This window comes from Amia ocellicauda, chromosome 23, assembly GCF_036373705.1.
Source record: "Amia ocellicauda isolate fAmiCal2 chromosome 23, fAmiCal2.hap1, whole genome shotgun sequence".
In the NCBI taxonomy this organism is placed as follows: domain Eukaryota; kingdom Metazoa; phylum Chordata; class Actinopteri; order Amiiformes; family Amiidae; genus Amia; species Amia ocellicauda.
In genome coordinates, this window is record NC_089872.1 from 6,928,612 (window position 1) to 7,054,737 (window position 126,126).

Here is a 126,126-nt window from a genome sequence, read left to right on the forward strand (position 1 = left end):
TGACCCACACAAGGTCTTGTGTCCACTGTATTTTGTACAGTGACTGAGCTTTGCTCCATGGTGCAGCCAGTGTCAGCCATCCTTTTCTTAAAAACCTGGAGGTTGCCCATCCAGTAGGCTGAGTCTCCAATCAAGATTGGAAATCTGCCACAGCAACAATGGGGATGAAACTAAATTTGTTTAGGTACAATAGATTTTGTTTGTTTTAATATTTTAATTGTGTAAACTTTACAGTGCATACCAAATTCACAAACAATCGGTGAGAAGTTTTCCTCTTGAAGTAGATTTTTAACATTTTACTTCATACTTCTATATTTTTTAATCACAGAAAACAAGGATCCCTGCTCATGACACAGCAAACATTAGTGTGCCATAAAACAATACATTTTCAGCCCCTTTCAATGATCAAGCCAGAAGCAAAGGACACAATATTTTACAAAGGCACTACTTTTTAAAAGCATTTTAATGAACATCGCACATATTTAACAGAGAGGGTAAAAGTCTACAGGTGCAGATCAATACAGCTGAAAGCCAGGCCCGTTTACTACACGCCTTTAGGCCTAGCCATTGCAAGGAGATCATTCCTATGATGTCATTTTTTTTTGATTGTGCAATAAGATGAAAATTTTCATTACAATAGTTACAGTGACAGAGAAATGCACACTATGTATCAAATAGCAAGATAATGTAGCAAAAAATTATAACACGCAGTGCTATAGCCAACAAGCAAGCAACCGTTTTGAGTAACATACTTTTTATTTTCCAGTAAATGCTTTTTTTATCCACTTTTCCACTTAACATCAATGCTTTAAAGTGTTTATTATACATCTAGTTTTCTTATACTCTGTACTAGAATTATTTGAAACGTACATTATAATGCAACTCAAGAACGACAACGGAAACAAAACAAAAAAAAGAAATAAGGAAAAAGGTTTTTTAAAATTACAGATTTAAAATTGTATTCGGTATACTAGTCCTTCGTATATATCCAACATTCTTACTGGTCACAATCACTGAATAAGAGGCCCAGCACGTATGGTTAATAGCCGACATATGGTTTCGTATCCAAATGAATGCATGGTTATACTAAGTATTAGCAAAGATATACCTTCTTGAAGCCTATAGTTGATGGAAGGTTTATTAGTCAAGACCCAGCATAGCTACCTTAGTAAATGGAGTTCGACACATGTTGTTTTATTGGAATTTTACAGTTCTGTCTATATATATGTGCAGAATCAAAAGGAATCGCTTTGAAGCACCGCTGCCTTGCATACAAACAGCAAAAAGGATGAAAGTCGTTTTCCAAGACAGCCTCACAAAATTGAGGAAATGTTTAAATATCCAGACCCTAAAAACTACATACAATTTAAAAAAGAAAAAGGAAAACTGAAAATTAAATTGGAAAAAAAAAGGAATGAAAGAAGAACTATAAAAAAAGAATGTCAACAAAACAAAACAAAAGTCTACCTGGTCCTGTCTTTTAAGTTTTTATTTTTTAAGATGGAAGCTGCCCAACGCACCTCACACCCTAGAGCTTAAAATTCTTCTTTTGTTTGTTTGTTTTTTTGTTTTTAGTTTTTAAAAACTTTCCGGAAGTTAATGTCTAAAACCAATTCTGAGAACATTAGGCACAGAGCGTGGTGTATTGGTTCTGAGCTTGCATGCTGGAATTTCACTGGAGATGGAAGAGAAGAAAGAAGAGGCCGTGGCTCGTTGGCAGAGGCCGGTCTTTTATTTCTTCTTGCTGAACAGGCTGAACCTCTTCTCTTTGTCCTTCTCCTTGTCCTTCTCTCGCTTGCCCGGGCTGGACTCTGTGGTCAGGGTGACGCTGGCGGGCAGAGTCTGGGCCCGACTGGAGGCCGGCGTGCTCTGACCGCTGGGCGTCACCTCCGACTTGTCCAAGTTCACCGCTGTTGAGATGGCTTGAATCCACGTGTTCATTTCCTCCTGAGCAGACAAGCACACAAACACAACAGTCAGTGAGCGCAGAGAAACCACAAAAACAGCCTGGGTGTCTCGTTACAGCAGTAATCACTTCCCTGCGAGATGCGCTCAGCATTCTGTGGGATTGGACGTGTTTTTTAATCTTGGGCAACTGCTTTATGTAGTTATCCCACCTGTTTAGGGGGACGAATAACTGAGATCAAGAAAAATGTACTCCCTGTACTCCCATTCTAACACTTTATTTACTTGCAAAGGCATTCCCTGGTACTTCAATTCATATTTGGATCCTATGTCCTATGAGTTGATCACACAGTTAATAGGATCAAGTGAAAGTGAATGTGGTTCCTGCAATTGGAAAAAAAGGTCTTCAATATTGAAATGAAATGCATGCATTTCTGTGTGAGTTACAGTACAGAAACAGGATAAAGGGAAGCTGTGCATGAGCCAGGGAATATTCCTGACATTTTATTGATGGTGAATATAGGACATATGGCTACAGGAATGACTTAAAAGTCTGTCTGCTTTCTGCAGTGACTCAATAGTAAAACTGTACCAGTTCAGACCACCCTGGAATGTAGAAAAACAACATATTGATCGACTGGCTATGTAGCCTATGTAATTTGTTCTTTTTAGTTAATTCTTCTTTATGTATAGAAATGTGCGTCAATTCCAGTTTTTACATTTCTTTTCAATCTGTTCTGCAGTTTGTTTTTTGGTCTAACACTTTAGTTGTTCCTGCTGCCACTAGCAATCGTTTCTGATAATACGTGGGGAAGTTGTGAAGTTTCTATGACAGCAGTCACAGAGACTGGGGTTTGTCTTAAGGGTGCGAGTGCTCCTACGCTGAGCAATACAATGGGTTCTGCGATTATGAGAACACAAAATGACAAACATGCCCCGGTGAACTGTGGAGCTACCAGGTACCCCTTGGGTTACTTTCTGAATTGTGACCGAGACAAGCCTAATGTACTGCCCCCTCGTCACAGTTATGCGTCTCTCAAACACCTGTAAAGAACTTACATCATCTTTGGCTTGGAACAGATACTCGTTCCCATCAGTGACTCTGCAAAACAAGGAGAGAAGAACCATTAAAGACTTTCTGATAAACAATCTACTCCTACCGTAGCGCTTTACTATGTTGGCAAAGTCATGCGTTTTACAGTATAGCACCAGTAAGTCATGGCAACTCAGCGCTGTTGGAGGAATACATGGAGGAATACAGTGCCTCTGTCAGTGTGGGGATCTTTACCTCAGCTTAAAGACGTGTTTCTTCTTTTTGTAGTCCACAGCCACCTCACACACCGCGTCCTTCAGGCTGATGGGGATCTCGTTGTGGTACGGGATGCCCTGACTGGCGTTCTTATTGTCTTTATAGAAGCCCATTTCTTGGTTGTTAATAACACAATACACATTATGCCAGGATCTGAAACAGAAAGCAGCAAAACCACTCATTAGAACACCAGGAAAGCCACTTTAACTGCTATGATAACAGAGCAGACAAAGTGTGAGGTGGACATCAGTGCAATCTCAATCTACTGCCCCACCTAATGTTTTCTCAGAATTAAGTTTTGTTTGAGCTCTTGGAAGTAGTTTATGAACGTCTATTATGCAAATGCAAAGAACACATTCAAACTGAAACTAAACACCCACAAAACTCTTCAATTCCTTCAGTTGGAAGTGTGGGTGTGTCACCAACAAACTAAAAATGTTGGGCAAATGTGGGAAATTATATGAACAGAAATATACATGAATCACACAATTCAGTTTCATTTTCAAACACTGATATCAAACGGCCAACCACTAACAAGTGCTTCACTATTTTGCTAAATGTTTGTCTTGTGAAAATATGGGTGTGGGTATGAGTTACTAGTGCTCAATACCAAGTCCTGTGGAGAGAGCAGTGTACCTGCTGGACGCCTTCTTGTTGTGTCCTTCCCACTCGTGCTTGCGGTGCAGGAAGCCCTCCATCTGGGCGGACGGGGAATCCTGGGACTTGGTGGGCAGGGTGGAGGCCTGGGTGGAGGCCTTGCCCTTGCGGTCAGACGTGGGGGAGGGGATGGGACTGGGCTCCTTGGAGCTGGTCCTCTGGTCAGCCACTCCGTTCACGATCTCGCCTCCGTCCACGGCGTCCGTGCCCTGCAGGTCACAACCCCACAGAGAGAGAGTCTCAGTACGAGAGAGTGGCATCCACCTCACACACGCATACAATCTCATTCAACAGGTTCATGCGCAACAGGATCAGAGGCTGTGTATAAACATTTGGTGGAAAGAAAGCCAAGTTACGATCATACGTTTAGATATTTCTACCGTATCTGGATAAAAAAACAATGTCTAAAGGGGACAATTGTTGACGGAGGGATACACGTGTGTCCACATACACAGCACATGTACACAAGCATCCCATCTTGTCAAACTGTACACAGTATTAATCAAATCTAGTATCAATTTGAACACTTTCTCCTGATGAATGTACAGGTATGCCATATCAACTTCGCAAAACTAGTTTCATATGTTTCTACAGCAGCAGGAATAAAACAAATCGGGAACACACTTTGCCTGGCAGTACAGTGTCAATGTTCCCCTTTAGAACATTAAGTTGTCAATCAAAAAGCAAAAAAATCGATTATATAGCACTAAATCGAATGCAATGCATATTTGTGACAATATTGCTGCAAAAGGCGGTAGGACCACAATGAGCTGAGACAGCCCCACCCTACCTCTGATGTTCGATACTGGGTACAAATATTCTATCATGATGCCAGTACAGCAGCCTCTAATTGTTAAATCTTTCATATATTTAACAATTACACCTCAGTCCCAACAACAAGAGAATCACTCAGACTGAACTCTAGAACTGCCGCATCCCACACATTGGCATGGGGATCCTCAGTTCTATTGTTCAATGATTTAAAGTATTAAAATGAGTATAATGTGTATATCAATATCTGAAAAAGATTCATGTGGTGTCAAAACTTTTAGTCCATTGCAAATGTGAAGCTTGACTCTGTAGTGATGATTAAAATGGAAACACAAACAGCAATAACAGTTTATGGCTATTTTATGTTTATTACTAAATAAGGGCTCCTGTTTTGCAATGGCATAAAAAGCTTTTGGGAATCAGTGTCAATATATTAGTCTCATATTAAATTTACATGGATGGCTAAGGGATATATCCACGGACATTTAAGGCTGATTAAAGAAAAAGGAGGAAACAAAAAAACCTTATTGTGGTGAAAGGGAGAACATCAAAAACATGCAAAAATTAAAACACACAAAATTAAAACATGCATCGACTTCCACCAACACCGTACCAAAGAAACCAGATCGATACAATAAAGAGAAAGCCAGTGGGGGAGTGGGGGTCCCAAAAAGCAAACAATTTACACAAATTGCTTGTGGAAAGACTCATTATTAAACATTATTATTAATCGATTAATTATTTGGAAATTAAAAGGAAATGCATTTTTTTTCTGATACAGAAAAAAAGAAAAGAAAAGGTTTTTAAGACACCACAGCCACTCCAGTCTAACACAGCTAATTACCCCAGTACAAAGACCCCACCGAGGGGGGGGCTTGGCCAATCTTGCGCTTTGTGGACTGCGTTGTTGTCAGGCTGCATTGTGTTCATTTGGGCCTAGAGTGCCCTCAAACTTTCAGACACCGCTCATCGGTCAAGGATGTAGAAGTCTTCAGTAGCCACTCATACAACGAAGCTTACAACATTAGAATCCTCATGGCTTTTTGGGCTTCTGGAATAAGGCTCCAGAGTTCCTGTATTTTGTTCCTGTATCTCTATTAGTCTTTCATTTTTGTCATAGTAACAGTATCTAGGGAACAGCTCCACAGGCCTACACACACATCAGGGTTAAAATGCCAACCGCTGCTTGAGGTAGCAAGTTACAGAAGCTACAATGTGAGAGCAGGTCACATTCTAGTATGATTATCGAAGCCACTACTCTTTGCATTACAGATGGGCACCATCGGAGACCAAGGCATCTCTAGATACAGAGGCACGGTTTCCAAATTATAACTGATGCTGCAGAGTAATCCTTGAAGCCAGAGGCCAGGGCTCACACTGCACTCTCTCAGGACTTCATTATTCAGACCTGCCAACTTTACCTAATGACATTTCGGGAGCTTTTTTTTTTTGGCGTATTTACGGTTTCACACTGGCAAATTAACATTTAAGACTATGCACCCAAATCTCCCAAGGTGATTCCTTGCTTAGAATTCTTCTAAGAAACTTAGCTGTTTAATGTCAAAAGCTTTTAAAGGTAACATCTTATTTTTTTGTATTAATTCATTTGGGTGTGTTTCAATATTAGTAACCTTCATTCACTGTGCGTACAATTGTGTACGCCACTTCTATCAGGCATAAATAACAACAATGTGTCCGCAGGGGAAAATGGCAAACCTTTGCAGCTGTTAAAGATTAAAAAAATATATATTTTTTAATGTGAAAATACATCACTGCTAGTAATACACCTTCTTGGCCTTGGCTGATGCACCTGACCTTGGCTGCAAATGTTGGCAACTTCCAAAAATGCCATGCCCAAGCTTGACTATTTGAAACCTTTTGAACAACAGTGAGTAGACAAATGCTGACAAACTTTACTGCTGGAACAAATGAAGGCTGCGTGAGGTGGATTTAAAAAAAAAAAAAAGGGAAGAAGATGACCTGGGCATCACATGAAAAAGGTTAAATCACATTTAAAAAATAAAACAATACTTTAATTAGCGAGGTGCTTACAGCATGCAAAACAGAACAACAGACACTCATGGACAAAAAGACGAACTGTTATTTGTGCAAAGCGACACAGTACAACAAAAACAGATGGACATACAGTGAGATTGATTGCTGTTCATTTATTTCTGTGCAAGTTTCTTTTTTTCCTGTTGTTTTAGTAAGTGAATGCTTCTTTGAAATGATTCAAGTGCGACTACATGCAACAAAACCTTGGTGACACTGAATAGGGGAGGGGGGGGACAAAAAACAAAAGCACATTCACTGCAGGATGCACACTTTTTTTTTTTTTTTAAATGCACATAAAACAAATGGAACTGAATGCAATGTATTACAGAGATTACTTGAAACAAGGAAATAAATAAATGGTTGTATTATAATGGAGTAACTAAAACTTATTCTTCACTTTAAAAAGGAAAATAATACAAATGACGCAGGATAGGTATGGGTACATAGAAACAAAATCAGATTTAATCATCTAAAGAGTGATTGTGGAAAGGAGCAGTTTACTAAAATGTGCATCTTCCTGCTCTGTCATTCTTGACTTGTTTTGTAGGCTACCAAGTCAGTTCTTACTCAACAGTTCTTAGTGTAACTGAAAACTTTCCCCCCCCCACATTAAGTGCAGTTATATCTGCATTTCTGAAGTGATAGTGTAAATCTAAGCATTTTGTGATAAAAAATATTGCTTAAATTGCTTAGGGAATACTTTAGTGTTACACAGGTTTCAATGCACCATCAATGGGCTTCAGAGCCCTCTGTCATCCCAATTAGCATTCCCACCAAAACTCCCCACAATACAATTAGAAAGCATTGATTTACACCACAGTGGCCAAGTAACAGCAATCGGTATGATCACACACAATACGCTATGTTAAAAATCAGTATAATGTGCGATGAAATAACTTATAGGTAGCAGATTTAAACTTTGACTGACTAAAATGATCAAATCACCATAGGGTTTGACATGAACAAAATGAGTCACACCAAAAATAGGTTAATAGGCTAAAATATTTGATCAATTATTTGATTTTGGTAAAATTATATATGTATATTATATTTTCTTCATATTAGTAATTAACATTCCACTAAATGTGGATTTAATACATTAAATGGCATATGAGTCAGCTATAGGAAAAACGGTAAGAAATTAAGATAGAAGAGGAGAACTGTGTAGCAAGAGACACTGGAAATAAATTCAAAACATTAAAATGAAATTCATGTTTATAGGAATACAGATATTGCCATGGTGATGGGTCCATACAGTTACTGCTCATATCCAATCTTTCTACACTGACACACGGTCTCAAGATTCGCCACTGACCAACACCCTGAGTAACAGCACTGTACTCTGCCACTCCACTGCTGCCGGCTGGGGGCTCGGGAGGGAGCACACGAGTGTCAGTGTCAGCAGTACAACCCTGGAATGACTAGAGGTGACAGTGTGCTTGTTCTAGTATATGGTAGTGCAATGTGAAGAATACGAAGGCCATGGGTGTGTCTCACCTAAACCACTTGCCTGTTTGTCATCCCTAACCATCCACTGCACTTTCTGTAAGCAGTGCATACATTCAACACAGGACCATATTTTGGGGAAATAAGGACCTTCTGTTCTTCAGTAAACCAAGACAAATTTAAGATAATATTTCCTGCGTTTAATATATTTATTTCCCACAGTGGAGTAAGGCACTTTGAAATTGTCCCTTTTCCATTCGTATACGTTGGTAATTTTCAGACCAATATTTAGTGTTAAGAACTATATAATACCGGTTAGGCTTTATAACACTTCTTGCAAATGTATTTTTACAATATAAAATGATTATTTTACCCCTAACATCTAGTGACACTACAAATATCTTTGTTGAGTAACTAATTTAACTGATTTAGTCACTGCTACAACTGATTACATCTCAAAACAGAACAGCAGGCGAAATTCAAATCAGTGAAAAGTGTCATTCAGTTACTAGCAAAGGAAAAATGTGAAATAAAGGTATTTGGGTTGTTCTCATTGCAGGAGAACTTGGATTCACAGTAAAGTCAACACAAATCAAGAAGAAGCAGGAGAAGGAGCAGTAAGATCAGCTGCAATAGAAAGCTAAGGGATGAAAGGACAGGGAGGGCTGGTTAACATCCTACAACAATCAAGCTGTTCTGTGCTGCGTTACAGTCCTGAGCGGGGCCGCTCGCCACCGGGCCGTCTGCTCTGAAAGCCTTTGTAGTTTTGGTAGGTTTGGGAGCGGTAACTAACCCGGGGCGACTCCTGGTCCGAGGGCAGCCCGTTCTGAGAGATCTGCTCGCCTTCCTTCCCCTCCCTGTGAACAGACAAAAGCACACGCCTTCTCTTAGCATCAGTCCAACCGGTGACCATGATCAGCTTCAAACACATCCACATCTTTGTCCATTTTAGGGATGTCTTCAGTAAATGCCAATATTAACTCCTAAAAAGTGTACTAAATGTGTACCAAGATTTTATTCTGGAAAGTAGGTTCTTGCAGTTTTATTCAGGTCTGCAAGACAGGTTGTTAATATTGACGGTTTTCTTTACACCCCATTCTGAATACAGAGGGACTTTACTGGGTTTACAGTCCCAGTTACATGACTATGGTATGTGACCAACAACCACATGTGGCCCTTTGCTCCCGACTCTGTACTTGGTTTACCATGTTGTCCAGGTGGCAGAGGACTGTGTAATCTCTCAGGCCGGGGCCACTTACCACTGCTGTGGGGACGAGTCTGTGGCTGCAGGTAGGGGCTCCGGGGAGGGCGGCTGTCTCCTCCTCTCTTCCTCCTCCTGCATTCTTCGCACCTCCAGTAACTCCAACTAGAGGGACACACACACACACACACACGTCAGTGACTACTCGCTCTTAACACTGAGCTCCAACTTTCCGGTGTCTTACAACACTATAGCGGCCATATATGGCAAGCTACTTTAACTGATTTTGAAAACGCGAAAAGGAAACATTTTACAAAATCATAAAAGACCCACTTAATCTAGCATTCTGGCGATCTACAAGGACTGCTGGGTGACAAATACCGTCATCGGAAACAAATACTTTATATCTTATATGCTTTACTACACTACATATAATACTTCATATCCATTTCCGATGTATACAAATTGGCTGTGATGACACAAGCTAACATTTTCACTTGCCCCGTCAGACAGAACTTGGCAGCTGTGTTGGGCAGTTTGGCAGTCCCTTATGTCAGACCATGCACTTGCAGCCTTAGATTCAGCATTTTACTATGGCAGTGGTCATTTTTTATCCCCCATGTCCCCTAAAAGCTACCAAACACACCTACACAAACGAACCCTCATTTTCTCACCGTGGTCAGGCGCTCCAGGGCAGAGAACCTCTCCTCCCAGGTGGCAGCCGACTTCTCGAAGGCCTCGTGCCTCTTGATCAACTTCTCCACCTCATCAACATTCTGCCCCATCTCCCGGCTCGACAAGTAGGGCTCCTGCCCCAACAGCCAGGCCTCTGCCACTCCGGCGTCCCTCGAAAACTGGTGCACTTCCAAAACTGGGATATTGCAGGGGGGTAGGAGAGAACAGCACAGGTCAGAGGGCGTGGGAGAACGATAGTTGAATCCAGTTTATCAACACTGGAGATGTAATTAAACCCTCAGTGGTTTAGAAACAGAACAGGTTAGCAGACAGAGACCAGCGTTGGGCTCTTCATCACATGACCAAGCCCTGGAAGAGCGTTGGAGCAGCAGCTGGGGTTGTTGTTACATAGGGGAAGGTATTGAGACAACTAACCCAAACACCAGTGTAAGCCCTTCCAAGAGAGGAAACTGGCAATACAGGATGTGGTGTTCAAGTGACATAATAAAAGAGGGACAACTGTACAATTTTTAAGAAATATGGCCTCCTTTTCTCTTTAAGATTTAAGGGTTTCCCACTCTTTTCAATCCAGCATGCCCCATCTTAAACATGGTTTCACTGCGCCAGGTTTGTATCTGTATGTGGTATAATTCAGAAATCTCAAATGGAAGATATACATAGTAAGATTAAGATGTTAAACTACAGTCACAATGTGCCCGCACATGCCACTGGGTTTGGCTTCATTCCCCATCGCACTGCTGTGAGTCTCTAATGACTCACGCTGACTGACTACGCAAAAGCAACGTGTGAAGAGTCATCACTAATCATGTAAAGCATGGAATGGGTTGACTGTGAGAAACTCTACCTAAACGTAAGAAGAACAAAAGTTACACGGGGAAAACATAAAAACAAATTACTCAGTCTAAGCCATTCCCATCGGTCCTCCCACTTGTCAATCATGTCTTTCCTCTTGTCTGTCAGCTGTAGTAATTTCTCTTTGATCTGTAAGCGAGAGAGGGAGAGGGTTATTGGAGAGAATGTTACAATGTTACCAAAGTAATCGGAGTCAACACAAACGTTTTGCCATAAAAAGGGCAATTTCTAGCAATGCCCGTTTTCTCTAGCTGCAACACTGCATTTGTGTCCGAGAGGAAAATCACAGCCCCCACAGCGACGTGCCAGGCCTACCTCCTCTGAGGCGTAGTGTTTCCGTGCCAGGAGAGACTTGCCCAGCTCAATGCAGGTGGTGAAGCTGTCGTTACGGGCATCGATTTCAGCCTTTATGCCTTGGTGGTTGTTCATCAGCAGCTCCACTGATGAAACGTCCCTGCAGAGGAATGGGTTACTCTTAGTTACAGAATAAGAACCAAAACAACTTAGACAGCACTGGTCTGAAACGATAGCATTAGACTATACGTCTTCACGCATTGACCTCCTATGACTAATTATTTAAATCACTAACTATGATTTCCCTAGGTTGAAAACAACACAATCCACTGGGGGAATCGGTTAAAGACCGCTGCAGCCATGGTTTCGGTCGCTCTCTCTTTATAGTCCTTACTGTTCTCATAGCAACACCTGAGGCAGCATCGCGTGAACGGCAACAAGAAATGCAAGTAACCCGATAGCCGTAAAAAGGTCTGCCCGTCAAACAACGCTGTGAACGTCCGACTCGAGTTTCAGTAGTCCTTCCTGATCAAGATGTAATTAAATCGAATGCAATTAGTCAGAGACGCCTAAATGTTTGAGTGATGAGAACCCAAAGAGAAAGAGCAGGTGTTTTACAAGTTAAACTTTTCTTTTTATTGTTCTCTTCAGCAGTGTAATGTTCAAAGTTAATGCTAGCTCTGGTTATTATGACAATTACGGTTTTCGCTTGAGGCATCTGAAAGCTTTCTCCTTGTGGAGCATTTGGTTGGAAGTAGGGGGGACAGAGTAGGGGAGCTGGAGTAGTCTTTGAAGACAGCAGGGTCTCCGGTTTGTTTTTTCTTTTTTGTGTGTTCCCTCCAGACAAGCTCTCTGCTGCTGACGAGGACTGATTCTTTGCGTCAATGGACTGATTTCATGGTTTTCTCAGGGTGTTTTGGTGAAGAATATATATACAATGCTCCAATACAAAAACTGCCAAACAGACTAAACTTTGTTTCTTACCTGAGACACTTTCTCTATTTAATTAAGCAAATTATGATGATTCGGTACAATTGCATGCTGGATACAGGAACCATTGATTACATGTAAAAAGCAGTTTTGAGTTTTTGATAAAGCACTACCAGGACTAGGGAGCTGCGATGAGAGAACTGCTCCTCAATTCTAATAAGTCTCATGGACAGAAGCCAAGCAGCTTTTTGTAAACTGCTGAGGTAAAGCAGCTTTGGCTTTGATTTCTTTTATATTCCCGACTCCCTGTTTATGCACCTTCACGAGGATTTGTAACGCAACATTCACTCCCTGTGTGTTAACTCCCTCAAGCAGAGTTTGTGCAGAGAGGACAGGGTGTTTCACACAACACCGCCTACAGTAATTGTGACTCAGGGGCTGCATGTGGCCAGTTTAATCTGGAGGTTTACACTTATAGGTGTTGATTATTTTTCCCTTTTTACAGCCATCGGTTTAGAATAGACGCTTCCTATTTTAACCTACATTAAACTACAGTCCCACACTGAGCACTCGTTCGTTTTCCATGTCCCCTACATCGTCTATAGTATTGATCTCTTTTTACCAGTTAATGATAACTGCAAATGTCCCGGCTTGGAAAACCAGAAGACACTAACGCTCCTCAGGACCAGGGTTACAGAGCGGTCTTGTTTCTAAACACAAACTATAGCTGTAAGACTGTGATGACAATCTTGCAAAGTGTGAGTTGGTGGCAGCTAGTAGGTTCAATTAATAATGGCCTCTTCCAAATTTGTATACATAAAAGGGTTCTGGGAGTGCTGGTGCTGCCCCTGCCAGGGCCCCTGTACCTGGGCTTCTCCTGGGCCTCGATGAGGCGGATGACGTCCTCCATCCAGAGCATGAGGTCCCGCACCATGCTGAAGAAGCGGAACTTGTCCCCGGTGTCCAGCAGACGCACCCTGCGTCCCTCGCAGGCATCCAGCAGGGTCTTCCAAGCCTCCAACACCTCGTTCTCGCGCTTCTGTATGTCATCTGCCTTGTCCCCAGCGTAGGCCGACTGCAGACGGGCAGCGTCCTCTTGCAGCTGTCTCACCTGCCAAAGACACCAGCCATTATAGCACCGAGATGCCCACTCACCAACCCTTGTGTTCCACCATGGCATCGATTTACACGTGATCTCATGCTATGGTATTGATAAAATGTCCCCCTGGCTTCAACTGTGTCTTAAACAGTGCTTACTAAAAAGGTGAGGAAGATTCAATTCAATACAAGGTAAACTTATCAACCTTTGATGGAGTAGGGACAGAATCTCCTAATGGCTTTTGTCCAAATGGTCTTCAAGGGGGAAAAAAATATATACAGCTCTGGAAAAAATTAAGAGACCAGTCAAAGTTCAGAAATCAATGTTGAGTGGTCTCTTAATTTGCTTAAGTGTGGAAGCATCAACGTTCGCTTTTTAATGTCAAGTCTGAGACCAGAGGTTTGTGTTTTGGCGGATTTAAAATTTAGAAGCGTTTCTGACGGTGCGTACCTGCGTCCCCAGGGCCTGGATGTCGTGCTCGAAGGTCGTGTGCATCCTCTGCAACGTCTCCACCGTGTTCTGGTCTCGGCCCAGCTCCTCGGGCAGCTTCTTGTGTTTGTCCAGGATGCGCCCCAGGATCTCCTTGGCATCGTGGTAGAATTTGTGCAGCTCATAGGAGGCGGCCAAGATCTGCGTCCTGGTGTCGATCAGCTCCAGGAGGTCAGCCCAGGCCTCGTTCAGCCCGTCCTTCCACTCAGCGATGGTGGCGGCGTCCGAGTGGCCGGAGTTTATCAACTCGTCCGCCATCTGGTTGACGGCATCCACGCGCTCCTGCCCGATGTTGCCGGTGTCGCGGGCGAACTCGCGGAAACGCTCCTGCAGCATCTGGACAAGACAGGACATCAAATGATCAGAGAGAGAACTGAAGAAACATTCAAATTATTTACTGAAATCTCAATTTTTTAACTACCCAAAAGTTTTACCTGACCAAAAAGAAAAAGATGACATTATTAAGAGGACGTATTTTTATCTGGAGGAGACTGGAGGAACAGAGACAGAGAATGACTTCATAAACTTTTGGTAGGTGAAAGGATGCCTTACGGTGACATGCTCATAGTCCTGGCCCAGCTCGTGGGAGCCGGCCACCACCTCGCGCTCGGCGATCCACTGCTCCAGGTCGTCAACCTCGCGGTTGAGCTGGAACAGCCGGAACCTCTCGTCCAGCTTCCCCCTCCGCTCCTCTGACAGGTCCTTCAGCCCAGCGTACAGCTTGTCCACTTGGGACTGACGCATGCTTATCCTCTCGCTGTGGGGAGACGAGCACAGAGAGGTCAACAGTTAGCATGTGCGCTGCAATCACAGACGGGAGGCTATTGCTGGATCCTCTCCTACCCAAAGATTAGGGCCCTTCATAAGGACAGGAGGACAGGCCTCTTCTGACCGACAGCTTTGGCAATTGCTGCACAGGGACTGAACTACTTGTATTGCTGAACTTTCAGAGCAACGTGTTTTGCTGAACACGCCTCCTCACTGTGAACTTTGGGGGGGGTCAGAAGTAGGTGAGAGGTGGAGCTAGGGCTAACCTTTCAGGATGTCCCGCGGCGACCAGGGCCCTGCTGGTCTTGGATAGCTGGTGCACCGTCTCGGCATAGTCCTCTACCGCCTGCTCCAGGATCTGGTGCTTCTTCAGCATGGCCACAGCGCTCTGCTCGTCCTGAAAAAGAGGGGGAGGCAGAGAACTCAATGAGAAACTCTCCAAGTGCAGAGTGGTGCTCCTCCCTGTTCCAGCTCTCTGGGGTCAGTGATACACAACCAATTAGAGCTGATAGAGGACAACAGGACTGAAGAATCAATGGCTGAACAGCAGTTATGAAAAGGCACACAAACCTTGGCCTTCTCCTCTGACATCATGTAGAGCTCCTGTTCACTCATCCAGGCCTCAGCCTCAGCGGCGTCAAAGTAGTACTGCTGGGCCTTGTGTGCCTCCTCCAGCCGGCTGTGCCTCTTCTCCGTCTCCTCGATCATCAGGCTCCACAGCTGCTGCAGGTCGGATAGGCGCTGGCGGATGGCATCCGCATTGGGGCTGTCCTCGCCCAGGATGTTCTGGCTCCTCTCGAAGATGTCGTCGATACGTGGCTGGTGGCCTTGGATCTCCTTCTGGAGAGTCTGGGTTTCACAGGGTTAAAAGCCAACATGTCACCGGACAGCATTCCCAAACCAACACAAGGCATTGAACATGAGCGGGGTTAGACCAATATTTTTCCACTGTGTTTTTGTTTCCTGTTGTTTCTAACCGTTTGCCAAGTCCTGTGGCTTGGGTGTGACCGTTAAGCGATTTGGGATGTGTAGGCGTATATGACATAATGCTGCTGCCTGTAAGCGATGCAGTGATGGATGTCTTTGGTTTTGTCTCTAGAACAGCGTTGCATTAGTTTGGACTTCAGTTTGGCATGTCTGGGTTTCCTTACCTGATTCTTCTTGATGAGTAACTGTACAGTTTGTAAATTGTGACCATGGTCTGTGGAAGTTGCAATTGGCATCCTCTCTTCAACCCAGAGCTAAAAATAAAATTAAGTTTTATATAATACAGAACACAGAAAACTAAATCATTTTTCCATGCAGAACAGCAAATTGAGCTCAGTATTCTGTCACCACACTCTTACTATTGCAAACATATATACAATCTTCCTCAAATTAAGCTACAAGGTAAATTGTACTACTAGACTCACAATTTATTGTTTCAATACAACAGCAGATGCTGAAACGGATACAGAGGAAAGTTCGTCTCAACCCTCTTGAGTTTAGCAGTGTTCACAGAGTAACAACACATTCACAGCGTCCCGAGGTGAAAATGTATTCGCTTCTCAAATCGTAGCCCAGTGGAAATCATGACAGTTAATTTTTTTTTGTCATGGCTATAAATAAGCTCCTGAAAACTGGTTCAGTGAAAGCGATCTATTACATAAAATCTGCAGGAAATTGAAGAAAACAAGGGCTTTAACTTTAAATAGAAAGTCATTGTCCCCTAAAGCCAGCTGGAGAGAGCAGCTCTGTGCCAAAATGAGTGTAAAGAGCACAGGGCCTCCTCCTGCTTGGTGGGGGGAGATTAAATGGCAGACCGTGCCCCCCTCTGCGGCCACCACAGGCACAGATACTCACGATCTCATCTTCCACGTCTCGGTTGAACTGGTGGATCTCCTTGGAAGCCATGAGATTGCTCTTCCTCTTGCGCAGTGGCTCCAGCAACTCCTGGAACTTCTTCTCCACCACCAGGCGCTGGCTGTCCACCTCATCCGTGTCCTTGCCCTCCTGGCTGAGCACCTGAGCCTGGCTCTGCAGCTCCTCTACCTCCTTCTTGCGCACCTCCACCTGGTTCTCCAGCATCTACAGGGAGGTGAGGGGGGAAGCAGGGTGAGATTCCACTCTCTCAGGAGGAAAGCTCACTCAGATGCTCAGGCATTCATTCGGGCACACTCCAGCTCCCACACACACACATACAGGGGGAGCTGCAGCTTTCAGCACAGAGACGTCACACTGCCACAGACACGGCGGCATCGCTCCTCACTTGAAAGGAGAGAGCGATTATGTAACCAGAGGGGGATTATGCAACATTCAGTTAATTTGCCCCTCAGCACTCCTTGCTTTGTGTGTATTTATACACACACACACACACACACACTTAAGAGCATAATAACTTACACTTTTTAGCTCCACCGTTCTCCACTAAGAATCTCTTCGGATTTAATATACACTCATTACAATTTAGTTTTAAAATTCCAGCAGCATCTCAGCGAGTGATGAAGCTCCTCAGAATAAACAGTTGGGCGTCAGTGTCTATAACCCATTAACACGTTGTAACAAAATGTAACCATATAATAAATTCAATTTACTCCTGATGAAACTGTGGATGTCAGTGTACAGCATATAAAAGGCAAGACGGAGGAGTGGAACTGGGACTGACATAACCCAGGCTTCCCCATCAACATCCATCTATATCTCTTTATGCCCCTATAAAGATCACCCAGGGAGAAGCCATGCACACTGAAATCATCAACAGGGAACCAAAACAAATGTATGGTCATTTGCAGGGGAGGGGGGGAGCCACATTGTAAGACTGGGCCATTCACAGTGCTTAATGCCCCCAAAGGGAATCTCAGGGAGAGGAAAGGGGGTGGGGGGCACACCAACCTGTTGTTTCTTCAGCAGGATGCTGACACTGGTCAGGTCCTTGCCGTAGTCGTCAGACTGGATCTGCCCCTCCAGGCCCATCAGCCACTTGTCCAGGTCGGCGCAGCTCTGGGTGAACAGCTCTGCCTTGTTGGCGTCGAAGAGGCACTGGGCCTTGGTCTGGGTGGTGGACTCCAGGTCCTCCCACATCTTGTGGAGCGCGGACAGCTTCTCCTTCACCACCACCTCCGTCTCTGGCTTCTCCGCCACCAGCTGCATGCCATCCTACAAGGAGAAAGCCAGCCGTCACACACACTACCACAGAGAGGCCGCCAACGAGTCCAAATGGGACACAGTGAACGATAAACTATGACACTTCTGTAAGTAATGGCAATACATAGAGAGACAACTGTAACAATAGGTGAACCTGTTCAAAACCTTTATTTCCAAACAGTTCCAAGCATATGGGGTGTGTTCATAGATGTATACTTTTTAACGTAACAAAAAATATATACATATATACAAAACTAGGCTGATTTTATAATATGATAATGATAACCTTGACTCACAATCTTCGGTCATACATTGTACCCTGCATTGTAACTCAATTTCATAAATCCTCTGTATATTCACTTAAAAATTTAATTAAAAATCAATACAACTGCCATGTAAGAGTCTATAGTCTCTAGTTCTGCATTTAGGGAAAACCTCAAAGAGAAGCAAAAGCATCTCGACTCTCATCAATCTTTAACCTAGCAGTGACTGGTGAAGTGTATGAGGGGTGTTCAAAGGCTATCAAAGACTTTAATCATGCACCTCTACCTACTACACCACAAAGCCACGCCCAGAATCCAGGAAAAACACAAATCCCGTGACACGATAAAAAACAAAAACAAACCCACAAGGGAAAGCACTGAACCTGAACTTGTCGGAATACTGCGTTCAAAGCCTCATCCCCAGTCAGGCACGTACCTTCTCAATCTTGTCCAGCCACTCCTTGTTGGACTGCAGCTCAGCCATGAAGGCCTGGTGCTTCAACCACTTGCTGTGCAGGTTCCTGGCTTCATCGTAAGACATATCCTGCGCCGTGAGCATCTTCTCGTTGATCCAGAGGGACAGCTGCACAGACGAGAGGAGCAATTAACGCAGCAGTTTGAGCGTCTCTGTCAAAGGAGCTGCTGGGATTCACTTACACGGGCCCCAATTATCCTGCACTGGCCCTCTCCCCTGGGGGATAATCCCAGTTTACCTCTACTCCCCACTGGCACCCTCTCCAGCAACCCTTCTATTTGAAATTATTTAACGCCTTGAACTCGCTCTCGAGTCAAGATTTACGTCAAATGAACCATTTTGGAAAATTATTACAGGCTCACAGCAAGGTTTCATATTGGGGCGGGGGCATTTGTGTCGTACTTTCTTGCTATCCAGGCTAAGATTTTACTATTCTGTTCACACGTGCCTAGCCTCGCAGCCAAGACATGAGTTCAAGACATGAGTTCTTCTGGAAAAGAAAAAATAAATACAAAATGTGCAGGGTCGCTAGCCTCCAATTCAAATGTGTGGGATCAGATTTCAGCTGCTTTTGTGTGGCTGGAAATAAGGTGGTTAAATATCTGTGTCCTCTGTAATTGTAAGGAGGATATGTTAATTAGTATAGCAGGAATTCAACTTCTCAGTGTCGGTTAAAATAATGAAAGACGAACTGGCTAGTTTTAACGGAACCTAAAAGATCTTAACCTAAAACCTATTCCACCGACTAGAGAGTCATGCCCATCCACCCCTGCCTTGTATTTGAAAGGGTGAGTCTCATTTGACATAGACGTGAGGCGACTCCTGCTGTAGCCATTGAACCGTCAGCACGTCGAGGGAGAGTGAATCCTCTCTCTCCATGCCTTCAGAGTGCTAGTTAGTTAACAACATGTGGCAGCTTACCTCCTGGCAGTCCTGCAGGAATTTCTGCAGGTCTCGGTTGTCTTTGAGTCTCATTAGGAGTTCACTGGCAGCCTCCCGGTTCTTCTTGTGCCTGTACACATGCGCACACACACATGAATTTGTGTTAGGAGCTTTGAACGAAGATACAATGCCACTTGCTCACATTGCAGGGCTGCAAGCAAGACTCCCACTGAAAAGCTGAGAGCCATTTCATGTTGTACATTTTTTACATTTTGGAAGAAATAAATTACAGGTGCTGCCTATTGAACACGTTTACCTAATTTGTGGAGTATATTTGCATCGAAACACACTTAGGGTGAAAAAATTATAAATGTGTAAGCTTTTCAATATAAGGATTTAAGCTTTTTTAGTTTAAGTAGCTGCAGTTCAATGGAAATCGATTGAACCACTAAAGAAAATGTCCGATTCCATCACTATGCTGCCCAGTAAACTACCTACACTAAAGGACTATTCCCTGCAGACAACTGACCTATGTGTGCATTACTAGGACCTTTTAACACTTGTTCAATAAGAGGCTGTTATAGTTTATGCCAAAAAGTTTGTTTATTGTTTTTTAAATGCTGCCCTTAGTCTTTCACAGTTTCACTGCAGCTTTGATCTGGTTAATGTCAGGGTGCCATCCTGAGGGCTTGTCATTTCAGACACTGCCTGAGCACAAACCCTGAACCCTTTCTGATAATTTGAGATTAGCCCAGGAACTGAAAACAAAATTAGCAAATTGGAAAACAGAAGTTCATGCAACTTCTGATCGCTTTGGGACAGTTTGGCATTTAGGAATGACTCAGAAAATGTACAGCTGACAAGAAGTGCAACTTTAAGCGCTATTAGTGAAACTAAGTCTGTTTTATGTCATTCAAGCACCTCAGAAACAGCAGGACACAAATGACGCCCAGGCCTGGTAAGGGATTTACTAATGAATAAGGGCAGTTGATATGTTTATCAGAGTTACTGTAACATGCAGCTTATCTACCGACACAAAATGTCTGCAAAAAGCCCCCGTAATTCCTCTTAAACTGCAAAACGTATGAAATTATATTAAACTGCTGCACTTACACGAGTAAATCTTTGTCCAACTTTGGCCCGGCAGTTTCTAATTGTTATTCAAATGAAAACGTTTGTTTTGTGACTGAAATCATTGTGGACTTTTCTCACATGGATCCATTATAAAAAAGTCCATGTCCTTCCACAAAATCAATATAAGGAAACTACAAAACTCACATTCCGAGCAGCCCTTTTCTCACAGTTAGCCTGAAACAACAGCTGGCTGAATTAAATCTTGAGGACGAGGACCTTGAAAAGTGTGATTTAAGGTGAAGTCCGGCGGCAGGGGTGGGTACCTGTCGTCGATGGAGTCCACCTTCTCCTGGATCCTGTCAGAGTTGATGTTGCCATCGCTGACCAGCCTCCTGCCCGTCTCCACCACGGCATTGATCTTCTCCTCGTTGGCATCCATGGTGGTCATGAAGTCCTCCTGCTTCTTGATGGCGGCTTCTGCAGCCTCCAGGGTGGTGGGCATCTCAGTGTGTGCCAGCACGTACTCCTGCAGAGGGAAGGGCAAGACTCATTAGCAGCTGCATGACTGCACTGCCCTCACACAGCACGCCGAGCGCCGAACAGGGAGCGAGGACCGGAGAGCAACTGAGAACTGAGAAAGGACAACAGCTTCCGAGCTTCCACTTCCCTGATCCGAGGAGCGTGCTGAATAAAACCCGTAACGGAAAAGTGGGTCAGGCCTTGGTAAGCTCGGCTCTTGTGTCTAGTTCCATTAATTTCTCTAAACGTGCAAAATAAAGCAAAAAAAAAAAAAAGACCCAGTAGATTTCAGCACTACTTGTTTCAACTACCATTCAACACACAAGCAATCGGTTAAGAAATCGAAAGACAGCAAATGGGAAACAGAAGTGGGACAAACAGAGTGCTTGCTGTACCGTCCTCTCAGTGTCTAGTGACATGCATGTGGCTATATAAAAAAAAAAAAAAAAGTAAATTGCAAATGGAAGGCAAATCAATTGTTTAAACAGACATTTCGGTAATTGCTTATATAAATCAGATGTGATCTAGTTAAGTGGAACATAATGTACAACTGCAGTTTTATGAAAATGTCTCATTGTGAAAAATAAAAAATAAAAAATCAGATTGCATTAGGCTCACGCTGACAACATAAGTCACTCGGCTGCTTACACAAACATGCACACGGCTGACCTGAAATGGCCAAGTCACGATGCTCATGTAAGCATTAGCTCATTCGAGACACGCCTCCCTCGGTTTACACTTTACAATGTGGGGAATTGGAAAATGAGAGCAGAATATAAATAATCCACTGTGAGGAACAATTTCTGCTATTCAATATCTTATTGATTCGGCCCGGGCCTTTACCTGGTTGTTGAGGAAGGCCTCAGCCTGCTTGGTGTCTCGCAGGAAGAGCTGGTAGGCGTGGGACTGGGAGAGCAGACTCTGGCGGTTCTCCCACATCTTGTGCAGCTCGTTCCAGCCCGTGTCAAGCGCCTGCAGCCGCTGGCGGAGGAACATGTACTGGGCATCCGTCTGGCCCTGGGTGACCATCTCGCCCATGTCCCGCATCTTCTGGTAGTCCTCCTCATAGTTGTTGATCTCGTTCTTGATGTTCTCGTGCTGGGTGAGCAGCTTCTCGGCCTCGGACAGCGTGTTGGGCATGTCCTCCGAGGCGATGGCCGTCTGCGTGCGGGACAGCCAGGACTGGAAGTCGTCCAGGTCGCGCAGGAACTGCTGCAGCTTGCTGGCCTCGCCCAGAGACTCCTCGCGGTTCTTCAGCGTGGTCTTCATCTCCTCCCAGACGCCTGTGATCTCTGCCAGCCGCCCCATGATGGCCTGGGCCTGGTCAGGGTGCTCCTCCGCCAGCCGGTCCGCCTCCTTCTGCAGGTCGCCCAGCTTGTCCTCGATGGCGGCCAGGTCACGCTCCATGCCAGTCAGCTTCCTCTGCAGGGCCATCACACCTGCCAGGTCATTGCCCAGCTCCTGGGTGGACTCGATCACCTTGGTCTTCTCGCGGATCCAGGACTTGGTCTCGTTGCATTCCAGGTGGTAGTTCTGCACCCCAAGGGCCGAGCTCAGGGAGTCTTTCTTCTGGTCCACCAGGTCACGGAACTGGCTCCACCTGGAACACACAACCGAGTTCAGCCAAACCAAAGCATTTCGACGTATTTCCAGGGGTTCTGCCTGAACGTTACCATGGACCACATCTGTTCCCATATTAAAAAAAATGAAACTTTGCTGACAGAAGATCCACAATTCTTGAAGAAAACAAACCACTTTGCTGTCTTTTTAAGGAGTCGCTACAGTCCTTGCTGCTCAAGACAACAAAAAGACAGATACACCCTTTGGTAAGCTTCCGCAAATGAGAGAAATGCAGAATTGGCAGAAGCAACAAAAGGGAGGATTAATTAGGTGGCATTATAAGTACTGCTATTGATGTGCTCTAGTTGTTTCGATTTGCGGTGCTATTAGAGAGAGCAGGACTATTTTGAAGGATTAGGAGAAAAGATTCCGGTCTGAAAACGATGCAGGTGGGATTTTCAAAAGCCTGCCTAAGGCCTATAATTAGCTAAATAAACCTCAAAGATTTGGTATCCGGTGAAGTAATTAGTTGTTTTTTTGTTTTGTTTTTTTACCAAAACCAGTATTCAATTACGAAATAAAACATGGCTTAAAGTGGCCTAGAAGTTTTGTTCTTTATTAAAAGTGCCTACATGCCATGTTAGATTTTGCTCTTTACTTGTCAACATAACATGGATTTTCAACCATAGTAGGTACTTTATGTCATAGAAATGCTCCCAATTATACAGTAAATGTGTTTCTTGCCTAATTCCTGTATTCCAGTCCCTCTCATTAATTGTAAATATTGTGGAATCTGTGAATCATTGTGAACTTTGACCTCCAGATTGAGACCTCACACACTTCTGAAACAACCACAATGTATTTGTAAGCACTTGTAAGAATATGCAAATCTTTGCCATTGCATCATTTAGCTTCACAGGCAAACCCTTTACCTGCGACTGTGTCATTTTTCACTTTTGCTCTTTTCTGCGTCAAGTCGGCTCTGGAGCTAATGCTGTTCAGCTTCACCTTGACATTTATTCGTTGCCTGCGAGGTAAATGGAGGCCTAGGCAGCTGCATGTTGTTGTTAAAGAGGCCTGTTTCCCTTCACAAGCAGAAAACAAATCGTGCAGGTATGTTTTGGCACTAGAAGCATCAGATGTGTGCAGCACGGGGAATACAGAGCTAAGTCTATGTATTAAAGGCCACACAATCCAACCACAGCCCAGCACTCCTGGCTATCTCTTCTCGGGCCGTGTGATGTTACCTGGTGTTGAGCTTGTCTTGTTGGGCTTTGATCTCTTTCTCGCTGGGGTGTCCACTGTGCATCAGCTGCCTGGCGATCTGGTTCACCACAGCAACACGCGAGGCCTGGTTGTTCATCTCAGGCTCCAGACTCTCGAACCTGGAAAACACAGGGGCAGACGTGACTGTGAAACGAGTTTATAAAGCAAGAGACCCCTGGGAGAGATTCACTGAAATGGATAATAGAAATGAATGGGGGGCAGCAATGATTTCATCATGCCAAATTCTACATTTGATTTGCTGTAGGCATGTATTTATTACTGTATTAATCATTGCTATTCTAGTAGAAACTTACTTCTCAGTAGCAATTAACCGTCCGATCCAGTGAAACCTCTTGCAAAACAAACCACTACATATAAATACTAGTTTGCACACATTAGCATATGGTAAAAAGACCCTGGCATGCCTGAATAAACAACCCACTCAATGTGTATGCATGCATATTAATGAGGGCAGAGGTCATTTCAATTATCTGCTCAGCTTTACGTTTTAATTACCCAGTTTGTGAAAAAGCTATTAATTGCTTGACAGTGCTGTACTGCATAGTTCACGCTCTCTGACATCTCCATATGATTGAAATGAAAGAAAAAGATGACTCCATTTTTTTTTATTTTTTTTTAACATTTTTTCCAGGATGATCAGATGTATTCTTTAATCACAGTGTCAAGGAAATGGAATGGGGAATTTTTAGTTTTTAGGTTTAAAAAAAGTTCCACTCATGACCTCTATTTATCACAAAGGAAATTCTACCCTTTGATTTTATTGTCACACCATTTTGGTGCATTACAGTGGAGCAATTCTGAAAACTTCAACATTTTAATTCATACTCAAGGCATACCAAGTCTTGCTCTTAATAAAAGCAACAATTTTATCTCTTCAATTTAAAACAAAGCAAAAATAGTCATGCTCTTCATGAAGGCAAAAATATCTCTTCCATTGAAAAACAACACAAAACATCACCAAATCAAGTGTAAATACGAGTGGCTCTGTACCTGTGCTGGATCACCTCCAGGTCCTCGAGTTTCTCGGGGATCTGCATGCTGTTCAGCCACTGCTCCTTCTCGTCGATCCAAAGCTCGCAGGCGTCCGCCTCACTGGACATCTTGTAGAGCGCCAGGGCATCCTGCAGGGCCTGCTTGCGAAGGCGGGTGAGCTCGGCCACCTCCTTGTAGCGCTCCTCGATGCCTGCTAGCCGGCCCTGGACCTCGGCAGACTGTGCCTGCTCCTCGGGCAGGGTGCGCGACTGCTCGTGCAAGGAGTCGATGACGGGCCGGTAGCTGTTGATCTCCTCGGCCACGTCCTTGTGCTTCTTCACCAGCGCCTGGGTGGAGTACTCGTCGTGGCCCACGTCGCTGCTGGACACGATCCGCAGGATATACAGCATCCAGGTGTCGATGTCGTCTGCGTCGGCTTGGAACTGGTGTAGGCTGCAGGCCTCCTCCAAGCGCTGCTTGCGGACAGCCGACAGCCGCTCCAGGTTAGCCCACTGCTCCTGGATGTCGGAGATTCGCTCACGGATCTTGTCGGAGCCGAAGTGGTCGTTGGACACCATCTCCTCGCCCTCACGGATGGTCTGCTGCAGGTGGCCGCTGCGGCCACTCATCTCGTCCTCGAAGGCCTTGTGTTTGCTGAGCAGCCGCACCACGCTGGTGAGGTCCTTGCCGTAGTCGTCCGATGACAGGATCTGCTCCTTCTCGCGGATCCAGCCCTCCTCCTCCGCCATCTCCCAGAAGAACTTCCACAGGCGCCGCGACTCCTCCAGGCGGGCCCTGCGCTCTGTGGCCAGCTGGCACAGCTCCTGGTAGCAGAATTCCATGTGCGCAACGCGGTCCCGGATCACCTGCGGGTCACAGGGCTTGTAGCCTGCAAAGAGAGATGGGGAACATGTTGAATTTCTTATACTTTGCTCAACTTCTTAAACTTCCTATAATAATGCAGAGAGCTCCGCCATTTTCAAATGAACACCTCTACAAAAAAGGAAACCCATTTGTCTAACAGTTGCCATCTATGGCAGCATCCTTCAAATCCTGTCCTCAGTGATTTAGTTTTCTTATTCTAACTAAGGGGGAGATCTTAATTGGGTATTGGAACTAATTATTCACTTATTTGTCTGCTCTCTACCTTCCGCGTCACTGGCGAACTTCTGTGCCGAAGCATTGACTGCTTTCACTCGATCCGACTGGATGCTGATGTCAGCCTCAACCAGGGCGTGCTTCTGCAGAAGGTCCTCCACGCCCAGCAGGTGCTTCCCATAGTCCTGGGACAGCAGCAGCATCTGTGGACCAGACAATCAGAGCATCAGAACATCTACGAGAGAGTGATCTTAAGTCAAGTACAGAATAACTATTGTACCAGGCTTTCATTAGGCCGGGTATGCTACATTCACCACCTTCCCAAGACAACTTCACTTCCTCTTTGTCTATTTGAGCCAAGGAACACCAGTAAAGACTTTTCAGATGTTATTAAATCAACTTTGCTAGAAGAGATTATGAAACCCCTGACCCATCAATAACTGGACATTCCCTTCACCTTCATTTCGTCCATCCAGTCCATGATGTAAAGCATCTCCTGGAAAACCTTCTGCAGGCCCAGGTTCATCTCCAGCCTCTGTCGGCGGGCCTTCAGCAGCTCCAGCAGGTACTCCCACAGCCGAATCACGTTGTCCTTCCTGGCTGTGATCCTCTTGATGTCGTGGTAGTTCTCGGCCTCCAGCTCCCTAGCCACCGCCACCACGGCCTGCACTCGCTCCTCATAGGCTGCAATGTCCGTCTCAATGGCCTCGTGTTTCTTGGTGGCAGCCTCCACTGCCTGCAGGTCATAGCCAAAGTTGTCCTTAAGAAAAAAGGGAGAATGGCATTAGAAGAAAGTTTACTTATTCGTTTTGCAAGAATAAGTGGAAGTGCTGCCGAGATCTTTTCAGCTTCACTTTTCTGAACTGTATGCATTGATCCTGTGTTTTTGGAGATGGTCTACAAATAGTCTGAAGAGGATTTTTGTAGTGGGTAAAAAATAATCTTAAAACAAATAATTAAAACAATATATATATATTTTTTTTTATTTCAGACAAGGGCATTTCTTAATGACATCAGTGTACTGATGGTATACTGCTTTTCAGTAACATGTAATGTTTCTACAACAACTTTTTACATTCCGGTACTAAAATGTCAGGATTTCCTAAGAAAAAAAAGCCCATCTGCAACTTCTTTCCTTGTTTTGCTTTGTTGTTTTTTTTATTCCTCAAAAGTAAAAAGGCATTTTCTTCAGTTATTCAGTTTGGGGGGAAAAACAAAAAACATTTCAAAACCTCAGATTCCAACTTGCATGCTTTAGATTTTTTATTAATCTAGTTACATCTGCCTGTGGCTAAAATACAAGCCAAGTAAGAAATAATGTATGTAATATTTATACGCCATGACTAAGCAAGGACAAAAAGATTTATTGTATGTCTCAAACTGCTCCCCCATCCCCTTCCTTAGTGGAGGAAAGTCTATGAAAGTTTTTGTGCTTAGGTCCCAGAATTCCTTGTGTCAATGGCAGAGACAAGTGGGAAAATAGGCACACGCAAATTGTAGGATATCTAAAAATACATATGATTTGTGAAATTGATGTTGTATGGAGTTGCCTAGCTTATGAATCTAATTCATGATTTAAATGTATGATTAAAAGCCATTTCATTCCTTCCTATACTCTTCTCTCTCGTTCACTTCAGTGCACAGTGGGTGCCCTTCCTGGACGGAGTAGGAAGTGAGGGAGGGGTTGTGGGATGCAGCCTAAAAGACTTTAGCCTGTTTGACCACTAGAGGATGCTAAGACCTAACTCTAGTTCAATTTCATTTTCAAAGGAAACCCTTTTCAGCCACAAAACCCTTTAATGCCATCAGCTGCACTAACTGCAATATAAATGTCCACGATATACACACTAAAGATTTATTTAAATTCTCATAGTGGAGCAGCTACTGTTCGCGTTCCACAAAAAACATCATAAAGAAGGACCATTAATCCGAGTGTCCATAACACGGCTACTATATCAGGACTGTTTACCTCACTGGGTTTGGCGTTGCTCTGAGCTGACTTTTACAAGTGTGGTAAGTTCATAAATGTAGAGGTGGGGACGGCCCAGTGTGATAGTGGGTGTATACTGAACTGACCAGGGTAGAAAGGCTTCTACCAGATATTTCACGCACTTGCAGATGATGACTTTAGAGACATGTGGGAGAGGTTCCACAAAGCAAAAGCAGGGGAAGGAACTCAATTACATCACCCATCTCCACAAATACCTACAAAGGAGAGGAAACCTATAATCTGAATCGGGAGCAGAGGGAGTGGGTGTCATGCTGTGCGATTGTCTCTCTCTCATGACAGGATGTTTATTGACAGGGGGTATAAGCAGTTTCTCACCCCCTGGGGTCAACCTCACGGTCCTCCATGCTTAACTGGAGGGACCCTCGACTTTCGGTGATGGTGACGGGGACGTTGTGTGACGTATCCAGAATCCAGAATGGGATACGAGTGTGTGGCATACCTGAGAGACGAGGCGTTGGTTCTCACTCAGCCAGGTCTCCCTCATGGCGGCCTTGCGGTCAAAGCGCCGGGCCAGCTGCTCCAGTTTCTCCTGCCGAATGAGCTCCGTCCTCAGCGCCAGCTCCCGCTCATGTTCGGCCTTCTCCAGTCTCTCCCAGGCCTGCAGAGAGAAACACCCAGACAGGGCTGAGCACCGCTTACCCTGTGTCTATATGTCACTGAAGTAATCAGAAATCCAAATGGCTGCTAAGTGAATTTTTTCTTTTGCTTTCTTCAACGCCATTTTTTTTCATCTCACTTGATTAAAATCAACATAGCGGCAAATGTCAGCAAATGACGCACTTTGGTGGGATGAGAGGATCTAAAAATCAATGTACTTGGTACTTCTTTTAAGTTTCAATTAAAGTAAAATCTTTTCTCCAGGTGCAGTCCTGTACTGTCAGACTCACCTTGTTGATGTCGGAGATGAGTTTCCCCTCCCTGGGCATGTACACTTTCTGGTTATTGGCTCTCATCTTGCTCTGAATGGTGAACAGAAGTACTTCCAGGTTACCCTTCTCTGTAAACCTGGGGAAGATGACAGAAGCAACATAAAAATTAGGAATACACTTTAGCGCCTTCTTTCTTATAATGCGTCTTCTACCTCGGTCACAGAAAAGCTTTGTTTAAGTCCTGGAAAGTTGGCGCTAACCCAATACAAGTCACCTCACAGGTTAAGGAGCAGGCTACATATTTTGTTTCATAATTTTAGGAGGAGGTGCTGTTCCTGCTTAAAATGTGTGTCCTATTAACTAACTGACTGACTAACTAGCAAGGGACAGCTGTAGAAAAGACCTTTCTAAAGATCTGAGAACAGAAACGCTGCATGTAAGTCAGGCTGTTAATACTTACAGTGCCGATAACTGTTCTAACTATTCGAACATGAGGAACCATGGTGCCATTGTATCACATCTACACAGAAACGGAAGCAGGGACTCACTTGGGGGGCTTCTCCACGGTGCGGTACGTGTTGAAAGCCTGGAGCTGCTGCTGCACCCCCACCAGGGAGTTGGCAAACTTGCGGTTGTTTAGGATGATGATGGTCTGCTCGATCCACTCCAGCAGGTCAGAGGCCAGGGACTCGTACTTCTCGATCATCTTCTCCGTTTCGATGGCGTTATCCAGCACCTGTCGCCAGAGAACCAGCAATGAGTCCACTGAGAAACTCCATAAGGACAATCTGGGTCTTGTGTTGAGCAATGGGAACCCCAAAAGGTGAAGGACTTTAGAACAGGTGTGACCACACCATAGGACAGAGACAGTTCTGAGAAAACTGCTTAGGGGCAGTGTTGGTACTGGTTTGGTTGAATGATAGTTACAGGGGCATGATTAGTCCTACTATTGAGTTAATACACAAGCTTTGCATCCTAGTAGTAGTTCACGAAGAGTCAACACAATCATTCCGAGACTAAAAAGCATTGGGTGTGGGGGGATTGTTTCAGCTATTTAAAATCCTGTAGACAGAAATGGAGTTGGAGTATATCGGAGACAACACTGGGAGGGGTTTCATTATGCAGAGAGAGGTGGCTGTTTGAACCACATCTAGACATGCCGGATAACTGATTCAGCCTTTTTGAACCACAGGTAACTAGCAATCGCAAGAGCGAGGGGTGGGAAATGGCCTTTTCATTTGCAGCTTTCCTTCTATTATTACGTTTGTCATATTGTGCGACTCAGCAGTGTTTTGAGAGAACACCACTAACTTTAAGACTGTGTTGATCAGGGTGTTACTGGTCCCAAAAGTAATCTGACTGGGCAGTTCTTTGTGGCCACAGCCTTACTGTAAGAGCTGCCAAGCTGCGAGTCACGGCCATCTCTGCACAGACCGCTCCACGGGGAGAGGGGCGTAAAGCAAACCCAGCTGCATTGATATTCCAGATCGGCGTCATTCTTTCCTGCACTGTACACTCTGCAGTGACGTACCCCTCCTCCTCCTCACCTTGCCAATACGTTTTCCTTCAACAGCCAGGGCCTTCATCTTGGAGAAGTAGTGATAGTAGGTGACCACATAGGTGATGATGGACTTCTCGTCCGGGTGGTCCACACTGATATCTACAATCGACAGCAAAGACTGCATTTAACAATAACTCATTTCTGAAGACGCGGACAGAAAGGACCAGATGACAGAGTATGATGTAGGGGGATGCTGTTGCTCACAGACACAACCAGATGCACACCAGACACAGACCAGCAGATACCTGGGTGGCAGTAAGTGCCCCGCTGCTGATTTTATGTAATGTTGTGACTAAGGATGAAATAAAAGATGCTTTTCCCTAATTCGTCCCGGACTTATCCTTGTTTTGGGTCACACAGAATCCATATGCGTCTGAACCATACAGCAAGATAATTAGGATATCTAGTGTTTGAGAAAGCTGCAGGTGCATTATGGGTCAAAATAAGCAATATCTTAACTGAACCTCATCATAAAAGTCTCAATCTGCAAAGCATAATCATTGGGTGGCTGCAATTTGAAATAATGAACATGGCCAAGTTAATCTTAAGCACTACTTTAAAATGTTGCATTCCTGTTATTCACTCCCTCCTGGTAACACCTTATTATACAGTATGTGTTCAGCCAGGTTCTGCTTTGAATACTGAATGGCACGATCAAGTACAGTGAAACTGAGGGGGACACCAGTCTACCTCTTGCTTTTAATACTTATTGACAAGTCTCTACTACTTGTAAGTACAAATACATACATCCACCCTGAAAGAAATCCATAAGGACAGCATCCCAGCTTATTTTTCTGTCCTTTTTATTCACTTTGATTGGTTAAATAATTCATTAACGTAATTTTGCTACTACAAAATTAAAACTCATTTGATAAATGTTGCAAGGAACAAAGTTGCTTGAATATGTAGAAGACATTTCTACAAAAACAAAAACCTTTCTCTTTTTTTTTTTTAGCAACATGTAGACTGGTCTCTGCTTTACAGCGAAACCAGGTTCAGGAATGACTGACTAAAACCCCAGAGAGGAATTTCAATCAGGAATTACAGGTCACTGCTGTAATATCTGACGTTCTTTACTCTAGTGTTTATTGCGGGGCAGCATTTTTACAGTGCCTTACATACTTCCCAGTAAGGGCTGAGGTAGTGAATGACATGGCCAGTAATCCAATCGTGAATCATGAAACAAGAATGCACTCAACAGAAATGAAGATAGCACTCACAGGGTGGGACTGATAACAAGACGACATTGGCATTGCCAGGGCAGTTATAACAAGGAACAGATAATAAAAACAAAATGCATACAGCAAACATCTAACCTTATAAACATATCTTATGTAAGTTATAACCCTCAGATCTGATTCTGTTCTATTCAACACATCAGCCTCGCATAGATTACATCATAATTCAGCAGGTGGGAGGATAAGATAAGTGCTTCGGTTTTAGGCACTAAACCAACTGCTATAATTTAATGGTGACAGTTTTTGTGGTCAGATGTTTTACAACATACAGTTGAGTCCCGTGAAATAAATGTCTTTCGGTAGTTAATCTTGTGCAGTTGAGACAGTTTGTTGGGTTGTGAAAGTTTCTTGGGAGGTACAAAGGTCTGCTTCAAGCAAACAAATGTGCTCAGCTGAGCGTGTCTTGTGTGGAGAAAGATTGTATTTCTATGCAGTGCTTTTGTTTGGACTGGGAAAGGAAACTCATTTTTAAGGCCAAGTACTGTAAGTATGAAACATTAACACCTTGTTCTCAGACTTATTTACCAGACAAAATCACATAATGTTTCATTCATTTCTGATTGGCATAATGGGTTCATATTGAAACACACAAAAGCAACGATTCAACGCTGAAAATAACTGAACAGTCAATAAGATACAATATCATATACATGAACAGGCTTAAAAGTCAATGCCAAGTATCTGACACTCTCGTGATTTAGGTCCTGGTCACCAGCCTCACCTTCTGGGTCCAGCAGTTTGGTGAGGCCCAGGTGCTGCTCAGCCAGGTTGAAGGCATTCTGCAGGTTGTAGTGAGCGTTGGACTTCTTCAGCTTGTCAAAATCGATCAGGTCAGGCCTACAGACAGAAGCACAGCGTCAACATTGTCACTGACTGTTAATGTCAGGAGCAGGGTGCGCGGGGCCTGATCATTCAAGGCTTCATCCTTGAGGTCCATCAATAGATAGATGAACCACGGTAACTTATATGAAAAAACAGATGTACAATGAAGGGAGACACTTACTATTTCTGGGGAGATTTGAGGAAAATAAATACATCTGAACATCACAAATACATGCAAAATAACATGGTCTTCATACATTTTCAGCAGAAAGATTTCAATGGCCTACTACAGACTTCAGTTTATGAGCTGATGTGAAGGACCAAGCACAAGAAGGGTGTGGAACTTGGGTAGGGAAATGGGCTTTGAAACGGAGACTTCCAGATAAACCACTCTAAATGCTGGACGCCCAAGCCACCTCGACATACAATTGCAGCAGGTCGCTGGTATTGGTTGTCATCACAGATGCACGGATAATAACCCCATCTGCTCTCATATGCCAAAACTGGAATGGGACTCCCCCTCCGAGGCTTGATCGCAACAATACAGAAGTGAAACTGAACTGTCCAGCCTCAAAATACTTCAGAGAGAGGTTAAAAAACGGTTTTGAAAGGGACTAAGCAGCCGCTCCCCATCTGACTCTGCCAGGCGCACACACGTACCTGTGTTTGTGAATGAGGGCGTTGAAAGCCATGCCGTCTCTCCAGCTGGTGGTGAAGTTGTGTATGTTGACGTTGGGATAGCTGCACGAGAAAATGGAGGGTCAAGTCAGTTCTCTCAAGCTCTACGAGGCAGAATTGTTTCTTCAAGATGCTACTAGAAGTAGTTCACTTTGGATTTTTTTTAAGCTTCACTTTGGGAATGTTATAAATATTTGAAGATTTATTTTGAGCTTCTTTCAGTTATTTATTTCTCCTAAAACCCTACTCTCTCCAAAAACCTTAAAATGTACAGGTGCACTCGGCACACCTATCACCCTGTGTCTGTGTGTCGAAAGGTGACGCACTGAGATACAGCGTAGCTCTTTCATAGCACTCTGCACTACAGACACTTTCGTCTTTGTTTTAAAAAAGATAAACAGATTAAATCTAACGGTAATGTTTTGGTTTGTAGCCACAGCATTGTCGTGGTGCACCATGCCAGCCCAGCACTACACTGAGATGCAAACTGTACAGGTTGTAGCCAACAGAGTACAGCAGAAGCCCCTGAACTAGGAAGCTTGTGACTGAATTACTGCCACTGTTTTACTGACTATTCTGCTACACACATCTATTCTGAGCTCATACAAAACAATCCTGTAAATATATGTTGTTGTTCCTGGTGTTTTTGCACTGTGTGGCACTGGTCTAATCTCTCACCCTGCCGTCTTCATCTGGCACCACAGAAGCAAGGCATCCTTAGCAGACTTCTTCTCCTTGTTGTCCTCTGTCTCCACACTGATGTCCTGAATCTATAGGAAACAAAAAAATGCCTGCTCACACAAAACCGGCTATCAGCGTAATCTAATGAAGGCGGTAACTTTCTCAATAGAAACTCATTATGCCATCATTTTCTGGAGCTTACTAAACACTCTCCTGCCCTTTATTTATAAATAGAAAAGTCCTACTGGATCCATTCATGCATGTTCAAGCTGGTGGGCTTCTAACAGATCACAGCAGATCCACACAACTTGTCTTAAGTCTAAACAAAAGATGAGTTTCTATATTTTCCACAAACGCCAACCAGCTGCTCTTTGCCATTCTTTGATCAGCTTATAAAAAAACAGCCCACTATTGCAGGACAGGGTTTTCACACCTGTACCAGCTGTGAGTTCTGCAATCCCCTCAGGAGCTTTGCGTTTTGTCCGAAACACACATTCAACCCTCTGCAAGCGTGATGTCACAAAACGATACAAACCCTCTGGGACACAGTACCTGGAACCTGAGGATGATGGTCCAAATGAGGCCGAGCGTGAGTCTGTGGTTGCCGTCCACAATGTCATGGGAGCCCATGTTCTCCAAGTGTACCCTTTGCTCCTTGAGGAACTGCAGGGCCTTGTCCACGTTCTCCAGGCAGTGGATCCTCATCCTCCCCTTGGTTGGCTTGGGCTGGAGGGAAAACACAGTCTCAGAACACACTTAATGGGCTCGATATTAAAAGCTGAAATCAACAGAAAATCAATGGGGTTTTAGGCGTGGCTACTTTTTAAAATCAAGCCGTTAGAACTGCGAACCGTCTCTCTCCATCACTCAAATGACATATTGATGATATCTTAGGGGACAAACAAAATGAAACACACGGAGTCTATTCATATTTTTGCCACTTAAAATTGTGCTTCCGACATGGTGTATGGACACATTTTTCCTAAGGTTTTGGGCTAATTTAGTGTGTTTTGAATACATGATTTGTGTTGAAGGATGCATCTTTTTCTATGGCTAGAAGCCTTCACAAATGCAGCTTAGGGAAAAGACCCTGCGCTTTCCTGTCGGAATGGCTCAGAAGAACAGTGTTTTTTTTCTCTTGGTCAATATGTCTTTTATTTGCACGTTTTTTATATGGGCGACACAGTGAACAGTAAAAGAGAAAGGGCTGAAGGGAGTGAGGAGTTGTAGCAGTCACAACTGTAGCAGTTGTAGCGGTTATCACAGGGTTAATTAGTAAGCCAGGTAATAAAGCAGCCCCAGTCCTGTCTACCAATGGTGATACTTTGATCAGAGGTGGAGTTTAAAGAGTCATCGAGTCTGTGCACAGAAGGTGGGCGGGGCTGTGTTTCATTACTTATAGCTGTTTTTTTTTTTATTATTATTATTATTTCTCTTATTTCAAATAAATGTATTACTTTATCGCACATTTAAGGCAATTATAGTGTAACCTCATCCAGATCAGCACCACTAAATGATCTAGAAACAGGTCACTTCTGCATCTGTGTGGTTTCAATGAGAAGCAATACAGTGCTCTCTTGCGGTTTTGGGGTGGAAAGAGGACAGAGGGCTTTGATGTGGCTGGGCTCTATCAAGTGAAAAGGCCCACCTCCCTGTTTCTCAAGCTCAGTCAGGCAACAGAGAGTGAGATGGACAGAGAGAGAGCAAAGGAAGGAGGGAGGGAAATATCAGGTGCCAGGCCTCCTGTGGCTAGAGTCCCTCTGAGTTGGAGAGCTGATGTCAGGTCAACCCAAGCTGCAGTGGGTTTCAGGTCAGGGTATGAAAATATACAGGAAAGGGCTCAGCTTGTTAGGACAGCTGCACCATCTTAAGAAGCCACGGAGACAAAGTTCTGTCTTCCTGCCCAGGCGCAGACGAGTCCCAACCGCTTCACTTCTCTCTTTTTCATTTCAAGGAAACAAACACAGCCTAGGGCGCTGTTTTTCTTAACTCTAGTCCCAACACTGTAGCGTTGTAGCGAGCAGCACACACAATGAAGGGGAAACTCGTCCGTGCTTTCCCAAGCCGTGAAGGAAAGGTGGTGGCGGCTGGGATCGCGTTTTGTTTTGGTTTGGTTTCTGCCCCCGTTCATTTTTATCTCCAAATTTCACGCTCTCTTCCTGTAGGCGACTCTTGGTTTGAGGAAGTTGCTCTGGATAACAATGACCACAGAATCATTGCCCAAGCAACACAAGAAAACTTAACTTCTTGACACTCAGTTGTGGACAATCAATCAAATTAGACCTTCTTATCAAGAGGACTAACAGTGTTTGTTTGTCAGATGTTTGACAGAAGCTATTTCCACTACTTCCACAGAAAGCATGCCAACTACACAAGGTAGAGGTGTAAGAAGCTCAATAGGAAACTGTTAGCTGTCTGCAGTTTGTTAAATTTATATCCTTCTGAAATCCCTATATCAGAAAACCTCTGTCCATCACACAAGCATTGTACTTTGGATTTCAAAAGGCCCATTATAGCCCATGAAAAACTATCTAGCGGTGAACAAAACCATTAATTAAGCGTAACTAGAAATCATCTTCAAAACCTACACTGACCCATGCACTAATTTAATTAAGTTTAATGTCCCTCTGCATTATTTTTGTTGATGTTCTCTGCTGGTTTTCTCGTCGTCTTCTCAGGCAATATACCGCGTAACAGAAAACATTCATTTTCAGCTCCGTCACCGACTAAATGCATACCTTCAAGGATGTGTGCCTAGGTTGTTTTTATGTTTCAAACTAGTTATTAATCAGCACATTCACAGGACTGGGTTGAAAACATGGTCACCGCTTTCTCACCGCACGAGCATGTGAAGAAAATTAATGGTCAGAGATCTGGCAAGAGTCTCTAGAAGTCACAAGGGGAGAGAGAGTGAGGGGAACATATATAATAATTTGGTCTGTAATCCTACTTAATTGCAGTTTGATTTCAAAGCTGTCTATATTACTAACAGAGCTTTGACAGAAAACAGCAGATTTAACTAGGCCGTATGTGAGGACGGGAGGGGGAGTGGGGGTGTGGGTGGAGAAGGGGAAAGGAAAAACTAAAACTGTGCCAGGATCAAATCCATCATATTGTTAGCTAGTTGTTTGATTAAACTTAATTAAAAACTTAATTCGATGATCCTGCTAAATGATTGCATGTCAGAATTTCGTTTGGTTGGTTTAGTTTGAGTTTCAACCCATTACAGGGCAGTATCCTAAAGCCAACATGTACATTCACCCGTGTTCCTGCAGTTTTGAGGCGCTGGTGAAGTCGGTCCTCAGAAGGTTCGAAAGTGAAAGCGAGTCGTGTTGCAACAGCACAATTTCTGGCAATTTTTTCTCCTTTTATTTATAATGCACAAGACAAGTCTAAACTGATTGCCCGAGAGACAGCAACACACCGGTGGGGTCTTAACTCATTTCTAGCGTTCTAATCGTATTTCAGACAGATGAGAAAGTACATATACATAAAAGGTTGCCATGAAGCCATTGTTCTCGCCGAGGTTAAAGGATTACCTCTCTCGTCTCGTTTCCAGACAGGCAGCTTCACTGGACTACAGCTCCAGTATTCAGACTGGTCCTGACGCGACTGCCTAGAGCAGACACGTTCTGTACTTCCCTACTGAAAGGTTTCTTAAAATGTCCCTTTGTGAACCTGGTGGCTAGGCTGGAGGGCTGCTTTCGGCCTATAGCACGCCTTCCCAGATTTATCAGTCTATACGTGTGTATCATATTTAAATCTGACGCTGTGTTTATATTCTATTGTACTGTAGCATACACCCAGTTCTGTAATTATTTGCTTAAAATGATAAACAATACATTCATTATAGTAACCAAGCAAAGGCCTGCAACAAATAAAAAACAGTCTGTCAGTAGAGGAGGGCATTTTCAAAAGTTGTGTGTGAGAATGAGCTAATTGTGCATCAGGCCTAAAAATAAATAAAAAGAGGCTCGTCCCAAAGCAACCTCAAACTCTGAACTGAATCATGTCAGTGGTTTTATCGACAAAATACAACGTTTCAAACAAGTTGTGCAACAGGAGTACTCCCGTCACACTACACCTGCAACAACCTTGTCAGAGATCGCTTCAGGGGTATTTTAAGCAAAACGAAGTTGCACATGGACCAATGGAAAGACAGACCTGCTGCACGCGCTTCACAGGGGTCAAAAAGCCACAGAACCATACAATTAAATCAACATATTTCTGCTAAGGGTTATTCAGAAGAAATGCCAGAAGCTTAGAAGACAAGCAAATTAAAAAAAAAAAAAAAAAATCCACCTATTTTATGTTGCAATGGAACAACACCAATACACACAGGTGTGTCAATGAGTCTTTTATTATTTTTTAAATGTATTTACTTAGGCCATTACCAACTATGAGATATCTAATCTAAGGGCCTTTAATAAAGACACGAGGGTGCATTAATCTGCTGAATGCATAGTGATCACCATGGCTCTGCTCCTGAAAGAAAACTGCTCACAATGTCTTCAGGAATGCTGTTACCCCACCTATTCCTTCTATTGATGTGCTATGGAGGGGGGAGAGCATTGTGCTTCTATTAAGATGATTGGAAGGAATCACAGTGTATTTCACAGTCCTGTCCTTTTAAATGCCTTCCTGACACTGGAGGGGTTTTGGAGTTTGCACTTTGAACTGAGTGGCAGTGGCAGTGTGGGAACAGGGTTGGACGGATGAAAGTGAGGGAGCAAATGAGAGTGTGTACTCACCAGCCTCTCCCCCGACAGCACCTCCAGGAGCTTGATGAGCATCCTGCCATCGCGCAGGTCCATGTACAGGTCTGTGATTCGGCACGAGACCCGCGCTAAGTGCGAGTTCACCCATTTCGTGAAGGTCTTCTTCTGCACGGCCTCACGCTCGTCTGTGGGAGTAAAGAAGATGAGCAAATTAACAAAACGGTCAGCTTCACTTCTCTCAATCTCTCACGCTCAGCTGGCAGCTTTCACCTTCCTATTACTCTCCAGCACACCGCACCCCCCACACAAAAAAAGGTCTTTTGAGGACTTGGGTGCTCTTGAGAAAAAAAAATTGTAATGTTGTATCAGCCTTTATAAGGCAACAATGCTGCCACTGCAAAGTACATTTCACCTCTATCTAACTCAAGGTTCAGTACAAATTGTTCTGAAGAAGCAGAAATGCAATACATTTCAGTGCTATTTTTATTCCACTTTGCCTGTGTTTGCAAATTCACTGGAATAAGGTGCTGATCTTGAATACAGCACCTGGAGTTGGCTTATATAATAATCCTGAAACTTGGAGTCAAACTAGGCCCAGCTCTCAGTGTACACTATTCATTTGGTGAGATGTTAATTTCAGAATGCCGACGAATAGCATATGTATCAGTAATAAAGTGTCCTGACAGTATAAGCTCATAGCCGGGAAGTTACATTTCTCATTGTCCTGTGAAACGCCAAACATAAAGAACCTTTAAAACCCACTCAGTGTGACATACACACAGCCAGAATAATTGAAGCATGTAGTGATTTTCTAAACACAGATCTTTGTTTTTTTCATTGTAGGTTAATGTAAATGTTCCCTCTGTGGGACAAACAAGGGATGGCACTGACTATGTTGTTTATGTACTGTGGCACCAAAGGTCCCACCCTCTTTCCAAAAGCTCGGAGACCTCTGAATGGACACATTTGTAATCATCTGGATTTTCCTGTTATTGCATTTCTTCCCCTTTTCCCTAGAAAGACGATGTGACGGCTATGAGTGTTGTTGTTCTCCGCGCTGGGAAACGCCACTTCTCTTGGAAGACTTCTGATGCTCCACAGAGAAGCACAGTACACGCGTGTAACAAGGAAGCCTGCCCCGCATCTGACCCCAGAAAAGCCTTCAGCTGGCAGGAATTTGGTAGGAAGAATTGTAGATCTAGTATCAAGAATGTCTGTCCATATCCTTCATGCTCTCCAACCATAGCCATGCATATAAATCTGAACGACTGTCTGCCAAAGCAGCACCAGCCTACCCTTGTCACATGGATACTTCCAGGGCTGTGCGCCCAAGTCAGCATCTCTGAACCACGAGGCCATTAATCAGAAAACAACCCGTCCCCCGCAACCGACTTTAAGGAAGTTTCACAAGTGCCATTCACCCCGAGAGGCGTGTCCTCCCAGTCATCGAATCACTGGCATGAAAGTGTAATTGTTAATTCTCAATCTGTTAAAGGTGCCCTGACAGTATGTACAGTAGAGGCTGCTTGCTGTGGAAATAATTTGAGTGGCCTTATTATATTAATGTTGAAGCGTTTCAATTCCTGATTACTTGTTTGTGGTTTACTACTCACATCATAGAAACTTGCTGCATCCTAATGTCATCTGACTCCATAAAGGGCTACGAGACAGTTTTCTCTTCTTACACATGTATTTTCAAACCATTCCATTTGACCCACAGTTTTTATGAGAGCATGTCTGGTCCCTACTTTACAGCTTTAAATACAGCACATAGTTCTTCTAACCACACCCTAGGATACAAATTGACATCCAGGAAAAATAATGCAGTCACATCAAATTCCAAGCAGCACTAACATTACAATGTAGAAATGTCTCGGGTTTTGGCCGGGCCAGAGCAGACTGACAATAGGAGTAGTGTTCTCGCACTTTCACCTCAGCCAAACTGGTCTCCTAGCGGGCTGCTCATGTGAGGAGAGCATCTGTTCTTATCATTAGAAAAACACACTAATCCACCCACAAACCCCCTTGCTGGGGCTCTTTTAAAAGACCATCTCTTAAAAACAAAACAAAAAACTAAAACAAAAGCACAGATTTCTTCTTCTCCACCTTCCAAACCAAGTCTTTTCCAAGACAAATGTAGTCACTCTCCAGTGGTAATATTAATCCAGAGAGGAGATCTGCAAATACACTGATCTGGACCTACAAGAGAATACAGATAATGTTATTCAATACAATAACCGAGTAGGACTGCGGCTGACTGCTTCTCCAAGGTGTGACCTGAGGGATGTCGTTATATATTGATCTCGAATGTGTATCTCTGGAAATCGAAACAACGCCCACTGGCAGAATCAGCAGAACAAGCGGGGAGGTATAAATAGACCTGAAATTGAAACAGAGGAAATGGGTGGAGTCCGATGTGTCCTGAGGTTTGGTAAACAGCGTTTCCCCCAGGGGTTTGCAAAGTAGTATTGTGCATCTTGCCCGCAACACGACTCGGGAAAAAGGAAGCCGCTCTCACGACTGTATTGATAATAAGCCACCAGGCCTTTATCTTGCAGCAACACTCCACAGGGGAGTTTCCCTCGGAGGAAGGCCAAACAACAGATAGCCCGCAAATACGCCAAACCTCAGAGCAGGGCCCTGCCACAGCCACTCTGATTTCACATGCTCCAAACCTCCCTTGCCCTCCATCCTATCCTGATTTTTGCAGGTTGCCTGTTATATGGTTAGATTAATTCTTGATTGCCTCAGGTCCTTGAATTTAAAAAGTGAAATCTAAGACTGTTGAAAGCCAATTAATTTGAAATCTTAACAATCCCATAAAGCTACCCTGTATAGCACTAAAGAATGCAACAGGCATTGTAGATGTCATTTATTTGCCTGATGCTTTAAATCTAAGGCACTTTATGCAAGTACCAAATTTGGACAGATGTCTACCCATTTGTTACCAGGGCATTCTTGAGGGTACAACAGCGGCATCTCGCCTGAGATTCAAAACCAACAACCCTCCAGTTTTAACACCAGTTTCAATATTACACGCGCACTACAGGTAGTGAAGCGATTGTCCAATGTAGTTACAGAATTCAACACCGCCCCACCCCCTCAAAATCTGCAAAAGTCCTCTTTAAAAATATCCACTAAATGTTTGACTTTCTAAATCAGAAGCACAACTGCTTCAGAAAGAGACTTATTTTAATGACTGAATAAATGACTAAGGCTAGAGTATTTAAGCTCCCTGAATAAACTGCTTTTCCCAAACTCATGGCTTTAACACCAACAAGTCAGATTTGATATTTTTTAATTCGCAGCTGTAAAGCGATCAACTCGGCTCTTCGGCATTTCGCAAAGTAGTTTTAAAGTGATCCAAACAGCAGCACCAGATTATCAATGATTAAATATAGAAGAGCGATAAAACATTGAGGGAAGATGATTGCATGTTAAAAGTGAATTGCTGTGGATGAGAAATGTGTTGGTCAGTGTGCCAGCTGGCCTCTTTTCCTGCCTGTTTATCCTCATTTACAAAACCCCGGTCAAACAGTCTCTTCTTCAATGAAACAGAGTTATTGACCCAAGCAATAGTCTCTACTTAAGAAACATCACTGGCTCAGAAGCACATGATGTTTCCACGAACAAAGATTTAGAAGGTCAAATTTAAGGACAACATCACTCTGTTTCTAAGCTGAACATTGGAATGGTCAAGATAGGCTGTCTGGGTGGGGGTCATTTTAAACTAAGTAGTACAGGAAAGCATTTGAACTATGAAACAAATGAACAAAAGTCAGAGGAGTCTATCTAAAAGCACCCTACGAGGCTAAACAAGGTGAGAAAAAGCAGACATGAAAACAACAAAACATGGAGTTAATAGGCCTAGAAATGAATGTTGGCCTGGGACTTTCCAAAAGCTCAGGGAAAACCAGTGTGTGTAACTGCTAACAGCATTTCATCACTGTGACAAAGTGCAAAGACTCTTCCTGGTTGCCAGTGACACAAGCCCCAACTTCTGTGTAAACTGAATCAACACAAGACAGCTGCCTCCTCAGCCTTATTACAGAGGAATGCTCGTCTGAATGAACGACTGAATGGAGGGGCGTGTCTTCAAACCAGCACTCTGTTTTTGTGGTTCTGTTTCTGGAAGATCAGATCAGAAAGCAAACTACTTTCTCTGCCACACGTCTCTCATTTCAAAGACAATGTTGGATCAGGAGTTTTGTTTTATTGTTTCTTCTCATAACCCACCCACCCCTTCCTTGTTGGGCACAATTGCAGTAGTTCACATAGTTGCAGTAATCTGTGTGGGAGATCTTGAATGCCAACCAGTCAATAGTTGTTTGAAATATAAAACATTTTAGCTTTATAAATCCACATGCTGCTGTATTGACGTACTTGTGATTTTACTTATTGTAAAGGTATTAGTTACCATTATTATTTAACTTGGGCATCAGCTTGTATTTAGTGTAGAAAAGCCAATATTTAAAGGATCTAAAAAGAGACCTTTAGATATCTTGATGGCCTTGCAGTTGATGTCAAACAGAGTGCTTTCTGTAGGAACTACCCCTGCTGTACTTCATGACGGCTACCTTCTTTGAAATTGAACCCACTGGTATTTTAACCCACCAGTTTAATAATTGATCAGGATGGGATTCATGAGAAATTATATAATTGGAGAATGGTTGCTGGGCCCGTTTGACACGCCGTCATTAAATTAAGCTGGCGATCTTCTATTCACTGATAAAACAATAGGAGGCAGGGAATGGTGTAGGATAATGATGTCCAGACAAACAAAGGCCTTATTACTACAAAAAAAAATACATCTTTGTAGGTACTTAAGCCGGGCTAAAATTCAGGAAACCTGGCCCTTCCTCTTTGAATCAGCACCAAATCCTGTCAGACCAACTCTCACTGACAGCCTTGGCCATCCTCATTCAAACAAAGGAGGCCTCTGCAGCTGGGATGCCAGAGCCACACCCTTGCAGTCATCCCAAAGACCCCCCGATGCAGTCTGTTGGAATGGACGGCACACTGACACACTCTCGCCACCTGTCTGGCCTTTTTCCCCCCCAAACTCAGGCATAAAAACAGGCGCATGTTTTCTGAGGCAGTTGCAACCCAGTGATGTCATAATACAAAACCTCTGTGCTTCTACTGCTGCTGCACAGACGCCAACACTGGCATCGCTTCCTCAATGCTGCAAACACCCATTTTAACCCGTCCTGTTGACGATTATAGCCTACTGGAGTTCATTGGCTTTTAATATCAAAGGCCACCTCTTGATACTGGTATCACCAAGTGCTCTGGTCCCGTTAGGAAACCATCACCTCCACTTATTGTTCAGAAAACTCAAAGCTAAAAAGGAAGCAGGCAGACATCCTGCCGGCGCGCGGAGAGTCGGATTAAGTTAAAGGGAAGACTTGTTTGTCCCACATCGGATCACATGTACTCTGGACAGTTTTCCTCACGCTAACGCATGTGGAACTCCACCCTTGTCTCACAGGAAATCCTGGACACATATTTGTGTGTGAGTGTGTTAGAGAATCCGCATCTGAACTCAATAACTCTCCAGGAAGAAGACGGAAATCTCCAGAAAACCACGAGCTTACCACAGTGTGCCTTGTGGTTGCCTTTATTATAAAGCTGGCAGCACACTGACAGACTGACAGGTTCCCAGGGAGGCCGTCGCCAGTACTATCCACATCTGGCTCAATGAGACCCATTAGTCCTCTGCTGTATAGTCTAAAGACAAAACAGATTGAAGGCCCGACTGTCAGATATTCAAGTGAAAACTGAGCCACCTTTATATATAGATATAGATATAGATATATATATATCAATGTGTGTCGTTCCCGTTGACACACGTGCTTCTGTAGAACATTTATTCAATTAAAAGGCTATGCAGTAATGAGTCAAACATTACACACAATCCGGGCTCTTACACCAAGCATTCGTGGTGGTGTTTAATGTTCAATAAAAGCCCTTTGGGATGGTGTAAATTGATAGACTATGAAGATTAACTCATTGCAGGGATACAAGATTCACCTAGTCATAAAACAGTTTATTACCAAGGGACTCTGTTCTATTTGCCAGTTGTGTCAAGTTACTTCTTTTGATGGTAATTACAACCTTAGCTGATGTCAGTTTCTTTTGGGAGGGAACAGATTCAGTTGGGTTCATTTTCCAAGTGAGTAGGCAATGCAGCCTCATTGAGAGTCAACTCCACACTGCAGGAACCAAACTGTAAAGCCACAAATAAAGCTTCAGAAGAGTCCGATTGAATGCAAACCCCTACCAAAGAATGCGATTTCAAACTTACGATTAAAGACCATAAATCTATTCACACAATGCATCCTAACCAAGAACCAGCAACAACAAAAAATTTACGGATTAACAACCAAATCATAGTGATACACTTAGTTAATAAACTTCTCGGGTAAATATATCATTCTAATGTTAAAAACTGTTCCCACATTGCATTTAGCAGAGAGTAAAAGGACATTTCTTGAGTCTATTGCTCTTATTTTATATTCTTTTTCCTTTCTGATACAAAAAAAACCTAAAGTAGTCATTTAAAAGTTGTACACCGATCAGCCATAACATAATGACCAATGACAGGTGAAGTGAATAACACTGATAATCTAGTTATCATGGCACCTGTCAGTAGGTGGGATATAGTAGGCAGCAAGTGAACATTTTGTCCTCAAAGTTGATGTTGAGCAGGAAAAAAGCAGGGCAAACGTAAGGATCTGAGCGACTTTGACAAGGGCCAAATTGTGAAGGCTAGATGACTGGGTCAGAGCATTTCCAAAACTGCAGCTCTTGTGGGGTGTTCCCGGTCTGCAGTTGTCAGTACCTATCAAAAATGGTCCAAGGAAGGAAAAGTGGTGAACCGGCAACAGGGTCATGGGCGGCCAAGGCTCATTGATGCACGTGGGGAACGAAGGCTGGCCCCTGTGGTCCGATCCAACAGACGAGCTACTGTAGCTCAAATTGCTGAAAAAGTGAATGCTGGTTCTGATAGAAAGGTGTCAGAACACACAGTGCATCGCAGTTTGTTGCGTATGGGGCTGCGTAGCCGCAGACCAGTCTGGGTGCCCATGCTGACCCCTGTCCACTGCCGAAAGCGTCTACAATGGGCACGTGAGCATCAGAACTGGACCACAGAGCAATGGAAGGAGGTGGCTTGGTCTGATGAATCACGAGTTCAAGTTGTTGACTTGGCCTCCAAACTCCCCAGATCTCAATCCAATCGAGCATCTGTGGGATATGCTGGACAATATAGTCAATATAGTCCATGGAGGCCCCACCTCACAACTTACAGGACTTAAAGGATCTGCTTCTAACGTCTTGGTGCCAAATACCACAGCACACCTTCAGAGGTCTAGTGGAGACCATGCCTCGATGGGTCAGGGCTGTTTTGGGACCTACACAATATTAGGCAGGTGGTCATAATGTTATGGCTGATTGGTGTATATGAATTATAAAGGTAGTGGTGGGTAAACCAGTACAAACACACATAAAAATACAAATTTGAAAACTCGTCTCCAACACATTTTCGGTCTTTACTTATTTTGCTTGGAAATTCCCCATTAATGTTTCAGATTCCTGGAATGTGCCTTCCATCTCAGAAAAAGCATTTACAAAACAAAACACAAAACACTAACACAGAGGAAAACAAAAACCCACTGGGACAACAACCTCTTCCTGCCCGACTGCCCTCATCGAATGCGCCAATTCAACATCTGAATCCAAGTGTTATTACTGATTATACAATGAAAAGAAAGAAGAAACTGAACTGTGCAGGGTGGATTAGACCAAGAAAAGAGAGTGTGTGTGTGTGTGTACATGTTAACCTTTCCATACCGACTGTATTACAGGAGTTATTGTCCACTGGAGAAAATAAAATAAAATAAAATAAAATAAAAGGAGAACATCCATCATTCCCAGGATATCAGTGCCTGAAATGTACACAGCAGAACAATAGCGATGGCGGAAGGTCACCGGGAATCTCTTGGCCCGACGGACTTCCACTGCCACTTCCCTCTAAAACTGTGGCATTAACTCACTGCTCCAGAATGCGACGAGAATGTTTTTCTAATAAATTATTCATTTCCCCACATCCTGCATACCTAGGGCCCAAGCTAGCAGAGTTGAAGGACAAACAAGCGGGGGTAGGAATTTGAAAAAAAGAAACAAAATTTGCTCTGGCTGAAAACCCACTTCTTCTACTCTGTCAGTACCTAAATGTTTCTGAATACCCTGCTGATTTACAGGAGGTAAAAAATGTAATACAAACAAAACACACAACTACCATCAGGATAATAGAGTATCCTACTACCAAACAAAGGTGGCAGATGTTTAGCTGTATTTTCGGCAAGGCTTCAAAATGATATTCCATTCCGTGTGGGAGGGCAGAAGTGACTTTAAACGTCATGTTTGAGGAGAAAAACCTTATTTTCCTATCAGGGCGCATTGCACACGCCTGGGAGCATAACACTCCTCCTCAATGCTTTCCCCCCCCCCCTCCTCTTTCTTTTTATCAGCCGTTACATGATCAGGAAGCAACAAAAGTCCACTCTGAGCCGCCAGGGATTTTATATATATATATATGTGTATACTTGAGTGTGATAAAGCCCAGATTAAGAAAAAGGGAAAGTATGCATTTTGTGGATGACAGCAACTCAAATCAGTCTATTCTGTGGATCTAGCCCAGGTGAAAGTGCAGGTAATCATTAACCACACAATATGTAGAACTGCTGGGTGCTGTCAAGTGTGCCGGGCATATAGGGGTTTTGTTTTAGAGTTACACTTTAAGCAATGCTAGATGAATAGGCAGCTGCAAGAAAGTTCAAATATGAGAAACTTGACAAAATATGTTCCCCTTACCCAGTTATACATTGAAGCCACTAGATTACATTACATTAACAGATTACATTAACTATGACTTACTTTAAAACATGAGAACATTATAGCGCTGAATTGGGACGTCTGAGAACTGGTACAAGTTGTACCATTAACTACCAACTTCAAAGGCCTGTAATTCCACTGTCAATTTTATTTCTAAATATACATATATTGTTTTCACATTACCGTAGCTTGCTTAAGTGGCAAGGTGCCAATCGGAGAGCAATCAACCCGAGGAGTCATAAAAAAACTATATGGAGTGAAGGCAAGTCGCATTGTAATGGTCTATTTGCTCTGTGCACATGCAAGTCATTTCATTATATTGCTTTAAGGATGAAGCGGACTTTCTAAATCAAACGGATCTGTGCACTTTAAAACAGCTGCCTGGTCCCCGTGCTCTGGCAGGCAGAGAGTTTGCTTTGGACTGGAGGTAAAGTGTTGAAGGAACTACTAAAAGTATGGTTTTGAAATTATTTTATAACCACTGTACTCTACATGTAAAGCCTACTGTATATGAGCTGGTGAAGAATGGGCCGTTATGATACCTAGGTCTAGACCAAATCAACACATTGACCTATCCTCTAATTAAAAATTTAATTCCCAATACTTGTCTATTCTTTTTTGAAAATTGATTATTCTTCCTACCTAATCCTAACCTGTCATCAAGTACTGTGCTCCAAATGTGTTATTGGTGGGTAGGTCAAAGCTTTAAATGGCTATATTTTCTCTATATTTTCAAGCATTTCATAAGCCAAAACAATTGGACGAGCGCTACTGCTACAAGGAAATGCTGGAGAATGCATCTCTCAGTACAATCCTCTAGCCTTTTCCTTTTCAGGGATAAACATTCCTGAATTCCTGCTGAGATTTTGCAGTTCAATATATGCATTCAAACTTCTTCTGGTTGAAAGCAACTCAAAATGTAATAAATTAAAACTGTCCCGTTGCAGTGGTCATATGAAAATAAAGGAAAAAGTACAAGAGAACAGTGTGTCAGACAGCAAGCGTCCCGAATTTCAAAACTATCAGGCAGCTTGGAAGTTGAAAAAGTGTTGAAGCAGCAAGTCAAATCTTCTCATATCCACCATGTTTTTATTATAAAAGCAGGTCAAGAGGTCACCTGTCTCCCTGTGACATTTCATTTTACCGACAGGCAGTATTTTTGGAGAGGCCATGACGGAAAGCCTTAAGGTAAAAAGGCACATTATATCAAACATCTGTCTTTAATAGAGAGAGTGAAAGACAAGGAGTAGGAGGTTGGTGGTGGTCGTGGGGGGGAGACGCACATACTTACAAAACTAGAGACTGTTTGATCAGCTACTGCTTCTGAGGCCTGCAGATGTGCCCTTGCAGACCGCGCCCAGCTACGAGCGAGTCGCTTCTGATCAGCGCAGCGCCAGGCAGGATCACTCAGCAGTCGGGGTCGTGACCTGCTGGAGCCCACTGCTCCCACCTTGAAGTGGGAAAGGGGGACAGCCATCGGAGCCCCTGATGAAAGCAAAGGAGCTCAGTGCTGTTCACCACTGGGTTGTGGGACAACCCCCATACTAGCTTTGACCTGACAATAGAGGGGTTGGAGCTGAAGCACATTAAATAAGATGGTTTTTTTTTGCAAGTTGTAAAAAATGGAGCTGAATTCAAGAGGCATGATTCAATCCGATGGTGGAGTGTATTCTGAAGGAATTAGGCCGTTACAAAAAGATGACTAAGCGTGCTTGACTATTTCCTTATTCTTAATATGGTTTAAAAGCATTACGCAATGCTATCATAGCCCGGTTTAGCAACGCAAAGTGAAACCTGCTGTAACCAGAGTAGAGCATAGGACAATCATGTGTGTGAACTGTCAAGGGAAGCAACAGTGAAAGTGTGAAATGCCATACAAATTGACCATAGAATTCTGTAATAAGGATGAACGCGTCACCGCAAAAGTTCCTAGTATTGTTTTTCAGTGCAACCACATATCAGCGATGGCTCCACTCGACAGGCTGTGATTATTTCCTCACATATACCTAGCCAAACCATGCCGAGGCAACAGGATTCATCTGTGGCCTTGACATAGCGGGCGATGCTCTGGCAGTGGGAACATCCAGGAGACCTCAATGGAAAAGCTAGGCATTGCTACTGTGTTAATATCCTTTCCACACAAAAGAGAGCAGCCTTTAAACATGGAGGAGGACTCAGATTGACCATCTGTGATCATTAAGCGTCCCTGAACAGGCTTCTCTCGGGATAGTTTAACCTAGTTTCCAGTGTCTGCTTTATTTTATTTGAAAAAATAAATAAATAGTCCTACTTGTTTAGATTACACAATTCAGATATCATCCCATTCTCCAATCTACTCCACACACACACACAATTAAAATCAAGTCATAAGCCTTGAGTAATTGCTGTGTGCGTTTATGTACAGCTATATGTAATGCACCAAAATAAGTCTATTGCCCTTTTGCTCAGTTAAGTCTTCTACACCTGTACTACTGTAGTGAATTCAGTATAGAAACCAATTTTCTTCTATATTTTGTTGAAATATATACATAGAGAAATTATATTCTTACTATATTGACTGTATTGTACTTGATCTCTACTGCAATCATCTGACCTCCTCTTTAATGGTCAAACAGATTTGAAGGACGTTTGTACATTGGCCACATTCCAGTTAGAACCGCACTTTTGTTAATTGCCAGGCTGATCTCCGCACCTCAAGGTTATTGTACTTACTGTATTTTTGCACTTATGTTGTAAGTCGCCCTGGATAAGGGCGTCTGCCAAGAAATAATAATAATAATAATAATAATAATAATAATAATAATAAATGGTTATTGCAAGGAAACAACCTTCACAGTCTTTCCCTGGTTGGCCTCGAAATGTCACTCTAGTCGGAGTGTCTCTGACCAGAGTTAATTGTTACAAGGATTGTGAACAGACAGAAATTACAGTGCAGTAAGCCCTCAGTGCAACTGTAGTGATTCACAGTCCTCATTTGAAACAATGTTGTCTGACGATTCAATGGGATCATATTGCTCATTAAAAGTGATTTGTTTTACTTGCTGATCAATAATATCCAACAGGTTTGTTGAACACTGCTTAACCTAGAGAGAAGTGTAACAATTCCACCTGATTGATCAGATTGTGTAATTTATGAGTTGCCAGGCCACTGATTTCTATCAGAGGGTGTAAATACTCTTAACTATAACGGTATCACTCTAGCATACATTAACACTACATTATTAAGTAATCAAAAACCAATTTAATACAGGCTACCGAGAGAATTTCAAGAAAGAAAGCACCAAGCACCAGTAGCCCAGCTTTTTAAAATGCAGGTAATAAAGTGAGCAGATAAACAAGAAGAGGTTGTCAACATACAATAATAATAATAAAAAAAACAAAAAAACAATTAGGTCAAGTTTTCAAAGCATCACAATGGTGTGACTGTTTTTCCAAAAGTCTAATTCTGAAGCAGCACAATAAACCAAAACAAAACCCACAAGGCCTTTTGATAGTACTACAGTAGTACAAGTCTGTTGTCCAGGTTTCAGTAAGACTTCTGGGTCATTAGTATTAACAAAGGATTATATTAAGCTATTGGCCTACTACAAAAGCAACACCAACCACAGGAAAAAAAAAAAGATTAATATAAAGTCATTAAAAAAAAAACCTAAAGGTGAGGCCCACCAAATCCTGTGTGTGAAATGATTAGATTAGTCTCAGACCATCTTCTTCCAAAGCATCGCAATGTTAAAATGTTTAAAATCTAATTTTAAAGTAAATCCTCTTTGCTCCCTTTTTGCATTAGATAGCACTCTTAATGAAAGCCCCACAGTTTGTAGCTCGGAGTTAAAGCATCCCGATAAAGCCACATTATCAAAACCACGCATGGCCTTCAAAACCTCAATATGCAATAAAAAGTTCTATTTGGTTAGTCCTTTTAAACTGGAATATTCTGCACAAACTAGTTTACTCTAATACAAAGAATATTTTTCTGATTTGCACAAGCCGCAAATTCACTCACAAAATAGTGTAAATCATAGCAATGGAAATTAAAATTAAAATTAAAATTGGAGACATATAAAAAATATTAAAGAGGCTATTTGCAACATACATTATGCGATACTCCATTTGGACAACTATTCCACAATGTGTAGAATATACAAGCCTTCTGATATTGGCAAACTATAACAAAAGTGAAATTATTAAAAACAAAAATATATAAAGAATGCTTTCACATAACTTTCACTGTCCCCACACATGGAAAGTGGAGAGACCAATTACCCAGCACTAATTAAATCTGCCGATAATGAAACCGCCTGTCTAGTTGGGAATGATGTTCTTGCTGTTGTTTTGCACTCTGAGAGCTCCACAAAAGAGCTCGTTGTCATAGCAGTTATCAGTCAGCTTTTCCCCGAAATACACTCTCACAGGAAAAAAAAAAAAAAAAAAAAACTCTAAAGCCTCATTCATTGCTCCCTGATGATCCTTTATGAAAGACAGTATTAGCGTTATTGTTGGGAGAAAAGTTCACCAGCCATACAGCTTTCAGCAGAGTAAATCACTTTGTAAAACTGTGCGATTCCCCAGTCCCCTTCCTCCTCACACACACACACGTACACAACCCCACCCCTATCGGCTGAAAGAGTCCTTCAGTTTGGCAACTTTTTTTAAGATCCTCACCAACCGTCATACAGAGGCTCATTCAGACGGGCAGGGGGAACTGGGGAGCAGAAGCTTGGCTCGAGTCATTCCCTTTCGGATAAAAGCTGCACTTCAACTGGGTCTTCTAGGGCACGTCCTGCGTGCCCAATCGTCTTTGTATGCTGACCTGTGTCCAATTGGAGTCACACGCATGAGTGAGTGTCACTGGCCCTAAACACTCACTGGCCAGGAATGGACGATGGAGGGGGAGAAAACATCTGACAGAACTCTTTCCAAATGTGCACAAAATACTGCACTCATTTTTACAGTTGAGGGGGTAATGTTTTTTTACTTAATCTCACGATACGCAGAAGCTGTACATGTATTAAACCGTTTGATCGTTTACATTTTTATGAATACATTATTAAATCCTTCATTACGCTGCAGTTTATCAGCTTTAAAAGCAGCGTGCCTTATTGGATCTGGATTAGGCGGATATATTTGCAGTCACTGCAGAGTCAATTTATAGTCCCCACCTGGCTGAGTAAGCAACATTCCAGTCGCGCTAAACTCGGTTAACTAGGAGGAGCAATGAACTAATTTGTAGCTAAATAATTAGCCAAGAACACAGTTTCCATTCTTTTTAGGATATGTACAAATGCCTGAGATAACACACACGAGTTAGTGATGCATTCCAAGTTGTAACAGTGTTTTTATCAGCTAAGCACCCTGTTGACATTGGAGGGGATAGTGTGTTGAGAAAGCACTACAATCTAGATTATGGGTATGTTGATGCATACTGCAGTAAACTTCCTGATGGGATCTATTTGACTTGACCAATCTCCACACTCCCCCTCTGTCCAAAGCAGAAATCAAAGTATTGAGAGCCATTAGTGTCATTTCACCATGTCTAGAATGAATTCTCAATTTTTTGTGCAGTCAAGCTTACACGCAGCTCCGCCTCATTTCGATATCCAGTTACAGTCGAAGAAGGACTTATGGAACAAGTTTTTCTGTTATTACGCCGCTCTGCTCGATGTAAAGATGAAGGTGAAGTCCCTCCGCCAGGCCCACAGCCGAAACACAGCTTAAGAATTAGCCCTAAAATTTTGAGATTTTGTTAACACAATGTTGGGCTGCTCTTTCAGTTAACATATTTGCACTTTTAAATAGGTAATTTGAGAAAAGCTAAGTGTTAACCGCTTGATAAGGAATACAGCCTGGGACTTTTGCTGTACACGGAGTGTTTCCTAACAGGGTATCTGAGATTGAAACACCAGTGTCAGCACCTCATTATTTTACGGTGAAACAGGGGGAGATCAGGGCAGGGACAGAATATTTCATTGTGTTACAATCCTCTCCCACACATTTTTTCCCCCCTTTCAAAACCCCATGCGAGGAATTCAATTCCTTGAAATGGAGGATAAATGGTTTCAGAATAACTCCAGGATTATGTCATCCTCTGGGAGAAAAAAGGTGTGGGGGGGGAAACCCCAAAAACAAATCACACAGCGTCCTTAGGTTTCCGTTTAAAATATGGAACTTGACACCGCTGACCTATTGGGCTTTATTTCTGTAATACCGAAAGGATTTAAAAACATCTCAGCACGTAAAGACTCATGATGATACATTTGTTACCTGACTGTTTCTTTTAGCTGTGCGGCCTGGGTTAAATTAAGGTCCCCCCGATAATCACCCACAACTTACTCCATCAACCCACACCACAACACTCCATCAAAATAAACGTAGAATAATTAGAATGTCTCAAAAACCCAGAGAACCTCCTTGGTAACACACATCTGCATGGAAATCTGGATTTTTGCATACATTGTTTTTCCTGTTACTTTTTTTTAATTTTGTGTATTGGTTTGTGTGTGTAAAAAAAAAAAAAAAATCTAATTTTGGAGCAAAGAACACAACGCCGTCAGATGTTTTGACACTGCATCATCACAAACCCACATTTATGATATTATAATACCACATAAAACCTTTGAAAACTTTACCACAGCTAAATAAGGCAGGACTCCACATGGCAACCACATGGGTGGATTGATGACATCACCACTCTCTCCTCCCTACCGCGTGGTTCGGAAGAACCATACAGCAGGGGTTAATACCCAGATCCTGCCAGTCTACAATAAAGAGTTTCTATCACATTGCTCACTCTGATACTTTCTCTCTCCAACAGCCTGTGACAGTGGCTCGTGTTTTAACACGCTACCCTCTCTCCATCATCACAATGTCTAGTAAGCCAAGTGCCATTGATTTCCTCTTTAGACAACATGTTTTCATATGACTATTTAAAGAGGGTAAGAAAGCAGATTTTGAAGAAAACGAACATCACATGACAGTGATTTCTACACATCCTTGTGGGAAGTAGCTGGGTAGCATAACTTGATTTGAAAAAATTGAATGAAGTCAGCAATGTATGGTAAAACAAATCTATTAACATTAGCCAAAGTTGCAGTCAATTCCTACTTTCTTTTGTCAAGGCCTTGAAATGGGGGCCCCTCCTCAGAGATGGTCCAGGGGATCCCCATAAGAGTCTGGCTATATTTACAACCATAATAAAAAGTCACCAATCCAACGCAGTTCTCAGTTGAATACCTGTTTGACTAACTTGAGTGTACTGCGACAAAAGTGATTTCAACTGTATTATCTTTCTATATTTAAAGGGTTTTGTATGATACACCCATCAACATGAACAGAAATCCACACCCTTCCAGGGACAGGGAGTCTCCAAGAACAGCTGCCAGAGGATATGAACACATAAGAAACTATACGACCGGAAAAGGCAGGTGATGTAATTTAGCCCTGTTCAAATACCTCCAATACAGAAACCAGCCCTTGTATATTTGATCCAACTAATTTATAAGAAAAGAAGCCAGGTTCTGAGCAAACAAAATCCAGGGCAAAGGTTTGTGGCGGGCCTAGAAAGGTTTGTAATTAACTACACTATAATGAAGGTGGGGGGTCAAGCTAAATCATTACACAGCTTGCTCAATATAGGTACTGCTGCATTTGTCAGGAATTTTGATCCACCGAGCGGAAAAGATAGCGAATTTGTCACATCAATGTGAGCTCCTGTCTTTCGAAGGGCCGTGCTCGGAAGACGACAGCAAACTGCGATATTAGCTATCATTTGAGCTGCGCCGGACTCGGGTAAACGTCACGACTGGAGACTTTAAAAAAGCGCCAAGCTCCATCAACACAGTGCTAATGAATCCTTCAAAAGGTGAGAATTGAAACCCGGGGCCAGAATTTGCTTATTCCCCTTGTCCCAATGCCAACACTAATATGAAAACCGTAAAATATTTCAGCAAAAAATAGGGTTGAGGAATGACTGCTCAGATGCTGGGACTATTCACTGCCAAACTATGGTAAACAGCGGGCATTGTGTGCTAACACCAAGCCACAGTCTAATTCGGGTAGCCCAGTATGGGCAGAAGTAAAACCCAGAGCAGAAACACTTTGAAAGCCATGCGTACCAGAGTAAAAGTGAGAGCCAGCATCTTGCAAAACTAATCCTTAAAGAAATGACTGAAAATCGCTCAGTGTACAATCAGACGTTTGGAACAAGGCCTACTTATTGCATTATGCCCATCTGTCACATTGTTTTTGTCCACTCTGAAGCTCTCATCTGCAGCTTATCGTCACTGGCAAAGAATGCCCACTTCCCCACTCCTCGCAGTGCAATCTTACTTCATGGTTAAATGCCTTGTACCACAAAATCGAAAACCGTCAACCTCATAACAGGAACTAGAAAATGCCGCCAAACCTCACAAAACTCTGGGGCAACCGTGATAGGGTGAGAGATGATAGGATCAGTTCAAATGACTGCTGCCTTCACTTTCTCTTATGAAATCAGGACTCTGTTAGAAGTGATGAAATACTGTACATGTTATTTGCAACGGAAGATTAAATTAGCGTGCCATTTTCAGACAATGCATTTATTAAACCACATTTTTTTAAGGGACTGACCAAACAAAAAGGAGGAAGATTGATGCAATGCTCACAAGATTAAGAAACATTCCATGAAAACAAATTAAAAACAAAACAAAATATGACTCCCATTGGGACACAGTTGTCCAAAGAATTTCTACCAACAGCCAGGGAAGGCACATTCACTCTAGATACCATCCCCAGTCTCCCTGTTTATAATTTATGTGCCAGAGCATGATGTTTCAATGGGGGCCTTGAGAACAAGAGGGCTCTTTCATACTGGCAATGCACACACAAAGCCACATCCAGATCTCCCACATTTAGTGGCACCTTCGAAATTTGAAATTTACCGAAAAGAGCAGAACACAACGACCCCTCCCAACTTTTCCCCCCTTGCCATTGTTGTCTATGAATAACCAATTAGGATCCAGTCATCTTGTTTGATGGTTGGGGGTAGGGTGGAGGTGGGGGGTACTAAAAAGGAGGGAGGGTCCGTCTGAAATGTATCTTTCTCCAATACAGATTTTAAACGCCCTGTATTCTTGCATACCTTCTTCAAAATATTATTTTCAGATCCAGATTCTCATCCAGCCTATGAATAATATTTACAATGACCTGTCATTTCCCAGTAATCCCTTTTATCATCACTATTATTTCCTGCATTCTGCATTAGGTGCCAATGTCATGTCTGTGCACAGATTCAAAAATAAATTCAGGCATTTCCGCCCCCAAACTGATTGAGTTGACATTCTTGTAGTGCACACAGACTGAGGCTTATACCAAACCGCTCTGCGCCACAGAGGAGCATAGCAACGCTATAAACAATAGGCTTAGGTGACCTTACCTTGCAACTGCTTAAAACGTCCTTCCAGCTGGTTGTAATTGAAAGGCACCTGAGCAGGAAACCCAGGTGTGGGACTGGTACTGGGGCTGGGACTGGGGCCCGGGGATAGGGGACCTGGCATGCTGGATGCCCTTTCCAATTCCATGATCAAAAAATGAATAAGAAATAACGCATACAAAAATTTCAAATCGGATCAGTTTAAGTAGAATCCTGCAACTCCCCAAACAAAAGATAAAAAGGGGTCAAAAGAGGGAAAAAGATCCAACTTGCAGTTTCCTCAGGCCTCTACAAAAGCACTTTCCAGTGGAAAACAAAAGATAAAAGCCACAACCACCACAAACAAAAAACAGAGCTGGCCAAAGCCCGAGTGTGGTACAGCCGAGTCCAGTTCAGCACGAGATCTCAAGCAGCAGTCCGGCCGTGCGGAGCATGCTCACCGGCGCTGGCGTGTAACGGGGCTCTGTCTCAGCAGCCGTGGGAGTAGCAAGTTAAGGAGAGGCAGACCGGCATGGTTTGGCTTCTGATTGTTCTGCCCTGCCTCCTCCCCATTCAAAACAGACCCCCTCTCCAGACACGGGAGGGAAGCGCACACACACACACCGACACACACGCCGTCCACAGTCTGTGCATCTGAGGATCTGCCTTAGTCCTGAATCTGCACGTCTCTGCAGCCCACAACCAGGCAAACAAATGGAATATATGATAAACTGAGAGAGAGAGAGAGAGAGAGAGAGAGAGCGAGCACGAGTGCGTGAGGCTCAAAACTGTCCACGCTGAAGCGTCTCAGACAAGCACACCTTTCACAAACCTTCCCCAGCTCTGGGTGGAGAGAGGGAGGGGGAAGAGGTTGTAATTTAATCAGCAGCCAGTCAGTTACTCTGTATTTAGTGGTGATGTCACAGACAAATTAGCATAAGGGCAATGAGGGGTGGGAAGCGGGAGGAGGTGGGCTGTACCATCTCTCCCGCATAGAGGGGGAGGAACGTGCCAGGATGCTCTCCACTTCCCAGGATTGTTATACATTCAAAGACAATCAATCAACTCTAAAACCCCAAACGCACCAAAAAAAAAAAAAAAAAAAAAAATCTGAATTCGCCTTCCCTCTTTCTTGCACTGCAAAACCAAAAAACAAACTCAAAAACTCCCACTTTAAATACCTCCCCCTCTTTTCACACACACACACACACACACACACATCTGCCAAGAAAACAAGGCACGAAAATATGTGCTGGTTTTCAATGGTCTCCCCCCCCCCCCAACAAAGCCGGTGGAATTACAATCTCTTGTTAAGAGCCTCATATAACGGAAAGGTCTCAGATTACTATCGCAAGAAAGAGAGCGAGAGAGAGAGGTAGCCTCCCCTACCTTATTACCTTAAGGTTTTACCACAAATCAATCAGTGAGGTTTTTAAACTGAAAACACAGAACATGTGCTGAGACTGTGAGGGCTCTGAATGTGTAAAGGGCAGCACTTTCTCCCCAAACCTCTTAAAGGGGAAAGCAGACATTTGTTTTTCTTTGCGGGGTTTAGACAAAGAAAACGCGTTTGTGGTTAATTTGTCCACACAAATGCCCAAACGAGTGTTTTGTACTTCCTTTGTCATGGCTGAGGAGTAAGTGCAGTTATGTCCTAACCTGCTTTTGAGAAATTAAATGGGATGTGACAGGGAAGGCCAAGTCCTGGCAAAGATGTGTGAGGGACCTTCAATTATTCATGGCCAGGGTGGCAGTGGAGGAGAGGGCTGTGTGTAAAAGCATGATCAATGGGTGTGTATCCTTCGAGGTGCCTTTTATAACTGACATTCTTTCAGTCTTGTATTTTGACTTCTGAATGCAGGCATTTCCAGAAAAGAGGTTTAGATCTTCGTGCATTCCCGTTTGAACTCAGTCTAATGGCTGCCCCTTTGTTTGGAAGCTCAGAATCGCTGGCACCGCACACGCATGTCACATTCACATGACACATACTGGAACAGCACGCTTGCTTTCGGTCCCAGCAGCTCTGTGGTATAGGCTCTTACAGCTGCGAGACGCCCCTGTTGTGAAATACAATGAAAACGAGCACACATTTTTTCGATGGAGCTGAAGGCAATGACCGGCTTAAATATTTTGCACTTTAACTTTGAGCAAGGCAAATATGCATTCACATCTGGGTGGCTAAAATATGCAATAAGTTTATGGTGTTCTTTAAATAGACTAATCCTATCATTTAATTCCCTTTCCTGCTGGTGGTAACACTGAAACCACTTCTGTTCTTTGCAAAAACGTCTTCTTATCCAAGCCGTTACGTCTAAATGATCCACAATCCCATCATTAGCCGGCATAATATATTTATACAGTATCACTGTTTTTGTAAGGACTACTAAAATGTTCCAGAAGTTGAGAAAAATATAAATCCCGGAAGTTATTAAAGCTCAAGTTTTATTAGAGGACTTGGAGTGTGTGTGTGTGTGTGCGTGTGTGTGTAAATTCAGTACATCTAGCTCTTGTTTCATTTGGAGAGTGCCTGGTTATTTTGGCTTTTCTCAGTTTACATCTTCAGAAGACAGAATATTTTGTTTGCAGTCTGAAACATTTGGAACAGTTTCCCCCCCGTTAAGACACCAGTCCTGCATTCCACACGGTTTAAGTCTTGACGGTCAGTCCCCAGAGCGGAGCCCGTTAACACGGACGTTGATAGGCAAGGCTGAAACTCGAGCAGAGCGAACTTCAGGCTGCTCGTGCAGGCCATTAGTTATAATGAGGTGGAGGGCGGACACTGTCTTTTTTTTTTTTTATGGATACTGTTATTTGCCCAGAGGCTTTAAGGCAGCAGCCTACACCTTCTGCACTAACCAGTTATTTCATCCCAAACTCACTGCATATCCAAAGTTAAGTGTCTAGTGAGTGTTTGTTGGGAGTCTCATTAAACTTGTCTATGCCCTGCTAAATAACCTGCTGTTCTTAAAAAGACTATCCACCATTGTGTGAAACAATCCCAGGAAGTGAGCGGCAGGAAATACATAAGTGTAGCACCGGACTGACAAGTCTGAAGCAGAGTTCAGAGCTCTGAATTCCAGACTAGAACATTTTGGGTCTAAAACCTATTCAGTAATAAATAGAGTAGCTTTTCCCTTCATTAATATATTGACTACAATATACCCTAAATTTAACACCCTAAAACACACGGTACATTCAAAGAAGGGCTGCAGATTTCTAGTCCTAAGCAACAAGTAAGAAGTAAGATACGCACAAAGCACAAATGACAGCCAGGCCTCCTCTTCTCCCTGGGAGAAGCAACGTTATGTTGCTTTGTTTTGTGTTTGTTTTGTACTGCTATGTAGTCACATCACCAGTCACAAGGCCTCCTCGCGACATTCTGCCTGAGGGGAACTCAATTTAGATTGATCCTTTCAAAGCCCATTCATTTTTACATGATTTCCCACTCAAATGTTTTTGTGGTTTTCAGCAACAAGAAAAAGCATCTCTTTTGTCATACCAATTGGCAGAATAGGATTTTATTTCATTAGGAGAATTCATGATATTGACAGCTCAAATCACAAACCTCCACGAGATGAACAAGGACAGAAACTGACAACCCTTTCAACAACACCTATCGTGTGTTTAAATGTTTAATTTAGGAAGACGTGTACATGTACAGAACTTAAAATGTCCTTGATGAAATAGAACTGAATAGAATAGAAATAGAGTCTGCCTTTTAACTAAAGCCCAATTTACTTTTTAGATTTATTTTTTTAAATTCATGCCTCCTTGGTTGTCTTTGTCCAATAAAGCCCTGAAGGCTCTTAATCTCCCTATAAATAATATATGTTATCTATGGAAGATGCGGCAGACAATACATTTTGATGGTGCCATATTGTTGCTGGAGGCTGAAATCTGCACTGTCAGAAATGTTTCAACACAAGGTATTTCTAACCAGGCCTGACAAACGTTTTATTTTATGTGTTTCCAGTGATGTTTCTGCCATTTAATCCCTTCTACGTCTCAAGAATAAAGCATTACAGATACTACTTTGATGCTCAGGTTTATCCCCAGATGCTTGGAAATGCCAGGTGTTGCAAACTTCCAGCTGATTTTGTCCAAAACTAAAAGTGCAGACTAAGGTAGACGACATCACGTGGGTCCAGTGAATTTGCAGATGCAGGGCCTTTCCGACAATATCCACCTCACAGCCTCACCGATCGTACGCGATGAATGTAGTTGTTCCTCCAGTCCCTGTGTTGGCAATGAAGATTCCACCGGCATTGTGGTAAATTTCACAGTAGGATCCTGATTCTCCTTTGGAAGAGAGGACGAAATTCTTTGCAGGAGTTCTCAGAGTCGAGCAGATAGCTGCGTTTGCACAGGAGTCCAGTTTCAGGATTTCAAACAAACAAGCAGCCCCAAAGAGTTGTATATTTTCCTTCCTTTATTAATATGAACATTTGAGAATGGTGTTATTGTTTTGGGATGTGTAGGGAGTTAGGTAAGTTTTGGGGGCTTTTTTTTTGGGAGCAACAGAGAAACCTTTTGAGGGCTGAAGCTGGTTTTAATTATTAAGAGGACCTAGAGCAGCCTTGCAGAATGTGTCGATAGCTTTCAAGAGCCTCTGGCAGACACGCTATACCTCATCTGGTGTTATTTTTGGAGTTTCTCCCCACTGGGGTCGATGGAGAGAAAGAAGCTGGGCTGTGAACTGGAGCCTTTTACAAGAAGTCGGGCCACAAATACCTCTAAGGTCTGAGCGGGTCAATACAAGCATCTTCCACTAGTACGGTCTGTCTCAAGGCCTCCCGTGCCATTAGCCAGACGCTGACGCATATTACCCAAGAATACAAGCATCCAATTTGCCAGCTTAAGAACCATACAAGTATACCACCATGTTCCTGGCTGCAGGGAGATGACTGATCCTGTGCAGAATGTACCCCAGTAAGGGAAGAAGCGGACATTCCTTTTTCAGTGGGTTTCCAACTAACTTCCTTTTGGCTAGTATTTTCCCCCATGTTGGTGTTGATGGCCTGTCAGCGAATCCCTGGAGAGATGCACGGGAGAGGAACAGTCCTAGTACTGACCAAAATTGATGGGGAAGTAGTCACACTAGGGTTAATTTTAGTTCTCTCCCGTTTTTACACACAGCAAATGAAAGGTCTTCTGAAAAGCATTCTTTATTTTTGTAATGCAAACTCCAAGAGGGATTGGTTTTCAAGCGGAAAACAAAACCTCTCCAATGATAGACACAAGTGGAACAAATAACCCAGAGCTTCCTTACCACCTGGCAGACCCCTTGAGACCCAAACCTAGGCTAATGAAGAACATAGTCTTCCATGTCCTGGTTTGTTTTCCCAAGTTAAATTTTATTTTCTTCAGAAGGGCCTATCCTTAAAGGTTTCTTTCAACGTATAGCTTTCCACAGTCTGAAATGAGTGGCATCCATATATTGTGGTATTTTCAGGCAATGAGAAACCTGATATTGCAGCTTCTACGGGATTAAATGAACAGTCAAACACTGGCTGTTTTTCTAAATTAGCCTGTTTGGTTTTACATTTCCCGTGCTATCAGGTAAACACGGTGGGCGGTCTCCTCTACTTTACTTTTCTGACAACCATTTCAACATCCTTGCTTCCCAATGCATTATTTAACCCATTAACATCTATACGATAGGCCTTTTTGCCTGACTCAATTTAAATAAACACTTTTTGAAACATCTTTAGAAACTGATATCATGCAGAACTCATTCACGCAACGGTACTGGCAGAAGGAAAGGCACAGTATTTCTCAGAATACTCACTGAGCTACTGCCATGGAAGCCATAACGGAGAGCATTACATGAATCACACTAGGACTGCTGCTTTGCAATCACTCTCAAGCCATTTCTTGACAGATCTTTGTGAACTAATGTGGTTATTTGACTCATCCATCTATGACTTTTTTGGCTCCTTTATCATAAAAAAATCACTATACTCCAAGATGGTATCATCACAGTACAATACAGATCTATAGTTATGGCATTTGGTGAATGTACTTGGAAAAATGGGGCAAAAGTACAAAATGACCACATAACACTACAGTAAATATTTACAGTGATGCCATATTAGTTCTACCTTGACTTCCTTTTCCATTTCCACGGACACAGTTTCGAAGAGGACGCAATGCCTTCAGTTATCTGTGCAGCTATATGGCATGTCATTCTACAGCCATGCTGAACGAATTCATGTACCGTACACTGTTTTACTCATTTTAATTAGGCGTAACACAATAGTCCCATTGGAAGGCCTATGAAACTGAATTTTCAGGCTTTTCACATGACGCCCCTTTGAGATTTCCATGCCGACCAAATGTGGGGTCATCAAAGGTCGTGAAAAACTGGAAAAAACACAAATAGAAGACAGTGTACCTGCCAAGGATTCCTGGAATTACATTTTCCATCACATTACGGTTACAGTTAAAATTGGGAGCAAGGAGACTCATATGCGGCCTATCATAACAGGGCCTCCTCCACACTGCTATTTTGTAGATTGCTTCTACAAAATCAAGCTTTCTCTGAGATGAGACACAGAAGGAATGCCATTGCTAGGGTAATGCTATACTCACATCTGGCACACAAATTCAGAGAGGAAAAGGGATGAGACTGGTGTGTCTGTCTGACTGGATTAGATCACCGTGGAGGAATCCTCCCGAGGCCTGGCGTTAGGCACCAAGACTTGACAAAGATGGAGCTTTGTTTATCGTATTGCCAAATCTATTGTTTCCCTCTTCCTTAAAGCCAAAATCTGCAGCCCATGCCATTCAAAGCTACTGAAATATTGTTCCTCCCAGCGTCCATCAAAAAAACAAAAGTCAAACAAGAGCACAACCTCACAACCAAACAGCCAATAATATGCCTTGGTCCCAAAGATCTACCCCACTTTTTCACTAGAGAAAAACAATACTGACATTCTGCTCTTTAATATATAAACATGCATGATTAAAACTTATATTCATTTTACTGCATGACAGCACATTCATTTGAACAACCGCTACGATAGGAACCTGCTCTCATGTTTGAGTTTATGTTTTTTCTTCCCCTTTTCTGTGATTGGTGTGATTGTCTCTATTTGTCGGCTACAATGGTTTGAGTCTCTTGGCATTGCTGCTGTAGTAAATGAGAATGACTTATCCATAGCCGTACCTGGTTAAATAAAGGCTTTGTATTCATTATTTTAGATCCTATTTCATACTGGCAAAATTGCAGTCACAGCTTTAAATATGACACTGGATAATTCCTCAGACACAGTTATGTCTACACTGTCTAATAGCATCTGAAAACCTATAACACGGTGTTTAAAGTGCAACACAGTATCACAGTAAGTCATTTGAAAAAGCTGCACTGGTTACCAGCAAATAAAGACTTCACTGTTCCGTAGATCAATTACATTTTTCTCCAGTTCATTGTATAATAGAATACCAAAATCCTATGATATCTTCAGCCTCTGCAAGGAACATCACATGGAAGGAGAAGATTCTAGCTCCAGGGTATCAAATTCTACACAGTCCAGCTTATTAAAATGAGCTCCCAAGTTGGCAGACAGCTTGTTTGAGTCTAACGAGTTTTAGGCTAAGGTATTTTAACACACGCTGCACCTAGAGAAGGAATCAGATTAATTCCTGGGAAGTGTTTGAAACTGAACATGGGTTTTGAAACGGGTGAAAATGTCAGAGAGCATCGTGCGGGGCTCGAGTAACCTACAGTGACTTTTATAATCATTACGCATCTAAGTGTGGCTCATTTTCACAGCTGCTGAGGGAAGAAAAAAGTAGCGTACAAGAGTCCCCGTGCCATTTGCAAATGCAGAGACTTCCCCAAACAAGGTGCTACTGCATGGAGAGTCGAACCAGATTGGGCCAGCGGTGGCTGACAATCTCAAAACCGCACAGTTGGCCACTCTGATAACGGGGTCAAATAACACTGATACACGCACGTACAGTTCTTATTCCTCCAAATGTCAGATTCCACCCCAGTATGCCCAGCTATTTCCAGGTTTTGGTCGTCACACATGAGACAATGGTTACAGACAAATAGAAACAGGCAAGCGTACTTGGCCACCCACATGTGCCCCAAAACGGTTAGGTTTATGGGCAGCAGGAAATACTTAAGTCATCCCATTTGTGCCCCTTGCTGCCATTCAGTCACTCCCTCCAAAACTAAAATTTGTATTGGTCAGTTACAATCATTTAAAAGGATGTAGATCTAGGCTTTAGTGAAAAAAAAAATATATAAAAAAATATATAGGCCTAATCACAAGCACACAAACATAATGAAAAGGTTTCCCGATATTGCAATAGTTGGAGGTAGATGCTCGACAAGCATAAAAAGGGGATCCACTGCACTGTGGTGACTTCATGTGTTATCAGCTACCACCTCTTGCATATTTAAAGCATATGTAAATAATTAAGAGCCTTGAATTTCCTCCGTGGAACACTAGCGTAATGGCCTGCAGTCAACTGTGCTGCCAAGGGCTCAGTCTACAGACCAGCTACCATTACTGAAGGCAAGCCCATGCATTATTCATGACTGGACCTATCCAGAGACTCCAAAACCGTGATCCAGTGTCACAACCCTGCACACTTCGGAGGAATTCTCCTCCAACCGGAGAGCAGAACAGACACTGACAAACACAAGCAGGAAAGCTTTTAGCCTGAATGAACACCTGCTATCTTTCGGAAACTCAAATCTGCTTCTGTTTGGTACCATTTATAGATAATTCCTAGTAACGCAGCAAAAAACATAGCACTGGAACGACCTCAATGTCAGGAAACATTAGATATAGTGGTGAATCAACTGTATTGCGTATATCAATATATGTTTAAATTTATGAGCAGAAACCCTTCCACCACGTATGGGTTTACAGTGGCATGACTGAAGAGATTTGGGCTATTCAAAATAGGGAGAAGAAATAATAAAACGAAATAATGTTTGAGGTTGCAATGAAAATATCACAGATTTTCTATGGGGAAACAGGACGAGAATTTTTGGATCGCTGGATGTGTTTGAGTTAACAGTCCCAAGGCTTGGAGATGCCAGGAGCCCTTAGAGATTTAAATGAAAACCAATAAGCAATGACCAAAGCTCCCATTACTTTTTATCCCCCTTCCTATATCACTGCCTTAAACACAGATATGTATGATACAGTCAGGGGTCCAGTTCGAGGCCTCTGGGAGGAATGAGAACGGAGGAGGAGCGGGTCTGGTAATAAAGCATACAACTGCCAGGACATAACGAGAAGGCAATGGATTCATCATCCGGAGGCACATGTTTCGAATTAAGTCAAACGTTCACTGCTTGGTGAGCATTGGAGTTATGATCATACCACTGGGACGCTTGCATTACATAGCATTTCCTGTCTGTGTCATGGAGAATTTAATCAAGAATATAAAAATTATATTTTATTTCAGGCGTGATTTCATCTTGTCGAGGGAGGCTTGGCCCTAAAGTGGAAAAAACTATTTCGAAAAATAAAACCACTCGCTCATTTCACTGACAGCCAATCTAGGTTAGAAATATACATTCACCGTCACAGTTACAACCAACCGTCTTTGTAAGGAGTTGATGGAGCCCAAACAGTGAGCCTTCCGAGACTGGTAATAAACCAATACAGAGTTGTAAATGAGAAGGGCGAGGGGGGGCGGGCTGAGACAGTTCTTTAGTTAAGGAGAAAAGCTGGGAGAAAAAGAAAACTGAAACAAACTATTAAATGTATGACATTTGAAAAGAAACCTTTAGCATAGTCAATCTGTGACATGTTTATTGCATTTTACCCTTCGGAGGGGGAGGTCGGCTACAATTAAAACCAGTGAGAAACAACCACTCTATTTATTGGTGGTCTGCTTTATGAACACAAAACATTGTGGTAATGCTAAGCCTCCTTAAAGCCATCTTTAGATCATTCAATATTGACAAGGAGAACCATGTTATTTTTCAGAAAAGTTTCACAGCGTGCCAGCATCACAGGGTGGAGGTAGCTGTGCTTTATCAGAGCACAGAGACCTCTCCCTTCAGATATGGGTGCATGGGTCAGGAATGTAACAAGAAAAAAAAAAAAAATTGTATCATGTGAACGGCCGGGTGATTTATGGAATGCGAGACTACGGTCTTCTCTCTTCCTAAGTTGTACCAGAACATCACTGAATTTGAGCAGCAAGAATAATTATCCAATCAACAAAGATATCAACTCCAGATTAGCCTAAACTATGCACCTACATCAAATTGCTTTGATGGAGTCAATAGAATTTTTTTTATTTTATTTTTTTAATGAAGAAATAGGACAACAACAAAAAGGAAGAGCACACTTTAAATAGTTTAAAATCATCATGGGAGACTTCAATGCAGAAATTGGAAAACAATGACATGATGAGACCTCAGTAGGTACATATGGATATGGAATCAGGAATGAAAAAGGTGATAGGTTAAAGGATTTTGGTTTTCTGTAAATTCCACTAATGACAGACTCTCAGTTCAAGAATAATGGACCTGGAGAAGTCCAAATGGGAGGAAAGCGTGAAATAGATTACATCTTAACTAACCATAAACATATAATTGAAGACTGCATGGTCATAAACTGATCCAATACAGGAAGCAGCCACAAAATGGTTCAGTGCCGAAATTCTCAATACCAAAGTGGAAAGAAAACTACTATATTTTACACATTACTTTTAAAGCAAAACGTATTACTCCTAGAAGCAGTCCCAGCAGCCTCGCTGTTGTTTACAGACAGAAATCACCGCAGTGGCTTCCTTCCTCCCCAGCAGCCTTTGGTAAATAAAGCAGCCATTCCCAGCCCCCGTGGTGTTTGCTCAATTCACACCTTTCCTGCATTGTTCCATCGGCTGCGCTAATTGGGCCGAGTCATTTACTACACCCCCCCAGAAGCACTGAGACAATGGGCTGCTTCCACAAATGCCAAACCTAGCATAGGTCACAGGTGTGTGGAAAGCAGAGATTCCCTTTTCAGAAAGGGACATTGTATTTATTTCCAAAAGCAAGGGTGACCGTGGAGTACCCGGTTCATTTTATATGCTATTAACAGCCATTCCATTGCTGGCTTTGAGCATATCCGTTTACACACATTCGGTGCAATTCAGTGCTGCGGCTTCTGTCCGTAACTTGGCATGGTAACAGTTCCAGTAACGATAGCTCCTGAGAATACGGTTATAAGAGTGGGAGAGAGGGCATGGGAACACAGTGTTATAACTGAATATGACGCCCTATTGATTTTTCAGTTTACCATGGCCATGCACTATGTTCAACTAACATTAACCACGGGTTTACTGTGGGTTTTAATTACCGCTGTTCACCACAGCAGAAGCATAAAAGGACATTTTTTAACAGGACTTGCAGGTAAAAAAATCCCACATTGAGCTTTATAAAAAGCCTTCTATTTAAGCCACTTGCTGTCATGAAAATGCATATTCGATTCTATGGCTTAATTCACCTCCTTCAATATGGTTTAATATTTCAGAAGTCTCTGGAGTGCTTTTAGAATGACGATCACACACACACACACGTGGTACAAGACCATTCATGTAAGCGTGTACGTTATACAAATTTCCATTTTGAATTATGGTAATGCAACAGAGTCTCCGCCCCCACATAATTATACATGATAATGAAAAAATACCAAAACTATGAAGCTATGAATGCAGGTGAACTGTATTAAGTCAAGACATTGCTTAGAACTATATCTACTGTCTTTGACACACCTTGCGTTTCATATTTAATTGATGGCCAAACATCTTTTTAAAGTACAAGATTCTAGTTCTGTATAGACTATTGAGAAAAAAAAAAATTCAGCTGTAACAGAATTCAAAATCATAAACTTCTTCCTGCCAAGTCGAAAATATGTTTCTTGTGTGCTTTGGCTAACCTTAGAGCAGTGACAGCAATCTAGATTCTCCTTCTGCACATTTCTCTTTAAAAAGGCATTTTGAAGGCCGTTGGAAATAAATAAATACATCAAAAATTACTCCAACATTGACTGCAGTAGAAAAATAAATACAGAAACTCTAGCAGATAAATCTGCATCAGTAGGAAAGAGGAAAAAAAACTTGGACCAAAATGAGGATTTACGTGACTGTCTAATAAATATAAATATCTCAGTCCTGGCTGTGCTTTCTCCTCGCAATGCCCGGCCTGCCTTGGGGAACAGTAGGGCTGGCATCGAAACGGTACAAAAGGCTCAGCAGCAGAATTTACACCGGCTCAAGTTACTTAAAATGCAAATCCAACTTTAAAGGAATGCTTTCCTTCTGCACAGCCCGTACCTCATCTACACACTTACATAATGCAGGAGTCGGGCAGTGCATGATCTTATTAATTATACCTCAAACACTCTGGTAAATAAACACAATGGCCCAACGCTCTACAGATCACAGTGCTCCTTCCTGGCACCTTTCCCGATGGTAAAGCCCAGAACCTTGTGCTTCACGTTTTGGGAGTACGTAAGAAAACAGATAAGGCGCAGAACTGTCTGAACTCGACCTGCCTCTCTTATCTAACTCTTGTGGTTCCTGGGAGTTCAAACCTCCCAGCAGAGAAACAGTATTTCTTCGTATTTGTCCCTAGGAAGGCATGCCTGGAGTCACAAGCTATGGAGTCAGTAATAAATCAAGTTTGGACAAATGGACTCCACCTATCTCTGAAAATGAATGGAGAAATTACTTATTTGTTTGCCGATCACATCAGCTGTTCAAGCCGTGCTTCCAGTCAAGAAGAAATTACTGGCGAAGGCAGGCTCCCACACACAACCAAGATGACTGGCATTCCTGACTGACCACAGCCTAAATAGTTGCAATGTAGTTCCTCCTATGAGTGCAGGTTCAGCTTTCACTGTCCGTTTAAGTCCTAACATACTTAGACTTTTGCATACGTCTTAACTATCCCCCCAAGAGTTTCTTTTCCCAGGTTATTTCAAAATCAACGGTTCCTCAGCCTCGCTCCTTACCTTTCAGTGTCTTTTGTCTCCCTCATTACCTGCCTCTGGCTTACATTCTCAATAAATGGCTCAGGCCGAAGTTGATACACTTGGTGTCATTTACTTCACCTCTCCCCAGCTTCACTGACCTCCTAGCTAGCCACTGTGCTACACTGCAGGGTTCGTGTCACACCCATAAGCCCTCGTTGTCCAATCCCAAAGCTGGCAGGACACCGATACACCCCTAGCACTCCTTTACACAAAGAAACCACAGATCATGCGAGATATTAGTTGTGGGTTTGGCAAGGGGGGGTTAACTATTTCAGGGGAGAAGCCATGGAATCAGGGTGCCTACCTGCCAAGGCTTTGATGCGGGACCTCTCGAACAGCCGGGCGGAGCTGTTCTCGTTGTCCCAGTCGTCCGCATCCCAGCGGTTGTTGACGTCGGTGTACTGCTGTTGGATCTCCATGTGTTCGAACTCCGAGGCTACTGATGTCATGCTCACCCTAGCCAATCACAACTCGTCATCCGCTTCTTCTCATGAAGCCCTGGGACACAAACAAACAAACAAACATAAGTTCTTTGTGGACACATTTTCCCTAGGTGACAACGAAGGGATCACATCTCTTGGGTTCCAGAATATCGTGGATTTACAAGACTCCTGTGCAAATATTTGATACTCTTTAGGATTAGGAGTATACACACCCAAACCTCCTCTCTCTCAATCCCTTTAGTTTTAAAAACAAAAATAAGATGGTCACAATGTATTTATCCATTCTATCTCCTGAAAGAACAACAAATGTAGGACTAAATCTGGCCATTTATTGAGAAGAGTCACAAAATGCCACCTAATTCAGGTCAGTAACAATGATCGCTTTTGTCTGTCTAACGGACACTTTGAAGGGAGAAGAAACAAAATCACAAGAAACTCTTTCAGTCTTGAATGTCCTCACACTCGAGGCCCGTCTTTTATTGTGCCTACTTGACAAAGCAGGGTACTGCTCTCACAGATCTTTGAAAGCATGTCGAGGCCTGGACTCACATCAAAAGCCCTGCGCTGTGACCAGTACAGAGCCAATACTGTTCCCTTTCTCCTTATTACAGCACCACCTGCTGAGGGCAGATGGAAACTGAGCCCATTGAGCAACACCATTTCTGACAATCTAGGAACTCTGGCACCACCTATTGACCGCAATATAGAAAACGATGCCATCTACATTCCAAGCATTGGCGCAAAGGACTCTCTATAACAGCGGTCCCCAACCACCGGGCCGCACATTCGCTACCAGGCTGCACGGAAAGGATACATATATATATATTTTTTCTGATTAAAATCAAGGCTGAATATCCCGAGATAGCCACAAAGGCACTGTATTTCCGCAATGACAGCGACATGGTTGAAATGTTTTTACGACACCGGCTTGTACTTTAAAGAAAAATATTCTTGCACATTTTGAAGAATAATTGACACGATTTACGTACAGCTTGTTCTTGGAGTGGTTTCTCTGGGAAGAAAATTCTGTTCTAACCCCAAGTGTATTATTTTAAAGGATGCAGAAAGGTCAGTTTAGGTAATTTTGTAACCTCGACTCTAAACAACAAGTGATTAAAATAAATAAGCAATGATATAATTAACTATTAATTAAATTAAATAAAACCCACAACTCAAACTCCAACATGGTGTCTGAGTCGTCAAGTCTTACAATAAGGCTTTATGTCCAAAAAGATGGACCTTTTTGTTTGTTTGACATTTACAAGAAACAGTTGTGACACAGACTTTTGCCACTTGATGAAGTGCGTTGACATTTTCAAACAAGATCAGATTTCCATGACTCTGTGATAAGGTCAAAACATCAACTAGAACAAAAGGACATTTGACAAGGCTGTAAAGGGACACAAACCTCTGTAGCTCCAAAACACACACTGGTGGTTTCAATTGGAGATCCGCTTTTCGGAGCAGTCAGGCTAAGCAAAAGGGATACATGGATTGTGTGAAATGTCAAACATGGCACCATCTGTTATCAGAGAGATACACTTGTCGCTGCTCCCAACAATGCAGTGAACATAGCTCGTCAAACATTTGACTTTAAATAAAGGGAGAGCAAATCTTGTGGCATTCCTTGGCAACACAAACGGGAGCAGGGCCTGGAAAGGAAGCTGCCCCCACCACCCCGCAGTTTGAGAGCAGGGCTGCGGGGCCAGAACAGCAGCTTTTAACTGCGCTCGATGCACCGGTGCACTTCCTTGGCTCAATACTTTTAATGGATCGGTTAAGCGTTGCTTTGATGACTTCAGCAAATGCTTTGTGGGAAGTCTTCTGTTCATGTGAAAGCACGGCATCAGCGTTATCACTGGACAAGCGCCGCTCACCAAAGAGGGCTCGCTCCTGCTCACAGGCCAGGGCCGAATTTATGGAAGCTGGTGCAAAATCCAAAACTAAAACAAGAGGTGTTAAGCTGCAGATGTTTAAAAATATATATATATTTATATTATTTTATTCGTCTTCTCTCATATTGGATTGGTCGCTTGCGGTTACCAGTTGAGATTCAGAAAGAGGTTTATAATTGTAGCCATAAGGTTATAATTGCTTAAAATAAAAACCGGTGGTTTACTCCCTGCAGGAGGCTTTTTTAACATTTTGATACGATTTTGCGCTTGCCTCCCACACACAAACTTTCACATTTTACAAATCGCCGTGTGAAGTGGTTGCACACTAGAAACACAGGGAACGAATGACCTGCAGTGTGCTTATCCAACTCGGGGAAAATAGCCCGATTTGAAAGAGTGCTGCCCTCCAGGTTACAATAATGCATTCGTTCAGTTTGCATGGGAAAAATAAAGAGAGCACTTAAAACTCCCATTGCTCTGCTAAAAATAAAACTCGACTGGAGCTGCTATTATTTTGTATGCCTTCAGGAGACTATAGAAGCATTCTGATTTGACATCTCATTAAGTACTGTTCTGAAACATCTGGTTTTCAATACCCTCTTGCAATAATTATCTGTGATCTTCTACAATAAATGCGAGCAGAAAACAAAACATCACGACATTAAATGGGAGACTGGGAAACCACGCTGAAGCAATGACCAGAAAAGATTAATAGAAATGACCGTTGAAGCAAAGCTCAAGTATTGGACAATGAGAAATAAAAAAATATAGATATATCTCTATAGCACATCAGGTAAAAGCAGTGGGACACAATATGTCTGGCACACATTTACCCTGCTTTCGAAATTCCTTTCCCCACTTTCCTGTTCTTTTACACCACAGAATTAGTCTCGCCAAGTTTCTCCTGTGCTTTATTATACTCTGCTATAACAATGCAGTAAGCCACAGTAAACCTCTACTAAGTAAGATGAAAGTCAGGCAAGCTGTGGCCTACTGTGGAAAATCCAGGGAAAGTTCTGACTGGCCAGATGAGCACAATAATAAAGAAATAAAAAAAATGCAGGGGCTTCTGAAATGAAGATAAGGCATTAAACAGAAGGGGGGCTTCTCCTGTAATAGGAGGGTAGAGTCTGTGCTACTGGAAAAAGCACATAAATTGATTTTTCATCCACCATCAATACTCAGACAACTAACGGACACACTGCCGTTTCCATCAGCAGTAAATGATTACCATGCAGAAGACTGTAAAAGCAAAAACCAGGAAGACAAAAGGTTTCCTACCGCTGCAGTTCTGGATGGCAATTACATTCTAGATTATACACACTGCTGGTACATTAGCAATTGATCCAATCCAATACAAAAATATATATATAGAATAAAAATTGTGGGGTAACCGTAAGAGGCTTGGGAACCGTACTTGCACATGCAGCAGTTCTTTTGCAACTTAAAAAAACAGGCCTTTTTCCGAGTGAAGGCTGTTCCCTTGCTGAGTGCATCATTTGATAAGGCATGGCTGAAAAGGGAATTATAGGTGGCACAAACAAACAAATTAATACTTTATAATTTATTTATTTAAAGGTGAAGGGGAACTAATTTCCTAGCACCGAGGGAGCAGCAGACACCTCTCTTCCCACTCATATGTGTCACGCATTTCAGTTCTCCCAACTGAGGCCCGTCGAACGAGAGCCGCTTTAATGAGGCAGAGCGGGATTATGTGCCCAGGAGCTCGGTGTCGCTCGCTGGGAACAGCCAATGATGCGTCTGCAGTGCAGAGTGGCTAAGTCCTTGTGCTATTTATAGCCACAGTGGCGAAGGGCGCTCATAGGCCAGAGACGAGAGACGCTGCTCACAAACACGGAGGCTGTCAGACTGCTCACGCTCCCAGCAGCTGGGGCTCAATCGCCGCCCTGCATCCTTCATTTTGTGAGCATCTGCGGCTCCTCTCCTCTCCTAAGCAGTAGCCAGCAAAAGACATGCGTTTGCCAGAATGGTGCCGGCTGATCTCTGGAGCAAAGGGGACCTGACTGGTAATTTTCAACTGAATAGAAAGGGCCACATTCAAAGGGAGGCAGATTCGATGTTCTTCAAACTCGCGTCAATAGAAAACTGCATTTTCTCTGTTGTAAAATAGTCTCTAACCCACATCACATACTTGCCATCTACAGGATAACAGGACAGTTCCGTCGACAGCATGGAAGACCGTAAAGCTGGAGCCTGCCTGGCCAGGGTGGGGATCTCATTAGAGTCCAGCGGGAACTGAAACACTGACCAAGAGGAATATTTACTGGGTCAGCTGATGTCAGTGTGGAAATCAATGATCCAGTCCCTACATGCACACCATCACAGATATTAATTATCACTACCACTGTTGGAAGGAGTTTTGAATGGGTTTGCTTTCCGGTGCAGCCCAGCATTTTAATAATGTTTGTAGCTCAAATTAAAATTAATAATTAAAGTAAATATAAAATGCTACCACTGTGCCCCCAGTACTCCTTTACCGATAAGTTGTTTACATGTCTAGACTAAACCTGCAGCTTCCGGACTGATGATAATACAAATAAAGAACGTTCTTTATTGGATTAAAATTGCTCTCGTCGATCCCCCTCTGGGTTTCAAAATAACAACTATAAATACAGAAGTGTAACGGGAATTGTAGATGCAGGAAACAGATACTATATAGATCGAGGAGCTGCCAGAAATGGACTCCATGTCTTTCCTCTACTCAGGGAGCCTTGATGGACCCCCGGGAAAAGACTGGCTTTAATGGATAAGAAACCTAAGCTCTCTTATGAAAACCAATATGAGTCCAGCTCACCAACACTGCTGACATGACGTGCTGAGCACGCAGTAAAGAATTTGCATGCTGTACAAGCAAATCGAATCCTGTTGTTTTCTTCTCTGCTTTGGTTCTAGAATCTGATCAATCAAATCTGCATACAACAGCATTTGTCTTTCTTTATGGGTGGGTTTTTCTTCATTCCTGGCAGCCAGTTACTACCACCTGGCACAATTCCCTGGAAGATTTGGCCTTTTTAATGTTTGAAATTGGGTTTCAGAAAGTGCCGCATTCAGCGTGAATGATATTGCTGTGAGAGGCAGGGTTGAATAATTGAGCTGACAGAAGCAGAGATCAAAGATTTTAAACTAATAAGGTTTAAAAATTCAAAACAAAAACACCAATATTGTAATTGTTTTTCATCAACAAGGAGAGAAAAACTAAAAGTGCATTTAAATATATACACTGAAGCCCACACCCTTTATTATGCCACTGTGTCAATGCCCTCACACAGCTGTGACGACAACTACCAGCTATCGATCCGTGCCGCTGAACAGTACTGTTTAATTAGGAATGTCTACGCGAGTGACATGCACAGGACAGCCTGTATTTACCAGCCATACAAATTTGGCACTGCATGTGGGTGTCGGCAGCAAGGCACCGTGAAAACACTGATGTGGAAAGAGAGACACCTACAGGAAGACCAAGAGCTCATCCAAAAACACAACCCTCTACACAGGGCCACATCCTTCAACGGCCGAGACAGCAGACTTGCTTATTGGTAACGGGGGATGGGGTTTCAGACCTGCTGGCTCTTTGTTCGCCGGCCCTACCTGCATACAGAGAATCGGAGGTAGAAAAACATTGATTGCTCAATGAGAAACTCCATTAATATAGTCATTATTTCTGTCTTCACACAATTTGTATTTTCTCCAAAAGAAAACCGAAGTAACTAGGTGGAATCCTGCCTGATTATTGGAAAGCCATTTATTTCTGTTATCAATGCCCACTCCTAAAAAATATCAATGTGAAAATCCAGTAGCATGCAATGACCAGCTGGAAGGGACAAGGATTTTTCACATGAAAGATATCCTGTAAAGAGACCTACGGCATACTGGGTCCTGCTACATGCTTACATTTTCAAGTACCTTCACTTCATCTGTATTCACTATCTTGTAGTGCTTTTTGGCTATTAGTTATTAGTCACCGTGTTTTTCTATATTATACAGTTATAAAAAACAAGCACACGAGACGTTTGTAGCTTTTTACAGTCCCCTGTAATTTTATGTTGCATTATGTGGGTTGACTTCCAAGCATGCGTCAGCCAAATTAATACATCATAAAATAATATATGGTTTCTGTTCTAGCATGCATTCTAGTTTCATTTAAATACCTCCTCCATCACACACACTGTCCCATCCTCACCATTGGGGATGCGGAGTTCGGCCCCTGGCTCTGTGTTTAGATGCCGTGCTCTTTCAGCAGATCCATCCACTCGGCACAGTCCCTCAGGGCCCTGCCGTTGTTGCGTAGCAATGAGCTTGAAATCTTTTCTGAAGCACTGATGCACCGATTACCAACACGGGCCTCATAAACACCAACAGCTTTGCAGCTCGTCATGAAAACCAATTCAAAACAAATCTATGCCACAAAGAAAATCATTACACTACGATCTCAGATTTTGAAAGGGGGGGGGGAGAAGGAGGAGGTTCCTAATGATGCACAAAGCAGCATCAAACCAAACAGTTGCAGGAATACCACTCCCCCAAGCTGTTTTTCTATTCACTGCTGTAATACAAACGTGTCAGTTCTCATTAATGAAGAATATTTAAAGAGATTTTGACCATTATGCGCTGCGACATTATACTGCAAGAGACACTAGAATCAAGAGACTGCATTATTCAGCACTAAAATGGGCAAACGCAATTCTTTCCCTGAGGACTGGTTTGTTTTTGTGAGCTCCTCGCTGCCACTTCTCTTCGATCTGTCATACAGACCCTGTCTGCTTGATTCCTGTAATTAAACCCCAGCCCTTGGCCACTGCACCTTACACGGTGACATAGAACAGCACACCCCGATTCAACTTCCCACAGATGCGACACACAGAACCATTGTTAGAGGGAAATTAAGAGAGATTGCAGGATAAAAGGAGAACAGGCCCTGACAATATTAAGATCGAGACAATAATAAAACACTCCATTAAGAAGCAGATAGTTATTGTGGAAAAATAAAATCAGTTTATGAATCATTTTTTGTCAAGTATGGCTTTATTATACATCCCCAGGCTATCCATTTGAGTCTATAGATCTGTACATGCCTTGCACTAGGGAGAAAAAAAACTCACAAAGGGACATGTAAAATAAGCACGGTATAATTACTTCTAGATCAATATTTGACATTATGGACTAAAGGTCTGGCTCCACCCGAATTGGTTTGCCAATATTTTATTTTTAATTAATCACAACTCTTTTCTTTAACTGCAGAATAAATACATAAATAAATAAAATACAAATATAAAATCAGCAAATGTAGCTGCAGAGATACGGGCTGAAAAATCACCATGGATACCGAATACCTACTCCTGGCGTAACCTGCATGCTATCAAACCCAGTAGTTACCGCACCCAGAAACACTTTCCAGACGGCGCGCCAAGCCAAAGGGACATGAAAATGTAACAGGGGAGTCTGAACAAAAAATAATTCTCCCCCTCCCTCTCTCCAGACAAATAAAATTGTCTACAAGCATCATTACTGGCACATACTTCTAGAGCATTCCAGATATGTAAATCAAAAAACGTATCCTGCGAGAATAGGCATGGCTAGTATCCGACTTCGATTGCATGACAGTTGTTTTTCACCACTCCTCCCATCTGTATTTTCTCAAAATGACCGTCATAAGTCAATCTATGATCTTTTTAAACATAAATACAATATTGTACTGTATCATAAATAAACCTAACCAAATAAACAAAACGGACACACATTTGACGTCATGACCAAAATGTTTTCTTCAATTGTGTGAAGGGAAGTGTAGTTTCTTGCCGTTTTGTTGTTTGAAAGTAGTGTTTGAAGCTTTGGATGAACTCCAGGAGCACAATGCCATGTTTAAAGAGGTCTGTGGGAAGAGCTTTTGTTCTCCTGAAGCGCCAGTGTTGAGCATCCAGGTCCGTGCCCACGGTGCACTTCCCCGGTAGATTCGTGGGCAGCTGCACCATCAGAGATATCGCCTCCCCCCCCAGTGCATCCCACACACTGAATTCCTTTATTCACACCCCCTACACAGTGCCCCCTCCTCACCCCTTCCAGCACTCGACTGCAGAAATGTGTGGCGCTATGGATACCAACTGTTCATCGCTATTTTTATTTTTTATTTTTTTTATTTAAACCTATAGCAGAAGATACCACCAAATACTATGCGTGGTATGCTCAGAATTTTCAACCTTTCCCGATGCAGGAATTCGTCCCTTTTGCCCTGACCCATACCAATCTGAAAAACATCCCACGATGCAATGCTTCTCATGCGCTGGCAGAGACTCCCCTTCGGACAGCCAAGAGTTCGTATAAACACGCCTGAATGGCCAAGGTATACAGCAATTGCAATTTGGTAATTGTTTATATAACCTAAAATTGTGGTTTCATTTTCCCAGAGGTTTCATTCAATTGCTAACATACAGCAGTTTTTTTTCTGGTACTATTTTAGACAAGAAAACATCCCTTATACAGGTTTAATGTAGTATACAATGGCAGGGTAATGTTCACAGTGAAATCAATGTGAAGCATGCAGAGGTATGCTAAGCCACGATTAAGAGTACAGAAAAAGCGATTTCATCCAAAGGATCGATACAAATATCAACAGGTTTGCGGGGTCTGAAGAGTGTTTGATTTAGTGGATTCCTTCTTAAATGCTGAAGACTCATTTAAATTGCTGTAAAGCTTCTAAATTGCCATGAAGGCCTTCTAGACTTCCAAGGGGTTTAAATGAATGTGCTTTCACCTGTCCACCAATGACGTTTCTTTCAGTTCTGGTTACTGCGTTTTATGACTCTTTCCAGTGTGGGTTTCCAAGAAAGATAAGTGAATGAGGGTTCATGTGCGCATTTTATTTTTTTTATTTTTTTTTTTAAATGGAAAAAATCTGGATGATTTAATCCAGTGATTGCGGCTGGCTTTTTTCTGTCCTGTAAAAGATAACTACAGACTGAAGCACCATTTCCGGTCTTTAAATGGATGAAAGACCAATAAGAACAAACGAGCAGAAAAATCTGCAGGTTTAAAATTCCTCCTAAAACAATACACAGATAATATTAATAAAAACTACACTTAAAAGTTATGTTTACTCTTAAGTCGTAAAGCATTTTACATAATGTATTCAAATAAGAACATTTCAGAAAGTCAGAGATATTAATAGGGAATTTAAACCAGGCAAATTTAATTTCAAAATATCAAAATAAGTCAGTCAGATTCGAAGAACCAAATTTGATCTAGTTACTGTAGCGCAAGCACTGTACTGGGAAAGGCAACCCACATGGTCAGTATATGGCTATTGGGGAGAAAAAAAACAATAAAAAGATCTAAGTCTCCACTACAAATATTAAACATACGGTGGATGAAAAATGAGCTGCTTCCCGTCACAGCTCAAGATGACAAACTAAAATTCACAGCCATATTGGAGAGGTTGCTTTCCACTGTTTTCTTGTGAGAGCTTCCCCGGTCTCCAAAACAAAAGCCAGTGAGTATCATTAATATCACACACTGCATTCCATCTGTATTTTTTTTTCCCCTCTTGCTGGTAACCAAAAGCACATTGCCGCTTCGAAAACACAGCAGTGTGGAAAATGATTGCGACACCCTGATTTCTGCATGGGAGACAGTGTTGGTACAAATCTCCGGCCAAGAGACTGGTTGCCTGGACTCCATCAAGAGTAAATCTATAAATACATAAATTCTGAAGAGGACATCCAGATTCTAAGCAGGGGGGGTTACAGCCAAGCATCAAAGATCATTTTGGAATGTCAATGATTGCATCTTCTAGGACAGTTCAGCCCTTGAAAGAATCTCCAAGGGGGAGAAGTAACCCCAATATCAGTTCTTCCACCGTGAAGACTCAAAACTGGGTCTCCTAGTTGAGTACTCCCGAAAATTACACTTGTCTACAATACAAAAAATATACAATGGTTGGATTTTACGTTCTATATATATATATGTATTGGAAAAGTTGAGCATAATCCTCAAGGGCCATTGACCTACCTGGCCCATGTGGTTCAGTCTTGGCCACTTTCCCAAATGTTGGGAGTTATTCCAAAAGTGGTTGGTAATTGATGTTTATATAAACACACTATATGATCAAATGTACTGGGACAAGCCTCTGACTGCTGGCAATGGACACTACCAGAGGTCATGAGGCATGTCAAACTGGTTGTCTTTTCATAATGAAATCCAGGACAGCCGTCAGCACTGAATTCTGTGGTGCAAGCCCACACAGAATCGGGAACCAACCACGCGGCACTACAAACTGCACTCCAGTATTTCCCTGGCCATCTATCAAAAGGATTTCTGTGGTGATGACGGCCAAGGGGAGGCCTAGAATAGTTGTCTTTGGTATTCATCTGTTGCAATAAAGTGTATTATGGATTACAAAACGCATGCAAACTCAGAATTCTCTCCAAGAACACACAGCTATACACCTGATTGGAATTATAAGCAGATGTCCTTGGATACTGACATCAGGTCTAAGGTAATTGCAACCAGCTTCTTGATCCTAAGGTGCAATGCAGTTTGATCGATCCAGGTGTTGACCACCTTAATTTTCTAATTGTTTTTCCTCAATTTTCTTTCACGCAAGCCATATTCAAAGTGTATAGACTGACATGCACACACACGGGAGAGAGAACAGCAGTGTGTGTTGGTAAATGTATGGATATTCTGGGGCTACATTCCACTAGCCTGAAGGATTACAGCCTTGCCAGGAGAAGAGAGGTTAGCCAAAGGGGAGCTGCAAGGCCAGAGAAGAGTGCAGGGGAACCAATCCAGAGAAAGGACATCTGGCTAGCTTAACCAGGGCTGGAGAATGGCTGTAGCGGATGTGTGCTTTGGGATCTTATGCTTTTCCCCCAGGTTTGTTTTGCAAAATGCATTTCATCATTTTCAACAAAGGCATTAAAGGGGGCTATAAATTAATGTTATTCTATTGTGTAAGTTGGAGGAGCAGACAAGAGTGGATGCAGGGGGAGAATAGTGGGAATCATTCAATTTCTTTGCTCAACATGAGATCCCTGGATAGACGTAGGCCTACGGATTACAGAGACAAGCAAAAAGGGAAAATGACCTGCAAATCCTACTTTGGTTTCAAGTCGGAGAATGAGAGTTATCTGGCACTAATGAAGTCTACCCATTTTGCAAGTCTTCTGTCTTTGGTCACGAACTGAGAATATCACACATGCCTAAAAGAAGGCTGATGCCAAAACAATGCTGTCACCCTTAGTTAAGATGAAGACACCGTTACAGTCATTAGCAGAGGCTGAAATCCTTGAGTTTTCAGTAAACCCACCAAGATCCCAGCTAACACGCCCTGTGCCCAGTCTGAACGGCTATAAACACAACGTGCAGAGACCTGAAGCTCTTCTTTTCCTCTGTGAACAGGTATGCAAGCCATTAATGCATAATTACATTTATCTGTGCATTATATCAGGCACATAATACACCAATGACATAACATGGCATCAGTACAACACTACAGAGGAAGAGAATGCTTTGTATACGAGTAAGTGATTGAGAGTGGCTGGAAAAACAAATACATCTTGATTCAAGATGGATCCCTTCCCAAGCACGCCCCAGAAGTGTGTATTTGGAGTTCACTATCAGCTATTCCTTGGAGCTTGCAACATACTATGTCAAAATAATACATGTGAAATGTCCTGCAAAAATAAACAGTAGGACCTCATAGTAAGAATGACAAGCGAGATGGAAAAAAAAAAAAAAAAAATGTTCCCCTCGACATGAAAAGCAGAGTTCAGTTTAATAAGTTTTAATCAGTTTTTTTAATAAGTTCTTGATTAGCTTTTCTCCTGATAAATCAGACTTCAACAAATATGCAGAACCTAATTAGGGCCCGGTTTCAAAAAAAGTCTCTAGATTTAAATCCAATTTCTTTTGTCTGGAAATATGCAATGCCAGCTGTGAAAGGCCCGACTAAAACAGCTGCAAGCTTTTCAGTTTCAACAAACACGCCAGCAGCCAGCCAAAATATTGTTTGCAATGGCCCGAGTCCAAGTCTTTTATTATTATGTACTATTTAGTCCTTTGTGAGAATTGGGGATAATGCTTAAAAAAAAAAAAAAAAAATGCATCCAGGGAGTATCCAAAATGGACTAAAATGGACTACAGATGTGGAAGGTTTATAAACCTTCTAAAAATCCCAATTGTGCCGTACAGGATAAGAGTTTTTAAACTGGATGTGTATCACATGTGGAAAGCCAAAAACAGGTTTCCCTTGTGGTAATCTCTTTCAGCCTAGTTAAGGAATAATGCCTTTTTCAATAGCAAAAGTATTAACAAAGTTCAGGGGATTTAAAATAGTTTTTTTCAAAATCTAATATTAGTAGCTAATCCAATCAATTAAGTTTACACAGCCTTTTTAATTCCACGTATAGTTCAGATCAAGCGCAACCATAGCTTTCCATTTCTAGCCAAAAGGTTAGCCTGTAAATCCTACTCTGGTTTCAAGTCGGAGAAGGAGAGTTATCTGGCACTAATGAAGTCCACCCATTTTGCGTGGCTTATGGCAAGTCATGAACGGAGAATATCACGCATGCCTAAAAGAAAGCCGCTGCCAAAACAATGCTGTCACCCTTCATTAAGATGAAGACACCGTTACAGTCGTCAACAGTACTTGGCAGCCCCATCCTACATCTGCGAATGACTTCACTTCCTGGACCTGCCTGCTGGAAACTATTAGGCGATTCTCCTATATATTACAGACGGCATCAGAAAGTATGCAATGACTGAGATGTTCTGTCACTGTGAGCTCCTCCCTGATAATAAACTTTTGGTCCTCATCCTTGTGGGTTTTCTGACTATTGACAATAACTGAAGGCGAACATAATCTATCTACAGAAAAGCTATTATGTAGAACAAAGAACACAGTGACCAAGGTAAAATATAACCTATATAAATAGATATATAAATATATATAAATATAAATAGATAATTTCCATATTTACTCTAAAGGAAAATGTGTAATCTCTTGACTATTATTTGGAGATCATAATGATTTTTAAAATTCTGAGCAGCTTGAATTACAATATGAATTTAACATTAAAAAAAATAATAATAATAATTAAAAACTAATAGAACAAATGTGTCAGATCTCACACTGAAAAATAAAATAGCTTCTAGTGTTTTTCGAAAGCCTCCCATCGTGAAAGGGAAAGTGAAAATGAAATAGTCTGCCCAGGTAGACAATCACACACAGAATCACAGGACTGAGAAACCAGCTTGTCATTACTCCAAATTAAATCAGGGGCCCCAGAGACCAATGCTGCATTCCAATGTATTAGCAACTCTTCATCTGGAAAACTATATAAATTAGATATTTTGTTTAAATGCTACATTCTTGTTTATAATAAGGAAGCAAAGACTTATGAGCAAAACAATTCTCTTATGCAATGTTTTACTTTGCAGTGTTGAGGTTTTCATTGCCCTTCTGTCCTTTAAACCTCAAAGTGAGTGTACTGTCAAGATTATTTAGCCTTTGATTTAATGAGTTTCAGGTTGAATGCGTCTGTTTGGGAAGCTGAATTCCTACAACTGTACATTCATGGTTCTCACTGTTGAGGAAGAAAAACTGTGGAACAAAAGATTTTTGTAATCTTTACATTTTCAAGATTAAAAAACCTCCTGACAGTGCTTTGTCAAAAATCTGATTTCTTGGGAAATAAGGTTGTGCGTTCCTTGATTTCACAGGTTGCTGCGGTTATTTTCTAACACAAAAGATGGAAGTTGTAATGATTGTTACTTTCCGGTTTCTTTACTTTGAATGCACACAACATAACTCATCATTTGAAGTTAAGAAACCGTAAACACGCGAGGCCCCCGGACTTCATATCAAAGTTTGAAGGAAATGGGTGGTGAAAACCCAATTCACAAAGGTAGAATACAGCTGGCCAATTTACAAGGTAAACATTCAGAGATTCCAAGCAAGTTTTCCATTGTGCTTTTTTAATACATCTAACCAAATCTTCAGATACTAAATTGAACTTTGAAATATAACCAAAAAAAAAAAAAAAAAAGGCAAGAATTTGGCCAAGGTATTAAACCGTTTCTCATCCAACATTTAGGTTTAATCCACGCATTTTCTTATTTTGCCTTGTTAACAAAGAAAGTGCTTCTCTCTCGGCACATCACAATATCCAGCTTCGGCTAGGAAGATGAAAAGGACAGAAATACACACCAAGACCAACCATGTCCACTTATAAAGGAATGACATTAGAACTATACAAAAAGGGCATACAATGGAACACTAATGATTTGAAAACATGAATACTTCCACATTGCTTTGCGACAGACACATGGGGTTCTGACGTGAATGTCAGTGTGTAGGTGTACTGTAACTAAACATTTAAGGCTTTTAACTTGATAACGGGGGGGGGGGGGCAACTAACTTATCTAAAATACAAAGTATGAGGTGAAATGACAGTTGTTATTTCAAGAACAGACACCAGCATGACACAGAAAAAGGATCAGATACGCTAGAAGAGCTTGCGATTAGTCCGTCGTTTGGAATTTGCCAGCTTCCTGTAACAAGGGCTACGAGTCGTCTTTTGAATAACAGTTTGGAATGCATCTTTTCCTTCTTTGGTCAGGGGAGGGCTGGCTTTTCATTTATCAGAGAACCACATTAGGAGGACATTACAAGTTTACCAACACTTGCCCCCATAATTAGTGTGAAAGCAGCTTCGCTTAGCAAACGAATAATCAGGCTTTGTCAATATCCTTATCAAACTTTAGGCCTGCTCCTTGTAGTTAGGACTGCAGCCATGCCAAGAGCAGACACACAGGGAAAAGTGATTTATTAAAATGTATGCAGTATTGGTTTTTCAATATCAAATTAATTGGCACAAGCAAAGACCACACATCTCAATGGGTGCCGCCGCCCATTTAAAGTGGGTCAGAGTCTAGTTTTGCTTGAAAGAGGCGTTACCTCAGCCTGGAAAGCAGTCCGACGGTGCTCTGGCATCCAGTGTCGAATTGCTTTCAAATCAGTGTGAGGGAATTGAAGGGAAATACACTGTCATATCATTCGATCTCTTATAAATTTGATGTGGTTGCTTTCTGCCAAGCTTTGAATACTTTGTCATTTTGGATTCTGATATTACGAGATGTTAGGCTAGGTGAGAAACGGAGCAATAAGAGTCTGAATTCTCCTATGATTCTGTACCTTTTGTTGAAAATCTGTACTCTATAACAGCGTAGCTATTGTTCAAGGTGACTTGGAAAGAGGTTATATAACAGTCCTCCATTTAACCCATCTCTAGTCAGAACTGCTGTAATTACAGTGGTCTTCTCTCCCACACACACACACACTGACAGCATGGAGAATACTATCCAAATAAAACAAAAAAAATTAAGGTGAATATTACAATGACTCACACTATATTACTAATTTGATACCGTTTGTTTATGTGATACAGTATGGTTATCACACATTTACACAATTAACAAAACAATGCAGTGTGTTTAAGGAGACCAAGTAATTTAATATTGCAAATCTTATTAGAACACACCAAGGAAATGTGTGGAATATGTGGAAACCTGTCCTATTAGCAATATCACATTATAATGTTGTTCAGCATGCAGGAAGTAGGAGCTGAGCGGTTCATTTGCATTTCAAAATACAAATTTTAAAATCAACCAAATAAGAAGAGACACATACCTGCTTAACTTGCTGTATTCTTCTGAAGCCCTAAAGATCCTGGTTTCCTCCAATGCCCGCTTTTCAAGGCAGAATTACAGTTCATTCTAGGAGAAAAGAAGAGGCCGATTACAGACACATCCGGGTGTGCTAGCTACTAGATTAAATGTCTTTCCTTATCAAAACAGTTTAATATCTAGTTCTATAAACATTTGCACATACTGAGCCCAGTATATTTACATGATCATAAAGTGATTGAACCATGAACTCGAGGAGGATATTTACATCTGAAACAAGAGTGGAATAGTTACACCAATCATTTCCACAAAAGAGGCGTGTCACAGCTTTCAAGCCAAGTTAGCAAAGCCCTTAGGTGGCATCAACACACTATTCAGTGCCTCAAAACCCAAGTCTGATCTTTTGACGTTAGGACAAACACGTAACACTCACCAATAACTAAATAACTGGAGTGATCAGGCCTGTAGGATTAAAACATTAAAAGCCAAGCAAGGTACTGAAGTATGTTTCCCATTAGACTCCCACTCCTGCCTTAGTTGTGCAAAAATGTGAATACTCCTACAGACATCCTAGCCTTACGTAACTCCCTCTTACACTGGCTATGCCAAAATCTCACAACTTTCGGCTTTTCTCTTTTCCTCCTCCTTTTTCATTTTAATAGTCTGTGGGCTTATTTATGGGGTGCTTTCTTTTGCTTTTTCACCAAGATGTTCCTGTGAAAGCCAAATGTAAGTCCCATTATTCCCAGCATAAATCAAGTCTTAAATAGAGCACGACGTCTTCTATTTAAATATGAAAGCGGTCGAGAGGCTGACGGGCAGGAGTGCGATGCCTGAAAACCTAGGCCTGCAACACTTGACAGCTCTGGATTTTTGGAAGACTTTAGCAGACAAGCACATTCAGGTATGTGGAATTGGGAGCACCCAGTGCCTCCTGGGACACTTGTATTGTTCTGATAAGGGTTTATTAAGTTTTACATTCTCTGGATGCCTACCATATGAGCGTCGGACTCATATTTCCCGTCTCATGCCATCACTGGATTACCATTGAAGCCACATTTCATATAGTAGTGGTTAATCCCCTAAATCCAGTTTTGGCTTCTGGTTAATAATCCCAGTTTAAAAATTCAACCAAGAATAAATACAGTGCTTTTACAGCTGCTTTTGGTTATAAAAGAAAATGTCTTATTGGAGAAACAGCTTTTAAAACAGCTGTACACCTTTTCAAATGTGTAACTGGTTAAGAGGTTTAGATACAATCGTGGTTGCGGTAAACAGTTTTGTTTTTGGATGAGGGGGTTAAATCACCAGCAATTTAAATTATAAAATGTCTGGAGGCCCCAAGTCTTGTACAAACATTAGGCTTTAATAAACGAACAGAAGCTTTATTTGGCTACCACTGGATTTTACTACCCTATGGTTTTTGCTTTATTGTGGGTATTTTTGTCCAAATACTGCTCTCGGCTGTAAATAAAGCCTTAATTTATTAAATGACAAGGTAATTCATTGTTTTTATCTCCAAAAACATGTTTCAAGTTATGTATGCGTGTTTACAGACATCACAACAGCTCTATCTACACAAGTGTGAAAATCAATTAAACGAGACTGCTTAAGCCAGGTTTAGCTCGTTTCTTTCTCAAATACAGAATGAAAGTTGGAGGTGCACCTCCTACTTTTTCTCTTTCAGTGAGGAAGGAGACATTATTGCCGGTTGTGATGCATTCCTGCCCAAAAAGAAAACTGCAGATTGGAGCACTATCCCTGCAACACCATTAAAAAGCACAAGCACAGACAAACAGCAAAGAAAGGACTTACATTTCAGATGAAAGACAATATGTACAGGAAAAATTAACCTTGAGTTAATGTTCCAAAATCTCAGTCCTGGGAAGGCCCAATTCATGTCACATTTAAATTCATGGCATTTAAAACACCCACATGTTCTGGGACCAAAATCAATAGACGGAATTATTTACTGTGGACCGCCAGCCTGCAAAATAACTTTCATTCTTTCTTTCTTCCAAACGTATTGGGAAAAATGTGGGCTATCCAGGACTAGGAGTGGGAGAAGGTGCAGTAGATTTGAATTACAGCATGAAAAAAAAAGAATTTCTGTGCCCAGTTTACTGTGCAAGTCAACCCCTACACTTCTGCAGCACACTCTGGAAAACCACACAGACAGGGAATCACTCCAACTCGAGGTCAAATGCACCTAAACACTCCTTATTGTCTTTGTTTAAGCAGTTGGTCGAAGTACACATTCCTTGGTGTACGCAGACCGCTTCCCTGCAGGACAGGAACATCTGTTAGCACAGGAGAGCCTCTTTCAGGAGAAACCTCAGGCCCTCCCAGACACGAGCCCGGCTGCACGAGGTGAAGCACAGCTGCATTTCCACCAAAATAAACATTTGGTGCCGAGCACTGCTCCACGCCACCTGTACAACTACACACATTACATCTCAAGCGGTCTGGGTGTAAAAATGGGCATATCTGTGCATTAGAGAACTTTCCGGGGTCAACACTTCTGGTTGGCCACTTCTTTGGAATCCGGGCTGCCATTGTTTTGTATATTGGAGGAGCAGCTCTTGAATGGCTTTGATGGAGAGGAGATATTGAGGAACCATTCCAAAATACTGTCAGTTACAAAGTAGAAAGTACACTACCTTCAATCCAAGCCATGTCATTCAGCTATTTGTTCAGTAAAATAAACCACCTTTTCAGGGCTTGATGAACACCGATTCACCCTGAATTGCAGCAGAGGGGCGCCTCCTTACAGAAATCCATAGATCAACGCAGTGCCAGTCCAAAGCCAATCAAGAGTAAACATATTTGTGTATTAATCTAGGTTATTTGGATTCATTAAAATGCAGCATCTTGCAATCTCTTAATGATTCAAAACAAAGTAAACTTAACAGACTACATGTGGGCAACATTGACAGCTGAAATCTCTAGAACTCTCATCGCACAATAGACACATCCATAAAGGAGGTGTTTGCATTAATAATTGCTATGTTTCAGTAATTCTAACCAAGTCCACTTAATTCCAAAATTATGCCCTTTAAGTCAGAAATACTAAAATGTATTTTTTTACAGCCACATCCACCGGTCATACTCTGAAGCTGGATAACGTTTGTATCTCCTTTACGACGGAGGGGAGACAGATATGGAGGAAATAGCATTCCTTCTTCTCCAGCACTTATTTGCTTAAGTTTTTGCTCTAGAATGTATAGCAATGAGACAAAGCCACAAAGAGACCAAATAATTAAGTAAAGGAGAAAAGGCTCTACTGGGAATAGAAAGACAAAATTGCTTGGTGAAGGACGGAGAGTTGGAAGATGGCCGAAGAATTTAACAACCTCTCTGGAAACGCAGAGAAAAATTGCATGTTTTGAGCGTGAAATGGGAGGATTCGCACTTGAAGAAAACAATACTGAAGGAATGAGAGTGAAGCGTCCATCAAGAACCCACAATTACCGAAACGACCCACGAAAAGAAGACAAAATGATGTCAGAGGAGTACATTGTGTGCTATGATTTATAGACCCGTTGCATATATTGTGGAGAGTAACTTAAACAGAATCAACTTCATTACAGTAAAAACAATGTGTGAATATCTTTTCATCAATGCAACTCCTAAACTTTACAGTTTACAGAAAACTGGTTCAGAGCTACCGAGAACACGAATTGTACATTCACAGTTGGTCACTGGGAATTACATTTTTTCTCTCTCAATAACAAGCTGCCTCTATGATGGTGTGTGACAGCTTGGGCGGATGGTCTGGAGAGCTCCACTGATCCAGGAAAACAGCTGACAAGCACAGCCCCCCCCACCTACCTCTGAAACACTATCCAGTTGTTGTTCTCTGCTCTCTGTGGGGTTCAGCGAGTCCTGCAGTTCTTACTTTGCAGGGGAAAGCGACCTTGCTTTACAACATCTAAAACAAAGGAACAATGTCTTGCTCCTCAGAGGGTCTTGCACAGTTTCCAGGATTTTTGTTTCCAGGATATGCTAACAGCTAGATCTTAAAAGCTTGATCAGAGTGGGGAAAGAAGGCACCAGACTTTTGACCAGACAAAGCTTAGGATACAGACACACGCACACAATATTGCCAACCCCCAAATTGTATGGATTATTGCCTTTTAAACTTCCAAATTATCTTAGCTTATCATTGTATATTTGGACTTTTCTTTAAATATTGCAGAAGGCCTAGTTTCCAATCTTACAGCTACACCCAAATAAATCCCTTTAACAAATGAATACTTATGCATGTACCAAAACACATTTGAACTGGATCCCTCTTTGAATTTGCAATGTCTGCCTGGATAAAATGTGGAGTTATGAAAAGGGAGTACATCAGCTATGGCTTAGCCTCTTACAAGAGGCCTCCTTCGTAGAAGCCCAAGATGTATTGAGCTAATATGAATTTGCATTGGGATTATTCTGCATGTGAGAGTTTCTCTCTACATGGCCCTTTTACCTAATAAACGCCCATGATGCACCACAGCACCAACCCAGTCACTGTGAACTGCCACTGCAAACAGACCATGGGAACAATCTCGGAACAGGCCAGAGAGGCTTTCATCCAACGGTGAACTAGCAGGACGAAGTTTGTCTATGCCAATTTATTTCACCTTCAATGGTCCAGTTCATCCAGTTCCATGGAACTGAGGTTGAGACTTCTAGAAGAGCTACTGTGTTACACTACCAGCTCTGTGGTAGTGAAGGTGAAGGTTTTGTACATGAGCCTTGTAACCTAGGTCCAAAAAAGAAATTAATTGCAGTGTGTCATAATGACAAAAACCCATTGGTGTTCGGTTTCAAACACAGGAAACTTTCAGAACAAAAGACTAGATTAGGGATACAAGCTACACATGCATAGCAAAACTGAAACCAAAAATAAACCAACACCGATTTCCAATATGCAGGAGAACACTAAAGATAAGCGCAGCACCGTTGAATATCTTTCCATGGTTGACACTAGCAGGAACACTGGGTTCCGATTCTCCAAATCTCTGATCTTCCTAGCGGAAAGATAGGGAGGCCACTAAAGAGGAAAATGGATAAGAAAAGGAAGCACTAACATCTCGTTCAAATATTAGTTCTTCCTGTTCCGAGTTTAGATCACGTCTGTTTATCACCAGTGTCAGAGGAAGTTAGCACGGGATCTTGGTTTTGCTGAAGAGGCATCAACGTTCTTACAAATTCTGGAGCTTTCCGAAACGTATCTGGATTAAAATACGAAGCCGATATTCTACCTCAGATGTCCAAGGTAATGCATCTCCAGACCGAAAGCATTTGCACTGGCTACGGTGCCTCTTTCACAAAACAAAAAAGAAACAACCATTTGGAAACACCTGCGTTCTACCAATTAGCCTGGAAACAATGGCAGTGAACTTCAGGAAGTGGCATGACTGAAATTGTACAGCCGAGAACTGGGGAATGAGCAATGAGCGTATTTACAGTTTAAAACGTCTGCCTTCATTCTGTGTTTAATTAGGAGAGAGGAGTCAAATGCTTGCTCGATACACAGAGCATAAACAGAAGGCGTCTCGGCATTGATAGCACTGTCCTGACTTTAATTAAAAAGACCTTTAAACACGGGCCACAGTATCAAACAAAAATCCTAGTTACATTGCACTCTACCAAGGCAGCTATATAAATGTCCTACTCTTGAATTATGACATGATCTCAGACATTAAAGCATTATTATTTGTTCTGCATTCTGAGTAACTCCAGAAACTCCCTTTCCTTCCCTCTACTGTTTTCTAGCCTGGAGGAGTCCCGCCCTTTTTCAAAAGAAATGTTAGCGCATACAGAACACAGTTCCTACGGTCACTTACCAAGACTCTCCTAACACCCCTGCCTTAATATGGTCTGCCTTATTCTCAGATACTCCAAAGTTCCTCACTCAGTACAACCTCATTGGCAACAGGAAAAGATCGGCAACTTCACCCATTGTGACGCTCAATTGGCTTCTCCCAAATATTGGGAGAATGAGTTTAAAATATGATTTGGTACATGGGAAGTATTCTTATGGACTTGCATTTAAGAAAACATGTCCAATACCATGGAGCCAGCCATAAACCTGTAACTATGGAAGGTATCACTCTACATCGTCTGGTGTAGGCTAATCTAAAATGGGAGATGTCAAACCAATTAAAACCAGCAACTGCTTGTAAAAGTTTACGTGGAGAAAAACAAAAACGTATTTTTTTTCCTGACAGGGTGATTGTGTGTAACAGCTGCTCCCTAGTTGCATACAAATTACACAGAAGTGCTACGCCAGCTTTCAAAAAGGTGCAAAGCAAAAAGGCAGATCTGTTACTACAAAGCAGTCAGCGATGAAAGGTAACGCATGATTCCCATTTGAGAAATGGCTGCAAACACGTTCCACTTGTCAGCGAGCATTAAGCCCTCTGTGTGATTATGGAATCATTACACTGAGTTGCCATTAACAATGACCTTAAATACAGGTCACTCCTGAATGGTCAATAAAGTGGAAGTAGAGTAGCCACTCAGAGATGCTGAAGAACATAGCAAAACAGTTTTAGGGTTCCGCCAGAAAGCAAACCATTTGCTATCTGCAACTTTCTACGGAGGTAAAGAGGGTTTGGTGAAGTTGAAGTTGCGGCTAAAATAACACTTCCACAATGCTTTGATGGAGGAGTTGCTCACTGACTTCCGTGCCGTACTTTGAAGATTATATCACATCTACCATGTGCAATTTGTACTGCATGTGAAATTCTTGAAAAACAGGGTGGAACAATGTTGAATATCTGCCAGGGAGAGAGAGACGGAATGAGAGACAACCCATATGGATTACGTGCACAATGTGCGGTTCACAGGGACCCTGCGGTTCACAGAAACCCAACAACAGCTGGGCTTAGTCTGCCCCAATTTGCTAGTAACGTGACTGAGTGGAATACACAGCGGAGTTGAAAGAGGTCCGAGAGAGCACAGCAAGCTGCGGCTGAACTTAAGTGCTGTTGTTTTCTCCCCAGGTCCATTAAGTACCAAGAGGCTCAGTTCATGGGTAAATTAAAACTGGTCCAATGGTTATGAATGATGCTTACAAAAATGCTACCTTCCAATCCTTGAGCAACGATCGCCACACAGTTTTTTGGTAAACAAAGAAGAGGAGTGATATTCCAAGTGTCAAACTATTGGGACACTTTATGGTCCACTGAATGAAGTGAAGAGGCTTGTTAACCTCAGGTCACTGGTTCAATCCTTGCCTTGGCCACAGGCTCACCATGCATTTCCCACAGGAAGTTACTTACACTCCTTGTTAGTTATCAGTTCTTCGGAGTGAGATGTTAAGCTGACGTCCTGTTGCAAGTGACCCTGCATGCACAGTTGCCGTTGCATGGTTCAACCTCCATAATCTCTATAAACTTGCTCAGTAGGCATTTGCTAAATGACTAATTACTACATTAGGACAGGAAGGTTCTCAGTAAACGAGAGCTTCTAATCCATTCTAAGTGCCGGAGTTTGGTGCAAGCTGCTCTTTCAGTGTTTAACTGGTTATCGATCAAATTAAGGAGGAAGTCAAAGCTAAATCACGTCAGATTATTTCTCGCAGGGCAAAGACCCCGATAGGCCTGGGAAGAAGAGAAAATCTCCAGCTATTAGCAATGCTTCATCTTATCTGGGTAGAACAGAATTTAGGGTAGATGGAGAGCAACACGGACAAGGAGGAATGTGTCCCCCAATAAATGCCAAAAATGTGACAAAATGAATGAGAACGAGCAGCCATGCTAACACAGGAAAAGCCAGGAACATTTCAAAGAGGGACAGAGAGGGCCTTCTAACTTCCTGACTTTTACTGCCCTGCGGAGACATGCAGGGAGTGACCGCATTGCACACGGCTCTCGTTAACAAACCGAAATCCAAACAAAACCAGGAGGAATGGCCGTGGTCTCAGCCTTCCCAACAAACAAGCAGTGCTGGAAAACACATCTGAACTGAGGCAGTGAAAATAAACGCCTGAATCTATAAGCTATATCAGTCCCATTTTCATTTGTATATAAGCCAGGACACATTCCTTATCACTTCAAGCATGCTTGGTGTATTGGAAGCAGGATACAGTTACATTCTGCTGCAGGACTGAAAGCCAAAGATAACATTAAGCTGTCAACCACAGGCTGCCATTGGCACATGGGCTAGTTGACAACTACAGTAATCAGTCTGCCTTAAACAGGACCATTACAGCTTCCCACAAATCCTGCAAGGATTTTTCTTTACCTTATACTGAAGGCATATACAGGTACTTAAGATTATAACAGATATTTTAACTCCATTCTTTGTGTAACTCTCTTCACAGTTCTTGGGAAACCATGTAGAGCTGGAATTTTCCCTTTACATAAATGTATGACCAGTGTTTCCAGTATGAAGTATAATCATATTTTTTTGTAATCATACAAGGTCTCTCAAAAGTCCTCCCTTAATACCTCAAGATTCAACATTAATTAAAACCCCAGCATTTTATATTCACTATATTGAGAACATCATCTGCTTGTCTAGCTGTTTAGTGGAAGAGAAAGCAGCAATGTTTGCTACCAAGCAGCTTCACTTCTGTCACTGTGGATTTTACTGGCATCTTCCTAAACCCAAAGCCTAGCAAAAAGCAAACTGGCAAATGTCTATTGTTTTCTTTAGGACCAAACGCAGAGACAAGGAGAGAGACAGTGTGAATGTTATGGCAGCTTGATTCTCAATTACGTCTCTATTCGTCAATCTCGGATCCAAACAGCCAAAGAGATGGCACCACAGAAAAGGGCAAAAGCGTAATGAAATTTCACTAATAGCCCTGACATTTAATGGGAGGTGAAATCGCCTGATTCTATTTCCGACCACAATGACATCAGCAGAAGGCCTTTCAGAACAATATCCTGCCTTCTCCACTTCAAATCCATTTAAAGAGTATTATGAACAGAGATAAAGCTCACGCCCCACTTTCCAGCAAGTCTACAATGTGAAGTGCTTTTGTAAAGAGCTGGGGCTCACAGAACTTAAACTGGGAAAGTTCCTAATCTCTCCTTAAGGACCATGCAGAAATAAGACACTGCTGTACCCAAGAATAGCAAATGTCTCACCTTCACTTCCTGGAGGGGCCACAGTGCTTTGGGGCTTTTGTTCCAAGCACACACAGTTAAATTTAATTGATCTGATTAGCATATTAAAGCATTATGATTAAAGCATACCTGACAGTGCACTTTGGATCAGCATTTATATTCCTTTACGTTCTTGTGTTTCCAAGATTTCACCAATAAACTGAAGATGCCAAGTGCAATGGTTTACGCCTTCAATATGCAACAGGCCAACTGGTATTGTTATGGTGCAGTCTAAGGGGGCTTTCACACTAGGCTCGTTTGCTGCGGTCCGAGCCCAGGCGCGATTGTTCCCGGCGCCCCCCGCAGCGTTGGTCTGGTTTCACACTCAACTTGATTCTATCGAACCCTGGTGCGTTTGCATTCATGTTACGTCATCACAAATGCGTTTATGTTCATTGCATGGTGTAATTCAGCACATAACCAGGGGACGGCGTGTTTCTGCTGCTCGCAATATATTTATTTATTTTTTTATTTTTTTTAGTAGACAGCTGAGTGCTACAAATGCATTTGTCTCTTTGTTTACACTGCATGCTTACTCACAAACGAATCCAAGGTAAAGTGTCATCTCCTACACACACATGGTTCTCGTGTGTTGAGGAAACCATGATATCGTCAGTGTCACGCATGCACAGGTTACTTCACTTCCTGAACAAGTGCGCACCCGAGTCCGCATTGCTTTCACATTAGCGATTTTTCATGCGAACCGTGCCCAATTCCGAACTAAACTGCCAGTGTGAAAGCACCCTAAGTCATACAGTGATCAGATTTCCCTAAAAAAGGACTGAACATATTGTGAGAACTAAAGAGACAATATCAAAGCATGGATTATATATATGAAGAGATAGCAAGAGACAGACTCTCACAACAGTTATGTATTGTTTTGCTTTGCTAAATCAGAACGTGGGGAATCACTTCACATGAAAAAAGTTGACTGTGCTCACAACACTTAACTAAGCAACTACTAAAGGAAAAAGTAAGTAAGACAGCACACCTTTTAAAGACACCTTTTACACAGTTATAGAAAAGCTCCTGAGGCTTCTTTTAAACACATCCAAACTGTACTGTAGGCTGAGATATGTTTCCACTGCCATGTGTTGTTTTCAAGACCACAATGACTTAATAGATGACAAAACTGTTCAAATCTGCCCTGGTCAAATATTTTGAAATGTAAACAGGCTGAAATGAAAAGAACCGGGCAAGGCAGGGGGGCGCAGTTGAACAAAATGGTTCCAGATGCATCAGTCCTCCACAGCCTCACACCCAGTCCCAGTGGGTGGGTTAATTGTTCATTTCCACAACTTCTTAGATCTTTCATCTTATGTCCAAATAGTTTAACCAAACAAACCCAAGTTTTCTTTACTGTCTCTCTCACTTTACTTTCTAGTGTAATGTTATAGTCTATTTACTACTTTTAAAATGGTGCAAGTGGACAGTACTTTCAGTTTTGGACTGAATCAAAACATGCTAGCCTTACAATGCATTGAAATGGTATTTCTGTTCTACCACTGGGAGTTCAAATGCAGGAATATTAACTTAATTGCCCGATAGCTACAATGATTTAGAATGAGAGAAAATAAGCCATCATACAACATTGTATAACCAACAGCTGTCTATTCCCTACCCTTTGCATTAAAGCCCATGCATAACTGTAGCCTGTGTGATATTGGAGGTATCAATGTCTACAAGAGAGATCCCCTCTCCCGCATGAAAATTAAATTAAAATAATTCCCTTCAAGGTCATTTCAGCAGTGTGCGTAAGGACCGAGGGCTTCCTGTCAGTGCCGAGATATTCAGACAAGCGCGCCATCCCTTGACAATTTCACCGCTGTCAGACACGGGCCTGTGCAGTTATCAGTCACTTATCCGACGACAGCTGCAGAAACATCTCTGAAATGGCAGGAATGTTGTGCGGACAGGGCCTCAGCCCCCAACCCAACCCACACACACATTAGTGCCATGTGGCTCTCACCTGTCGCTGTGCTATGACAGCTGTCCCTGAGCATTCATGCATGCCATCGCCCAGCCTCCACACCCAAACCAGGCAGCCTCTGAACGAAAGACTGCCCCCTACCCCCCACCTCCAATTCTTCACACCCCCACTTGCTCCCCAACAGGCCATCTGCTTCTTCAGGCTCACTTAATGATGCAACCTCCCACAATACTAAGCCAGTGGGCTCCCCACCACCTCGCCGGCTGGGAAATGTTCTGTCTGTACAAATTATTTATCATCCTTCACTCAGGTGACCAGAAATTAACTGGCACAATAAGGGCAGGCAAACGGTTGGTATGGTTGTCATCCACAATTGGCAATAACAAGGGACAGGAATACATCTTACAGAAGACACTGATGTCTAGCATGTAGATTTGTCAGAGTAACAATGTTATTATTAAAGTCAGTTTAACACGTGGACTGGTCTAAATCCTAACAGGTTTATATGACAAACATAACTGGTGATCAAATAATGGAGTGGAACTAAACCAATTCTAAAACCACAAAAAAGCCTGCCCCGTAACCATGAGACACACAATGAGAAACTCTTTGTTCTACAAAAGAAACTATCATGGATGAGAGACAGGGCTGGTCACATAAGTATGAAGATGCCATACACCAAGTCAAACCTCAGACTGGCAGACTGACAATGAACCGAAAGGAAGAGGCCTCTTCCTTTCTCTGCTGAAGATAAGTTTCCTGAAAGAGGCCTCTAAAATCCATCTACTTAGAAGACAGTGAAGCTCCAGTTCAAACAACATTTCCCACAAGAGCAGCACACCTGGGGATGTGAAACCCCTCTTCAGTCTTGTCCTCTGGCAGTGTACATAATCATAGCAGTGCTGCTTGGTCATTAGTCAAGATAAAAAGCGAGTGAGATTAAAACGTCAGACCAGAAGTACTTGTACATGTTCTAAGCTGATTAAAAAAAACAAAAAAAACAACGTTGGACAAATCTATTAATTATGCATTTGGTCGTCATATTTCATTACAAATTTCAGTTTCTGCATCCTTTAAGCGTTGACTGGTTTCTGATTCAACACTGTGAAATGTGCAGACCACTGTGTCATGCTGGTAGACTTTCTTAAAGCATTTCAATTCACAGCATCTACAGCAACACAAAATGTGAACATTAGATACAGCTGTAATCCACACAACAATAAATATGAACACGGCAGGTTCAACTTTCTGCAAAAGTGTTCTGCAAACCAGTAATCTACAATATCTGGCACAGTGAGGCGATCATGCCAGACCTGCATAATAGAGTAATCAGCAAGCCTCGGTCATGACACTGAAACACACTGCAACAGAAGCTGCGATTTAAAGATTTGCACTGTACCTGACAAAAAGCATCCCACTCCGCTTCACACAGAGCAGTACTGTGTAGCTCGGCATTTAGTTCGCTTTAGTTATACCTGTAAACTGACAGCGAAAACCCATTCCAGCTCCCACTCCTTGGCAGCAGTACAAAGCAAAGACTGTCTGGTTCAAATTAAGGAGACAATATCCTATATTTAAGTCACAGGAAAGAAATGAATACCTGGTTGACCTCATGCAGATATGCACACAGTGTAGAAAAACACATTTTCAGGAAACTGGCACCTTATCTAGTATGAGAATCTGAAACTTTGTGGTTTGGACAATATACTGCACCATAGTTGAATCAAAAAACTATAATTTCACAGTATTTATGAGACAGTAACAAACAGTAGTAAATTTCAATCTATTCCCAAGACTTTGTGTACAGGCCATAATTGCTGTAATCCTCACATTGCCTGCCTCCAGTAAAAGACAAGTAGAAGCCGTTTACGTCACATAATTATAAGGTACAACCTTTGCCAGAACGAGCATAGGGCCTACATGCAGTTCTCTCTCTCTTTTTTCTGCTTACCACGGAGGAAAATAAAATATTTTATTTAATGCTGCTTGTTTAACAGTCCTAGTTGGTGTGGAATTTGCCTAGTTATGAAAGCAATTCAATGTACAAACAAGCAAAACTAAAGTGTTGCAAGCATAAATTCAGTTCTCTTTTGGAAAGGAAAAAACAGATTGTTCTTGATCTACAGAAAATAAGTCATTTTCAAGACACTGAATGGAGGAAAAAAAACATTCCTTGAATTCACGGTCTATCAAACACTGAAAAAGACACAAATAAAAACAATAGCATGTAGCGAGAGCTGGAGAATAATGCTGTGTGCCAACGTCCATACTGTTACTCTCAGCAATTTCTGGGGACACGTCAGCTGTGGAACATCCAGGAACTTTACAGAACGGCTAATGCTTAAGAGAAATGATCTCTCGCATACCCTCGCAGCCATCACTGCAGCAGAGAGGAGACACAGGAGAGAGAGAGAGAGAGCGCCGGAGAGACATGGAGCAAGTGTGACAGAGAGAAGACGCAGAAGATACACTAAAACTCAATTTCGGGGGGGGTGGGAGAAAAAAGGAAAAAGCATTGCGGGATCACCGAGACAAAAAAATGAAATAAAAATGAGAACTCAGGTGTGGCGAGGCTTAGTACCCTCTGCTGAGGGGGGGTCTATATTTAGCTTTGGCTTTACTGCACTGGGTTCTGTCGCACTGTTCCACTTACTACAACCTGGCAACTCTCCAACACATTCTAGCCCTCAAGTCCAAATCCCTGGAGGGCCTCAAACCCACTTATCTTCTCCAGGACACACAGCCGAGGAGTTTACCCACATTGCAAGGTGACCGCACCCTGGATGAGCACAGCGAGGCAGTGCAGGCGGCGCTCTACGTGGCCTACATAGCGTACGGAGCATTGCCCAAGTAAGTTGGCCTGAATGAGTGGCCTGTCCAGTCCCAGATTAATTGAAAAATGCACTTGAATGCCAAAGCTGTTAAATGACGTGCCCTGGAAAGCTTTTTGCGGATGGATTCCTTTTGAATCTTTTCATAGAAGAAAAAGAAGGGGGGGAAAAAAAGAAGACAACGAAGACGACATTTCTGCCCCTTGGCTGCAAAAGAGATTGAGCATTAGCATGGTATTTAGACAGAGATGTACTGAATACGGAAAGGTCATCAATGAATGTTGCCGAGTTCACAATTTACAGAGCTCTTTAAGTTTCTGACGGGGAATTCACTGAAATACAAAGGACACACAAATGTGAGAAGCAATTCATCCCATCAGTGCCCAAGCGATCGTTTTACTGCCCTGCATTTACTCGGTGGTGTCGTGTCATGAAGACAACCAAAAGGATGGGTGAATGAACATTACGAAACGTTAAAAAGGACAAGAAGTGGCTGAAAACTGTTGTCCTGTTAACTGTAACCTTCAATTTTTTCTGTAAAACTGACAAGAAATGCTATGTTTTTCAGCAGAATTCAGTTCTCATCCAGCCATTGTGAAAGCCTGAACAAAGACAAAAATTGTGAATGAGAATGTTATGCGTGTGCTTGATGCAGTCACATTGTAGAATAGAATAGAAACACTGGTGCTTCCCCCCGCCTGGAAATGCCTCACCCACTGAAAGACTACCCCAGTGGAGCAGGCCACTGCCAGGTACTTATAACTCTAGCCAACTCTGTCACTAGTTTTGATTTAATATATTTTTTTAACTTGCACGAAAAACAGCTATAGAGAGGGCCTGTCATTCATATTTCAAGCCCAACGACATAAGGAAACGTTTTCGAGTTCCTCTTATAAATAATACAATAATTGATTATGCACCTAATGCATTTGATACATACCAAGAAAAAAAAAATCACAATCACTTAAGCCTATCAGTACTATTAAAATACATCCACACAGATCCATCCTCTTCTGCAGCAACACCAATCACAATAATACAAATATATGGGCTCATATTTCTCACCATTTGGGGAACGTCTTTCTCCTCCCCACAACAGAACTTTTAGAGAACAAATCCATGTCCGAATCACCTAGGATGGTCTGAATCACAAATCAGAAACAGGTCTTGTGTTAAAATGTAGGCTACTTGTGACAATGTGCCCCACTTCGCAAAGATTAAAGCCCTTTCATGGTGGGCAGAATAGGGGATCCAAGCCAGGAAGGGTCTTTAGTGGACTTATTTTGATCAGCGTTGTGAGAACATGTGGCCTATAACAAGTCCTGAATGAACTCAACTGGATTCTTGCAGAGCCATAGCTACAGAAGGATAACCAGTGAAAAGTTAGGTCAGATGAGTTGCATGCAATTAAATCTTCAGGGGACAATATAACTGGCATCTGTTACCTAAATCTCACAATGAGTTGCTCTTTCAGTAACATGATTATAACAGACATTTTCTCTTTGTGAAAAGCAAACTTTTTATTAAACTGGGAAAAAAAACATGTGAAGCACAACATGACATTCAACACTACAGTATAACCTAACAATATAATGTTTAAAAACAAGGCCTAGTTACAAAAAGCTCTTGCTGAGGTAAGACAACTTTGGGCAAGACATTGGTACATTTTTGTATTCAATCACACTAGCCTTATCTTCATTTTCACTTCAAAGGCAATCTCCTACCAACTCCAAAGTGAGGAAGGTCACACTAAAAAGTACAAACACCATATGGCACAAGTCAATCTACAAGTGATTCACAGGTTTTGTAAGGTCATGCAAGGATCTTAGCTGTTTGAAGACCAAAGGCATTTTCTGATTACTGCTCCTGGGTACAAACTGTGCTAAATGCACAATATTTGACTTCCCTGAAACAAAGCACAATTCATTAATTTACTTATTTTGTAGTATAATTTGTTTTCTCTGAAATACATACTTACATTTTACATTGAAGACATTGTCCATGACCAACAATTTTCATTTTTTGGTTTGTGTTTGGGATTTGTGAGGTAGGGAATAGTTGTGAACCACTTATTAACAATATTCCTTAAAATGTTAACATTGTTCCTCTGATGTGTTGACAACTTGTTACAAATGTGTTACACTTTGATAAATAATGACTTCAAAAATACATTTCAAGTAATTATCAAAGCAACACATTTCCCAGGGAAGCCAACAATGCTTAAACTTTCATGCATGTACATGTATAACTATATTCATATAATCATGCTTGCACTTGTGTGTGTCCATACACACATTGGCCTAACAATCTTGGTCTGATAGTTGACGGAAGCCTCAAAGTAAATCCAAAGGAAGCGACATTGATGCTCTGACCCTACATCCATTTATTAACGGGATAAGAATGGCCTCTCACACATCACAGAAGGAATATTCCTGAGAGAAGAGGGTTCAACTCCACCCAGTGCGTCTTGTGAGGCCTGGTCAATGAGTAGCGCTGTCCAGAGGCCTGCTCCACATACAGATCCGCCCTCATCCCCTCCCAGAAACGCGAGCATCTGTACTTCGACCATGAAAAACTGCAAAAAACAGTGCTTGGGGTGAGGCATGGAGAAAGTGGAACATGTCACCCAGCACCATCTTCATCACACTGACACTGAGTTTGTGCTGCATGCGTAACTGTGTTTTACAGACCACTAATGGCATCATCTATGTGCTACGTTAGTTTAGGGATCCTGTTTTGTTGAATAACCTGTGATAACTGCGGAGCATGCATTTCAATATTGCTTTAATAATAATTAGCAGGTGCAGATCTGACTGGGCGTTCTACAGCTGCAATATTCTGAAGGTCACATGCACGCAGACATCCACTTACAAAAAGGGGAATTAATCAGTAATGTTGTATTTATCTTTTATACCACTGTACGTCAAATAATTATATTCCTGGCTACCTTAGTTAAAATAAAAAATAAAAATCCGTAATAATAAATCCGTCAGTAAGACTATGTGAAATGCTTCGACACTGACACAGCAGTTCTGAAAGTGTGCAATCACCCCACCGATCATTTGCCCCCCAACAAAATATTGCAGTTAATGGTTTTAAAGCTGTGCGTGGTTATAATGTTGTGCAAAATCCCTTGCTTCTATAAAGACTAACACGGCTGGTGATAACCCCCTCCCTACCGCTGTTTGTAGCGTCAAATTAATGGTGGCGTTGTTATAACGCAGTTCTGCGCAGATCTGCAGAATTCCACCGCTCCCATTGGTGGAGCGGCGCAGAGCTGCGGAAATCTGCGTTACGAGATCGCGACCAATGTTGAAGAGCCGCAGGCTGGACTCCATCTGACCGCAATAGAGCACTACAGCAGCGCTGCAATGTTTTTACCCAGCACGCCTCCTGCATGGCGGAGAAAACATGCCAAGGACTATAAAACAAAACTGTGTCACGTCCAGGATGCCACCGTCGCATTGCCATTCCCAAAGCCGGCCAGCGCCGCAGTTCAGAAGCAGACAGACCAGGGGGTCATCATCGTTATTATTGAACTAGGTGTGCGGTGATCGAAGCCATTTCTCTACCCAGTGGGGCGGGGTGCTAGTATTGCACAGTCCCGGGGGAGAGCTGCAACCTGTGGAAACTGCACGCCTGGGAGGGACAGAGGGGCTGCATTTGGGGCGCAGCTGTTCAATTCGTCTGTTAGTCACGGCAGCAGTTTCAGTAGTTCAAATGTGTGATCCCGGGGATGCAGCCCACGCGTCCCCCGTATCGCACTGGATCTGCGGCGAGACAATGAAAAACGCCGCAGACCCAGCAGCCCCCAATCCAAACGCTAATAATAATAATAATAACATACGTGAGCCGCACCATCACTCGCACGACTGCGGAAAGGTCAAAAGGATAGAAAACTGTCTTTGCTGGTACCCAATTACACCGAAGAGCAGCAACAGAGCCTGCAGGAAAAATAAGCCTCTTTTCCTGCACACACTCGCACCCAGCAGCTCCAGCCACAGACGCTATCATTACGCCCTGTGGAAACATCACCCTCTCCGGCTGAGATGCGCTCGGCCACGCCTGCGTCTGCCCCACCGTACCGTTACACAGCCCGGAGCCTGCTCTGCAAACGTCCATGTTGCGATTGTCTTACACCTCCGTGCCAGCATCCCCAATCCCCCACAGTGATGCTCAATCACACGCCCGCCCGCCTGCACACACAAACAAGCCTGTGTTGGGCAGGAAAACAAGAGACCCGAGCCAAAGGGGATGCATATTCAACTCCCCGCTTTGTTTTCTGCGGCAAACCACCCTTTACGGTCTCCATCACCTCGCTGTGCTCATACAGGTGAAAGGGGGCCCGTTTTCCCTCCTCCACAGAGCTCAGAAAGACGTTTTACCCCAATAGCAACACCAGCTGTTGGTCGGTTTTGCAACTCCAGTCCAGCACGGGAAACGCACCCGATGCGTATTTCGGTTTTTACACATACTGAAGTGGTTTTCTTTTTCTTTTTCTGACTTACCGTCTAAGGAAGACGTGAAAGCGGTTGGGCCCCCCAGGAAGCACACGAAGAGCACACCGAGCCGGGCTGAGAGTCGCAGGGAGTGACTGGAGGAATCCGCACCGCCTGCCTCCCGAGCTGCTGCTGCTGCTGCTACACCAGCAACGCCGCTGCTGCACTGATTCACACAGGGGCGGGGAGAAAGAAAGAGAGAGAGAGAGAGAGAGAGAGAAAGCAAGCAAGCAAGCAGCCCCCCCCCCCCTTCGCACAGGGCCAGTTACATGCAAAATTAAAGAGCAGGGAGGGAGGGAGAGAAAAAAAAAATCCCTGTGCCAAATGCGCCTAGTTTCCAAGCAACGGGGCCAGCCTGGCTCCTGCCCCAGCGTTTGAAAAGATAAAATACTAATTTTGCAGGAGTGCAGACGAGCGAGGCGTCCTATTGTACGGGATGGAGTCGAAGCCGTGGCTGCTGCCGGTGTCACATTTGTACAGGTGGTGGACACTGGACAGGACGGGCTCATTTTCTCTCCAGTAAAATGTGTTGTCTGCCGGTCTGCGCGGCTGCACCAATGGGAGCGGTGGGATTGTGCACATCGGCGCAGAACTGCGGGGATCTGCGCTGCCGTCATACTACTGGGCAGCTTTGTTTTGCTGAAGTCTTTTTTTCTGACGGGACGTTATGAAGACTAAGGTTTTTTCGTGCTTGCACATTGTTGGCACAAAGGAGGAGCCCGATGAGGACATTGAGGCTATAACGTTTACCATACTAACAGACAGTGCTGTTCAAAACTCCCGTCTGTATGGGATGATATATGCATTAATAAAGAAACCTACAATGGTTGCATGCACTGCGTGTGTAGAGGATATCGACTGGCTATTTTTTTTTCCATTGTTAGGAATTATGTATGTGATTTCTCAAAGGAGCAGCTCACGGAAGTCGTATAAAAAGACAGCTCATCCCTGTCGGATAATGAAGACAGGTTTTAGTGGGACAACCTTTGAAGGAGGTTTGTCCACACAATGTTACAATTTTTCAAGTATGGCACAATTATGAGCAAAAAACTTCAAGAGGACAACTATATTATACAATTCTGGTGTTAAAACTAACCACACACACAATATATTGTAAATGGTATTTGGGACTGAAATGTAGAACAGATGTTGGACGAATTATGTTTAGAAAATATATTCCATGATTCGTCTAATTTACAACACTCCCAATTTGCACATTCCCTGTTTTTTTAATTATGTGGCGGAGGCCTTTATTCAATACAACTTGCAGAGTTTACAGATACTCATAATACAGTACTTCATTATGCAACACAGTGTAGGCACAGTACATTATAAACAATTAACATGAATAACCATGCAAAACAGTCTATGCAGTAGTAATTGGTTTGGTTTCCTTGGCTCCACTTTTTCTCATTCTGAAACGTTACAAAAGTAGTCTGTAATTGAATGAAATCTCTGAAAAATACACACCAGATATTTGCACAATAAATGTCATACCTTATTATTATTATTATTATTATTATTATTATTATTATTATTATTATTATTATTATTAGCTTACCTTTATGTAAGGCAACATGCATGTTTTATCAAAATATAAATGTTAGTTTTAGAAACTTTACTAAAAGTAAACAAGCATATTTAAAAAACAGCAAAGCTGTTCATAACTGTTCCATCCATAAAGAACAGATGCTGATTTCAGCTAAATCACACTGTTTTAAATTAATTCAGAACAAATATATTTCAGTATTATCCTCCATTAAAACAAGGTGCAATTTATCAATCTGCTAAGATGTTCTGCTGCCATTTGTTTTAAACAATCAGTGACACAAGGACAAACATCCTGCTGGTAGAAAAGGGATAAGATTTCAACACCGATCTAGGCCTGGATCAAATCAAAACGTCAGCCCACCCACCAATCACAAAACACAAACCAGTTCTTGGTGGGGGGTTTCTACTGGGTAGAAGTTCCGAGTTCTGTGGTTCAATACTTGAACTTGATTTGTTCAGTTCAACATCAGATGAAAGAAACCCCTAAGTCACACTGGTCAGATTTGTGCCTGGCAAAAATTAGCACTCATTCATAGCACTGAAATCCAGAGCCAGATTTGAAAAAGACAAGGAAGAGCTTATTTTACACATGTATATTTTATTCAGCATACAGCTCTTAACTCTAACAGCATTATCACAAGATTTAATTTTCAGCCTCCGTTTACACTATTTGTTGGGGTGTTTTTTAGTAAACATTTAATAAAAATCAAACACGCATGTATAAATCCATCCAGCAATGCACTTAGTTATCTCAGCATGTCATTGTTTCCATGGCTACAAGAAGCCCCCTTGAACTGATCTCATGTGTGCCTCCTCCGTACTTACTTTATTGTTGCCCTGCTTGACCTACTTGGTGATTGTTGTAGCTACTTTATTCTCCAGTCCTGTAGCAAATGAAAACTACTGTAACAGCATACAGGTGCATGAGTACTCAGGGGTCAGGGCACGAGGTATATACACCATCTGGCATGAACCAAATCTGATTATTGGAACTAAATATCAGACAATCATGCACAAAACGGTAAGAAAAACAAACATTATACTGCCATACTGATCTATCAATAATGCTCCTACCTCCCAATTCAAAATATTTATATTTTCTGGGTTTAAAACCAAATTTAAAAAAGAAACAAACGAACAAAACACTCTGGAGAGTTTGTGTTACAGTACAAAAATGGTTACGTTCTAGTTCAGCCTCACTATGGGCATTTTAAGAAGCGAAATTCTGTGGTGCTTTTCCCTTTTAATGAATGCATGGTTGCTGAGAAAGGAGAAACAGGCATAATAGAGAAGCAAAGCATTTACAATGTAATGATCAGATCAAATGGCATTGCAGCTGTTGTCATCAAAAATGCTCTCAGTGTTCGATCTAACTGCCCACTGGTGTCAGCTGGTGTCTGTGGTTACAGGCGCTGCTTGGAACAAGCCTGTCCACTTGCACATGGGCTGGAGGCGGCCCGATCACTGCCGTGGCCGAGGGGAGAGCCCTTATCTTGGTATGTGAGCTATGGGCTCTGTCCTGGAGATTCAGCTCAGGAGCAACTGGAGTGGAAACAGAAGGACCCTCCTCCCTTCTGGAAGGAACGCTGTCCACACCTGCTGTCGGAGGAACGCCTAGCTGAGCTCGTTCTTGGGCCGTGATTCTGGGCGAGGGCCCAGCCGCTTCCTTGAGGCCTGGTTCTGAGAAGGGCGCTCCAGTGCTCAACATCTGCCGGTGACGCAGTGAGACGAGCGCGGGTGAGGTCATCTGATTTCCTCTTTCCACTCTCTGCTGCGCTGGTGGAGAACCTGACCTCTCAGTGCTCAGGAATGCTGCTGCTCCACTGGGAGCCCTAAGCCCACTCGCTGGCTTTATCTCTGTCCACACAAAGGCTCCGTGACGCTGGAAAAGGGAAACAAACTCGAAATGAGCCAGGGAACAGCGAGCAGAGCTTGGAGCTGCAGCTGTGGCCGAGCTCATTTATTAGTTCAAGGCCTGGACGAATTCCACTTGCTTCCCTCTCCCACCCCCCTGGCTGTCAGCCGAGGCAGAGACAGATAGAGGGTGGTGGGGGGGGGGACAACAAATAATGGATACTCTGTCACACCACTGTATTCATGTAATGGATGTAGAGGAGGAAAAGAAACAGAGGCTGTACACCAAACTCAAAGAAAAAAAATGTCATGGGGAGGGGTGTGGGGGGGGGCATTTTCTACACTTTAAATCTATTCAACATTTATCCCTCAAAAGTGTCTGATTCTATTGCAATCGTGTACGAGTCACATTAGATTTCATCCCCCACAGATCAGGTTTCTATGGATACAGGTTTTTTTTATGCACTTTTTTTAACTAAAGCGCTCTACATTTAAAACGGAATTGTAATTGATTAATCTATGTGAAGCAAAAAATTGTGGCCATGGGCTAAATAAAATACTACTAAACAATTAACATCTGAGATCACTTACAAGACAGCTAAATTAGTTAAGAGAAATGTTGTTGGCACCTACAGGAAAGGCGGTATATACTTCTGAGAACCTGATTAATAATGACATTCAGTACAGCCATCGAATATTACACGTGTGCAGTATGTTGCAGCTCTTCCCACTATCTTCCAGTTTAATCTGCCTCTGAATACAAAGTGTTTTTGCTGATTTGTGGGAATTCACCATAATGTCTAAACTTGCTTTCCTTTCATTAACCTCAACAATCACCTCTACTTCGCCATCTCCACTGGACTGGACATATTCCAGCAAACATTTCAATTAAATTGAATGGCCCTCATACACTGATCATCTCCCTGTAGTCTCCTCAGGTTGTCTTCCTTTGGATTAGAGCAGTCGGAAAATATATTCAGTGATCTTGCAGTGGTATTATTATTATAATTATGATGATGATGATTTTTGTTTTGCATTGAAGCCATGACACTAGTTATGTGTTTTAAAAGCATTCACAGTACAGCAAATTCAAAGTAAAATAACTTTTATAAAATACACTTGTACCACATTTGCATACTGCATGCACTGCTAGTGGGCCATAGAAAGAAGTAAATATATATATTTATTTACAGATCAGTGGGCTTCAAGCGAGCCACTCAGGAGGCGTTATCATCACTTTTGTGAAGGCAGATGTGTAAGACTAAAATAAGTGTAACTGAAGCCTTGTTGAGATATGACAGAACCAGTTCAGGGCTAAAGGAAATGGACACTCTATTAGAGATTCAAAATGTGCAAACATATCTAGGCCAAGGATCATGGGACAAGAAACAATGTGCAGCTTTTTCCATTGGTCGAACGAGAGACGAATGAGAAACAACAACAAAAGAAGGAAAAAAAAAAAGTGGGGAAACTCAAGTTTTCCAGCGTTGCTAAGGCAACCCTACTTCAACGCGCCAGCTGGCAATTAAAACGAATGTACAGTAATTGTTTTTTCTCCAGTTGAAATGAACTGAGCTTTTACGAGTCACAGAGGCATCTCTCGAAGTGTTACTGCTACTACTACTACTGCGCTGTACTATTACAGGAACAAAATTACAGTTCCTGTTTTCGCCCTGAGGGAAGGGATATCAGAAGCAGTTTAAAAAACAGTTAGATTGACATCATTAAGACATCATTGCATAAGAAACATTTACAGTGTACAGTAATGTAATGAGGTAAAGGCTATGATCCGTTTTTCATATCAATAGTAGATTAAAAACAATAAGCAACAAACAGTGGCAATGACATACCGCAAAATCCCACATCCTTACCTTTCCCTGATATTGCTGGTTTTCAAACTTTCTTGAATCATACTGATGAATGAAAGACATGCGCTCCTGCAAAACCTTTGGAGTTGCTACATGACTCACTGTTGGAACTACAACAAAATACAAAAATGTTTATTTATTTAATTTATCCAAGTTGACTTACAAGATTTACACAATTATTACACTTTGTTATAAAACAACACCAACTAGCCAAAAATGGAAACCTCTCCTTGTTGGGCAACTATGTACCCAAATGGTGGTCTATTTTTACCCCTCATGGGACATTCCAGCGCATACCATGGATTCTCTGTAGGAGTGGGATCTAGCGGCTGCAGTCACTAGGGGAGATGTTGAAGTTCTGTGTCATGTTCTGCCACACAGACATACGCACACGCACACACACACACACACACACACACACACACACACACATCTGGCACAACAACACTGTCATCCCAAAAGCAGCCATCACTGCTGAGACACTAGTATCGGGTATTTAAAAAATGTCCCTTCCCGACAGCAGTCTTATTAATGTCAGCTGAGTATTCCTCACATCAAAATGCCCCTGCCACATAACAGATGCAGTGTGGATAGTGCCACACTTTCACACAGCTGCTGGTACAAAATGGTTCAGGCAGGCTTCATTGGGACCAGATAACTTTTCTCCATCGGTTTCCATGAGAGACCTCAATGGAAAGTCAGATTGGTGGTGGGAGTTGGGACAGTGGACCAGTGGACCAAGGGTCACTCTTTCCTCTGGACCAGAAATGGTAATAAATTGAAATAAAACTGAGGTCCTGACTCACTGTGGTCATTTAAGACCCCCTGGCACTTTTCAGAAGAGTACTGATGCTAGACATGGTGTTCTGGCTACGATAAAAATCAGGCTTCCTCAATTCTTGCTGAGCATTAACCATAAAGTGCTTTTGGAAGTCTGAGATATAGTGGGTTTATCCATTCTGCACTGTACTATTGTCATTGTGGTGTGCCAGCTGTATTTACCCATCTCTGAGGAGCAAATTATAAGAACATGTAACTACTGGATTTACATTCAGTCACTTTGGAAATAAGACCTATTTATATAGGCTGATGTGTGGCCTTCAGTGTATATACTTCTAATAAATATTTATTAAACACTGGGAATAACCTTAAACAATCTACTGTTCTCCTGATATAAATAGATCAGGAAGAAAAATGGCAATGTAAAGAATTTCTATAATATTTTAGAAAGGAAAGTTTATATTCTTCCCAGAAGGGCTGTAGCAATCTGTGGCCTCCTATTGGCGTTCTCACACATGAGCAAATGGTGCGAGCTGGCTGATCAATCCAGACCTTTTCTTACGTCAGCACATTATGCTCCCTTGTGGTGTGGACTATCAACAAAATGTAAAAAGAACAATGCATACAATCTATTGTTATGAGTACTGTAGGGGGTAAAAGCCAACACCCTCCGTTTTGCTTGACAAGAATACTGTCTTCAAGTAAAGTGGATGACCTGTGTACAGATCTCCATGAATTTAGTTACGTACTGACTCCACCTTTAAAATAAAATTCATAGTGTATGAGAGCTGCATTCCTACAGACTGCAATGGAATCAGGCCAGGTAGTACTGAGAAAATAACTACATAAAACAAAGGGTGCTCTGAGAGTGAACCCAAATTACTGAGATGCCTGAGACAAGAACGTAATTAGGGGAGTCGGTTTAATCTGATAAGATTTTAGCTATGAAAGAAAGGCAGTCTAGTTTAGGTCACATTTGTTTCATATAGTGGGACTCACAATTGACTAATTAACCAAATGTATTAGTTTTTAAAAATGTTCCTTTTGCAGGCGCCAAATCCATGGCAAATTCTGTCAGATGTATGTTAACAGCTTATAATGTGTATCCCTACAATGTACAGAGCCTAGATGTAAGAACATAAGAACATAAGAAAGTTTAGAAACGAGAGGAGGCCATTCGACCCATCGTGCTCGTTTGGTGTCCATTAATAACTAAGTGTTCCAAGGATCCTATCCAGTCTATTTTTGAATGTTCCCAAATTTTCAGCATCTACCACATTGCTGGGGAGTTTGTTCCAGATTGTGACTTCTCTGTGTAAAGAAGCGTCTCCTGTTTTCCGTTTTGAATGCCTTGTAGCCCAATTTCCATTTGGTGTGTGTGTCCCTGCTGATCTGGAAAAGCTCCTCTGGTTTGATGTGGTCGATGCCCTTCATGATTTTGAAGACTTGGATCAAGTCCCCACGTAGTCTCCTCTGTTCCAGGGTGAAAAGGTTCAGTTCCCTCAGTCTCTCCAAGTAGGACTTTCCCTTCAGACCTGGAATAAGTCTGGTTTGTCTCCTCTGAACTGCCTCTAGAGCAGCAATATCCTTCTTGAAGTGTGGTGCCCAGAACTGTACACAGTATTCCAGATGAGGTCTAACTAGTGCATTGTACAGTCTTAACATTACTGCCCTTGTTTTAAATTCTACACTTTTGACAATTTACCCTAACATCCTGTTTGCCTTTTTTATTGCTTCCCCACACTGTTTGGATGGAGAAAGTGAGGAGTCCACATAGACTCCTAGGTCTTTCTCATGCGATACTTCATCTAGTTCTATTCCTCCCATAGTGTAATTATAGTGGACATTTTTGTTACCTGCGTGTATTACCTTGCACTTGTCCACATTGAATTTCATCTGCCAGGTGTCGGCCCACAACTGAATATTATCTAAGTCCCTTTGAATAGCCTGTGCTGCCAAGATTGTATCTGCTGAGCCACCTATTTTAGTATAATCTGCAAATTTGACAAGTTTGCTAACTATCCCAGAGTCCAGATCATTAATATAGATTAGAAACAGCACAGGCCCTAGTACTGATCCCTGTGGAACTCCACTAACAACCTCACTCCAGTTATAAACAACTGCTCTAATCGACACCCTCTGTTTCCTATACATCAACCAGTTCATAATCCATCTACTTACATTACCCTGAATGCCTACAGCTTCCAATTTGAGGATCAGTCTTTTGTGTGGAACCTTATCAAAAGCTTTTTGAAAATCTAAGTATATCATATCATATGCTTTCACATGATCTACAGCTGCAGTTGCATGTTCAAAAAATTCTAATAAATTAGTAAGACATGATTAGTAAGACATGATTAGTAAGACATGATCGTCTAAACCCATGTTGACTATCTCCAAGAATATGGTTTTCATTAAGATGCTCCTCTATTTTCTGTCAAATCATTGTTTCCAACATTTTACAGGTGATGCGGGTGAGACTGATTGGTCTGTAATTTCCTGGCTCAGTTTTGTCCCCTTTCTTGTGGATTGGTATGACATTTGCTGTCTTCTAGTCAGTTGGCACATCTCCTGTTCTAAGTCATTTGGAATATTTGACTTAGCGGCCTATAAATAATTTCCCTAATTTCTTTAAGTACTGTTGGAAATATCCCATCTGGCCCAGGTGAGTTATTTGTTTTTAATTCTGCTAGTCCCTTTAGTACCTCCTCCTAATTTATCCTGATCTCTCTTAGGATTTGCCTGCACTGATTGTTAACCTGTGGAATAATGTAAAATAAGTACATCTCAACTTCAGAACAATCCAAGACTTTTTGGAGGAATAAACATTTGGATTTGATTTTTTTAAAGGGGTAACATTTCAATTTGAAATTAAAACCTGTAAAATCATTACCACCTTAAATCTCAGATGCAGTTCTCCAAATTTACTCTAGAGATGAGTGGGCAGGAGCATTTCTGAATGCCTTCTCTATTGGGGAAGTAGTAAATGTCTCTTTTAAAATTCTTTATAATTCTGAGTATAAACTCATCTAACTATCCAGCAGTCACAGGGATTTGCCTCAGAAAATGAATTAATGAATGAATTAATTAAATAATTATATTCCTAGTACTTACACTGTTATAAGTGTTAATTATTACATTAATTAGCAGATGCCTTAATTCAACTTATACTTTTTACAAACACTAACATTCAATGTTCTACTTATACAATAAGATCAGGAGAGAACCAAGAAACTTCAGGTTTTATGATTTGTACTTGTTTGTTAAGTTGAATAGAGCACAACATACAGTACAAACACACAAAAGACATAACAAATATAATAATGTAACATTCAGTATTAATTTAATGCACCAGACTGTAGCAAGATACTAAGCACTTAGCCTACCTATTCCTGAGGATGGAGACTTAAAGGGGTTGTTTCCATGTCTTGTGCTCGGAGTATAAAACTGTTGTCTTTGCTGGAAATCGTTCCTCTGAGTGCTGTCTTTGCTATACGATGGGGAGCATTTCATATTTTGTTCTGATCCACTGGGCCACCAATTGAACTGACAGTTGAGACAAAGTAGGATGATGTTACTATTGTGTTTTTGTAGTATTATTTATTTATAATGTTTCAAGACAATGTTAATATTCTGATAAAAAAACACACATCTGTTATACCCAAAGTGAAAATAAAATAAATCTGTCTGACACAAGGGTAGGGGTGGGCAGTTTATTGTATTGTCCAGAGTAGAGTAGAGTAGAAAATCACAGGAATATTTTGAGAACAATTATCCCTGAATCAGAGTTTAGTATTTCGAGGACTGTGCTGTCCTGCGTGGTGTCCGTTTCAAAACAGATCAAGAGGTGAAGGGTGTCACAGTGTTTGTTTTAAGACAACTCCAAGCAACAGGTGAAAGTTCTGGGCATAGACAGGAATTTCCTGTCACTGTGTTCAAGCATAGTTTTGTAGTGACACCTTTAGGAAGTAGCCTATAAACATCAATACGCTGAAAGTTATAGTAAATGGGCAATCAGGTACACGTAACAGGACAAAGATGAGAACCTGTCAAGCACAAAGTCACACATTACTAAACATACCTGCTCAGACATCGTACTGTCTGTTTCCATGTGAAATATGGGTGCATTGAGGCTTCTGACATTGGTCCTTATGAATTTAGCGTAGTAAGGCTGGGGTACATTGTGGGTTTTTTGTAAGCTTATTTCAGACTTTGTCATCTGAATGGGTTCATTGTTACATTGTTTATTCAGTTCCAATCGCTCCGGTAGCTTTTCATCAAATATCCTGTAAGTATTGGCACTGATAAAAGGTTCAAGAAATAAGAAAGATTAATTTAAATAAGAAAGATTCCCCCATCATTATTGTATAAGTATACATGGCAGAGTTTTTCATTCTGCATGAATGAGACTTTATTTCCAAATAACAGTCAGTGTAATGCTCCAGCACAAAAGGGACCTGTCTGTTTATTATGTAAGACTATACAGTGGCTATAGGAAGTATTTAGAATTTGTTGTATTACAACCTGAATACATTTAAATGGCATTCCCTCTTTGATTTACATAACCTACTCAACACTTTGAAAAGGAATTAAGTTTTTTATTGTGAAACAACCATTAATGAAAAAAAACTATTATTCACCGCCCTGAATAAATACTTGGTAGAACTACCGTTGGCAGCAATTACAGCTGTGTGTCTTATGGGGTAAGTCTCTAACAGGTTATAATCGCCCATTCTTCACAAAATTCTTCAAGCTCTGTGAAGTTGGATGGGGATCGTTGGTGGATACCCATCTTCAAGTTTTGTCACAGATTCTTAATCAGATTCAAGAATCGTTGACTGGTTAAATTCACTTGTTGTTTATAAACCATTGTAGTGTCACTTTGACTGTGTGCATTGTTCTGCTGAAAGGTGAATCTCCTTCCCAGTCTTAGGTTTCTTCCAGACTGAAGCAAGGATTTCCTTGTATTTAACTCAATTTAGTATTACAAGCTTCCCAGTCCCTTCCAACTGTAAAGCATCCCCATAACATGATGCTGCCACCACCATTCTTTAACACAACTTCCTTCTTTAACACAACAAAATGTAAAAACATCCAAGGGGGTGAAAACTTCCTATAACCACTGTACTATATACTACCGGTCAAAATACCTCAATTTTTTTCAGTTTTTCTTGAAATTTATGCAGTTTAATGTCTCACTGTACTCTGAAATTAAAGCATAGAACAAACAATTGGAGATTAAAAAGTAATCATGGAATTATTTTGTTTAACAAAATGTAGCCCCTTAAGCTCACAAAGCCCACTGGTACCCTTAAAAGGGCACCAAATCCAAAGTGCTTCTCTTTAATCCCATGTGTACTCTTCTCTGTTGTGTTGTTTGCCAAGTGTTTGGTATCCCATGAAATACCATTTTATTGGATGAGTATTTTACAATTTCAAAAATAAAAACGTACAAAATTTTAATACTTAAATAATTTTTTTCTTTTTAAATTCAATTCTAAAATAATTTCTAAAACATTAAAATAAATCATTTTTTGAGACTCTCCGCATTCAAACAAAGTGAAGCTTCTCTGATGTGAAAATTGTGTTTTTTATACCCCGCCCGCATTTACGCGCCTACCCTTGGTGGGGTGGGGGATACTTGGTCTGAGTAGGAATACAAGATGTCAGAAAATATTGACAATCATGACATATTCTGGAACCAGACAATCTAATGATCAAAACAAGATCATCCACTTTTTGGTAGAAGCAACACACACCTGTCGAGAGCTCAAAATGTCAAGATGGAAAACTGTTTACAGTGTACTAATACACAACGATTTTACATAACTGGATCTATGTTCTAAACTTCTAAAGAAATCCGATTGAAACTGAGTGATCTGTGACCGTCTGAATGATACCACCCCCCCCCCCCCCCCACCCAGAGCAGACTGTGTGTTTACCCCCTGGGCTCTGAATGGCAGTGGGTGTCACAGAAACTGTAAATTGGATGTGTTTGAGAGTGAAACACACTGGTAGCCAAGACAATAAGCTTTCAAACGATGTGTGCATTGTAGGAATACACTTCTATGCACAGGAGCTGCACATAACACTGCCAAATAATGCTAAGAGGGTGTAGTAACACAGTATATAACTCTGAAATGTACATTATTTTTCTTTTTTTTTAACCTAAACTTTATTTTAAACTGGAGCAATGGGGGTGTTCTAAAACTTTTGACCGATAGTCTATCTATATATAAAAAAATCATTGCTTTACAAGAGGAACAGGTCAAAGGTGGACAAAGGAAACTATCAAATTGATCCCAAGAGATAAAAAAAGAAAAACACATAAACGATGGGAATATGAAATCATAACCTTTGCAGGCGTAACTTGGAAAAGGGAAGCTAACAAGTGGAAACATGTTATGGAGGCCCTCATCCAGCTGTATCATATATATATATATATATATATATATATATATATATACACACACACACATACATATCATCATCATTATGACAGTTACATTTAAACTATTTTCTGACTGTTTCATTACTTTCTTTTCTGTTCAGTGACTGCCGAAAAGCTGTCATTTTCTACAGCTATCTATACTAGCTAAGCAAGGTCTGTGTGGTGTTTACTATACCTTAACTACCTGTCACTACCTTACACACATACATGACATCACGCCACGCATGCATCCGTTACCTTTAACTATGGAAACTATTAACTATTGTAGGGGTTAACAAAAACAATGCCCTTGCAAACAAAATTAATGAATTTCGGTTTAAAATACAAAATGACGACACACAACTGGAGTCGTATTCTGTAACTAGACAATTAGTTATGAATTAGTCAATTATCGATCGCATTGTCGCAGCCCTGTGCACAGCGATGTCGCACTGCGCGGAGTGATACTTACTGGAAAGCTCGGGGAACTCTCTTCCTCTCCGCGCGCTGCTGCATGACCACCGCGAGCAGAGCAGGACTGCGCGCGACGGACGCCTCTGAGCGTTGCTAAGCAACTGCGGTCTCCAGGCACGCACTGCCACACCGCGTGAGTCCCGCACAGCGCACGCGCATTCGTCTGTTCCCTTCTTTCATAACCTTAGACATGTGTAATATTTCTGTGTAATGCGGTAGTCCTAAAGTGTAGAGATCGACGTTGGCCATTTTTAAAAGCATGCTTACTGCAGACGCTTTCTAGTGAAAAAAGGCATCCCATAAAACTAAGCTGATGATAGTCAGCCAAATGGACTGCATTTTTTTCCAATAACAACCGCGAGAAGTAATTTATTTAAATTAAGTATTAATCAATTTCATTTTAACAGTATAAAATACTATTCCTGTATCTTCTTCACTATAAAAAAAAAAAAAAACCTACCATTGTCTATTAAACCAAGATATTGGTTTATATACACTCACCTAAAGGATTATTAGGAACACCTGTTCAATTTCTCATTAATGCAATTATCTAACCAACCAATCACATGGCAGTTGCTTCAATGCATTTAGGGGTGTGGTCCTGGTCAAGACAATCTCCTGAACTCCAAACTGAATGTCTCAATGGGAAAGAAAGGTGATTTAAGCAATTTTGAGCGTGGCATGGTTGTTGGTGCCAGACGGGCTGGTCTGAGTATTTCACAATCTGCTCAGTTACTGGGATTTTCACGCACAACCATTTCTAGGGTTTACAAAGAATGGTGTGAAAAGGGAAAAACATCCAGTAACCGGCAGTCCTGTGGGCAAAAATGCCATGTTGATGCTAGAGGTCAGAGGAGAATGGGCCGACTGATTCAAGCTGATAGAAGAGCAACTTTGACTGAAATAACCACTCGTTACAACCGAGGTATGCAGCAAAGCATTTGTGAAGCCACAACACGTACAACCTTGAGGCGGATGGGCTACAACAGCAGAAGACCCCACCGGGTACCACTCATCTCCACTACAAATAGGAAAAAGAGGCTACAATTTGCACAAGCTCACCAAAATTGGACAGTTGAAGACTGGAAAAATGTTGCCTGGTCTGATGAATCTCGATTTCTGTTGAGACATTCAGATGGTAGAGTCAGAATTTGGCGTAAACAGAATGAGAACATGGATCCATCATGCCTTGTTACCACTGTGCAGGCTGGTGGTGGTGGTGGTGGTGTAATGGTGTGGGGGATGTTTTCTTGGCACACTTTAGGCCCCTTAGTGCCAATTGGGCATCGTTTAAATGCCACGGCCTACCTGAGCATTGTTTCTGACCATGTCCATCCCTTTATGACCACCATGTACCCATCCTCTGATGGCTACTTCCAGCAGGATAATGCACCATGTCACAAAGGTCGAATCATTTCAAATTGGTTTCTTGAACATGACAATGAGTTCACTGTACTAAACTGGCCCCCACAGTCACCAGATCTCAACCCAATAGAGCATCTTTGGGATGTGGTGGAACGGGAGCTTCGTGCCCTGGATGTGCATCCCACAAATCTCCATCAACTGCAAGATGCTATCCTATCAATATGGGCCAACATTTCTAAAGAATGCTTTCAGCACCTTGTTGAATCAATGCCACGTAGAATTAAGGCAGTTCTGAAGGCGAAAGGGGGTCAAACACAGTATTAGTATGGTGTTCCTAATAATCCTTTAGGTGAGTGTATATATATATAATTTTCTTATTATTAATCGTTTTATTATGCAGGTAAACCAACACCATGCAACTTCAATCAGTGTAATTTTGGCAAGCTATGCATTACTAGCATTGGTTACTTACTAGCATTTCCTGTCTCCCCATGTGTGAGGCGGAACAGTACACACAATTAGGTTTATAACCCGTGACTGGGTTGTCTGTTGTCACACATTTGTGATGTGTTGCTTTGTGAGAAGCTTCCTGCCCGGGGCAGATGATGCCACCCTGGGTGACCTATCACAGAAAATGTGAAGGAATGGCTTGCAACAGGTGAAAAACTGTGGGATACATAGGCGGACAAGCCATTGGGCAATTCTGGCCGGTCGATTCCCATGTGGGCCGTGGGCCAGACCGCACATCGCCAACACCAAACCCCCCGGGACCACACTTTATTGGGACACAGATTTCACCAGCTGTCGCCCCGCTGGGTAAAAGTCCATGGCCGTTTTTTGGTCCCAGTCCAGCCCTGGAGGGATATACTCATTTTGGAATGTAGATTCTGGAACAATTCCACTTAAGTTTGAGGGCATTTTATTTTCATCTTTCTGGAAAATAGCAGCAGGTAACAGGACATCACTGTAAATTATACTTTGCTTCTCATTGATTCAACCTGTGTGTTTTGAAGCGGCACAAATTTGTCTCCCGTTGTCTTCTTCCGAGCCTGATTTTTGTTCACCACACAAGTGCACGGTTCATCGAGGTTGATTAATGATTGATAAGCAACCTTTGGTGGAACCCCACAGCCCAGCACTCTTAACTCAAATTGAGAGCCCTGGAGTTTTGCTTTGAATGTTCTCATTGTCTCAAGTTGTAAAAATACCCAGAGATACCCAAATACCCAAAGATGTTACAAGCATGACTGGATCATACATCATATCGCTTTTTAAAGTGTTTAACACAATCTTAAGATGTTATTGTTTTGCCAAAGATCTGGCACTTGTGTGTGATATGAGAAATAAATATAGCATATCTACCATGTAGATCTAAAGAGACCACTGGAGGAGTGGGAAACACCCGTTAACGGGAGTGGAAAACTGGAACTCAGCTAATGAAATAATAACAATCATTGTCATCACCTTGCCCAGTGATGGACTGGCGTCCCATCCTGGGTGTATTCCTGCCTTGCGCCCTATGCTTGCCGGGATCGGCTCCAGCGTCCCCCGCGACCCACATGGATAAGCGGTTTCGAAAATGCATGGATGGATTATCATCACCTACATCATCACAATCATATATATTTAATGTAGCATTTAATGCTTACTTGAAAAAATAAAGTCATATTGCAATATGTGAACAAATAACCATATGTAAAGTTTGTAATAGTTTTGTTTTGGGAGTGTATAAGAGTTCACTTTGGGGTAAGATGGAGCCAATCATTTTAAAATCCATTCTAGATATCACATGCAAAGCAATGCAGAAAATACCAGAACAGATATATTGTAAAAGTCTGTAATACTGCTAATGTATATAGTTCTGAATATATAGCCCTCCAATGTCAGTTTCAATACATGAACAAAGTCCCTGTCCTTGGTCCTGCTCCGCCTTCAGCGTGTGTTCAGCCAGTTACCATGGACACACACCACAGTGAAAACAGGTTGAGTAATCCCGCTTCTGCAGTTTTCACAATCTCCATCTGAGACAACACTTGACACAATGTGAATACAGTCGTGACATTTAAGCATGTCTGAGTCCAGCAAGAACCTTTCTGTTCCCACCTTCGTAGCCCACTCATATTGGTGAAATGTTGAGTGTTGAAGAACTAATTGTAGGGCACTGAACCCGCACTTAGCACTTTAAGAAAGGTTACAAATGAGAAGTTGCTTATTGGGGACATCTTTGTCTTCACTTGATCTGGTCCCTTTAAAACTCAGAAAATCTGAATCACATCAAATGCCTTTTCTGTTCCAAGATATTTAGTATTTAAAAAGGAATAAATTCACGCTGCCCTGCTGGCCCACTGAAGCACTGAATTCATATTTTGAGATTCCTGTTCATTTCCAATTTTAGGATGGGTGAGGAGATAAGGAGGGGGGAGGGACTCTCAAAGGAAATAATGGCCAAATGGAAAGTGGAAACACTGACAATCTGAGAGCGTCAGTTCCTTACAGAGCTGCCAGGATTACAGTTCACACCCTCCCACTCCCAGACACACTTGCATTTATTCACCAGAAGCCTCTTTCTGGGGCCTCAATTATAGTGGCTTTTCAGTGCAGCAATACCAGAGGAAAGAAGATTTGCTGGGTTGTATATTTCGTCCGGATTCAGGGAGCTAATGACCATGGTTAAATGGACTCAGCCTGGCTATTTTTTTATGTGAGGCAGGTTGATCTGCTGATTCAGGCAAAGGTGGTGGGCTGGTTCTACTCCAATAAACAGAACAATGGCTGAAATCTGACATGAACACTAAAGCAAATGCACAGCTTTATTAAAATGCAGCTACTTGTAGGGGGTGTCTCCCTCCTCCCAGCAGGAAGAGAGAACCAGTAAGGCACATGCTCCCTCCTGCTGCCTCAAGGCACAATACACTGTATTTACCCATCCATTTATATATTTTTGGACCACTTGAATGTAATCCAATGGTTTCTAATCAAGCCCCAACCTCCATTTTACAGTGTAAACAGGTCAGAATGGATTTATAATATTGGTAAGACCCCAGACCACAAAAGGTGATAAGGTTTCCCACAAATAAGGAAATACAATAATCCTAGCAACACAATACAATATGAATACATAATAAATGTATTCTTGTCAAGAGTTTAATCCTTTTTTTTTGTTGTGTTTTGTTTTTCGAATGGTTTAGTGAAAAAAAAAAGAGTTATCACAAAACTAATAATGGTTTTATAGGTTCTCTTAGCCTGACAGCATAATGGCCCAAAGGTTCCTGATGTGAATGCATAAACACATAGGTACGGAGATTATACAAGGGCTGTGTAAATGACTACACACTAAGAATACTCTGATATGCTCAGCCACCCCCTCCCTGTGAAGACGGGACAGGACAAGGTGACAAAGCAGGTCTTGCTGAATGTTATTTAAGTGAGGTCACTTTATTAAGAATGGTGGGGAAATAAATCTTGGATAGAGTTATATGAGCACATCTGGTCAAATCCACACTGAAGACATTCTCTGCATGTTGAATGACATAGCATTTCACTCCAAATAGTTTGATATACAGTTCTTTTTTTTATTTTTAGGGAGTTATTGGACAACAGAGTGCTTTAACGCCCAACCCATAAAACCTTTGAGAGAAAGTTATTTTCTGTGGTTGACACAGAATGGTTGAATGTATTTACAAGCAGAATATAATCATTGTCCTGTTATTTTCTCTTACTACTGCTATTGCAAAACTCCTTACAATTAGCCAGTCATTAATTTACTTCCTTAAATCAATTAAAATGCATGTATTCAATTCCCATGCACAGTTTATTCTTCATCGTGTCTGTGTCACTGCAGTAGAGAATGCTTCCATTTCTTCTTCTTTACTGCAGCTTAAAAAAACAAAGCAAACAACAAAAAACTCCTATACTGTATATTGTTTTCAAAGCAGGAAATGAAAAGACGGATTTCACTGACCAAAGCAAAAGATTGCTTTATTTTCCCTTAGGCGAGACACAGTGCGGCTCACCTCTGCCTTTTAATAAAAAAAGGATCATCTGGTGCTCTGAGAATGCTTTAACTAGCCCAATACATTATCTCCAGCCCAAAAGCCATCCTGTCAGCTCTGTTGTCTGCTCAAAGACAGCGGTGTCTTGGTTACTAAAGCAGGGAGTTGAAACGAGGTTTGCACGGTAACTCTTGCATTGGGGTTGAGTGTGCACAGCATGGGGGATTAGTGTGCAGGGTTCACGGGGAAGCATCATCTTTGTAAGCAGTAGCCAAGACACTCCAATAAAATCTGCCCTTTTCTCCCAGGAGGAGGAAGGGGTCTGTTGTGTCTTTGACAGAAGCCTTCTCAGGGGGAGTTCAAGTGTTTTTTCGGCTTGAAAGTCCCTTGCCCCACAGACTGGCATCCAGGGCTTTTCATTCAGGAGGCCAATTGTGATGGGTTTGTTTTTTGGTGTTGTACGAAGCGCATCCAACCAGGACAGCCAGCCCAACACTGTAAGCATCAAATTATAATGAAAGCAAATCAATAAATGCAGAATTCACAGACAGAAGAGCAAGGGGATGGCGAGGAGGAAGGGCGACACTCACGTACACATGCAGAGGTGATCAGTGAGCCCGGGACATGTAATCTCCCGGTGCATTTTGGCTCAAGGTGACATAAATCCACTTCTGTCTCAGCGCTCAGAGCTGGACACTGTGCATGTCTGTCTGGGCCTCCGCTTTTGTTAATGCAAAATGACTATTCTGTCAAAGCATGGGAACCGAGCCCAGAACGCCCAATGCCCTTTGCTGGCAGTGAGTCAATTTGCCCTGTTTCCCATGCCTTAAGGAGGGCACTACAGGGGAAGCTTTCTGCTGCTGCTAAAGGAAGTGCAGCAGGCAGACATCAGAGAGGGATCCAAGATCAGTGATGCTTTGGCACAGTCAATAAACTGGCGTGAAAAGTCATAAAATGTGCCTGTATTCTGCTTAGGCTGGCAATTATTTCCAGTTTCCGAGTTCAGAGTCTGAATTAGCTCCTATCTGAGCATATTGGAACATTTTGTGGGATGGATGTGTGGCCTGCCCCCTCCTAGAACAAGAATATAAACATACATTGCTCTGTTAGGGATTTCCTTTGCTTTCAATATCCTGGGATGTTATTGATTTCTTACCAGCGGGGCAAACACCATTTGTTGGATTATGTTCTTTTCTTTTTTAATATTTCTAGAAAGGGTCACAGGGTCTCCTTTAAACTGGAAGTATAACACATTGTCATCATTAAAATAATTTCCTGTTGGTTAAAAATATGTTCATTTGAAGATAAACACTTAGGGCCGGATTAAATCAAAACTTTGATCCACCTGCTAATAGAAATCTACAGAACTTTACTCAGTTGCGACTTCATTTTTAGTAAGATGCCACTTTTTTCTAATCATAAATGTAACCGCTATGATGTACAGGTTTGTAGTTTGCTATTAGCGGGTGGGTCAAAGTTTTGATTTAATCCAGCCCTTAGTCAGGAGCAGCGCCCTTAAGAAATTGTTTCACCATAAATAAATAAATCCCATTAGTTATTTCAAGCATACACTTGGCTATTCTATGCTTTCCCATAGTTTGTACCTCTCCATGTTCAATGCAATTTCACTTTACTTTCCTACACTTTACTGTGGTTGTACCATTGTAGCAGAGTATACGTGCTATTACAGAAGAAGAAATCAGTCCTCCTAAGCTGTGAAAGAAGTTGATAATACGGTTTGACGTGCAACAGGCTGTTAAAGTACAGCATCCATTCCCACATCGCTGCAACTGAAATTAAAGTTTCCTTTTGTCAGGACAGCTGAGGACCTTGGTGCATGTCACACATCAGGAGGTGTCACTGACTGACAAGTTGTGTGATGCTGTCATTAGGAGTTCAAAGCAGTCAATGCCAAAAACAAGGCTGGTGAGGAGTAAGGAGGTTGAGATATATGGGCAGGACTCGCGTCATCCATCTTAAGAACTGAGAAGTTACCATGGCAATATCATGAGGACAGTGTTTGATGTTTGTGTGTGAGTGCCTGACACAAAGCAATGTATATGGTTCTGGTAAAAAACAGAGATATTACTTTAGAGAAGCTCATCCTACACATGATCTCATTAAATCCCTGAGCCTAAAACAAAATGCACAATAGCATAGCATTCACTAGCAACAGCAGTTTCACCTGTTCCTCTTTTATCCTGAAATTAAACTAGATATGCATACATTGTTGGATTGTGTGCTATATTACTCAAAAATGTGTTTGACTGTCTAGCACACCTTGCTTGGTCACTTCATCAGTGTCTGTCCACCCTGCTGCATGTGGTGAAGCCCCAGGATAGATGGATATCCTCATATGTTGTGTTCATGACTAGAGAGCTGTGTGGAAAAGCAGGTTGGCGTTTAAAAAGTGATTTCATAAGCAAGAGGAGACAAGATTGCAAGGAGAGTCAAGCTGGGGGACGGCTCAAAGCCATCGGTCAAAGGTGTTTTAGCAACGGCCAAACCACAGGAAGTTGGCAGCCAAGGAGAAACGTGTGTTGTTGTAACACTTGATTGACAGGTGTTGGGAAAAGGCCATCTGAGGAGACTGAGGATTCAGAACAAACTGTAGGGTGACTAAAATCTGAAAGTATCCAGGATGAGATTATCTAAATGATTGGTCCCAGTATGTCTAAAACAATTAAATATTAGTCCACACAGCCATCTTCTGAGTTAGGACAATTCTGTTCTCTTCTCTGAATTGAATCCAGTTTTGAACTGCATTCTCTTTGAAAGGAATCAGAAAATCTCTGAAATTTGTAACTTTAGTTTGCAATTTTATTTCCACTAGACATGCATGTCTGCAGCAATTGGATGGTGTTTTATATTGACTCTGAACCAGAAACGATTATGTACCGATGATCTGTGTTGGGAGTCAGTTAAGTGGTGTCTATTATTAATCATTATTGCGCGCACAGGTGATATGTTGGGTGTCGGAAATTGTAGTCTACTTCGTTGTCCATTGTTAGGCATTGTTCATTGGTTTGTGAGTTCTTCTGTATGGCATATGTATCTATATCCTTGGCAGCAGGCTTGCATTAATTGTATAATGGTGAGGGGTGCATTTTAGTCTGGTGAGTTTTTTATTAAACGTATGCTCTTGTATGTGTTACAAGCGTGTATTCATGATATCATGTAATAGTGGCTTTATTGCAGTAGTAAGCTGTATACAGAACAGTTGACTTTAGGTGTCATCAATGGGAACAATTTGGCCAAAAAATCCCACAAGAATTAGACTTCGGCAGACTTTAGCACAAGATGGAGTTCGGAAAAGTGTTCTCCCAAAGGATCCTGGTCTCCTAGTAGTGTCGCACTGATCCAGGGAAATTGAAAAGCTTAAGGGCTTAAAACATCATCAACCATAGAGAAATCCAAACGGGATACAGTGTGGTAAAGCAGAGGTGGGGTATAGGACTGAAGTTAATGGATGGAGATTACAACTAGTGTGGGGAGATCTGCTCAGATGATGCTCTTTTATTTCATGTTCCTTTGATGATATGGTCTCGGCTCCGGCTGTTGCGAGGTGTTTAATGATTTGAAGGAACATTATTTTGTCCTACTTGAGATCTTTCATCTAATAATATATATATATATATATATATATATATATGAAAGAGTTGTTATCATTACTTGAGGTAACGAGAAAGCAAGTGTCTCAGGCAGTTTGCTATGCACACTGAACAGATGGTCATATTTGCCTTAGAACGATTATATTCTTATTGTGGGTGCCTACCTGACCAATAAGGCTTAAAGAAATAGATTTAGTAAAATGAAAGG

General features: G+C 42.1%; 2 protein-coding genes across 4 annotated transcripts; both read right to left on the reverse strand.

The window, feature by feature from the left end:
• Nucleotides 1–445: 445 nt before the first annotated feature.
• Nucleotides 446–104,142, reverse strand: sptbn1 (spectrin, beta, non-erythrocytic 1). Of its 2 annotated transcripts, XM_066697215.1 has the most exons (37): nt 104,003–104,142; nt 85,628–85,713; nt 69,889–70,082; nt 38,337–38,488; nt 34,138–34,311; nt 33,583–33,674; nt 32,887–32,967; nt 32,126–32,241; nt 30,153–30,265; nt 29,154–29,341; nt 28,624–28,741; nt 28,176–28,334; nt 26,183–26,485; nt 25,775–25,928; nt 24,646–25,516; nt 23,616–23,753; nt 21,652–22,408; nt 20,613–20,815; nt 19,255–19,345; nt 18,295–18,441; nt 17,344–17,607; nt 16,315–16,539; nt 15,624–15,713; nt 15,043–15,321; nt 14,739–14,869; nt 14,257–14,461; nt 13,666–14,040; nt 12,983–13,227; nt 11,208–11,346; nt 10,937–11,021; nt 10,019–10,215; nt 9,403–9,509; nt 8,937–9,000; nt 3,851–4,080; nt 3,194–3,367; nt 2,965–3,007; nt 446–1,947 (listed from the first exon to the last, which is right to left on the reverse strand). In XM_066697215.1, the coding sequence occupies exons 3-37, from the start codon at nt 70,031–70,033 to the stop codon at nt 1,732–1,734; spliced, it is 7,071 nt and encodes a 2,356-aa protein (XP_066553312.1). In that variant the 5' UTR covers nt 70,034–70,082; nt 85,628–85,713; nt 104,003–104,142; the 3' UTR covers nt 446–1,731. The 2 variants fall into 2 exon arrangements, with proteins under 2 accessions (XP_066553312.1, XP_066553313.1); XM_066697216.1 differs by lacking the exons at nt 69,889–70,082; nt 85,628–85,713; nt 104,003–104,142 and adding an exon at nt 56,611–57,389.
• Nucleotides 104,143–105,752: 1,610 nt separating this feature from the next.
• Nucleotides 105,753–117,023, reverse strand: LOC136719319 (uncharacterized protein C2orf73 homolog). 2 transcript variants are annotated; one of them, XM_066697218.1, is made up of 6 exons: nt 116,949–117,002; nt 115,197–115,251; nt 114,128–114,347; nt 113,433–113,592; nt 109,270–109,376; nt 105,756–107,426 (listed from the first exon to the last, which is right to left on the reverse strand). In XM_066697218.1, exons 3-6 carry the CDS (start codon nt 114,263–114,265, stop codon nt 106,914–106,916), a joined length of 918 nt encoding a protein of 305 aa, XP_066553315.1. In that variant the 5' UTR covers nt 114,266–114,347; nt 115,197–115,251; nt 116,949–117,002; the 3' UTR covers nt 105,756–106,913. The 2 variants fall into 2 exon arrangements, with proteins under 2 accessions (XP_066553314.1, XP_066553315.1); XM_066697217.1 differs by lacking the exon at nt 115,197–115,251 and having other exon boundaries at nt 105,753–107,426; nt 116,949–117,023.
• Between the last annotated feature and the right edge of the window lie 9,103 nt (nt 117,024–126,126).

Excerpts from the sequence above, each read along its gene's own strand:
- sptbn1 (XM_066697215.1), bottom strand. The coding sequence starts at position 70,033 with ATGACATCAGTAGCCTCGGAGTTCGAACACATGGAGATCCAACAGCAG. Across the intron at positions 30,266-32,125 it reads CAAACTGCTGGACCCAGAAG|ATATCAGTGTGGACCACCCG; the intron begins GTGAGGCTGGTG and ends TGTCGATTGTAG. Across the intron at positions 14,041-14,256 it reads AGGACTATGAGCATGTCACC|ATGCTGCAGGAGCGTTTCCG; the intron begins GTAAGGCATCCT and ends TGTCTTGTCCAG.
- LOC136719319 (XM_066697217.1), bottom strand. The coding sequence starts at position 116,992 with ATGCAGCAGCGCGCGGAGAGGAAGAGAGTTCCCCGAGCTTTCCA. Across the intron at positions 113,593-114,127 it reads ACAGTACGATGTCTGAGCAG|TTCAATTGGTGGCCCAGTGG; the intron begins GTATGTTTAGTA and ends CTCAACTGTCAG. Across the intron at positions 107,427-109,269 it reads ACCAGCAATATCAGGGAAAG|CGTCACGGAGCCTTTGTGTG; the intron begins GTAAGGATGTGG and ends TCCCTTTTCCAG.